The 144,179-nt window shown below is 45.0% G+C and overlaps 5 protein-coding genes across 5 annotated transcripts in view; all 5 read left to right on the top strand.

The window, feature by feature from the left end:
- LOC130122156 (glutamate receptor ionotropic, NMDA 1-like) overlaps positions 1–11,983 on the top strand; it is a 41,278-nt gene extending 29,295 nt beyond the window's left edge. The window contains exons 19-23 of the mRNA XM_056291197.1: positions 1–36; positions 338–388; positions 6,048–6,074; positions 7,325–7,435; positions 11,915–11,983. The exon at positions 1–36 is cut by the window's left edge and continues 110 nt beyond it. Of these exons, the coding sequence (XP_056147172.1) occupies positions 1–36; positions 338–388; positions 6,048–6,074; positions 7,325–7,435; positions 11,915–11,983 (294 nt within the window). The remainder of the gene's footprint in view (positions 37–337; positions 389–6,047; positions 6,075–7,324; positions 7,436–11,914) is intronic.
- Positions 11,984–29,925: 17,942 nt separating this feature from the next.
- LOC130121916 (ectonucleoside triphosphate diphosphohydrolase 2-like) lies at positions 29,926–55,705 on the top strand. The gene is made up of 9 exons (XM_056290892.1): positions 29,926–30,042; positions 36,138–36,255; positions 46,458–46,608; positions 47,934–48,093; positions 52,583–52,810; positions 53,161–53,430; positions 54,000–54,119; positions 54,286–54,420; positions 55,490–55,705. The coding sequence occupies exons 1-9, from the start codon at positions 29,926–29,928 to the stop codon at positions 55,703–55,705; spliced, it is 1,515 nt and encodes a 504-aa protein (XP_056146867.1).
- A 3,015-nt stretch (positions 55,706–58,720) lies between these two features.
- On the top strand, positions 58,721–61,443 carry phpt1 (phosphohistidine phosphatase 1). The gene is made up of 3 exons (XM_056290893.1): positions 58,721–59,010; positions 60,620–60,747; positions 60,881–61,443. The coding sequence occupies exons 1-3, from the start codon at positions 58,845–58,847 to the stop codon at positions 60,971–60,973; spliced, it is 387 nt and encodes a 128-aa protein (XP_056146868.1). The 5' UTR covers positions 58,721–58,844; the 3' UTR covers positions 60,974–61,443.
- Positions 61,444–62,023: 580 nt separating this feature from the next.
- mamdc4 (MAM domain containing 4) lies at positions 62,024–101,456 on the top strand. The gene is made up of 29 exons (XM_056290894.1): positions 62,024–62,242; positions 64,452–64,544; positions 65,597–65,758; positions 66,459–66,584; positions 67,314–67,538; positions 68,290–68,415; positions 70,339–70,494; positions 70,762–70,865; positions 75,547–75,702; positions 77,124–77,214; positions 77,333–77,446; positions 78,200–78,292; positions 78,934–79,071; positions 79,239–79,378; positions 79,979–80,087; positions 80,480–80,584; positions 82,859–82,993; positions 83,422–83,549; positions 84,993–85,206; positions 85,667–85,804; positions 86,455–86,582; positions 87,843–87,933; positions 89,105–89,254; positions 91,685–91,810; positions 95,431–95,552; positions 96,448–96,553; positions 99,034–99,215; positions 100,039–100,110; positions 101,238–101,456. Exons 1-29 carry the CDS (start codon positions 62,176–62,178, stop codon positions 101,271–101,273), a joined length of 3,633 nt encoding a protein of 1,210 aa, XP_056146869.1. The 5' UTR covers positions 62,024–62,175; the 3' UTR covers positions 101,274–101,456.
- Positions 101,457–120,537: 19,081 nt separating this feature from the next.
- arrdc1b (arrestin domain containing 1b) overlaps positions 120,538–144,179 on the top strand; it is a 67,641-nt gene continuing 43,999 nt past the window's right edge. Inside the window, 1 exon segment of the mRNA XM_056290660.1 lies at positions 120,538–120,723. Coding sequence (XP_056146635.1) covers positions 120,606–120,723 — 118 coding nt within the window. The 5' untranslated portion in view covers positions 120,538–120,605.

Consider the following 144,179-nt stretch of genomic DNA (forward strand, 5'->3'; position numbering starts at 1 on the left):
TTTGCGGCCGTCAACGTTTGGAGGAAGAACCTGCAGGTATGGATGATCCCCTCCACCTGCCCACACTCAAGAGTGGAAAGAGCAGAGAGCGGGGAAGTGAGAGGCCTCATAAAACCTCCTATCTCACTCTCTTTGGGGTTGATTTCCGTTTCTTGGCCTCTCTGCCCCCTCCGGATTTTTCCACTTTAAATCTTAGTGACGGTCAGTCTATTAGATCGCCATATGAGAAAGGGCGATCTCTGATGCCTTTGTGTAAGGCATGCTCAGCGGCCACCCTATAGGTTCTGACAGTTTCCTGAGGCCAACTGCTCCCGTGTCTCTTGTGTGTTACCTGCAGGAGAGTAAGGATGCTTCTGGAAGTCAAGCAGTGGCCGGGACCCCTTCATTAGTATGTAAAAAAAACAAAAATTAGTAGAGTCATCTTCACCGCCACGTCACCCCTCACTGTTAAAGCACAAAAAAAATGTGTTTAAAATTGACAGTTAAACTAATCAAACAATAACATACAAACATCTGAATTAAAAGTCTGCATCCAACGTCCATGGCATGAACCAGTAGATTTATATGTTAATGCTCTGGCGCTTATATGCTTTGTAAGGTCAGATGACATGGACAAGTAAAACCAATAGATAGGGTCAAGTATACTGCACTGCAACATTATACTAACAATAAAATTGGTTAGTGTTAGTGTTAGTGCGCTTCGATGACATATTATTGTCTTTTTGACTCCACTCTGGCAACTACACTAACAGCAGCCAGGGACTAACAATACAAATAGAGCATAAGAATGATTAAAATCAATGCCCTGGCAGGAATGCCACTGCAGTGACCTACCCATTAGTGACTACATTGCTGCAAAGTGCACCACAATACGGTATGATATTTCTTCTCCACATTCCCTCTATTTATCTTACAGTTTCCATAAGGCAGACATTTGAGAGGAGAGGCAAAGATAGCTTGCATGCCAGGGGCTTTATGCAATACAGTGGCCGCTAAAATCGACATTACTTTAAGCTACAGCTGAGCTATGAGTTCTGAAATACAGTCACTGAAGTACATGATTTGCCCTCAACGCCAATGCCTTCCAGTCTTAGTGGTGAAGCATTGGAGCACCCCTCCACCTTGTACACCTACAACACTCACACACTATACAACACACCTTGCCCCGGCATCGTGCGCATGCACTGGAAGGGGTGCAGGGGTCCCATGTGTGAAGGCCATAGACACTGTGAATCTGTGATGTGGCCCTTGCAGCCTGTCTGCTTCATGCTGGCTCTTTGTAAGCCTTGACACAAAGGTCAGTGGCTGGCTCCGCTGAAAAGAGTCAACAGGGCTTGAGGAAGGTACAGTATGAGATCACAGTCTCAAATTGCCTGTCCGCAAATCAATGTCCTTCTGAAAGCATCTGCCATTAAAACCTTACTAACATATGTGACTGCTGTGCGTGTCCTTGTATGGATGTATTTTCTCAAGGCACCAACAGCAGGAAAATTGCATGCAGGAGGAAGCCTGATTGAGAAAGGAGAGGGACACACTAAACTGCCCGTACAGCATCTTCGCCAGTGTGTTTCAGATCTATGTCAACCTTGATCATGTTGAGTTTTCAGCATCACCGAGCAAAGATGGCTCATGCACAAAGATCTTGCATATTGACTCTCAGAGCAGGCCCTTGAGCTACGCAGATTCATGGGCTTCACTCGGGTTTCTATAACTGCTATAATGGGGTTTCATCTGAGGAATTACAGAAGCAATGAAGCCTTCTCAGTCCCGCTGATAACGTGCCATGTGAACATTACTGAGATTATTGCTCATATTCTTGAGTACATTAATTGAATGATTCATAGACATCCAACAACTAACCAATAAGTATCACAGTATAAAGCATATATTATTCATAATGGTACATTTAAAATCGCAGTTTACGTGGCCTCCTTCTTACTTAGTCCAGCAGTTATTCTGACCAAGAGTCACAATGTTGACACCATTTTGCCTGCTTGTATGTGTGTTTGTATGTAAATATGTGATTGTTTTGCTTAGGGGTACGAAAAAGAAATGACTCCGGAGGATGTGCACTTCTAAATAACCCAAATCTTTTTTATTTGCCTGTATTCCTCATTCTATTTTGTATGCCATTGTCTCTGGATGCTTTTAATAGTATTAATTCTATGTTTGGATGGCCATTAACTACTGTACTAGTACCAGTGTTGTAGTGCTCGAGTCCGACTCGAGTCCTGATTCTCAGGACTCATGACTCAACTTGGACTTGAGCACTGACGACTCAGACTCGGACTTGGACTTGGACATTGACTGCATTCGGACTCAGAATTTGGAGATGAGGACTCGGACTTGTTACCTGATAAAGACTGGGTTTTTTTTTTTTTTAGTTTTTTTGTAATAGGCCCTAATAATTTGGCATAAGTATATTAATACTGTAGCATTGTTAAATTTCGTGCAAGGGCAGGCACGTGTGTTCCACCTACATACGGATTCACATGCATACCCTCATGTTCAGTAACAGTTAGTGCTAAGATGCCTAAAGAGACGCCCCGACTCAGACCCAGCCTTGACGACTCGGACTCAGGTAATGGGGACTTGACTCGGACTCGACTCGGACTCTTCTTTGGGGACTCTGTCTTGGACTCGGACTCGAACACTGGGGACTTGAGACTCAAGTCAGACTCGAGGTTTAGTGATTCGACTACAACACTGACTAGTGCACCTTGCCTTCATAACGCCTTTACCAAGAGGTAGAGGTACACGCATGACTGGCATGGCTTACCGATCCTCTACCTTTACAGAAGCAACAGAGATGTAGTGGAGGGTCAACTCGGCTGATCTAAGTAAAACCATCTTTTCATTTGTGAAGTTTTGAGTTTGCCCATCCTTTTATATTGATATAAATCTTTATGATGCATGTCCGTGACTCCTATTAACTGAATTTCAGCTATACGTCCAATGCACATTTTCAGCTTATAATGAGTAAACCACAATAAAGTGTTTTCAAGAAAATAAAACATAGAGACTAGTTTAACGACCGGGATTTCACTCCTACCTAAAACGACCGTGGGCGGTCAAAATGATCGCCGGTTTTTAAACTCTATATTCTGTCAAGATAGATACCCAACTGAGATATGAATGCATTGCGTGTGTTAGTATGTCTGTTAGGAAACGACTGGCACCAAAATTAACATTTTAACAACTACTATAATACTGTTTTTTAAACAGTTTAAACTTCAGGGAGACATGGTCAAACTTGAATAGCAAAATTGAGAAAGTGAAAATATTCCCTGAAAAACAAAATGGAAAACACATGTTGCTAATCTAACAAATGTAGCAAGACCTATAAAATGTAAATAAATGAATAAAAACTGAAAATAAATATTAAAACAGTCCCAAACAACGGTTGGAACTTAAAAACTACTAGAACGACCATGGGCAGTCATTATGACCGCCATGGTTTTTAAACTCTATATTCTGTCAAGATAAATACCCAACTGAGATATTAATGCATTACATATGTTAGTATGTCTGTTAAGAAACAACTGACACCAAAATGAACATGATAACTTTTAATACTATTTTTCAAACAATTTAGAATGGCCGCTGTCCCAACGCCTGTAGATACTGCAACGCCTCGGTGGTAGTCATGGTGGGTCTGTAACCAGACAGGTTGGCAATGATCACAAATCAGTCATAAATAGTGATATGACACACGATTACGAGACGGTCATGTTGACCGTCCATGGTCGTTTTAGGAAGATTTTATCATAACTTTTTTTTTTTGTGTGTGTGTGATTGATCTAAAACTCATTTCAATGCAAATATATGCAATTTTAGGAGCATTCAGGGAGCGGCCGGTCTGTAACTTTTGTTTTTTTCTTTCACAAAGTTATCAAACTTTGAAAATTCGAAACCGTCAAAATGACGGCCTCGGTCGTTCTAGCGTTTAAAAAAAAATCATGTGTTTTTTTTCCCGTGTTGTAAAGGCAGTGTTTTCTATGGACGTTTCTATAACGTACTATCACAAGTCTGTTTGGATTGTAAAGATTTGCATCATTATAAATATAGGTAACGGTTGCTCTCAGTTTTACTCAGCACTGATTTATTTAGCGTTGCCTTGCTGAGGGGCCGTGTCAGCTGTTGGCTTTCTGCTCAGGAAGCAGCCGTTATTCAGAAGTGCACCGCCCGAATGCGAGTGACAGTGGTGTCAAGTGGTGTTGAGATTAAAGCCACAACATGTTGGGAAAGCTTGTCGTCAAACCTATTGCGTGACGACGACCGTAGTGTGCAAAGACCGTCCGCTGTAGTGGTTCACTTCTGTTTCCCCATGGGAGACGGAGAGATGCTCCATATACTGTAGTGCGTGTCCCATACCACGCCTCATCTAGTGGTCCAGCATGCCCTGCATGGCCAGGACTGTGCAAACGCAGCACCTCATCGGGGCCCAGGGCAGACACACTTCACATTAGGGCTGTCCAGATGTGTAAGAAATGAAAGAGACATAAACACGTGACTAATTTAAATACATAAACAACAACAGCAACAGAGAAACAGTGTCGTGTCACTCGGGGCATTGATTTTTACCAGGGGTGCTGTCAATACAAGCCGACGTTGACCATGTACTAATGCTAGATGTCATCTTCCAACAGGAAAGAGAGCATTTTATTGTTTGGATTTATTAACGCCTGCATTATGCCCATCACTCCTCTGCCAGCCTTCAATCATCCTCCACGCCAGCCAGTGTTACTCACCTCCTGGTCGCCGTGTCGTCACGAGGATGAGAGGAACTGGGGTGGTCGGCGGGGGTGATGGGTAGTTCAGATGTGCTGTAAAAGAGCCTAGTCATGTGACCTGATGAAAAAAGATGTACTGCGGGGCCAGTGCTGGCCGGGACCGATTTGTTTTGCTATCTGTTTTGTGTTTACCTACGTATTCGGTGTGTTCAAATCTCCCTTACCCCTCCCTCCATTCATACGACTCGGGCATGCTGAAATTCACACCACACTGCCCCGGCGGCCATAGGGCCTCCCTTCCCTGCAAGAATTCCCACTTGTCTCTCACTTAACATTTCACTCATACCTCATTTAAGATGCTGTCATTTTTTTTGTTATAAGTTTGATCTTTTAGCCTTCACCTTCACAGGTGTCCTCTCGAAACAAAAATATAGCCACGTGGAAAACATCATCTTGCATTTCACACCTTATCCGAAAACCGGTTCTTTTAATCTATTGATTTTGTTTTATGTTTATATATTTTTTATATATATATATATTTGTTTTATTTTATTTTTAATGGGTGGCACAGTGGTTAACATAGTCGCCTCACAGCAAGAAGGTCCTGGGTTCGAGCCCCGGGGTTGTCCAACCTTGGGGGTCATCTCGGGTCGTCCTCTGTGTGGACTTTGCATGTTCTCCCCGTGTCTGTGTGGGTTTCCTCCGGGTGCTCCGGTTTCCTCCCACAGTCCAAAGACATGCAGGTCAGGTGAATCGGCCATGAATGTGTGTGTGTGGGCCCTGTGATGGCCCGGCGGCCTGTCCAGGGTGTCTCCCCGCCTGCCGCCCAGTGACTGCTGGGATAGGCTCCAGCATCCTCGCGACCCTGAGAGCAGGATAAGCGGCTTGGGTAATGGATGGATGGATTTTATTTTATCTTAATTTTTTTTTTCCAGCGACAATCTCATCCCCTCACAACTTCATTCCTTTGTGCGCTCTTTTGAGTTTGTTCATTTCATTCCCTAGTGTGTGGGGTGAATTTCCGTTATACCGTCTCTCAGGTATAATGACTTTAAATGGGCTTTAGTTACGAATCTAATTATTTGTTGTTGTTATTTTACCTCCGTGATATGCATTTTAGTGGCTCTCCTGCCCCTGAAAGCTTCTCTACTTTTTCCATAACTGCCTGGCTTTGGATGTGGATGTTTGCTTTGCTAGTCTTTATATACGCCCTTTTTGGTTCCCTTGGCTTCTGCTTAAGGATCTTTAAAGTATAACGATCTAACAGCAAGTGGATGGTTATTTATTTATTTTTCTTTTCTCCCCCCTATGCAGCCCTCTTCCTCTCTAGAGACTCAGGATGTAAGAATACCTTAATATGAGCTTTTTTGCACACAAAACACCCAGATATTGTGCTCTGCTGTAGAAACAGGACAGAGAGTAGCTGTGGGGCAGCCTGATGGAATGAGGGAGGGAGGGCGCCGACATTTGGTTTGTCCTCTTGTAAGGATACGGGTAAACTTATTTCGGACAGGGATGGATTTTGAAATATTTTCCCACGCTTTGACCCAAGTCGGAACAGGGTAAACTGTATGATAGTTGACTCTAGCGACTCGATTCTGTAATATCTTTTTTTTTTTATGGCATATTGAACGTTTTGTTGATGCCTTTTCTCTGAGATGTTAGTACAGTTTGTGTTGGGGTAGCGGCACGGTGGCGCAGTGGTTAGCGCGGTCGCCTCACAGCAAGAAGGTCCCGGGTTCGAGCCCCGGGGTAGTCCAACCTTGGTTGTCCCGGGTCGTCCTCTGTGTGGAGTTTGCATGTTCTCCCCCGTGTCTGCGTGGGTTTCCTCCGGGTGCTCCGGTTCCCTCCCACAGCCCAAAGACATGTAGGTCAGGTGAATCGACCGTACTAAATTGTCCCTAGGTGTGAATGTGTCGGCCCTGTGATGGACTGGTGACCTGTCCAGGGTGTCTCCCCGCCTGCCTGCCGCCCAGTGACTGCTGGGATAGGCTCCAGCATCCCCGCGACCCGACTTCGGATAAGCGGCTTGGATAATGAATGTGTTGGGGTACAGGGGTTGGAGTTGTATGGTTTGTACAGAGGCGAAAGCGAATGTGTAGGGCAGGATAGTGTGGACACCTAAAAGAGGATAGCATTAGGTATCACCCACTGACATCCTTACTAGTCATCACTCAAACCATTCCAATGCATTTCTAGGGACCCTGGAGTGTTTGGATGTGTCAATGCTTTACTAGGGGGGTCTCCATCCTGTGCAGTCCCAACGTGATAGTACCGCATAAAGTGCAAATAAGATGCTTAAATTGAGCCTTCATGTCAGATCGAAAAGACAAACATTTCCACGATCACATCTAACAGGCTTTATCCCCTTCTTTCTCGCTCTTTAAACCTTTTATATGTCTAAAATATGCAGCCCTCATTGTTCAGACCCTCCCTCTTATTACAGCAATAGAGAATAGAGGACAACTCACTGGTGTGGTGGGTGGGATTTGGGTGGTTTTATTGTGGAAAGAGAGGGCGGGTGAAGCTGAATCCAAGCTGTCACCCTAGCCCGAGAGCACGAATAATGTTTCTACATATATTCATTTTAGGATAGGAAAAGTGGTAGAGCAGAGCCCGACCCCAAAAAGAAAGCCTCTTTTAGGTCCATCAGTACCACCCTGGCCTCCAGCATCAAGAGACGTAGGTCCTCCAAAGACACGGTAAGGAGACGAAGAAGCAACACCTTCCCTTGTTTATTCTTCCCTCTATTCTTCTTCTCTTCCGCTGTCTCCCCCTCAAACTCTCGGTTCCCTTCTCTTTCTCCCCCCCCCCCTCTGTCCTCTCTGCCTACATCCCCATCTTCAACTGCGAGAGATATTCCCATAATCCACTCACCCATTCCACGCGGCTCAACGAGCCATCGGCCACGTGTCTGTCAGTTCACCATCGATCAGCCATCCATTCAGCATCTGTAGGTGACTATCCCCTACAGGCCACAGGGCGTTAGTGCAGGATCGCAGGTCAGGCCAAGAGAGTCCAGGCCCCCAGCCACATTCTGAAGTGCTGGCGGTGGGGGTTGCAGAACTAGGGCCAGCATTGGGTTTTGATGGGATTAGGGGGGGGGGGTTGCTGCTGCTGCTGCTGAAGGAGGGGGGGAGGGGGGCACACAGTAAGCAGTCTGCCACCGGTGTTTGTTTTGGGCTGCTTTTCCTCCCTCCCTCCTGGTCTCCACGTGGATTCTGGCGATTGTGTCCCTTCAGTGACGTATGGGTGTTTGTGTGTATTCGTGTTTGTGTCCTGTCGTTTTGATTGCTCGAATCCTTTTAAATCCATCGTTTCTACGCTTGAATCCTGCACTTCACTCCGTTTCAGTTTCAGCTGTTGTTGGTTTGCTTTCGGTTTGAATGCATGCGCCGATGTTTTGTTGTCGCCAAATCTGTTTCCAATGTGGTCATGATGACCGGGCCTCCTGAGAACAAGTCGGTGTTTTTACTCTTATCAATATGTCTAATTTCAGGATTGTACTCATGGATTTCTATTAATAGGTTCACTTTTCCTTTCGTCATGTTTCGTTTGTCATATTTCTCGTCCACTACGAGAGGATTTATTTTTCAGTGTCTGTGTTGTGTGAACTGTGCATGTCTCTCTAAAAGGGTCTGTTTTCAGGTGGTGAAGACCATTTACTTTTGTCTTTTGACCATTTTTGAGCTACAGAATCTTTGATGCGTCAAGCTCTCACTGTGTTGACAGGCAAACGTCATTTAAAACATATCTGGAGAAACATTTTTTTTTTTAAATGGCCGTCCGTTGCCTACCAACATGGGGATCGCCGGTTTGAGGGCCCGTGTTACCTCCAGACACAATTGGCCGTCTCTGCGGGTGGGAAGCCGGATGTGGGCATGTGTCCTGGTCGCTGCACTAGTGCCTCCCTCTGGTCAGTCGGGCGCCTGTTTTGGAGGGGGGGGGCTGGGGGGGAATAGCGTGATCCTCCCACGCGCTACGCCCCCCCTGGTGAAACCCCTCACTGTCAGGTGAAAAGAAGCGGCTGGCGTCTCCACATGTATCGGAGGAAGCATGTGGTAGGTCTGCAGCCCTCCCCGGATCGGCAGGAGGGGATGGAGCAGCGACCGGGGCGGCTCGGAAGAGTGGGGTAATTGGCCAAGTACAATTCGGAGACAAAGGGAGGGGGGGGGTCTAATTTTGGATACTCACCCAACATTAACATTTCTCTGTCTTGGCATGACTTGTTTGCTGCAACACAGTAAAAGTATGGGGGTTTCCTCTGACCCTTCACAGTCCAGTTGAGAAGGCCCACTCATTGCTGTTGGGAGGCCTGTACTTCACAGGCGTGGAGTGCTCTGACAGCTCAGTGACCCGCAAACATTTGTGCTCAGCTGCTGAGCCAGACATAGCTGGCTGGTGACCAAATCTGACATGGGCCTCTCTGAAAACCAGCTAAACTCTCTGGAGCTAGAGCAGATCTTCACAGAGGATGCAGAAGGGCTTCTTTGCACTGACAGTATGGTGTGAACATGAGCCTTTGGAGACGTGTAGTGAAATTGCAGCTGAGTTGATGGAGGGTCACAGAGGGTCTTTGTTTTCTTCTTCTTATCCGATGTCTTTATTTTCCTTTTCTCTTGTGTTAACTGTCTTTTTATATATGGTTGTTTTTTGCATTGACCCAAACCAAATTTGCTCCCCCCCCCATGAGGCATCTCAGTAGAAGCTGTCAGGTTCGCAGCAAAAGAAGATCGGGATCGACATTGTTAATATGCACGTATATTAAGTGTTTGGATGCTGGTTCTGGAGCCCTTGGCTTATGGCCCTCAGTGAGAGAAAAAAAAATGGCGGATGTGGAAACGTAGCTCTTAGCACAACCAACCAAGATGCCAATCGAAAGATTTACCATCCTCAGTCTTTGACCATTATTTTGATTTTATATAAATGTTCTTCTTTTATATTAATGGATATCAATGGACTTTGAGTGTCAGTGTCCCTCACCCACATGCCACACTGCTCCTCTCTCCCTCTACAAGCATGTCGATTACCATAACTATGATAAGACATCATACAGTAGAAGTGGATCTAAGGTGGTTGTAGAAGTTGTGGATGTCATATTCAAAGTTGTATCTCTCACCATTGTCACCCTGAATAAGTTAAGATGTAGCTTTCTAACCAGTGTCTGTGGTTGTGGTAACGATAGTGAAGTGTCTCTCTTTTGCTGGTCCACCTGACCCCAGTAGGGTGCGCTGTTAGTGGCAACACTCACAGCAGGCCCTCAAGGTACAACACGAGGAGATCCCAATAGGGGTTGTAAGCCACATGATGATGCAGCACCCCGAGTCAAGGCGATTGGGTGACATCCATTCAAAATATTGACCAAAAAAAAACAAAAACAAATATTGAATGAATGTTTCCCATCAACGAGCACGTTAGTTGCATCATAGAAGCTTATGAAGCTCATATGCTTGAATGCATCGGCAGTATCGGCTTAAAACGAGAGGCGCTTAAGTCTTTCTGTCGCTTAAGATCTTGCTTAGCTGAAATATTAACCAAAACAGAGATAGGTAGACAAAGACCCGGCTGTCCCTTGTTTGAATTCCCCCTGTCCCTTACTGGATATCGTGAGGCGGGTTCTTCCAGCACAGCACTTTGAGTCCAGATCCAGCAGGAATGAGTGGGATTCTGACTCCAGTGTTGGAAGCATCGCTCACGATTATAAACAACCCAAATAATGGTAAACAATCATGAAAAAAGTGTAACTCATCACAGCGAATTTGTGTTGAGATATACAACACGTGGGCGTCCGGGTAGCGTAGCGGTCTATTCCGTTGCCTACCAACACGAGGATCGCCGGTTCGAATCCCCGTGTTACCTCCGGCTTGGTCGGGCGTCCCTACAGACAATCGGCCGTGTCTGAGGGTGAGAAGCCGGATGTGGGTATGTGTCCTGGTCGTTGCACTAGCGCCTCCTCTGGTCGGTCGGAGCGCCTGTTCAGGGGGGGGAGGGGGAACCGGGGGAAATAGAGTGACCCTCCCACGTGCTACGTCCCCCTGGCGAAACTCCTCCCTGTCAGGGGAAAAGAAGCGGCTGGCGACTCCACATGTATGGGAGGAGGCTCGTGGTAGTCTGCAGCCCTCCCCGGATCGGCAGAGGGGGGCGGAGCAGCGACCGGGACGGGTACAACTGGGGAGAAAAAGGGGGGGGGGGAATCCAAAAAAACAAAAACAACAGCACCAACATACCGCAAGATCTGATCACAGCCATATATGTTTACAATGTGTACCGAGCGAGTGTTGGGTTAGACTGCTGTCCCGCTGCCCATGGCTACAACATGCGGCCTCGGCATTGTAAAAAAAAAAAATATGGCCTACGCTGCTCTCATACCCAAAGCAGACTACACCGTCAAAAGACTTTGGCTGGCAAAACAGCAAAAATCACAGTTGCCATAGTAACTAAGCAGGTGCATGAGGCTGGGATTTTTTTTTAAATTTTTTTAAGAATTTTATTTGTTTGCATCGTTACACTGTAGATGCCTTCAGTTAAAAGCGCTATGTTACAAATGCAGGCTACTGACACCGGGGCCGGGTGCAAGAGTCCGACGGACCACTTTGAACCGGCCCGCTATGCGGCGAGGCTCAGCTGTAATTCATCTCCTCCCCATCCGCTGCTAAAAATAGAGAAACCGTATGCATGCATACGGATGACTCGGGATAAATGAGCTGTCCATTCCCTCCGTGGCTTGGAGATCATTGCCCAGCCAAGTTGTGGGGCTAAAAATGCCTCTAGCCGGCCTGGTTCAAATGTATTCGAGTCCAAACTCCCCGGGACCCTTACCTCTGCTCCACTTTAGGAACAAACAGCCCACCTCAGGCAGAACAAACCGGTTCTCACTGAGATCAGAGTTTAAAAGCAAAAGGGAAAAAAAAAATGTGCAAATGGCATCCGGACGTGTTGGTCTGCCTGAGAGGGGCTGGAGAACCCATCTGCTTCTTGATTTCCAAGGAAATGAAACACATGCGTTCTGCACTCTACTGTTATTTTTATGTGATTTTTTTTCTCTTTCTTTCCTGAGAACGGAAGTAGTGTTTAGAAACGTGGCTGCCGCGTACTAATGGTGACATTTTCTAAAACGAAAAAACTTGACACTTGTGTTTCTCCCCCTGCTCCTTCTTCCCTCCTTCTCTCCACCTCTGCAGCAGTACCCGCCCACCGACATCACGGGCCAGCTCAACTTGTCCGACCCGTCTGTCAGCACAGTGGTTTGATGAGGGAGAGATAGACAGATTTGCTCCCTGATGAGAGAGAGAGAGCGAGAGAGAGAGAGAGAGAGAGAGAGAGAGAGAGAGGGGGAAATAGAAGAGGAAGAAGAGGACGAGAGGGAAGAGGAGAGCTCCTTCTCTCCCCGCTCCTTTGAATGTGTTGCGGCTCCATCGACCCCTGTGCGTGGAGCTTCGAGGACACCGTGCTTTCTTTTCTTTTCTTTTCTCTTTGGCTGACCTTTCACCTTTTAGAGTCAGGATTTACTCTGGCATGAAATGATGCTAGGCTCCTAAGCATGCGTTAATACACATCTCGCGTCATGTTTTCCCAGCCTGTATATTACGACACGTCATCATCTTTCGCCTCTTACTTAACGGAAATTTAGTTACAGATGACATTGTGATATTGGATGTAATTGCTTTTTTTGTTTGTGATGATATCTACCTGATCAACTTTACTGTTTTAGGAAGCCAGTTAAGATAGGGTGCATTTGTGGATTTGGTGCAAGTATACTGTATTCAACATATCCTTTCCAGTTAAGACACCATGGATTATTTCTCAACAATATGCTGTATTATGATGGTATGTGAGACTCGATGGATATCAACCTGAGTATTTTTGTTAAGAGACACTTGCATTTTTATCTGCACACGACTGGACATTTTAGACGCTTTCTTTCTTTTTTTCCCCCCCTTTAACTCGGTCAACATTCTTAGCGAGGATACGGACTGAGCTGACATTTTATTACATTAGCCAGTGAAGATTATGCAAGCATGTGTGTGTTTTTTGGATGAATATGTGTAGCAGCAGCTGATCCATTTGTACACGGTGATCCTTTAGGTATGCTGTAAATCCTGAGTATAATTAGGCGGAGTCATTTGTTTAGTTTCGCACGTATCCATTGTTCTTTTAGGCTGTTATAATCATCTGCCAACATGCATTGTTTTTGTCCCGTGAAATACACCAAACGGTCAACTGTAACTGTAATAACTCAACTTTTCTTCCGGTTTGCTTGTTGGGTAAAGTGTTGGTAGTAATTGACATCCTTATTCTGTATATGAGGTTCCAATCAGTACTAAGCTGTCTGTCTAAAGGGTAGGGTTTTTTTTATACACTATAGGTCAGGCTCTCTTTTCTATAAGGCCAAACTCTCTCCCTCTCTCTGCAGTCTTTCTCATTTCCAGTCTCGAGGGGTTTGCATCAAAGGCCAGGTTTTTCACCCAACCAGCACTCGGCCTTTCATGCAAAAAACCTCCTTCCTCCGCAGCACTGCCTCCCGAGACCTTTTACATGAAGGGGCCCGAGTGAATTGATAACTTGGCTCAACTTGCAGCCTCCCCCTGGTGCTGTGAGTTTGTGTACATGTCTTGGTTAGATGCAAAAACGGGCCGTTTCCCATTTTCTGGAGGTGAGAAACCACTGCTGTTCCTCCCCGAAAGACGTGTCGTGTCCCTTCCTGGTGCCCGGCACCGCACGGCCACAGCACTTTACGCTGAGGGGGCTTCACACGGCCCCCCCTATCAGGTTGACAAGAACGAGTGAGGGGTCGTGAAAAGCCTTTGGGTTTTAAGTCTAATCTGCCCCGAAAGGGTTTGATTGGAGCTTTTCTTTCTTTTGGTTTGCTCTGAGGAGTACAGCTGTACATATAGACGCGGAAATAAACACGTGGAAAGTGCGGAGGCAGAAATTTTGTTTCTAAAAGTTTCTTTTTTTAATATCATTACAAGGCTGCTTCTGTTTATGCTCTTATTCCAGCCTGTGCATGTTTATGGGTGAATACTGTGTTGGTGCTTTTGGTTTGATTTTTTTTGTTTTTTTGGATGCTTGTTCTTGCCATGCACAACTAACTGATTTGTCTAAAAGCACTTCCGGTGAATGCTGTGTAAATAGAAGGTTGTTTGATATCGACGGATTTGAGGAGACCTGAATGAATTGACCTCTTGTCCAGTGACCTGCAGCAGAGAATGTCCCCCCCCCCCCACCCCACCCGGTTGTCTCGTCCGCCACTGCACGCATGCCAGACTACTTCCGCGCACCAACGCCAACATAGTCGCGCAACCCTTTTTCTTTTTTCTTAACCTCCTGAATTGGACGTCTTTACACTGAACTATCTTGTAACATAAAGGCGATTGTAAATAAAATATTGCCAATTCCAGCCTGTCTGCGGGTGTATTCCTGAAACGCTGCGTTTAACTTACGAGCCTGCGCGCGCTTCGTGACCTTATCTCTGTAAGCAGGTTCTTTTCATAGCGATGATTCTATCTCTCTCTCTCTCTCTCGCGCTCTCGCTCTCTGTGCCTCGCTCTCTGTCTCGCTCTCGCTCTCTGTCTCTCTCTCTGTCTCTCTCTCATCTAAATCTCTCTGTCTCCGTCTCTCTCTGTCTCTCTCTCTCTCTCTCTCTCTCTCTCTCTCTCTCTCTCTCTCTCTCTCTCTCTCTCTCTCTCTCTCTCTCTCTCTCTCTCTCTCCTCTCTCTCTCTCTCTCTCTCTCTCTCTCTCTCTCTCTCTCTCTCTCTCTCTCTCTCCCCCTCCCTCCCTCCCTCCCTCCTTCCCTCCCTCAAACAATCAAGAAAGCAAACCGGATTGGATTGGCTGCTGAACCTGTGGACGCTTTGGCGAACGCAGACTTGTCGCGCAGGTGAAGTAGCGGGAAGTTAGGACGGGACCGGGTTTTGAGAGTTCGCCTTCTTCCCCTTTTTATTTTCCGCGGTGACCGTGTTCGCGGTATCCAAAAAAAAAAGGCGACCCGATTTCTGGTTGAACTGAATTTGACTTGAGTATTCCGGGAGGTAGGTAGGTCCAACACATTACCGTGTCTAGATCGCCTGGGCCATGACGGCACAGTAGTTTTCTGTGGTCGGAATTTTTCCATTCCGCGTTGAGTGACACGTTAGGACGCTCGTTAGTCTCGGCTAAAAGAGCGCGAGCGGTTAAGTGTATTCCCAGACTTCACTGTCGGCTGTTGACCGGCAGATGTCGCTGTAAACAAGTCTATTTGAATGCTTTCGCCTTAGGCGGCTGCAGAAGGGTGGGTCGACGATTAACCGTAATGTAAAGGGCCGTATGGGATTTAAATCAAACTTACCTCTCATACCCTACCGAGAACCTCTCGCATATCATATTGAAAATAGAGCCTCTCACATACAGTACTGAAATACTCTCTAATATAGTATTATTAAAGTTCTCTCACATACACCACTGAAAATGAAACCTGTCGCATGTCTTATGCACGCTCAGTGATCCAGTCAAGAAAATGAAGCCTACCGCTTTATATACGCCACTGAAATTTAAAGGACATTTCACCGGTTTTTAAATGGACGTCCAATTTGTGTCGGGCGCAAATATAGTCAACTGAAGCAATGAACTCCTCAGTGCGTGCTATATTGACCGACTGGCGGTGCCTCCATGTATCAGCATGCATTGGGTGCCGACTTCTGACACTCCAAACCCCAAAATCCTTCCGAACCCCGGCCAGCTCGTGGAGGTGGGCGTTTCTTACAGCTCCGTGTACAAAGAAAGGCGTCTTAAAAAACTTCTCCCCTCAATCAGAAAACCGGGGGGGGGGAAAGACTTTAATTGAATTGGATTGGTTTTATTGACAACAAACGTGCCTTTTTGCTGTATCGTGCCTGGATGCAACAAATGCAGAGAGAGGGGAGAGGAGGGAGTAAGCTACCACCAATTACCAACAGATATTGAAATGTGCAAAAAATGACTGGAAGTGATAATAAATAAACAAACAAATAAGTAAATAACTAGATAAAAATATGACGAGAAAGCACCAACATCTGTACTGGGGTATGCTCCTTGCATTTTGCAGCAGATGGCTACAACAGGGACAGATATTTTACCTGTGCTATACTCTGCTGTATATTTATACTGCGTTAGTACTGCGTTCATATTCCGCACATATTTTTACATATTTATTTTTCTATACACATTGTTATATATTGTAGAATTATGCGCATATTTCACACATTTCTTATATATATATATATATAAATTGTCTATTTTTCCTTATAATTTCACTTTTGCTCAGAATCAGATTTTTTGGCCATGTTTGCACACACATGGAATGTGACTCCGGTGTCGTGGCTCTCAGTGTACATAACATAGAATAACAACACAACAACACAACAATCTTCAGTTATATACACAAGGATTGACTATACAGGCAAAATATATAAGATATATTTTATCTTCTAGAATGTGAGCAACTGTAACTTGACCCAATTTCCCCTCGGGGATCAATAAAGTATTTCTGATTCTGATAGTTGATACGTAGTGGGCACCGCGGGGGCCCAGTGGTCAGCACTGTCGCCTCACGGCAAGAAGGTCCTGGTTTCGAACCCCAGGTCGTCCCAGGTCCTTTCTGTGGAGTTTGCATGTTCTCATCGTGTCTGCGTGGGTTTCATCCGGGTGCACCGGTTTCCTCCCACCATCAAAAAGACATGTATGTTAGGGTTAATACTCCTGTCTGTGCCCCCTGAACGAGGCGTGGGAAGAAGAACTGGAGTTGGTCCCCGGGTGCTGCACAGCGGCTACCCATTGCTCCTGGCTACACGGCTGCCCACTGCTTCCAGATGTGTTGGGATAGGTTAAATGCAGAGGGTGAATTTCCTCTTGGGGATTAATAAAGCACATCTTATCTTATTTTATTTGATCTTTTTTAGCCTCGGCGGCACGGTGGCGCAGTGGTTAGCGTGGTCATCTCCCAGCAAGAAGGTTCTGGGTTCGAGCCCCGGGGTAGGGGTCGTCCCGGGTCGTCTTCTGTGTGGAGTTTGCATGTTCTCTCCGTGTCTGCGTGGGTTTCCTGCAACTGGCTCAGGTGAGCTCCTACCTCACCTGAGCCAGTCCCACGCAACAGGACACGTCAGAATTCTTGCTTGAATCCTGCTACATAAGACGCAGATGGAGATGTGAACCAATATGAGTCAGATGAAGATGTTCCTGTGTATTGGAAAGCAAACTTTACATGTGTGGGAAGTGCCTGGCATCCATACCAAACTGAGCTGAATGGGAATATCCACATCATGAAGAGTGAATGACTAAACAGCTCTACTGGGACCATCTCATCCAAATCTCCAGCTGAACAAACCCCTCAAGCAACAGTCATTGACCCCCTTGCTGAATTCCCCGTAAGTGTAGACAAGACAACCGGTCCTGAAGCTGAAGTCCTCGAGTCTGGTAACTCACTTAGGAGTGGCATTAGCTGGCTAAAGGACAGTCAACTGAACGATAGTGGCTCATCTGAGATTAATTTACCTGAACAAGACGTACATGTTGATGCTCCAGCTAGTCCCGTAGCTAGCATTGCTCCAGGCTCTGAAAGAGAAACTCTACCTGAAACGGAAGCGGAAAGAGAAACTGTAGTAACTTGTGTAATAAACCAGATCCACTTACCTGTATGTCCACTAGGTGGCAGTAGCAGTAAATTGGTTTACCCATTACTACCTAGGACCTTCCCCCGGATGTAGTTCTGTTGTGTGACGAATGCCTGCCAAGATGGCTGTGCTGTGTGGTGCTCCCGAAGTTGTCATCAATATACAAGTAAACAAATCCTGTGTGTGTGCTTGTTTCGTGTAGTCAAGACACTACATATTTGGCGACGAGGTTCGAGCCGGGCAGCGCTGCTTGTACGAGAGGAGCGTGTGGGTGAGGAATCCCCCCCCCTGGAAGAACGAGGGGGGGGGAAACAAAAGTTAAACTTTATTGAAAATGGCCGGGACAATAGGAGCTCTGGGAGCGTTTGAATCAAAATGTTCAAACTTGGGAAGAATACTGCGAGGTTGTGGAACATTTCTTTATCGCAAACGGAGCAGAGGATGCAGCCAAGCAGAAGTCACTTCTCGTAAGTGTTGTTGGTGCACAAACGGATCGTGTGATGCGCAGTTTGCTAAGCCCTGATAAGCCAGGAGAACGCACTCTCCGAGAGTTAGTGACGTTGTTGGAAGACCACTTGCACCCAAAACCCAGCGGAACCGCACAGCGCTTTAAATTGGATCCGCGCATGAGAAAGCCCAACGGGTCTGTTGCTGAGTCTGTGAATCAACAACGGACGCATTCAGAGGAGGCTGTTGTCGGAGACCAGTCTCACATTTGAGGACGCGCTTAAAACAGCAGTAGCCATGGAGTCCGCCGACAAACATGCTCAAGAGTTGCAAGGGAAAGCGGCGTGCAGTAGAATGGGGGAACACAGGAGTGAGCTGCTGGCATCGCAAAGGAGAACTGAGACCCGCGCAGAGGGGGAAATGAAAGACTGTTACCGTTGCAAAGGCCGGATTGCCGATTTAAACAAGAAAAATGCCATTCGCGTGGAACGATAGGCCACGTGGCGCGGGCGTGTAGAAACAAGAACAAACGCAGCGAAGCTAAAACGAACAGAGAGCAAAGGCACCGTAGCAATGCGCAGGGCAGAGGCCACAGCAGCCGCTCACATCATGTCACAGTTGATTCAGACGAATCGGAGGGCTCGGAACAAGCGTTTTCAATGTACAATGTACAAAAGCCGTGCAAAAGTGAAACCCTTTACAGTGGACATGCAAATCAATGGGGAAATGGTGGAATTTGAGCTGGACACTGGATGTAGCGTCACTTTGATGAAAGAGTTAAAATTTAAGGTGCAGTGGACAAATGCACAAAAAAAAACCCGCATTAAAGCCCTCAGCAATTAAATGAAAGAGTTACACAGGGGGAAGCGTAAAGGTGTTAGGTGTCGCAGAGGTAAATGTCCAATACCAGAACCAACAGAAAATCTTACCTCTCTATGTAGTGGGTGGTACTGGTCCAAGTCTGCTGGGTAGAGGTTGGCTAGAGCAAATAAACCTTAATTGGGGAGAAATTAAGCATATGAAAGTAGAAGAGCTGACATTGCAACAGGTGCTTGCAAAGCACGAGGATGTTTTTAAAGATGAGCTTGGGACCTTAAAGGGGGTTCAGGCCACAATCCATGTTGGACCTGACGCCACGCCCAGATTCTTCCGCCCACGATCTGTTCCATTCGCAATGCGCCCCAAAGTGGAAGCAGCGATCAACAGACTGTTAAAAGAGCAGCTCATTATGCCAGTCAAACACTTGCAGTGGGCGTGTCCTGTGGTTCCAGTTTTGAAACCGGATGGCTCAATTAGACACTGTGGAGACTACAAACTAACTACAAACTAATCGTGTCTCTCCGCTAGAGCAGTATCCTATTCCGAGAATTGAAGATTTGTTGGCGGCCTTGTCCGGGGGGGGGGCAGTAATTTTCTAAATTAGACATGAGCCATGCATATGCTCAAATTCTCATGGATGACGAGTCTAAAAACTACCTCACGGTGAATACTCACAAAGGCCTTTTTACTTACAACTGCCTTCCCTTTGGGGTATCGTCAGCACCGGCCATGTTTCAGAGAACAATGGAGGGTCTTCTACAGGGCATACCCATGGTCGCAGTATACTTAGATGACATTCTCGTCACCGGGGCTAGCAAGGAAGAACATCTGCGAAACCTGAATGAAGTGCTTAGTAGGCTGGAGGAGGCTGGGTTACGGCTAAAACGAAGCAAGTGCCAACTGCTGGAAAATGAGGTGTACTATCTGGGACATAAAATAGACGTGCAGGGCTTGCATCCCATGGAGTCGAAGGTTAAAGCCATTGTGGAAGCTCCGTCCCCGTCCAGTGTCACAGAGCTTAAGGCATATATTGGTTTACTTAACTACTATAACCGTTTCCTTCCCAACCTCTCCACGCTGCTTGCGCCGATGCACCAGCTCCTCTGGAAAGATGAAAAACGGGCATGGACTACAAAGCAAGATGAGGCTTTCCAAAAGTCAAAAGAGCATCTCCAATCAGCAAGCGTGCTAGTCCATTACTCTGCGGACAGAGAATTGATCCTAGCGACGCCTCATCATATGGGGTGGGAGTGCTTTCGCACAAGATGCCCGATGGCACAGAAAAACCACTAGGGTTTATGTCAAGGACACCCACTCCTTCTGAGAAAAGGTACTCTCAGCTAGATAAAGAGGGCCTGGCCGGGATCTTTGGAATACCGAGATTTCATAAATATCTGTATGGTCGTAGATTCACGATCGCCACTGACCATAAGCCCTTACTATCCTTATTCCATGATATGAAACCTGTCCCCCAGATGGTTTCCCCAAGAATTCAGAGATGGGCAGTTCTACTTCGAGCATACGAGTATCAGATAATCTACAAGCCGGGCAAGTATCATAGTAATGCCGATGCTCTCAGTAGACTCCCAGTTCCAGAGCTGGTGAGGATGACGGTCTACAGGATCAAGTGCTGATGATGGATCATATGGACGATGTACCGGTGAACATGTCACAAGTCAGGAAGTGGACGGCGAGGGATGCCACACTATCCCTGGTGCACAGCTATGTCTTGAATGGCTGGCAAGAGGTGAAGGATCCTCAACTCGTGCCATATCACACCCGCCGTCTGGAGTTGAGTATGCGAGATGGGTGTGTCCTGTGGGGAGCCAGAACAGTGATTCCTTGCAGGGGCGGTCTGTTCTGTTGAAGATGCTCCATCAGTCACATCCGGGCATGTCTCATATGAAAGGTTTAGCAAGGTCTTACATGTGGTCGCCGCAGATGGACGAGGATATCGAAAAGGAGGTCAACATATGCGTGGAATGCCAACAAAACAGAAAATCACCACCTAATGCACCACTGCACCCCTGGAAATGGCCTGAGCTGCCACGGTCTCGCATTCATGTGGACTACGCAGGGCTGTTCTTGGGCAAGATGTTCTTGGTGATAATTGACGCACATTCGAAGTGGCTAGAGGTTTATCCGCTGAATGCCTCTACAACACATGCAACAATTGAAAAGCTACGGCAGTGCTTCGCAGTCCATGGATTGCCACAGATGTTAGTGTCTAACAACGGCAGTTGCGTCACAAGTGCGGAATTCAGCCATTTTATGTCACAGAACGGGATACAGCATGTCACCTCAGCACCCCTCCTCTAATGGTTTAGCGGAGCGGACGTTGCAGACCTTTAAAGAGGGGATGAAAAAAATGAGAGGAGATAGCGTCAAGGCCAGGGTTTCCAGGTTCTTGTTCAGCTACCGTATCACCCCTCAGGCGATGACAGGGTTGTCGCCTGCAGAAAAGTTGATGTCCAGACGACTGAGATCTGCGTTTGACCTACTGAAACCTGACCTAAAGTTGAAAATTCAACAGAAACAGCTGAAACAGAAAGAACATCATGACAAAACGGCCAAGCTGAGAAGATTTGCACCCGCGTATGCTGTATACACAAGGAATTACAACTTAGGACCAAAATGGATTCCAGCTGCAGTTGAGTCGTCTTCTGGTCTTGTTTCCTATACAGTGATTCTTGGCAGAGGACAGAGGATGAGGAGACACGTTGACCAGGTGCGAGCACATCACCCAGGGTCCTGCCAATCTCCAGACCAACGTATGGAACCTCCAGAGGAGCTGGAACACAGTTCAGAAATAGCTCCTGTGGGACTATCAGAGAACCCAGAGGTTGAGCAGAGGCCTGCGGTTGAACCCCGGGGGCCAGAGAGGGTGATCCCTGAAAGAGTGGTCTTACCTGTCGCACCACCGCCACAGGAGGTTCGTCACTCCACCCGGCAGAAGCATTCCCCAACTTATCTGAAAGACTATGATAGGTAGTGGTGAGATCATCCTCCAGGAAAGGCAAGAATGTGCCTTGATCTCACGGGAGTCAGGTAGTCCACCCTGAACTTCCTAGGTAGCATTGAAAACATGTTAGAAAAAAACAAACAAACAATTGTTTCCTGGAAAGTGACTGTTAAATGTTGACTACAATGAGTCATGTTGAATCACATTACACTAGTTGGAGGTCACGTTTGGCACATCCCTACTTTGTTTCATCGTTATTAGTATTGTTGATCCCTGTGCAGAAACTTTTTGTTAGCCTAACGGTGGGGGAGTGTAGTAACTTGTGTAATAAACCAGGTCCACTTACCTGTATGTCCACTAGGTGGCAGTAAATTGGTTTACCCATTGCTACCTAGGACCGTCCCCCGGATGTAGTTCTGTTGTGTAATGAATGCCTGCCGAGATGGCTGTGCTGTGTAGTGCTCCCGAAGTTTTCATCAATATATAAGTAAACAAATCCTGTGTGTGTGCTTGTTTCATGTAGTCAAGATACTACAGAAACCTTACCTGAAACGGAAGCTGAAGGAGAAACCTTACCTAAAACGGAAGCTGACAGGAAGTCTTTCTTGAGACGGAACCTGAAGGAGGAAACATGTCTGGGACAGTGTCAGAACGAAGACACTCAACTGGGAGACTCCCCAAACTTCCAGAGACTATGCCAAATATCATGAAAGAAGTCCTTCCAGTGTTCTCCGCCATATTTATTATTATTATTTCTTTTTATAGCGTGCTATTCAATACACACAAAGAGCTTCGCATTGAAGGGGGTAACTGACCACCACCAATGTGTAGCACCCACTTGGGTGATGCATGGCAGCCATTTTGTGCCAGAATGCTCACCATACACCAGCTTGAGGCGGACAGGGAGGAATTATTGAGCCAATTACATGGGGGGGATGATTGGGTGGCCAGGTGGAGAGAGCAAGGTTGGGAATTTTGCCAGGACACTGGGGAACCCCTACTCCTTGTGATAAGGGCTATGGGATCTTTAATGCCACAGTGAGTCAGGACCTCGGTTTAACGTCTCATCCGAACTATGAATGTAAACTAGTTCATTTTAATCTGTGTGAATTGAACTTTGAGCTAACTCTTGTGAAATCTAAACTTGCACAACACTGCACACACACACGGCAGATGGAGCAACATCACTTAAAATCCAATTCTACACCCAACAAAAACTATACCCGATAAACAGTCATATTGAAATGGGCAATAGGCTACTACAGACCGAGATTGTAAATTAGCTTACTTTTGATGATTCCAGCAGGAGGTGATGGGGCTTGCCGCTGAGTTAAGAATGATGCCTGAATTTGAGTTGAATTCTCTTTCTCCTTGCTCCCCATGTCTTTTTGTGACAAACTTCAGCAAACTGCTTTGTTTAACCATGATCTTTATCTTAACCTACATTAAAACCACTTAACTAGCGGAAGTATGCTCCTGGTCCTCTGTGCAATGCATGGGCTCTACACTGAGTGAAAGAGGAGGGGCTGCTCGCAATCTGACATTTGTGAAATGCACTGCCACGTGAAAAAAGCTGACCTATCATCATCATATGGGAATCAAGAAGCAAGAAACCAGAATTATTTTATTTTTATTGTTCGCGTGGTCAGATAATTGAAACAGTATTCATTGACTGTTATTCACTGGATGATCCAGCAGAAAAAGGAAGCCTTCTGATTGGGTGGGCCTGAGTGCTAAGTGGGTGGGCCCAGGCCCACCCTGGCCCACCCATAGCTAGGCAGGGCTATTGTAATTTACCTTGGTTGGAAAAGGTGAGCACTCTCCCACCATTTCGAGTATTTTTTGTTGATATCTTTTTTTCCACTTTGGCAAATGGCAACTAGCCACTGAAAGTTCACTATTGAGTTTGTAACCTCCCTTCCACCTTGTCAGGTCGTGATGTGATGACGCCACCCGGGTAATGTTAGATCCTCAGGACCTCTATTAGATGATAGTCTATGTAGGATTCGTTCAGGGATGGAGAGCAATGAATGAAATACCCAGAAGGGAAAGAGACTGACTTGAAGCTACTATCTATATTTTTGCACGTTGTCTACCTCTGCTGGCGGTGAGAGGTAATTGAACCATAAGTTTGAACTACGAAGATGGCAGAGCTCTATGCAACACTGAGAGCAGTGTTTCTCAATTCAGTCCTTAAGGCCCCCCTGCCCTGCAGGTTTTCTTTGTTACCCTGCATACGTAGGTCTGCTTATACTCACTCAATGGAGACACTGAAAGCCCATTACGGTGATTAATTCAACTTTCAAGCTTTCTGGGTTGTTTGGGGGTATTCGGGGGTGTATATCAGTAAAGTTAAACATTAAAATGAGGTATACAAATTTTCAAAAGTGTTGCCCAGTCAGAATCTCCCCCATGCAGAAGCAGATTGGTGTTACTGTTGGAATGGGTCAAATTTTTGATGGTTTTTAATATTAAAAATTATGTAGACCGCTGGTTTGATATAGCAGTGGTGAAATCTTTGGTGTATAAAATCTTTTTGTTCACATTTTTTCTGCCTTATTGTGCATTCAATGTGTTTTGAAATTGATTTCTGAACATATTAAAGTCTCTGGAATGGGTCTTTAAGCGACGCGTAAAGAGGCTGTTTGTGTTTTCATTCTACACAAACACCGCTCAAGCTTTACACCTTCGAGCAGAGAGGGTGGCTTGAGTAAATCCCCAAAAAGTTGAATCCGTTCATCTGGACACAACGTTCACTGGGAGAAACGTTTCATCACTCATCTAAGTGACCTCTTCAGTCTCAACTGACTGCAGGTATCCTCATCCTTATAAACAATACAATTGCCTTGCAAGATGGCGACAGAAGTACTCCTAGCCCCCCCCCCCCCCCTTGGTTCAGGGATGAATTTTTTTGGGGGGGAGGGGGGGCTAAGAGTACATCTGTCGCCATCTTACAATGCTGTGATGGCAACTATTCCCCAATCCTCTGTGAATAGTACACATGGCCGTCGAAACTCTAGGTAATGGTCACCATATTGTTTATAAGGGGTGGGGATACCTGCAGTCAGCTGAGACTGAAGAGGTCACTTAGATGAGTGATGAAACGTGTCTCCTTATTAACCAGAGATGGACAACCCGGCTTCAGAAAGTAGAAGTCCGACCACGTATTTGTTCTAGCCAATCACTAAGCCAGTTTATTTCACTCTACCTGGCTGGAGAGTTGTGCTAATTAATTCAGCCGGTGTAGTGAATGGGTGGAACAAATACGTGGCAGGACTTTTACTTTCGGTCCACCTCTGGCGCCCGGACCGACCAGAGGAGGCGCTAGTGCAGTGACCAGGACACATACCCGCATCCGGCTTCCCACCCGCAGACACGGCCAGTTGTGTCCGTAGGGACGCCCGACGAAGCTGGAGGTAACACGGGGATTTGAACCGGCGACCCCCGTGTCGGTAGGCAACGGAATAGGCCGATCTGCTGCCCAGACACCCGTCCTCATCAAGTTAATAAATCCAGGCAAGCTGCAAACCCCACAATGCTAAACCCAAGGACATAAAGACCAAACCCTTACTCAAGGAATTTTGTTTTACTTTGAATGTTACTTGCATGTTAAGACAGCCATGATGGAAATATTTACACGTTGTAGTGTCATAACAGCTCATGCAGAATGGTTGTAAGGAAAATTCCTCTCTACCTTGCCCTCTCTTTAAATTCAGTTAATTCTCTGATCAAACTGTCTCATATCTCCCCATCAGGTCTGTAGAAGAGGGGAGATTCCCGTGCTCTGCCAACTCAGGATGAAGGAGACAAAGCTCAGGATTGGCGTTGCATGTCTGAGTGGCTCCACCGTATCTCACTCCCTGGTCTCATGGATTAAAAGACGGATTTGGCGGGGCTGCGACACAACACACTTGGATGGAGATGAATTTGGCTGTCACGCTGGCGATGGGGACATAGGGCCCCCCGCTGGCTCTCGCCAGTGTCTTCTTGTGCTGGCTGTCGTCATTTTGGCCCTGGCAGTCATGATGCTGATTCTGCTGCTTAACTACCAGTGCACCGTGGAGTGGCAGCTCTGCAAAGGCATTGGGGAATACTTACCCAAAGGCTGGTAAAGAGACAAAGAAAAGAAAGGCACCTCTATGGGGATCCAAGAGGAAATCGACTTATTCTTGCCCACAGTGTCCGGCCAATTTGCGTCAGATGTTACCCAGAGGGTTGTTGCTTTTCTTGAATTAAACTAAAGCCCTGATACTTTCTTGTGGGGTGTTATAGTCACTGGTTTTTTGTTTGTTTGTTTGTTTTTAAGAATTCTCTGCCAAAGGGGGGCATTGCAGTGATTTTGTCATTTTACTGATATTTTCTTGTTCATTGTTTCTTGGGTTTGTGAAGAGTGTTATTCATCTGATGGGAGTCGTTTTCCAAAAGACTTCTTTTACAAGACGTGTGGAGCTGCTTTGTCATAGATGAGTCAACACATTGTTAGCGTGTGAGTAATAATTCAACGCAGCCCAATATTTTCCTTTCTTTTCAACTTAAATTTCTTATCAGTCTTTACATGCCTTCAGTTATTTACTTGGGAAAATTCGCCGCATTTTAGGTTTTGACGCAATACCCTGAGTTGCTGTTTTGTTACTCAAATGGTTGAATTGTTGTCATGTTTTTGGACCAAAAGCTGGAGTAATTGTCATTCAAAAAGAGCTGCTCGTTCAACATATGAGTAGAGTTAAGCATTTTAACCTGCTGGACACATTCTGTGGTATATCTGACCAGCTGTGTTGTTGTCATGTTGTCGACCCATTCAGCATCCATCAGGTTTTGGCTGTAAAGGCACATGTAATAATGCATGTTGAAAAATTTGGCACTGTTTAAACTGTAAATAAATAAACATTTAGCAATTGAAACCGTGTAAATAACCAGTTGGTGTTTTTGCTGCTTTACTTGTTAAGCCTGTGCCCACACTGACGAAACGAGAAGGATCCCACAGCGTGTCTTGATGCATGCTCAAGAAGATCACAGAGCATTGAATCGGTTCATCTGGATACAACGTTTACTAACAAACCTTTCATCACTTAGATTCAGATTCAGATTCAGACCACTTTATTTATCCCAGAAGGGCAATTCAGTTCCACAATCTACCCAGACCACACACAAGCTCACAGACAAGTGGCGATCACCAGTATCTCAGAGACAATAGACAGATCAGTACATGGGCAAGAGATGCACACTGTCACCCCTCGTGTGGCCTTGCATGCAGACTCAAACGAGGACCAGGCGAAGGATAAAAATTCACATAAGTTAAAACAATAGAATAAATGAATAAATAAAGCATAAATTAAGTATAAACCAACTATTGTGGTTTAAAACAATAGACTACTCTCGGCATTTAACAGCCTGATAGCAGAAGGAATGAAGGATAGCGATTCGTTTTCCTAGGGGGCGCTGTATAGCGCCGGCCTGAGGGAGGGCATTACAGTGAATTCACTGGACAGGACATGGTCAGATTGGCTAATAATTCCTTTTGCTTTCTGGGCCACACGTTTCTCCCGCAGGGAGCACGAGTCTCTCTGCTGGACTCGGATTATTTTGGCGCAGATCTCGACTATACTGTTTAATCTGTTCCTGTCCTTTAAACCAACAAATAAAGGTCCAGTTGCACTTGATTCAACTCCTTTGGATAACCATGGCCTGGATGAATGAGAACATTCACAGACAACAAATAAAGGAAAAAGTTAAAAGACTTTCAATAAATCACTGGTAAAAAATACATAAGATTTTGTGCTAAAAACAAAAATGACTGTATTTGTTCCGTGCGTTGTCAGTAAATAAATCTTTACAAAATACATAAGATGGTTTTACAGACATCAAAGGGGTGAAGCTTCCGCAGGACGAGAATTCTTTGTTGTCCACGCTTGACAATTAAATCTGTGTTCACATCGAACTTGAGTTGGGAGTCGAACACGGTTCCCAAGTACTTATAAGTGTCAACCGGTAGAACATCCTCGCCATGTATCGTGCTAGCTTTGGGTTTATCACTGTCCTTCCTAAGATCAATGATAAGTTCCTTAGTTTTTGACACATTAAGGTCAAGGACGTTATCATCCCGCCAACCAACAAAGGCAGGTAGGGCACAACCGTGATGTGACTCCGAGCCCTGGAGAAGAGACAGAAGTGCGGTATCGTCAGAGAAGTTCACCAGGTAGCTACCCTCTTTAGAAGACCCGCAGCTGTCTGTATACAACATAAAAAGCAGGGGGGAAAGGACGCACCCCTGCGGTGAGCCCCTATTTGAGACCAGGACATTGGACATAACTCCATTAACTAAAACTTAGAAACGTTTCTGTCAATAAACGTTGTATCCAGATGAAGTGATTCAACTGGCTGTGATCCCACAATGCATTTTGTCATTCCAGTTTTTGCAAAGCAACATAAAAGAAGATCACTGGCATCTGTAATACTTAAATACTGACCAACAGAAACGCCAGATTTGCTGCTCTGTGATCAGCATCGTGCATCTGTTATCAGAGATTTGTGGGAGTCTGATTACAAAAGGCTGTGGCTGCTTTTTAAACATTTCAATAACATGATACAGACACATACTACGCAATACTGTGAATGAAGAGCCATGAAAATCTATTTTGTAAAAGAAAAAGAAAAATGATGGGTGTCCGGGTAGCGTCTATTCCGTTGCCTACCAACACAGGGATCACCGGTTCGAATCCCCGTGTTGCCTCCAGCTTGGTCGGGCGTCCCTACAGACACACAAGTGGCCGTGTCTGCGGGTGGGAAGCCGGATGTGGGTATGTGTCCTTGTCGCTGCACCTCCTCTGGTCGGCCGGGGCGCCTGTTCGAGGGGGAGGGAGAACTGGGGGGAATAGCGTGATCCTCCCAAGCGCTACGTCCCCCTGGTGAAACTCCTCACTGTCAGGGGAAAAGAAGTGGCTGGCGACTCCACATGTATCGGAGGAGGCATGTGGTAGTCTGCAGCCCTCCCCGGATCGGCAGAAGGGGTGGAGCAGCGGCTGGGACGGCTCGGGAGAATGGGGTAATTGGCCTGATACAATTGGGGAGAAAAGGGGGGGGGGCAAAAAAAGAAGACAAAGTTCCGCTTTTGAGACGGTACCTGATATTTGAAATATCGCCTGCAACTAATGCCAGGACATGAAAAGGATCACAGAGGAACCAGTACAACTGAAAAGGGCTGTGTACCTTAAGTGATTAAGCTAATTCAGCTTAATCACTGGTACTCGCCATTAATTTTTAAACTTATATGTAAGACGGGGTGAGTGCATGTTAATGGGTTGCCCCCTATGGCACAAACATCAGGTGCGCCTCTCTTCAAAATATTCCCATGCCCTTACTCAGGCAGTCAAATTAGGACGCATGTCTGCAAGTCAGGGTCTCAGATGCACCATTCACATGCAAATGTTGGATGTGGACAATACTAACGCCAGGAGGGTGGAAGAAAAACAACAACCCGGGCCCGACGTATTATCTGCTGCTCCGCCAGCTAACTGACAGCCTACGTTTCATTACATGAGGGGGTCTGGCCCTAATCGACCTCAGAGAGAATATTGCGCAGATTGTGGCTCCACCCTAACCGTCCAATGAGGATTAGGTGCTGCTCTCTGCAGCCTGGTCCATAATAACATTTTTTCCTCCATGGCACTTGTTGCCTTGGAGAGCTGTTCTCCTCTGCAAACGAGAGAGAGAGCGCGAAACATGATAAAAACAATGCTCCAGGAAAGGGATCTGTCCACCATTTACCATTTTATCAGTGGAGTGTGCAGAACGGGGCATGGCTGCACCATCTGAAGTGGGATGCATGTCAGGCTGCACCATCCGAAGTGGGATTCATGTCAGGCTGCACCATCCGAAGTGGGATGCATGTCAGGCTGCACCATCTGAAGTGGGATGCATGTCAGGCTGCACCATCTGAAGTGGGATGCATGTCAGGCTGCACCATCTGAAGTGGGATGCATGTCAGGCTGCACCATCTGAAGTGGGATGCATGTCAGGCTGCACCATCTGAAGTGGGATGCATGTCAGGCTGCACCATCTGAAGTGGGATGCATGTCAGGCTGCACCATCTGAAGTGGGATGCATGTCAGGCTCCAGTTGCAGGTGAGGCGAGGGGGGGGGGGGTGTCACTGGAGAGGTTCGCCATGGGTTAACGCAACACACACCGGGCATTACACTCACTGAAGAACTGCCCCCTTCTCCTTCTTCTTCTCCTTTTTTATGGGAATCAGAGAGGGAGAGAGAGAGAGAGACGCTGTTATTTCCAGGAGTAGAGAAAGAAGAAGACCCCCCTCCCCTCAATTTTCAACCTACTACTATATGGCGCACCAATCCGCGCGCCCGGTCGTTTCCGTTGCGCTTCTCGTTTTGGGAATTGCCGCAATTTTGCTTCTCACGATTCCCACCGAGGACATCAGGGAAGAGCCCGAGTTCATGGTGAGTTTGCTCGGGGGTATTTTTGGATCGCAGCCTGTATGTCAGCAGTTAAAACCGGGTCGTGAAATGCAAACTTTCACAGGGGGGCAAGTTAACACCGGAGTGCAGAAAACTAAAATCCCTTCACGCGGGGTTCCCTCGTGTCGACTTCATGCAACTGCTGTCAATCATAATATTTATTCATTTACTCATGTACGTATCCTCTGGTTTTACTGAGTTTTTTTTTTTTATTGCAATGGTGGCTTTGCGAGAGGCAGAGAGTCTCTTGAGGAAAGGGGGGGAAAGGGGGGAAAGGACAGAAATACACACTCAGGCAACAAACATGCATGCAAACGTCAGATAAAAACATACAGACAAGCAGTCAGAGAGAGAGAGAGAGAAGGATGAGATGACAGATGTTAGTGGTTAGAAAATGAGTCAAAGGTATCCATGTGCATGTCTTGAATATTGGTCTTAAAAGATGATTTAGGAATGAAGGAAATCGTCCAACTTCGGTGTTATTTCTCCTTTTGCTGTTTATTCCAGTCTGGCTGCAGCAGCAGATGATGATTTTACATTTACACTTTACCTCTCTCTCTCTCTCTCTCTCTCTCTCTCTCTCTCTCTCTCTCTCTCTCTCTCTCTCTCTCTCTCTCTCTCTCTCTCTCTCTCTCTCTCTCTCTCTCTCTCTCTCTCTCTCTCTCTCTCTCTCTCTCTCTCTCTCTCTCTCTCTCTCTCTCTCTCTCATTTTGTCCCTCCCAGTACACTTAGTGGCTTATTGCCAGTACTTAAACGTCATGGTTTATGGGAAGACTCGTTCTTCAGGACGATGGAAGGCACTCTTGAGCCTTGGCCGATGTTTTCGTGAGTCAACTGCAAGAAAACATCGGCGAAGGAAAGGCTCGATCGTTTGATAACCTCAGGGACGTGACAACATCTGCACAATTAACCCTGTAACATTGAGATTAGAATGACTGGAAAGCGGCACGGTGGCGCGGTGGGTTAGCGCCGTCGCCTCACAGCGAGAAGGTCCTGGGTTCGAGCCCCGGGTGTAGTCCAACCTTGGGGGTCGTCCCGGGTCGTCCTCTGTGTGGAGTTTGCATGTTCTCCCCGTGTCAGTGTGGGTTTCCTCCCACAGTCCAAACATAGGTCAGGTGAATCGGCCATACTAAATTGTCCCTAGGTGTGAATGTGTGTTGGCCCTGTGATGGCCTGGCGGCCTGTTCAGGGTGTCTCCCCGCCTGCCGCCCAATGACTGCTGGGATAGCCCCCAGCATCCCGTGACCCCGGCTTGGATAATGGGTGGATGACTGGAGAGGTCACGTGGCCATTTATGTTTCTATTCAGCCGGTATTGTGAGTTCTTGCTAGCATCGGTGCATCACGCCCCGTGTGTTGGTAAAGCGGGGGAGTCCGTCTGCTGCCCTTTCTGTCTGTGGAGAGTCGCCGGCTCCGTTTGATCCCTGCCCTTGAGGGAGACGGTGATGGGAAACACATGCTGCATCAAGGTGCGACCCATGTTTGCAGGAACTAATGAGGAAGACGTGCTACGTGATGGTAACTGAAGTTTCTAATTAAAACAAAATCCCATAAGTCCGGTTTCCTTCAACAATTAGACATCCTGTCGTAGCTCTTGGCAACTATGAGTCATGCAAGAGCCAGTCTTGCATTGCAGACATGCATCACAGAGGATTCACCCCCCCACAGGAGTGGCCCATGCTTGGGATTACATGCAGCCACTGTGTTGTAAGGTGCTTGACACAAGCCAGCCGGCCTTGGCTGCAATTTGCTTGCCCACTGTTGTGGAGACACATTGTCAGATGTCACATTCATGACCCTTGTGTTTCATTCATGCCACCCGAAGGAATGTAATCAAATGTTGTATTTCATTACTCTCTAAAGATAATGACCACAAGTGGATTTATAATTTGACCTGTGCGGTGACCCACATCTATATATCGAGAGACATTCACCTAAGAGGACGGTGTACCTTTAAGGGAAGAGGCGAGGGGTCAGATAATGCACTTCCGCTTCCGAGTCACAGTCAGTTCAGTGTCGTTGTCGAACGTATGACATGCAAAGTTGGAGCTAGTAAACTACCTCGACTACGTCTACTCTCACGTCTCCTGTCTCGTTGTTTTCTAACTCCACACCAGACTATTTTATTTTGACGGGGGGCGTTGGGGTACAGCAGGGTGGTGCAGTGGTTAGCGCAGTCGCCTCACAGCAAGAAGGATCCTGGGTTTCCAACCAGCCCAATGACTGTTGGGATAAGCGGCTTGGATAATGAATGGATGGAGGGAGGGAGGGAGGAGGGAAAGCAGTACATTGCCTTCATACGTTGGATAAAAGTTGTACTGCCTGTTTGAAGACCAGACATGGTGCAGAGCAAGTCTCAATGTCACATGTTATGGCGTCTTTCTCGTTTCTTTTAACCTGTCAATTAAATGACCAACGGTGTCTTTTCTTACAATGTCAGCAGCCCCGCCTTCCTCCTGCCAGGCTATGCCAGTGGTTTTATGTAAATCAGCTGCTCTTATAACCTTTATATGCGGCACTTGTAAGGAAGGCATGTGCCCACAGGGAACACTTAACAACCCGTTGGCAGTTTCCAGTGGCGGCCTGGAAGGGACAGCAGACATATCACTTCGCTTCTGAAATCTGTCTTCAGACTCACACACACACACACACACACACACACACACACACACACACACACACACACACACACACACACACACACACACACACGCACAGATATATAAACATAAGCCTATGGCGCATGTCCACGTGCACATGGACAGGAGCCATTGGCTTATGTTATGTTGTGTAATTGGACACTGGGCTGTTGGTGCTATGTGTAATTGGACAGACAGGCTTATGTTGTGCTATTGCGTAATTGGAGACTGACGCATATAGAGATGAGAACCGCACTCCCCCAAAACGGTTTTATTATTTTATTTTTTATTTTATTACTTATCTTTTTGCGTGGGGCTGTGTCCGGAAACTCCTTTCAGCTGCTAAACATGGAGGCACAGAGCAGCTCATCGTGGCTCGCGCTGCGGTGACGGACTTCCGGCCAAGAGTTGTTCTCACAACCGGCTGCTCGGCACTAATGAGCAATTCGAAGTAGAAACGAGTTTCCTCAATGCTACCCATACTCATTGCACCGGCTCGTGCGCCGGTGCCCGCGTATGCACGCTGCGTGTGGTGCGCGCGCGCGCGGCGTCTGCTTGTGCGAGTGCGGGAGTCGAGTATCTCTGCAGGAGCAGGTCCGGTGTGAAGGATGTATGGCGTTGGGAAAACAGTCACATACCCTCATGCATGCCTGGGTCTCTACCACCTTCTGAAAGGAGTTTAGTCTCGCTCAGACAAGCACCGCCCGCCTCTTTCTTCCGGCCGTCTGCTTTGAATTCATCTGAAACTTCAGGCTCTCACAGCTCACAGCTCTGCAAAGGCATGACGTGGTCCCAGCAGGTGGGGTAACAGCAGGTGGGGTAACAGCAGGTGGGGTAACATGAAGAATAACCCGAAGCTTTGCTCTGTCGTCCAGTATCCTGCGTTTCGCCGGAAGTGGTCAGAACAACACATCTTCGTGGGTTCATACCTCAGTGGGTAGTGATTTATTCAGTTATGTAGCAGGGGCAGTGCACATCAATTAAGATTTTAGTTTCCATATTAGTGTAAATGTGCTGGATTTAGCTAGCCAGCTAATTTTCATCCATAGTCCCTGGACAGGTTATTACAAATGGGCTGACCTAATGTCATCAGCACAATGCTTAAAATGCTTAAAAGATTGCTTAATGAATGAATGAATGAATGAATGAATGAATGAATGCCTTTATTTCTCATTGCGCAGCTGTACAGCGAAATTAAGTGCAACTCCCCAGTGATACAAACAAGCTAAAAACTAATAATAAAAAAACAAAAGAAACAAATAATAACAAACAGCAAAATCAAAAAAATCAAAAATCAAATGTATACAAATAGACAAAATACAAATAGACACACGTTTGCCTGACAATCAACGTATATAGGTAATGTAAAAACAAGTGTAATATCTATTACACTGTAGTCGGTCTGTGTGCTGCACTAACCCGAGTCAGCACGTTTTATTGCACATGTCAAAATGCACAGGTGTTATTGCACAGTTTCAGGATATTATTGCAGCATTAGAGTTCGTTAAGTGCTTAAAAAAAGTACTGCAACGCAACACAACACAGCACAACACAACACAACACAACACAACACAGTACAGTACAGTACAGTACAGTACAGTACAATACAATACAATACAATAAAATACAACACAACACAACACAACAGAGTACAGTACAGTACAGTACAATACAATACCATAAAATACAACACAACACAACACAACACAGTACAGTACAGTACAATACAATACAATAAAATACAACACAACACAATACAATACAACACAACACAGTACAGTACAGTACAATACAATACAATAAAATACAACACAACACAATACAATACAACACAACACAGTACAATACAACACAACACAACACAACACAGTACAATACAACACAACACAGTACAATACAACACAACACAATACAACACAACACAGTACAGTAAAATACAATACAATACAACACAACACAGTACAATACAAAAATACAACACAACACAACACAGTACAATACAACAACACAACACAACACAGTACAACACAGTACAACACAACACAGTACAGTACAGTACAGTACAGTAAAATACAATACAATACAATACAGTACAGTACAGTACAGTACAGAAGCAACAGGGATATATAATACATATACTTGAGGGGTACTTGATACACAGGTGGCTACTGGAAAAACAAGCCTAACAAGAGCTTTCAAATCTTGTTCCAAGTTTCCTCTTGATTATTGCAGATAAAAAGGTCTTACTCCGTTGATGCTACTCACGCCTGCTTTGGCGAGGTCTGATCAGCCATGAAAGCCCACTCATATCATGAATATATGCACCCAGGCATTGTGTGTGTATATACATATATAGATATAAAAATCAGTAATACTTTATAACTACACAAATGAAGCATTGGTTAATTAGCGGTCAAGTGGACCTTGTACCGGACCGTTGTGGTGAAGAGGGTGCTGAGCCAGGAGGCAAAGCTCTCAGTTCACCAGTCAGTCTTCGTTCCAGCCCTCAACTATGGTCATGAGCTTTGGGTGGTGACCGAAAGGATGAGATCACAGATACAAGCGGCTGTAATGAGTTTCCTCCGTAGGGTGTGTGGGCTCAGCCTTAGAGATAGGGTGAGGAGCTCGGACAAGCGGAGGGACCTCGGAGCAGAGCCGCTGCTCCTTCGCGTCCAAAGGAGCCAGTTGAGGTGGTTCGGGCATCTGATTAGGATGCCTCCTGGGGCACCTTCCTTTTGAGGTTTTCCGGGCACGTCCAACTGGGAGGAGACCCCGGGGTAGACCCAGAACTCGCTGGAAGGCTGGGGATGCCTTGGGATCCCCAAGGATCTGGCCTGAGAACGCCTTGGGATCCCCAAGGATCTGGCCTGGGAATGCCTTGGGATCCCCAAGGATCTGGCCTGGGAACGCCTTGGGATCCCCAAGGATCTGGCCTGGGAATGCCTTGGGATCCCCAAGGATCTGGCCTGGGAACGCCTTGGGATCCCCAGGAGGAGCTGGAGGGCGTTGCTGAGGAGAGGGATGTCTGATGATGAGATGAGATGAGACAAAAATCATAATTTTGCACCAAGGAGGATTTTAATGTTGCTGAATATTTTCTATGTTTGAACTTGTTTGATACGTTAAAAACAAATGTTTATAAGTAAAACAAAACAAACAAAAAAAACAAACAAACTGTGGTTTGAAAAAAATTTGTTTGGTATTTCGTTTCACCGGTGCAGCGCCAAATTTTACAATTTAGGGAACTTGAAAATACAAAATCCCATGTTCTCTTATAGAGTTTTGTACATGACACAGATGAAATTATGAGATGAATTTAAATGTCAGCAAACATCCTGCTCCAACTAACTGTTTTCTCTTGTCATTGCTCTCCGCTACTTTTTATGCATTTTCCTCACCCTCACTTTTTCCCCTTCTCCCCCCCCCCCGCCCTCCCCAGTACGGGATTGTCCTTGATGCGGGTTCCTCCCACACCGCCTTGTACATCTACAAGTGGCCAGCAGACAAGCAAAATGGCACGGGCGTGGTCACGCAGCACAGCGAATGCCACGCCAAGGGTAAGACCGCAGACACGTGCTTGATGTTTGGTCTTTTGCTGTTTGGCTTTAATTGGGGAAGCTTCTGTGACAGGAGGTGCGCTCTTGATATCCCTCGTCATATACTCCTCTTCTCTCAGCTCCCAGTGTCCCAATAGCCATCTAAATAGCTTCTCGCCCCATTGTAAAACAGTCTCAATAGCCATCGCTTGCTTTTAGTAAATGCGGTCTGGCGGTTAAAAATGCTGTTGAAGAGTAATAATATTAGTCATGTCTTTATGCATGCTCAGTAATTAGCGTATTCTCATGAAACGGTTCGTGTGTTATCGTACGAAAATCTTTCGTGGAGAGTCCTACGAATGTCCCACGACACGAGCGAGTCAGAGCGCATGCGCAGTCCTCTGCAGCGCAGAACAGCGTCCCTCCATTACAGGTAATAAGGCTGCGTGTTGAAGCTGGTTTGTCATGAAACCAGTCGGTTTGGTCAACAACAAAAGCAGTGTTTGGCAAATGTGACTGATCAACGTTTTGCAGAGTAGCTTGTTACCAACTTCACTTGTTACGAATCCGTAAGATTTGATGATCTGTAACATCGCTAGGCTAATGATAATGCGTTTCTGTTTTACAGATAACGACAACCAGTTTTTACGGAAGGGTTCGGGTTAGGGCTATCAAACCGCATTTTAATGGCCAAACTATCTTAAAAAGTTTCATTTTCCTCTGAGAATAAAAGAAACGTCCGCCATTTTATTTGGTTTCACGACCAGCGCTACGTCACGTGATCACACCCTGGCCCACGATTACGTGGGTTACGTACTGTAACGTGCGTGGATAAGTAGACACGTTGGTCTTTGACTAACGGGTCGGACCCTTTAGTCGACTGGTTAACGTTGTCGCCTACGGAGTGGGCGACACGGGTACGCGTCCCGGCTGTAACGGTCCTGGACTGCCTCCCGAATTCGCTACAGTACGAATTTTAGTGCATTATTTTTCGTTTACTACGACCAGGGAACGAGAAGAGCCTGCAATAATCCAGGTAGGAAAATTCCAGAAAGTTGAATCGGTTCATTTGGACACAATGTTTATTGACAGAAACGTTTTATCACTCATCTAAGTGACCTCTTCAGTCTCAACTGACTTAGGGCACCCACCCTTATAAAGTCAGTCCATAGTTATGTATGAAGAACACAACACAGTTCTTTAGTTGCTCTGTCCTGTGCTTTGTCAACATGGATGTTTAACTCATCAGCAATAACTACACTGTCGAAGTCAATACAGGTTATAGACAGCAGTTCAGTTAAGTCATCAAAGAAGTTTGCATCGTGTCTAGGTGGCCTATATACAGAAGTCGTGAAGAGAATTTCAACTGAAGAGCCACATATTCAAAGGAAGCAAGATTTTCACAAGATATTTTCTTGCATTGGAGCGAATCATTAAACAAACTCCACCCCCTTTCTTAGTGTTTCTGGTTTTGCTCACAAAACTGAAGTTGGCAGGGGTTGACACAATAAGAACAGTTGTATTGTTGTCTTGGTCTAACCAAATTTCAGTGAAAAACGTAAAATTGAGATTGTGCTTGATGAAAAAAATCATTGATTATTGACTCAGTTCATCTGGACACAACGTTTATTGAGAGAGAAACATTTCATCTCTCAATAAACGTGTCCAGATGAACTGATTCAACTTTCTGTGATTTTATTACCTCGATTATTGAGCATGCGTAAATTTTTTTAAAATTAAATAAGAGCATTATCTGCCCATTTTTTTGTTTTCTTCCCAACAGGCTGTGGCTACTGGCATACAACTGGAGTCAGATTAGACAAATCAGCTGTGCACTTTGAATACTCTTTACACATACTGGGCCCATATCCAGTAAGCAGAGGGACACATAAGCTGAAAACGGGGGTTGAGTAAGGACATAGTCGGTCCTATTGGTCAGCCTGCCCTATAATGCTGACTGCAGGGAGATTGGCCATGGTTTGTTTGGATGAGCAAGAACTTTTGGTGCCAAATGATAACATCTCGTCAATCCCCTTTATCTGCATCCTTAGCTTGTATGACAGATCTGTGAGAGGCTGGGAGGGGGGGACTGGGAATGATCCATGGTGTTGTCTTTGTTGTCTTGGGTAGAGAAGATTGCACTACCTTTCCCAGATATTCCCTGATCTTTGTAGTAAGAGCATGAAAGGCCTCTTGACATGCCCCCAAGATTTGCTGATCTACTACTACTAATTTGAGTTGCTTCCATTAGGGGTTACCACAGCGGATCATCCGTTTCCATCTCTTCCTGTCCTCTATATCGTCCTCTTTCATGCCACCCACCTGCATATCCTCCCACACCACGACCATAAACCTCCTCTTTGGCCTTCCTCTTTTCCTCCTACCTGGCAGCTCCGTCTTCAGCATCCTTCTCGCAATATACCCAGCATCTCTCCTTCGCACATGTCCAAACCATCTCAATCTTGTCCCAGAAAGTTGAACCAGTTCATCTGGACCCAACGTTTAGGGAGAGAAATTTTTTGTTTTGTTTTTTGCCCCTTTTTCTTCTCAGTTGTATCTGGCCAATTACCCCACTCTTCCTAGGCTTCATGGTCACTGTTCCACCCCCTCTGCCAATCCAGGAGGGCTGCAGATTACCACATGCCTCCTCCAATACATGCGGAGTCACCAACCACTTCTTCTCACCTGAGAGTGAGAAGTTTCACCAGGGGGACATAGAGCATGGGATGATCACGCTATTACCCCCCAGTCCCCCCTCCCCCTGAACAGGTGACCCGACCGACAAGAGGAAGTGCTAGTGCAGCGACCAAGACACTTGCTCAACCTCCCTGGGAAAGTCTCCTAGGGTACTGGAAAGGAGGCTCTGACCAATTGTCAAACCTCGGATCCAGGAGGAACAATTCGGATTCCGTCCTGGCCGTGGAACAACGGACCAACTCTTTACCCTTGCTGAGGGAGGCATGGGAGTTTGACCAGCCTGTCTACATGTGTTTTGTGAACTTGGAGAAGGCTTACGACTGTGTACCCTGGGGCACTCTGTTGGGGGTACTGTGGGAGTATGGGGTACCAGCGCAGTTGCTACAAGCCATCCGGTCCTTGTATAACCAAAGTGAGAGCTGTGTCCACATTCTCGGCACAAAGTCAAACACGTTTTCCATGGGTGTCGGACTCCGCCAAGGTTGTCCCTTGTCTCCAACTCTTATTTGTGATATTCATGGACAGGATCTCAAGGCGCAGGCAAGTTGAGGAGTGTGTCTATTTTGGGAACCTCAGAACTGCATCTCTGCTCTTTGCAGATGATATGGTTTTGTTGGTGTCATTAAAGTGTGACCTCTGGCACGCACTGGGCGGTTTGCAGCTGAGTGTGAAATGGTCGGGATGAGAGTCAGTACCTCAAAGTCTGATTGCTCCCTCTGGGTTGGGGATGAGTTGTTGTTTCAAGTGAAGGAGTTCAAGTATCTCGGGTTCTTGTTCACGAGTTGGGGTACAACCCGGTATCACACCAAAGAGTGTAATACACCCGCCGGTCCAACGTCTCAGTGTCACGGTTTGTCTCGCTCAGGCGTGAAAAGTACTCACGTATATGAAGGTGCAGTGCCAGCAGGGGGCGATTATTAAGAGGTGAAGGCGGGTTAGGGTTAGGTTTAGGGTTAGGGTTAGGGGAGGGATTTTGGAAAATGCTGTATGCTTCTTTTCCTCCATGGGGAGAGTTGCTGGCATTGACTTAATCATCGCCCCCTGCTGGCACTGCACCTTCATACACGCGTTTGCTTTTCTCGCCTTACTTGATTTGATCAAGTAAGCTTTATTTGTGGCATTTAATAAAGTCTCTTGCACGTACTATAACACCTCCTAAAACAATTATCAGAAAAGCTATGTAGGCTTTTAAATGCAGCTTTTCATTAGTCTAATAATGTAGAATGAACATGGTTTATGGGTACAAGCCTGACATATCAGTGTGCAAAAATGAACAGAAACCAAATTGTACGCAAGACCAGCTTTTACTTCTTCCACAACCTGCCCATGAGAGGAAAAGTAAAGGTAAATTTGGATGGTGAATTTGGACGTGGGATCAGCTCCCACAACAGCAGCAGCTGTTAATGGTCGCAGCCATCTCTGGGACTGTTATGATTTGGTCTTCATGAATTAGGAGTCCTCTCCTCTACCCCTAATGTTTCGCAGATTTAGGAGCTAGTTTTAGAGCTAAAATGGTTCATTTATCACTCTTAGCTAAAAAACGTGAGCGTCTGTCTTGGCAATTATTGAATTCCACTCTGACATTAAATAGGGAGCGAAAGAAATATCTCTTAAAGTATTATCACACTTTTTAATGTTCATAAACAGACGCACAAAACATAGATACTGAAGTGCGCCCTGATCAGTTCAGTACAGTCTCTCTTATAGGGCAGTTGTCTGTTCTTCACCTCCTTATCTAGTAAATGTTTCCCAGCTCACATCCCAACAAGGCCATTTCTCCAATTACTCTGCACCAGTGACATGCGGTGAGGTCACTGGCTGGGTAGGCAGTGGGCCTTCACAAATCCAAATTACATCCTTTTGTGCTCGCTAATGTTTTATAACAATCTGATCCTTCTTCATTCTTCCAACTGCCTCAGAATTCTAGAATATTGTGCCCCCCTGGCTGAACCACATCCCAAATGAAAACCTGAACAAAAATATTAGTATATATGAAGTACTTTTTTCTTGTTGTATGTGGTTTTTGATAGCTGTGAAATTACTAAGTAACACGATTGCCTTTCCTTAGAGCTCCCAAACCATTGTGGATTTCATTGCGGTCACTACAAACAGCAGTTATGAGATACTATTTGTAAATATTGTTGAAACATAACCTGAAAAGAAGAACACAAACACAGCATAAAGAAACAACATTTGTGGTAAAAATTTGTAATTTAATACGCATAAAATATACAAATACATATATTTAAATTATGTACCATTTCATTAATTCATTTCCAGTGTTATGAGGTATAATAAAATGACTGATAGCAGAACTGAGAGAGAATTCGTGCAAATAAACTGGGTGCTGAGGCGACAGAACGTTGAGCTCATATGTATTGAAGTCACCCATTGATCAATTAAATACACTAATTTTGGGGCAATACATGTAAAAATAGCAGTTAGTCACTTAGGGCATGCTTTTACCCAAAAACATTTAGAAGCAAACTTATAAGATACAAAGTAACATCAGCATCTTAGAATACAAATGGTGAGAAGGTAAACATATGATAGCATGTATCCCATCATTAATGCTTCTCCTGTGCAGTTAGATCCCAGTCCAGTTCAACTGCATAATATAACAACTTGTAAACATTTCAAAAAGTGAATCAACATAATCATAACAATTGTATAGTGGAAGTGAACAGTAAATATTATTTCTGAGTAATTGCACTGATTTGAAGGAATGAGAGACAAACTGAGATGACTTGCACAAATCTGAATTGTCAGTCAATGAAAAAAAAAGTGGACTGATGCCTTGAGCCAGCCTGAAAAAAAACCGGCAAAACTACAAGTATATAAAAAAAGAAGAGTGATTTGAGAAGCCATATATGATGCACGTACTCATGTCATTCACAGTACTCAATCCTACATATAGCCATTATCTTAGAAAACACGAAGTGACAAAAGCATAATGAATGACACTGGCTGCAAAGCATGCATGAAAGCATCCACTGCAGCTAAACACTTCAGTTCATCTCCACAATTGCAAAACAAGAGTGTGCACTCTAGCTGGGATTATTTAGAAAAGGGCTTGTAATAGGTTGCCCTACTTTTTATAAGTTAAACCAGCAGATTATTTTTTACAGTGTGGAGACCTCAGCTGTTGTCGCCGTCGTCTTGATAAATCTCACAACAAATCACAACCCTCAACTAGGCTAGCCCCTAGCACAGTGTCAAGTCAATTCTTAGTGAGTTAGAGTTACTTGACACCTGGAGAATGCGGCAGCCCAATGACAGAGTTCTCCTTCTATTCGAATGTACACAAGACCTCAGCCAGAACTGACTATTTTTAACACCCAAGACATCGTTAGAAAAAGTGATGTCTTGCTCAGGAGGTAGCATCCTGATTTCTGATCATGCACCAGTGTTCCTAGAGCTCTCGTGCTCAGTCGAGCAACAGCGAAGTAGTTGGAGATTTAAAAACTATGTGTTAAAAGATCCGAGATTAATGAAACAATTTAGAGAACAGTTCCACCAGGCAAGGCAAGGCAAGTTTATTTGTATAGCACCTTATCATTGCAAAGGCCATTCAAAGTGCTTTAAGGGCAAAGGATAAGAAAAACAAAAAACAAACATTATAAAAGCATAAAATACGATAAATAAACTGAGTTAGTAAAATAAATAAAAGTGCCATGAAGTGATTAATTAAAAGTAGCAACAATCGGAGCAGAATATATGAAAATAGCAAAATATACAAAACACACACACACACACACACACACACACACACACACACACACACACACACACACACACACACACACACACACACACACACACACACACACACACACTAAGAACTTAGCCGTAGGCTGTTTTAAAAAGTAAGGTTTTAAACCTGCTTTTAAATGTGTCCAGTGTGGGGGGCCTCTCTCAGCTCCTCCGGCAGGGCGTTTTACTTCATTACTGAAAATGCACTACTACTTCATTACTGAAAACAGAACTCCTGAGGTGAAGCCTCATCCGCTATGGGAAACAGCCAAAGCATATACACGAGGGCTCATTACCTCATACACAACACATCAGAGAAAAACTCAAACACTCAGGTGCTTGGAGCTGGAGAATCAGTTATCAGACTCACAAAAGGAACATGATGCTAATCCATCAGATAACCTGCAAGTAAAGGCTGATGCAACTAAAACTGCTTACGAAACCATTCTTACATCGGAGGCTGAAAAGTCACTATTCTTTTGTGAACAAAGACTGTGTGAGTATGGAAATAAGCCAAGTAGATACCTTGCAAATCTAGTGCATGAGAAAACTCAATCACAGGCTATTGCGGCTATAAAAGATCACCTCGGTGATAGACTGCACCATAATAAAGATATCAATGCCACCTTCCAGTCATTTTATGAAGGTTTGTACAAGTCTGAGACCAATATGTCCAAACAAAACATGCTGATTTTTTTTGTCAGATTTTGACCAGCTGGTTAACCCCATCAACCAAGAGGAAGTGGTTGCTGCAATAAGCGAACTTCAGAGCTATACGGCCCCTGGGCCAGATGGCCTAATAGCAGAGTTCTATACAGAATTCAAAGACTATTTAATAGAGCCACTGCTTGCTGTGCTGGCTCAGTCTTTTGAAGAGGGCGTACTTCCCAGCTCAACAACAGAGGTCTGTATTTCTTTGAGTAACAAAAAGGGCAGACCAGCAGATGAGTGCTCTGCTTTCTGACCAATCTCGTTATTCAATCTAGACAGGAAAATATTGGACAAAATATTAGCGCAGCGTCTAGAGGATGTGTCACCACGCTTAGTGTCTGCAGACCAGACTGGTTTTATGCAAGGACGTAATTCATGCAATAATATAAGATGGTTATTGAATATAATACAATATTGTGCTAGGGTAAAAGACAAGGCATTGGTTGTATCATTGGATGGAGAAAAAGGTTTTGATAGGATAGGATGGTCATACCTGTTTCATATCCTTGCAAACTTTGGACTTGGTGATAACTTCCTTAAATGGATAAAGGTGCTCTATGCTGCTCCAAAAGCCGCTGTAATTACAAATGGCAAACAATCTCCCATCTTTCCACTTGAACAAGGCACTGCACAAGGCTACCCACTATCACTTTTACTCTTTGCAGTAGCAATAGAGCCCTTTGCAGAGGCCCACCATACAGATCCTAACATCAGGGGCATTCAAACGGGTGAAATAGCACAAAATATCATTTTATGCTGATGACATATTACGGTACCTATGTAATCCTGCCAGGTCTGCTAACAGAGTTATTGTGCTTGTTGATATGTTCTTTACAAACTCTGGATAAAAGATTAACTACTCAAAATCTGAGGCAATGTCTCTCTGCAAGCAGGATCCTTGTGTAGCCATTGATGCTGCTCCTTTTTGATGGTCTCCATCAGGATTTACTTATTTAGGCATCCATATTACCCCCCCCCCCACCTGATTTGTATGAGGCCAGTTTTACTCCTTTCATCTGACTTATTAAGCAGGATCTTGCCCATTGGTCCAGTCTCCCTTTGGCATTGCTGGGGAGGGTACAACTATTTAAAATGAATATTCTAACATGCATATCATATCCATTTCAAATGGCCCCTGTATTATTATCGCGTAAATGTGAACAACACACCTCCAGATAGAACCATGAAGTAAGTGTCAGCAGCGCTGCTGTCTGGTAAGAGTAACACAAGCAAGAACTCACCAAATTGAAGAGAAATTTCAGTATTCAACCTGGTAAAGAGGCAATCTGTCATAGTTCAAGAGGACAAGTCGTCATAACTCCAAATAGCTGCACTCTGACTGCACACCAATCAGCAGATTTACTTATGACTTAATAGACAGCAAGAAAGGGAAAGAGGCTGAATGTCGAGCCACAGTACCTTAAATCCCTAGCTCTCAGCCTATGTCACCGCGTGACTCTGCTGGTATGTGCACTAAACCTATCTGGCTGGTGCAACAAACATTCACTGGTGCTAAGCACCATCTTTATTTTTGGTCACTGTGGCTGAGAGTGTTGGATAAATGCCTAAAATTTAAAAGGAAAATAACCACAAACCCAAATACTTGACAAACTGTTTTGTGAGAGGGGAAAGGTCTTTGTAGGCGTCTAGAGATAAAGAACTTCCAACTGCCCGGATGTTTTGAATCAGGAGAGACTCAGACGTTTGGGTTGTATGGTTTACCAGTCCTGCCCTGCAAACAGGCTTATGTATTAAAAAACAAAAACATGGTTCACATTTTATAAACAGCCTATCTCCAAGGATGTGTGTTTAGGTTACTATACGCCCCATATATCACGACCATCTACTCATATATTTTCGTAATGTGTGTGCGTGTGTGTGTGTGTGTGTGTGTGTGTGTGTGTGTGTGTGTGTGTGTGTGTGTGTGTGTGTGTTAGTTAGTGTAGATAGCGGGACCGAAAACTAAAGCACTTATGATCCTAATTCTTTTTGGAGGTGGTAGGTTTTGCCTCAGAGAGTAAGGGAAAAATCCCAGAAAATTGAAATTATGCATAATTATGCATAAATATGCAAAATATGCATTTTTCTAAAAATGGCTAAAAACCAATTTTCTCGGCATTTCGGATGATTCTGAGCATCTTTGATTTTTTTCACCTACATAAAAAAAAATTCTGGGACTTAATGTTTTGGCATTATGCAAAATATATATGCATTTTTGCAAAAATGCACTTATGATCCTAACTTTTTTTGGAGGTGGTGGGTATTGTTCCAGAGAGGACCAGAAAAATAGCAGAACATTAAAATATAATTATGCATAATTGTGCAAAATATGCATTTTCTAAAAATGGCTAAAACCCACTTTTCTCGGCATTTCAGATGATTCTGAGCATTTGGGGGGAGGGGGTTGGAGTGGGGGGGGGTTAGGGGCAGGGGGAAGGTGGTTAGCTGGCAGGATGAAGAGGAGGGAGATTTAGACGGGTGGATAACCACACCGCTACATTGTAGCGGGGTTCTTCTAGTATTAAGTATTGTCAAAAAAATTCTTTATCCTGAGGGGCGTCCGGGTAGCGTAGCGGTCTATTCTGTTGCCTATCAGCACGGGGATCGCTGGTCCGAATCCCCGTGTTACTTCCGGCCGGATGTGGGTATGTGTCCTGGTCCCTGAAATAGCACCTCCTCTGCTCGGTCGGAGCGCTCAGCAAGCAAGTACTAAATTGTACCTAGATGTGTGTGTGTGTGTGTGTGTGTGTGTGTGTGTGTGTGTGTGTGTGTGTGTGTGGGCCCTGTGATGGAGTGGCGGCCTGTCCAGGGAGTCTCCCCGCCTGCCGCCCAATGACTGCTGGGATAGGCTGCCGCATCCCCGTGACCGCGAGAGCAGGACCAGCGGTGTAGATAATGGATGGCTGGGTGGAAGTAGCAAGCATTTGTTTTGGCTTATTTGTGGGATGTTTGCTTTTCCCTATTGTCAACGTGCGCCATTACAACACACATTCTTCCAGGAGCAACACTGTACATGTTGACATGTAATCATTTTCTGTATCCTGTTCATCATCCGCCCTCAGGCGGTGGGATATCCAGCTATAAAGGCCAAAGGGGAGCGGCGGGGCAGAGCCTGGAGCCATGCCTAGACCAGGCAGTAAAGGACATCCCCAAATCCAGACACCACCTCACACCTGTGTACCTAGGAGCCACAGCTGGCATGAGGCTGCTCCGGTGGGTTTTAACTGTGTCTGTTTGTGTGTTTGTGTGTGTATGTGTGTATGCATGTTTTTGTGCTTATTCGTCGTGTGCGTTTGCCTGTGAATATTGTGATTCACTGAGGCCTCATTTTCCCCTGGCTTCACTTTGACTCCAGTCCACGGTGTTAAAGTGAAGGTTTTCATCAGCTATGTCAGGGACTCTGTTTTGAATGTAATTCAACACTAAACTGACAGCCAGAATACAATCCTGGTTTTTGGTTTTGTTTTGTTTTTGTGCGCGTCATACTAAACAGTGAGTCCCTGCTGCAGTCTGGCTCCACATTCTACAGAGTACTACGGTCTATTCCGTTGCCCTGCCAACACGGGGGTCACCAGTTCAAATCCCCGTGTTACCCCCGGCTTGGTCGGGCGTCCCCACAGACGCAATTAGCCGTGTCTGCAGGTGGGAAGCCGGATGTGGGTATGTGTCCTGGTCGCTGCACTAGCGCCTCCTCTGGTTGGTCGGGGCGCCTGTTCAGGGGGGAGGGGGAACTGGGGGGAATTAGCGTGACCCTCCCCATGTGCTACGTCCGCCTGGCGAAACTCCTCACTGTCAGGGGAAATGAAGCAGCAGGCGACTCCACCTGCTTCGGAGGATACATGTAGGAGTCTGCAGCCTTCCCTGGATCGGCAAAGGGGGTGGAGCAGCGACCGGGACAGCTCAGAAGAGTAGGGGGTAATTGGTGGAGGTGTATAAACCAGGTCCAGGAAGTAAAAATCCAAACCATGTATTTGCTCCACTCATGCACCACACCAGCAGATTCTAGTCAACACCACTCCTCAGCTAGGTAGGGGAACTAGCTAATGACATCAGCTGGTTGAGTAACATGGTTGGAACAAATACACGGTTTGGACATTTACTTTCTGGACCTGGTTTTTACACCTCTGGTAATTGGACAGGTACAACTGGGGAGAAAAAGGGGGGGGGGATTAAGATGCTGGTTTCTGACTGCTATTTCTCCCATAGAAAGGTTGCCAAATTCATACTGCCATCCTAATACAAGGTGACAAAAATAACATGATAGGGAAATTACATTCAAACAATCTCGCAGGCACAGCTTGTTTATCTTCAGAGCGTGAGCTTTGTGCATCCAAAGTTACATAATAATTACACAACTGTGATTGAAAAGAAATGGTTGCCCGCCTAATTCCTCCCTTCTTTTTGCATTATCGTAAGTTAGGTGTATATGCGGTAGGTTTTGTCTTGCTCTTTACGCTAGCTTGAAACGAGTAAGCAATAGTCTTGGGTAATTGACCGATGTGACAAAAGAATAAAGGATGCCCTTTTTTCTATACCAGCATCTCCTACGCAGAAGAATCGTCTGAGATTCTACAGGAAGTGGGGCAAAAAATCCAGTCCTATCCTTTCAACTACCAAGGTGCAGCCATACTGACGGGCCAGGAGGAGGGCGCGTATGGCTGGGTCACTGTCAACTATCTACTGGAGAACTTCATCAAGGTACCGTATGGGTCACTGCTGGATGTGTTTTTGAAATTGGAGATCCTCTTCGTGGAATAGCTTTGAACGTCACTGTTTTTACTGCCCCTGTCGCAGTAATTTGAAAGGATTTCTTGTAACTCAAAGAAGGTTGAATGAGTTCATGTGGACACAACGTTTATTGACAGATACGTTTCATCACTCTCCTAAGTGACCTCTTCTGTCTAAACTGGCTGCAGGTGTCCCCACCCTTATAAACAATACGGTTGCATAACGACCGAAACCAACGACCAGTTTCCTATGCAAATGTGGGCATGACCATGAACTACAGTTTCAATGGCCATGGGTACTATTCACAGAGGATTTAGGGAATGTTTGCAATCAGAGCATTGTAAGATGGTGACAGATGTACTCTTAGCCCCCCCCCCGGTTCAGCGATGGTCGTTCCCTCTTTGACTCTCCAGTCAAACCAGCGTTCATCCCTCCCAAAGAGGCCATCTATATTAAGAATGCTTCACAACCTGTACTGCATGGCGGGTCGGTTTCTGTCTCAATTAATTTACCAAACACCATTCTGCCGACGACATTACAGGATACAGATTATTTATTGACTATTGTAAACTGTTCTCTTCTCTCACATGTCTTTTCTCTCTCTCTCTCTCTGAATGATGTCTCCTCCTTTCTTTTTTCTGTGTGCGTGAATGGTGTGATGTGAGTCTCCCTTGTGTGCACGTGCAGCCTGTCCTCCTCCCAGGTCTCCATGGTGATGGAGGTTGCCACCTGGACACTGCCTGGCATCCCCCTCATCACGTTTTCTCGTGATATAATAAATCCACATAATTTTGTCATCCAGTTTTAATGTTATATACTTCTCTCACTAAGACGTGTGACCATTTCTATTTTTATTTTTTTACATGGTGATGCTGATCACCTTGCTGAGGTCCTGGGCTGTTCTGGTGGCTTCTGGACACCGCTTGGCATCCTCCTCCTCATCATATTCCCCATATATTTTATAATTCTATCCTCTTTCAATTAGGGCTGGGCGATATGGCCTTTTACTAATATCCCGATATTTTTAGGCCATGTCACGATACGCGATATATATCTAGATATTTTGCCTTAGCCTTGAATTAACACTTTGATGCATATAATCATGCCCGTATGATGATTCTACGTGTCTACATTAAAACATTCTTGTTCATACTGCATTAATATATGATGATTTTAAACATTCATGCCTAAAGGGTGAAATCACAACTAAACAAATTTATCAAAACTGTATTTATTAAGGAGTTCTTAAGAGGTGGCATAAACATCATGTCATTTCAAAACAAATAAAGTGCCTTTTATGCGTGATGTAACTAATATGGCGTATCAAGTCTTAGCAGCACACAGGAAAACCCGGCATCTCATCTCACCTGGCAAGACGTGGAAGTCCTCGAGTCAGTGCACGAGGCTCTCAAACCCCTCCTGGAGTTGCACGTGTGACCGGTGTACTTTTTCAGTGTGTTGTGTAGGAAAGACAGGACAACTTCTCTCATGCGTGGGATCTGTATTCTGTCGCATATAAACAAAACGGGACAGGTTTCAGGAAACTTCAGATCAGCTCCTGCTGTAGCCTACGCAAGAATTGGGACTCGCATTAGACATAATGCACATTAGGAATGGATAAAATAAATTACAGGGGCAGACAAAAATGAACACATACCTCTTTCTACATGTCGAAAGCGGGAAAGAGACAGAGGTCAGGGGGAACATACGTTTTGGGCCACTAACAGGAAATTGCGTCACAACAGGGAGGGGCTACTATAAGCGTTTCCTGATGATATAATAAAATAAAATAACAATGCTAGCAATGAAAATAATAATAATGTAAACTACTAATAAGACGCGTTAGTCCCTAGCTAACGGGTCTGACCCTTTAGCCGAGCGGTTGGTGATGTCGCCTTGTGGTGCAGCACACCCCGTATCGAATCCCGCACCGGGCAAGAAAATAACCGGTTACAATAATAATAATAATAATAATCCTGTGGTAATACTTTGTGTAATTATACAATATATTTTGGTTATGACGTTTTTAACCATGCTACACACGCACGACAGAATGTGACGTATGTAACTAGGTGCACTTGTTTTATCGCTCTGTGCGGAGAGATGAGAAAGAGTGAGAAAAACCTGTAGTTCAATGCCCGCGACTAAAAGCAACTGCGTGACAACTGAATGTATACTCGAATATTCACCATATAGTCATTTTCTACATCCCATTACTAGAAGGCAGTTAAGGATACAAGCTCAGCATACTTCTCTGAATTGATATCTAGAAATAACCACAATCCTAAAGTTCCCTTTAGGGTAATTGGTTCTGTTATTAATGGTCTCTCCATTTCTTCTTTTTTTATATTGGGGAACCTTATGTTGAGCTGTCTGAAAAATTTCTCACTCATTTTGTAAATAAAGTGGAGAATGTCAGGTCCCAAATCCAGCCTGACCCTTGCATTCTTTCCATACCCCATGTTAATTCTGACTCTTTTTTCCCCACTTTCAACCAATTATAATTCCAGTGTTAGAGAGAGGTCTCCAGTATGAACTGCTCCTCCTGTATCTTAGACATCATTTCCACTATGCTACTCAAGGAGTTATTTTCAACCTTTAGCCCCTTTATTCTGCAAATTCTTAATAATTCTCTGGCCTCTGGTTCTTTTCCAGACAGTTTTAAGCATGCCATTGTTCACCCATTGCTGAAGAAACCTAATTTAGATCCCGTGTCCTTAGGTAACTACAGACCCATCTCCAAATTGTCTTTTTTATCTAAGGTTCTGGGCAGAGTAATTTCCTCTCAGTTGATTTCTTTTATGAACACTGGTGTTTTTAACAGTTTCCAGTCTGGTTTTAGAGCACTTCATAGTACTGAGACAGCTCTAGTGAAGGTTACTAATGACCTACTGCTGACTGCAGACAGTGGTGACTGCTCGATTTTAGTTCTTTTATACTTAAGTGCTGCCTTTGACATAGTTGATCACAGTATCCTCTTACATCGCTTAAAGACACTGGCATCAAGGGCCCGGCTCGTAATGTATTACGCTCTTAACTCTCCAACAGAACTTTTTCTGTTGTTCTGGGTAATTCTACTCCCTCGATGACTCAGTTTAGTTGTGGTGCCCCTCAAGGCTCAGTTCTAGGCCCCCTTCTGTTTTCTATATACATTTCGCCCCTTGGACAGATCATTCAAAATCATGATGTGTCTTACCATTTTTATGCTGACGACACTCAGTTATACATGCCACTAAAACCCACAGATCCTAGCACCCTAGCCAATCTCACAACTTGCCTCTCTGATATTAAATCCTGGATGTCTGAAATGTTCTTAAATTTAATGATGATATGTGTGAGGTCATTCTGTTCGGTCCCCCAAATTCCATCAGCCCTTTTGGTACTAATCTTGGTGGTCTGTCAGCTAGTCTTAAGCAGGCTGGGGTAATCGTCGATGCTAATATCGGTTTTGATGATCAAATCAAACATTGTTCAGTCATGCTTTCTCCAGCTCAAGGTAATCTCCAAAATTAGGTCATTTTTATCAAAAGGTTGTACATGCTTTTATCCATTCTCTGCTTGATTATTGCAATGCACTTTATTCGGGTATCAGCAAGGGCTCCCTCCACCATCTGCAGTTAGTACAAAATGCTGCTGCTTGGCTCATTACTGGGACAAAAAAGGCATGACCATATCACTCCTGTGTTTGCCTCCCTAAACTGGCTCCCTGTTATATTTCAGATTGATTTTAAAATTTTATTGCTCACTTTTAAGGCTTTAATCAGTCTTGCTCTTACTTACATTTCCAATTTTTTCACCTGGTATACACCCTCTCTACCATTACGATCTGCAGATGGAGCCCTGCCAGTTATTCTCAGGTCTGGGTTGGTCACAAAGGGTGATCGGGCTTTTGTTGTTAGAGCCCCCACACGTTGGAGCACTCTTCCTTTTCAACTAAGACAAACCAAGTCTCTAGCTTCCTTTAAATCTCGTCTGAAAACTTTTCTTTTTATTAAATCTTTTACAAATGTTTGATATTTATACTGCTTTTATTTTTACTCTTACTTATTTTCGTAACTGTTTTGATTAACAAATTGCTTTGTTCCCTATTGCTCTTATTTTGTGGCTTTATTTGTTAGTGCTTTTTAATTTTACTCTCACTTTTTTTTTGGTATAATCTTTAACAATTTTATCCTGTTCTGTGAAGCACTTTATAATGTTGTTTTGAAACGTGTTATATAATTAAAATTGATTATTGTTGTTGTTATTATTATTATTATTATTAGTGAGTAATAGTTACCCTTCCCTCAACAACTACCACCGAGGTATCTACATAACCACTTAAGTGGAACAACTGAGTGACTGACAAATAGCATAAGACTGTAATTACACCAGCTCTTAGCCTATGAGTGTGAAACATTTTGTTGCTATTGCTGCTAGTACAGTTCATATATGCTTTTCTCTGTTTGTCCCTCTGTAGTATGGCTTCGTGGGGCACTGGTTAAGCTCCGACAGGCCAACCGTGGGAGCTTTGGATTTTGGAGGGGCATCTACGCAAATAACATTTGCGACTCAGGATGAAGTAGAGGATAAGAGAGACATGATAAACCTCCGTCTGTATGGCCAGACGTACTCCCTGTACACACACAGCTTCCTGTGCTATGGCCAGGATGAGGTCCTCAAGAGACTGCTGGCCCACTTGATCGAGGTACGGACAGACCCCCAAAAATTAATTGCTGTTAATTCCCAAATTCACAAAAGCATCTTGGAAAGCTCCTACACCATCTGTGGCGATAAACCGTAAAACACGCATTAGTGTCAACTTTAGAATGTGCATCACAAATCACAAATAGATCACAAAATGGCAGTTATGTCCTAACATACGTAAACTGTTTTAGTTTATACAGGAGAATGTTGTCTGTTTAATTCCCAAGATCTTACACAATTTAAAGTGCAGATCTCATAGTGGCTCATTTACCCTCATTCTTTGCCTTCTCCTCACCTCTCTTTCCCCACATTTTTTCCTCTTCTACTGTTATTATCATTTCTCACTCCCAGTCACAAGGTTTCTCGGGGTCAGTGTCTCACCCCTGCCTTCCTGCAGATCTTGGCATAGCTGTAAAGCTGGACAAGGTATTCGACTCCCCCTGCACAGCAGACCGGAAACCCAGCCTGAACAACTCCCAGGAGGCCTTGATAGTACAAGGCACTGGACATTATGAATATTGTCTGAGCAATGTGTCTGAGATCTTCTCCTTTGACAGCTGCCCCTTCTCCAAGTGCTCCTTTGACAAAGTATTCCAGCCAAATGTCACCGGCAGCTTCATGGTGAGAAATGCTGCAAGACAGGATTAAAGCACAGTTATTGATGCACATGATAAGACAGGATTCTTATAATTACTTTCCGTACACAAAGACCAGGTGGGGTCTCAAGGATTGCAGCTGCTTGGCTTTGGATGCCACCTGTTACCCTTTCTGACTGTTATCATCATGAAGTTATCGCTCAGCATTTCACATCCGTCTGACAAAGTTAATATTTAGATTTTGCCTCAAGATGATTTGTCTTTATGCCTAGATAGTGAGTCTAAATTTGTATAGGGGAATTCATCCAGCTGAATTAGTTTGGTGAAAACGGATGCAGGGTGATAATAACAACTCACTGAATTTCACACTATGCACTGACCCACGTGGTCCATCAACAAAAAGTCATTTCATACTTTGCAAAGGGGATAAAAGAAGAGATATTATGGACAGTGTGCTAAATGTATCACCCTCAATAAAGCCATCCAGTGTGATGTAGCCTTGTCATAATTTATCACATGTAAGGAACAGCTTCACCTTTCTTGGTCCAAAATTTCAGCAGTTTCTTTCCTCTTTTTTTTTTTTTAATCTTTCAGGCGTTCTCTGCGTTCTTCTACATTCACTCGTTTCTGCAACGGATAACTGGTATCCCTGTGAGAACTCCTTCACAACTGGCGGAAGCAGCCAAAATGATCTGCAACATGGGTTTCGATGAGGTAATTTCAATGTTAGCTTAACTTACATGATACCCAAATTCAGTGTGTCTTATGCATATTTCGGTGCTTGTGGGCACGAGCATCAGTAAGGTGTCTGCATGCAGGAGGGCTTCAATGCATTTTCATTCATTCTAGTCATTTCTCCTTTTTTTGCACCCTGTCCCAGTTGGCACTTCTGGCCCCAGACCAGACATCTCATTTACAGGACTACTGTGCTGCCTCGGTGTACATCCAGGTTCTCATAATGAGAGGATATGGTTTTGACGAGGCTTCTTTCCCCCGCATTTCCTTCCAGAGGAAGGTGAGAAAATCCTCAAGGGTTTGCACTTTGTAGAATTATAGCCTTACTGCACGTTTATACATATCCACGCTCAAACAGACGTTTGATGACATCCTCAAATGACTCGCTTTGAAATCAAACTGAAGTCAGAATTCAGATTTAACTTTCCATGCCTCAAATCCTTGAACACGCCATAATGAAACATTAAGCAACATTTTCTTTTATTTTGAATGACTAATGTTGTGTTTTTTATACCCTTATGCTGTTATCGGTTGTCTGAAGAACTGTGGTGGAGTGGTGTAGTCCTCATTAGTAGTCATCAGCTGACCCTCAAATGACAAATACAAGCAAGAGTTGGCTTTAAGGGTCATCTGGCCTGATTGTCTGATGGGTGGGTCTGATGACATCATGAGTATCAGAAAAACGGAAGCTGAGAGAAGCTGACCTGGACAAGCTCTTTCTAAAAGAGAAAAACAGGGGGCATCCGGTTGGCGTGGCGGTCTATCCCATTGCCTAGCAACAAGGAGATCGCCGGTTCGAATCCCCGTGTTACCTCCGGCTTGGTCGGGCGTCCCTACAGACACCAATTGGCCGTGTCTCCGGGTGGGAAGGCGGATGTGGGTATGTGTCCTGGCCACTGCTCTAGCGCCTCCTCTGGTTGGTCAGGGGGGAGGGGGAACTGGGGGGAATGGCGTGATCCTCCCACGTGCTACGTCCCCCTGGCAAAACTCCTCACTGTCAGGTGAAAAGCAGCGGCTGGCGACTCCACATGTATCAGAGGACGCATGTGGTAGTCTGCGGCCGTCCCCAGATCGGCAGAGGGGGTGGAGCAGCGACCAGGGCGGCTCGGAAGAGTGGGATAATTGGACGGGTACAACTGGGGAGAAAAAGGGGGGGAACCCCCCCTCCCCCCCAAAAAAAGAGAGAAAAACAAACTGAAGTCTGCTTTGTACAGTTGCATAGCTTTTCTTTTTCATTTTAAAGAGACGGTACAAAATGTGTAACTATTGAAGTGATAAGTGATGCTTAAAAATATCAGTTTTATTTTCAATCTGAATTCAAGTACATTCTTTGGTACCGATGTGTCTAGGCGGGGGACACGTCTGTGGGCTGGGCCCTTGGCTACATGCTGAGTTTGAGCAGCCTGCTGCCGTCAGAGGGTGTGGCGCTGAGGAAGGCCCTGACACCTGGAGCCTGGGGAGCGCTTATCTTCCTCTCCGTCCTCCTCCTCGCCTCAGTCCTGGTCTACAGCTCATTCCAAGCGTTTGGCGGGAAGAAGAGAGGCGACAGCAGCACCTCCATCTAGTTACGACAACGACATAATCTTGAGAGAGAGGCCGACTGGAGAGAGCGCTGGTGCTACCGGAGCAGGTCTGGTTTTATGAGCATGTAAGCCAACCCAGAATGATTGTGTCAGAAAACTTCCCCATCTACTTCCTTATTAATCCCGGCTGTTGTTCAAGTCGTCGGGCGGTCTCAGTGATTTCATATCGCTCAGGAGCGTCGTTGTTTTGAGACGCGTCGTAGGGACGATCACCAATTTGGCATTTAAGGATTGGAAATTCCGAAACATTTCTTCATAAAAGTAGTCTGGCAGATGTCGAGCAAATATTCACAGATTAGGATCCTTAGATTGGGGCATACGCATATTGGTTTGAATTGCCAATCAGTTGAAATCACGAGTTGTATATGTACAGACAGACGGGTGACAAATTGAAAGGGAAAAGCAATATAAAGTGTGTTAGTAAGGTGTTGGGCCACCACCAGCCTCCAGAACAGCCGTTGTCTACCAAAACCTCCCATACAAGGTGTTCAGTTGGGTTGAGATCTGGTGACTGTGAAGGCCATAGCATGTGATTCCTATCATTTTCATACTCATCAAACCATCCAGTGACCCCTCGTGGCCCTGTGGATGGGGGCAAAGTCATCCCGGAAGAGACCGCTCCCATCAGGATAGAAACGTTTCATCGCAGGATAAAGCTGATCACTCAGAATAACTTTGTATTGATTTGCAGTCCACCTGTCCTTCTAAGAGGACAAGTGGACCCAAACCATGCCAGGAAAATGCCCCCCCCACACACACACACAGCATAACAGAGCCCGCGGACCCCCCTCACTATACGGGTCAAGCATTCAGGTTTTTCCCTTCATTTGTCACCTGTATATATTTTTTCTTTTCTGTTTTTTAACTCCCACTGATGTTGTGTTGTTTATTGTTGATTGTGTGTTTTATTGTTGGACTGGGCAGAGGGGGTGGAGCAATGTTTTTTACTGCTTTGTTATACTGTATTTGATGTAAGGTGACCTTGAGTATCATGAAAGGTGGCTTTAAATAAAATGTTTAATAAAATAATTACTACTAAGTAAATAAAGATGACAGAGGTTTGATGGTCCTACTTTGCTTTGCACAGGACAGGAGGTCATAAAAGACGTTTTAATGTCATTTATAATGTAATAAAATGTCAGATGGCTAGAAATGTAAAACTGGACCTAAACTCGTTCTCACTGAAAACTCAGGGGAACAGTAGGTCAGTCTTCATGGGCATTCTTTTCTTTTGGGGGTCCCCCCGCCCTTTTCTCACCAATTGTATCCGGCCAATTACCCCACTCTGAGCCACCCCGGTCGCTGCTCCACCCCCTCTGCCGATCCGGGGAGGGCTGCAGCCTACCACATGCTTCCTCCCATACATGTGGAGTCGCCAGCTGCTTCTTTTCACCTGACAGTGAGGAGTTTCACCAGGGGGACGTAGCCCGTGGGAGGACCATGCTATCCCCCCCCCCCCCGAACAGGCGCCCCGACCGACCAGAGGAGGCGGTAGTGCAGCGACCAGCACACATACCCACATCTGGCTTCCCACTCGCACACATGTCCAAATGTGTCTGCGAGTGGGAAGCCGGATGTAGGGGGTGTCGAACCAGCGATCCCCGTGTGGGTAGGCTACGGGATAGACCGCTACGCTACCCGGACGCCCCCTGTTGGGCACATTCTGTCACTGATTTAATTCTAACTGTCTGTGACACCAGGGCCCAAATTTGCAGACACTTCACGCGCGCACACTTACATACACACACACTTACATACACACACATACATACACACACACACTTACATACACACACACTTACATACACACACACACTTACATGCACACACACACTCACACACTTACATACACACACACACACACACACACACACACACACACACACACTTACATACACACACACTTACATGCACACACACTCACACACTTACATGCACACACACGCACACACTTACATACACACACACTTACATACACACACATACATACACACACACTTACATACACACACACTTACATACACACACTTACATGCACACACACACTCACACACTTACATACACACACACACACTTACACACTTACATACACACACACTTACATGCACACTCACTCACACACTTACATACACACACACTTACATGCACACACACTCACACACTTACATACACACACACTCACACACTTACATACACACACTCACACACTTACATACACACACACATACACACACACACTTACATGCACACACACTCACACACTTACCTACACACACTCACACACTTTAATTGTATTTTTTTGTCATTGTTTGTTTTTTCCCCTCATTTTACTGTGAGTCATGGATTAGACGTGTTTGGTAGCAAATGAACGTAAGAGCATTGGTTTTATATGCGATTTTGGCCAAAGTGTCACTAAATATTTCTTCAAGATAAGTTTACTGAAGATTTACCTGCTGAAAAATCAATAAGTTAGGTCCTCACTACAATACATACAGAATCTATAGGACTAGCTGTGATTTAAATAGTGTGCCAGTAGTTCAGTTTATGTCGGGACGTCCTTATCACTGTTTGGGTATTCTTTCATAACCTGAACACAAGCCATTGTAAGGTAATTATTATTATTGAACTTTGCCCCCCCCCCAAAAAAAAAGCCTATATTTAAGTTTAGATTTCCCTTGAACAGCTACAATGATAAATGAACGGGCAATATTTCTACTTTTTTTTGTTTTCCTTTTTTGTTTGTCTGCAATATTTTAAAAAGTTTAAAGTAATGATTTATTTTACCATTTCACGGCTGGGGTTTTTTCTTCATAAAAGTGACGTTCGTGTTGTAGTCTTTGTACTCCGTGTTTTGTACATCAAAATAACAAAAACATATACGCTTATTCCGCTATCGCGCTTCACTGAGTGACGAAATTAAATAGCGGCGTAAAAACTACAACTACCACAACGCGTAGCGACACGGAAGTGTGCGACTACAAATGCGACCGTAAAACCGGCACTTCCGGGCGATCGGCGCGACGCATCGTCCCCGCACCGTTTCGCTTCAGCGGTACGTGACAGACTTCACATCCAGTCTGGTTTTTGAAACAACGAGCGGTTTTACGCTTCTTTTGAGAGCATGTGTACACAAACGAGGGCTGCGGCGCTCATAGCCAATATTCCGCCAGTAGAAATCGATCCGGATGGGGTCTTCAAATACGTCCTGATACGAGTTCACAGCAAGGAGGAGGGGGACGATTCAATGACGGATATTGTACGAGGATTCGCTTGGGCTGAGTACCATGGTGAGTTAACCCTTTGTTTTAATTTTGACTCACTGTATCAGCACACGTGGGGAAATCCCTCTCTGCGTCTAACCCACCCTAGCTGTGTAGCCAGGGGCAACGTGTGGCCGTCATACAGAATATGACAAACTGGGAGTGAAAACTTGGAGCACACCGAGCATACATCGCAAGATCTGGAAAATGATATTGATCCGGGAAATGATTTCTCCTGTAACAGGGGTGGGCAGTTTTATCCAGAAAGGGCCCAGCGTGGGTTGAAGGATGTTGTTCCAACCAAGCAGTTGCACACCTGATCCCACTAATCGACCAACAAGAGTCCTGGCCGAGGAACTTGAAATTGTAAGCTGTATAGTATATAGCGGGTCTAATACTGAAATACTCAAGGATTGGATGGAACAAATGTTTGCTGAAACAAGTCAAAAGGATAGGTTTATTTGTTGGGATTTCAATATAGATCTGTTAACTCCGAGTAAGCATAAAATGACAGACGATTTTATCAATTCCGATGTATAGAAAATTCTAAAGGGTTCACAAACTTTCGAGCACCACTGTAGTTGCACTGCTGTGGCAGTCCTGTGGCATCTAGTGGTCTGACACTGACATAAGTGGAGTATATATACATATATATATATGGGTTTTTTTTTGGGGGGGTATGCCTTTATTACATGGACTGTGTAGATATGACAGGATAAAATAAAGGGAGAGATGGATTTGGGGCGACATGCAACACAAATCCATTGCCTGATTCGAACTGCAGATGTTGCAGCTGGTATGAAGCCATGCATCTAAACCAGCACACTACAGGGACGAGCCATACTTTCTGATTAATATTTACACCACTTAACCATGTCAGTGTCCGTGGTCACGCTACTGCTACTTAGATGTCGAGAAAAAGTGAAAAACAGACGAAAAAGGGAAAAAGAAACAAGTTTGTAAATAAAAATGTGACATGTAGCTGGCTTTTTTTTTTCTCTCCAGAAGTTATGTTTGCTCAATTATCTTTAAACCTGTGTTTACACAATTATGTTTACATAACACAATTTCCCTCTTACAATAATAACACAGAAGATTAGTAAAGAGTGTGTTTTTGTTTTTGTTTTATTCGAAAATGGATGAAATCAGAACCTCCTTGGCGGAAGTATTTACATAAAATCAACGACAAACACAAAAGTATAACGTGTACAGCTTGGTTGCCCGACAACCATCCTAAATAAAGTACTAATTAAAGTGCATCTTAACAACATTTAAAACATATTTACGGAAAAAAACAGACATACGGCTAGTTGACAGCAAGTTGCCACAGGTTGCCACTGAGGTCCCACTACCTGCCAGTGCCACTAGGGGGCTCCCACTACCTGCCAGTGCCACTAGGAGGCTCCCAGCCTACTGGTGGTCTTCACTGAAATCCTGCATAAAGCTGTCATTCTATCACAGGGTCTTTACTATGGAGTTAACTCAAAATGGATGATAGCCGTTAATTTCAAAAAGGGTGGGTTTTCCCCTTTGCATTGTAAGTGAAATTTTGTCGCATTTTATAGGCCTATTTCCTGTCTTGCATGAGAGTAAAACATAATTTGTGCATTGAACAAAATGATATGTATGCTTTCAGCTGACATCTATGACAAGGTGTCGGAAGAGCTGGAAAAAGGAGGCCATTTGGACTGTCAGTGTGTTGGAGGAGGAAGAATCAGACATGAATTCAACGCCAAGAAGATCCATGTCTATGGCTACTCAATGGTAAAAGACCCCGCATTACCCATGCAAAAAAAAATGTAGTTGGTTCAGTAATTGTGTGTCCAAAAACTGTTCCGATCAGATTTTTTTTCTTAAGTGTTTTGTTGAGCTTGTATTTTCCCCCCTGTCATTACAGGGATTTGGAAGAGCGGACCATGCTGTGTCAACAGAGAAACTGAAGGCCCACTATCCCGATTATGAAGTGACCTGGAGTAACGAAGGATACTGATCTACACCTGCATTTATCATCCTCGCCTTTCGATAAGACTTTAACTGCCGCTGCAGTTTTCCCTGAGCCGTGGTGTGGCAGGCAGATCATAACGATCTCATCCCACTGGAACTATTGGAACAACTGACGCCAAGTCAGAAGAAGAGGTTGTTACTGCTTGCCTCATTATCTAAACATCACACTGTCAGACAGTGGCTAGACTAACGTTTTTTTTGTTTTTGTTTTTTTTTGTCTCAAAGTCAAGTGAAATGATGAGGAAATGAGCACGCTAAACTTTGTTCAAATGTATTTTTACTTTAGGTTGAATAAATTTCACGATGGAATGTGCGCTTGCTCTAATATGAAAAATCATTTATCAGGAAATTGAGTTTGGAAAATGGAATAAAGAAATTGTTTAATCTCATACAGAAAGGTACAGGCTTTAATTTGTTATTTTATACAGATGTCACGAAGGTGAATTAAAAGACTTTTACCAACTTTAGATAGCTAAATACTATATAGCCAGTTAATGTTGAATGTCCTCTGGCAGAATGGAAAAGATAATCTTTACACAGTGGTTTTCAGTCACTTATGTTGCTATCAGCAGGAAGGTACTCCTTGCACCTACCAAACTGTAAACCGGTAATAAATGTTAAGGCCTGTGAAAACAGATATGCGAACTCCGTGATCCCACACTAGCCGATGTATCAAACTATCTTAGCCACTATTCAAAAACAGTAAAATGTGTATTTCACAGTAAAACCGAGTAAATTCAGAACACGTTAAACTTGCTCACTGGCCCGTCATACAACACTCAGTTTAGGACACATGATTATTTTCTCTTGAGGTCAAATAAGGATTAATCAGTTGTGATATATACGATGAAAGTAAAACCTGTCATGAAATTTCCATCAATAACATGGTCTCACCTGTAGTGGCAGATCATTTTAATGTGAGCTAAGCTGTGAAACTCCTTTTAATTGCTTTTTCAAGTTTTCTGCCACCGCAGGCCTACTTTATGACTTGTGCAATACATGGATGAAATGGAGAACATTCCTGTTGGCGCATGGAACACTTTTTTTTATGACTTAGCTGTATTGCACATGCATGCCAGATGGATGTAAAGTCCAGATGTTATCACTGGGAATCAGAGAAGGGGTCAGAGTTATCCCGAGAGACTGTTTTCACATTGGCAGTGCTACCTGTTTGAGTATAGATCCTCGATGAAGGAGAGGATGGGGTTACAGCGGGGAAGCTTAGCCCTCACACTGCTCTTGGTACTTCAGTTGGGTAAGGAAACCTTTAAAAAAAAAAGTAGATGTTTTTGGAGAATAACTGTCATTCACTGTTTCTGGTAGTCTATAAAGATAAGGGGAAATGACTGAATGGTGTTAATGATCGTTTAGTGTTCACCAAAAGATGCATTGAGATATTTGTGACTACCCCAAATAATTCAAGTGGTACTGGTAAAATACATTTTTATGTATGTATGTATTGTTTTACCACCGTCGCCGCTGCAGTGTGGGTGTTTCCTAGGAGTCGTCTTAATGCCAATTTTTAAAAACTTGTATTTACTTTTTATAACGCGCTGTATTCTCTTAGACCGCACAATTTAGTGAAAACTAGTTTTCATTATATTTTAACTGATCTCTCAGACCATACAAAGCCAAATAATATAACCTTCTTCAGATGGCTTGCTTACATCCAAAAAAAATGGTTATGATCAAAACACTCAATGACAATGTGCCTAATTGTGTCTTGATTGCTTCCTAATTTTAATGAATATTAGTGTCTGGTCATCAAAGTTGGCTAGAAGATGTGAAAAGTTGAGAAGACTTCGATGCTAATTTCATCACCTCAGTCTTTCGTTTCAGTATTCACTGTGCAGTAGTCATTTGGCAATGCTTTATATCAGTCACTAAAATTTAATGCATTTTAATTGATAAAGCTCGCAGTGTATTATTTTTTTAACTGCTTGTTAAAAATATACTTATCATGTTTGCACACCTGTGTTTGCAAAAACTCTCCTGTTTTGTGGCTGATTATATGTCAGAATAGGTAACGAAAAAAACGTAGTTTGGTCACCCTCAGTGTTAATGGAAACGTCATAATGTCAACAAAGGTGTCACGTGGTCTACAGTCGCGGTTTGCGGTGAAGGCTGTGAACGGTCTTAACTTTATGAAAGACGGTGAGAGAGTACTGGCCTACTTAAAGCTTCGGTGACAATATTAATCCTTTCTATATAATATTCTAAACGTTTGTCTAGAGCTGTATCCAAAATCGCACCCTATTTGCTATATCGCGCTGCGGCTGCTGCTTCTTCTTATGCTTCGACTTCTTCTTCTGTAGCTACTGCTTCTTCTTCTTCTTCTTCTTCAGCGTCTCCTTCGTTTTCATCATCTTCTTCTTCTGCTCTTACTCTGCTTCTTCGGCACTTTCACAATCGGATACCTCGCGAAGAGACGAGAAAAAGCGCAAAGTGACGACCCAGGACGTAAAACGCTGTCGCGCAGGCGTCCTCCCATTATGCGGCTCCAGGGTCGGCCCCTACGCCCACCTGAGGACCCAGAGGGGCCCAGAGGGAGGACCGTCGTACTCGACCCCGAGCGGCGTGGGTCATGTTGAGGGCTTCTTGAGGAGTGTGTAGTGAGTTGAGGAAACAATTCGAGACACAACTTTTCGTTTACTGCGAAATCTGCCGTAACGATTTACGGCCCACACACGGGGTACGTCGAGACAATTATGGCTTTGCTAACGGCTGTTTTTCCCCAAATTACCACTAAATGTCTCTCTTCTCTCCAACGCAAATGCATGAGCTACAACACAACGCAACAAAACTCTCCTCATAGCAGCGTTAAGAATGGTTATCAGTTTAACCAAACAAGTGTAAACTACTAATAAGACACGTTAGCCCCTAGCTAACGGGTCTGACCCTTTATCCGAGCGGTTAGCGATGTCGCCTTGTGGTATCGAATCCCGCACCGGGCAAGAAAATAACTGGTTACACAAGTTTGTTTTTTTTCCCCAATCTTGTACCATGTCCTGTAATTCCTTTAATAACTCTAAGCTGCCAAATCTTGACTCTTAATTACATACCTTTGGACCGGCGAACGCCATTTGTATTAACCTCATTATGACATTGCTGATCTTTGAGCCTGTTGGTATCAGCTGTCCCATAAATGCACAACGGAAGCGAGTTGTGATAAGAGAAGGACTGAGGGATGAGTCACCTGTGGAGTTTAATACAGGCAGACTTTAAGACTCAAACCTATTGTGCCCTATAAAACGTTTTCAAATATTAATTCATATTTTTTGATAAACGTAGTCACAATACTGTTTGTCAAGTGCTAATTCAACAACTTTGTTATACTACCCACACTTTGCATCGTGTCCCAAGAGGTTTTCAGCTGAGAAAGTTAAACCACGTGTCAGACATTGATATTAAAGAGTGTCTCTAAAGTCATTTTAAAACGATGTTGTTTTTTTGTAACTTAACAGCTGCTAGTTCACAGGGACATCCGTGCCAGGCTCCTGAGCGGAAGTGTGACTTTGTGTGTGACTGTTCAGACTGCAGTGATGAAGAAGACTGTGGTAAGACTTGTCAATTTTGAAAATTTGTCATCCATATTTCAAGCCCAAATGCTGAGCGCCAAAAATAAACATCATTATAACTTGGATTCACAATTTACTTACCAGGAGTTATGGTCCACGGGCATGGTAAAAACCCTAGGAATGCGCAACAGTAAACCTTTTATAGTGTGTTTGTTTTGCTCACTTTTGTAAATTCAATGTGAATTGTGAACCCATCTTTTTAAGCTGATAAATATAATTGCGATACACAGTCTCAGCATAATCCAAAACAGTGTTAGACTGATCGAAGGCACATGGAAAAATACACATTTTTAATGAATAACCTTGTATGTTACACTTGCTGATAGTAAGGTACATGGCATTTATTTAGGCCAGCAATTTAATGCATTTATAGCTACCAAATTGTTTCAGCATTTTCTCGAAGGCCTATAGTATTCTTCTTTATAAAATTCCTTTCATAATGCAAATAGAAAAAGAACAGTAATTTTACTCTTGTGGAGCTCACTGGCTGTTATCCATAGTTTACCCATTTCAGCATCCAAGAATATGTCACTGCAACCAGTGCAAACATCTAGAATATTGCTCAGTCAATGCAAATTAATTTTTGCAACAAGAAGAAGTGGCTTTGTATAAAATATGACAAGGTTTTTCTCTTTGCCTTGTCTAAAAGCTCTTTTATAACATATCAGAACGGCAATGCTGTTAAATAATAACCACCTAGAACTTGTGCACATAAGCTATGATTATAGATAATGCGAATGTGTAATTGCAGCATTACCAATAATTACATTTCTTGCCTGGCCTTGACTGCACTGAATTGGCTGCAGGGAAAATAATTTACTTAACCTAATTTGTCGTCATCCTCAGCCCTTCATTAGTGTGTGCATTAAGACCTTAATAACTAACATCATGAATAAACCATCATGTACTGCAGCTGTAATTATTATCATTATGTGTCATTATGTAATATTCTTACTGTAACTGCTGCCGGCACTATTATGCAACACTATGAGTTTGTGTCTTCTTCTGTTTTTACACTCTCTCTCCTCAAGGCTACAAAGCAGCAGACTTTGTGTGCGACTTTGAGCGCGCGGGTATGTGTGGGTGGAATCGCCAGCCCTCTGATCCAGCGTACACCTGGGAGAAACGTCAAAGAGGAGACACGCTGCCAGACAGCGGACCCTCCTCTGATTTCACTCTTGGAACAGCTTCAGGTACCGTGCACTTCCTTCACCTTTAACCCCAGTCTTTTCTTCTCAGTTACATTACAGTCACATGCCATATACCAGTAGTGCCCAACCACCCCGACACTACCAGATGATTTCACTACTTAGCACACCTTCAACCAGACAGGTGAGGACTAATCAGTTGGTGTAGTGTTGGGTTTAAATTCAACCTGCATACACAAAGCTCCTCATGGCACATGATTGGGCACCAGTGCCATATGCTATGACTTAAACCACATGTACATGGAATTTGACTCTGGTTTCGTGGCTCTCTCAGTGTACTTAACATAGAATAACAACACCACAACACAACAATCTTCAGATATTTACACAAAGATTGACTATATACAGGTGAAATAAGAGGTGAGAAAGTGCAGTGGTGCAGAGAATATATCACAGATGCTGAAATAGATGTTAGCAGGTTACTTACATGCATGCCTGAGGTAGATGGACATGACAGAGCGTACCAGTTTACATACAATAGATGTGGCAAATATTTGTCTTTCAAAGGATTCATGAAATACATGTTATTAGGAACAAGACTAAGACAAATACTCATAGCACTTGATGACTTGCTTAAATACAAATTTCCTATGATGATGGAGGAGTCATGAATATTGGTCATGAGTCACTCGGGAGAATAAGAGGTGGCTAGAGAGTAGAAAAATATTTTAATCATGCATTACAGGATGGTTCATGGGCGTGACTGCAGTGAAGTCAGATTCTCCCAGAACTGCAGTCTTGACCTCACCCGAAATGAAGCAGTCCTCACCCACCTGCCGCCTTCGCCTCAGATACTTCCTATGGGGTTCAGGTACCATCAACTATTTATGATTTTTAATAATAGGCTATAACATGGATTATTCTGCATCTTTCAGTTTTAAAGGTGGTGAAACAATTTAATTCTAGAAGTTAGAAAAAAATTATTATTATTATTATTATTATAAGGTGCAATTAACAGAGCTATCTTATCACACTATATTAAATGGAAAAAGGGGGGGAGATCAGATAAAAATACACAGATCTAGAACAATACTAACTGAAAACTAATATAAGTTCATATCAAAAATAATAATGAGTATGATAATGAATCTTGTTCTTTTTATTATCATTAGTAGTAGTTGACTACTACTAATCTATTAGTTGATTAGTAGTAGTTTGACTGTTGGGATAAGCAGCAGCATCCTGTGACCCTAATTAGGATAAGCGGCTTGGATAATGGATGGGTGGATGGGTAGTAGTAGTTGAAGTATTATCAGAGGAGGCAGTAATAGTAGTAGCAATGGTAGTTGTGTTAGTTATGTCTGCCTAATGTCTACTAAGATGACTAAACACAATTATGTATCACCATGGCCCATCGCCATAGTCCTTTTTTCTAGTCATTTACAGGGAAGCGCAACTTGTCGTGTCACATTGCTTTTTTAGCCTTTGTACACTGAGACCAGATTTGTTTTTTTGTTTCTTTGAATTGTTTGAAGATACAAGAAAACTTGTGAGGCCAAGTAACGCAATCTCTCTTCTCTCCCTCATGTATGTCACATAGCGCTGGGACCGACCCCCTTATGGGCGTCCGTGTGGCGCAAAGATTCCAAAGAGGCTGTGGTATGGCGTTCAGAGAGCACCAGTGTGCGTGGCTGGAGGGAGGCCACCATATTTCTGGGCCGCATCTCAACAGCATTTCAGATCCGCCTCAACTCCAGACGCTCTATGGGAAACGCCGGAGACGTGGCGGTAGACCACCTGGAATTCCTTGACTGTGCTCTGCCACGTGAGTCCTTCAAACCATTTCACTGATGTCGGAAGTATCAAACATATTGTAGCGGGAATTCAGGGGACAGGCAGGAATCGAACCTGAGTTCCCTGCACCACGGGTAACTGCTAAACAGTCAACTAAAGGGTCCAACCTGTTAGCCAAGGGCTAGCAAGTCTACACATGTTAGCCAAGGGTTTACAAGAGTTTACAATATCATAGTGCCTAATATACTTTATAAATAAAGTTTGTTTGTTTGATGGATGGGTGATTGATTGATTGGTTGATTGGTTGGTTGATTGATTGATTGATTGATTGATTGATTGATTGATTGATTGATTGATTGATGTCTAGGCGCTGCCTTCTTTTCCCCTCGTTGTGCAGTTTGGAGTGACATATCTCATTTGATATTGACTCTCTTTGGTGTGATCCAAGCCAAGTTATTTGAGTTTCTCTTGTCTCTGTTCTGCATGTCTACTCTTTATTGTATTCATTTATACTTATAAAGTAAATTTTCCTCTTTGTAGATTACTTTGTTTTTTTTTTTGTTTTTTTTGTTCTGCTCACATTTGCAGTTTTTACTGTTGGGTTTATCATCCTTTTAGGCCATTTTTCTATGATCAAAAAGTAGCACATAGGAGAAGTTATTAGTATGCTAATCAGTAGTAGTATTACTGCATGTAATAGGTTTGGTTGTGATGGCAGCTACGTTAACAGTTGTACATTTTGATAGATGCTTTTACATCAGCTTCTCTTCCTGTCCATGCAGTACCACCTCCAGGTGAGGGCTGTGCAGCAGGTTTGTTTGAGTGTAAGCGTGAGGGCTGCGTGGCGCAGCGGCAGCTCTGTGACGGCACCGACGACTGTGGCGACCGGACCGATGAGGAGCCATGTGGTGAGAGAAGGGAATTTGGCTCAGAAACAGAATTAATGGATTTCATTTTCAAATTTGAAAATGTTGTAACGTGGACAGTTTAGCCCACTTACCTAGTTAGTGTAAGGACAACGTGACCTCAAGCGATATTTTGAATGACAGTTTGTAGATGTGGAGCAAACTGTAAATGCCACCATGACTTTAATGCTTGATTATACGAAATGCTTTGATCAGGGAGTACGTCTTACACCCAGGTATATTCCTCTTTGACAAAGGAGAAGAAACATATCGACAACAAAGTTGTACATAGTTAAACATAGTACAATACTATAACACTACACATTTTATGGGTAGTGCATTTACATTTCATTCATTTAGCAGACACCAGGACAATTTTTTCCCCCTTTTTCTCCCCGATTTTACTTGACCGATTACCCTATTTTTCAAGCTGTCCCTGTCGCTGCGCCACCCCCTCTGCCGATCCATGGAGGGCTGCAGACTACCACATGCCTCCTCCGATACATGTGGAGTCGCCAGCCGCTTCTTTTCACCTGACAGAGAGGAGTTTCGCCAGGGGGACGCAGCACGTGGGGGATCACGCTATTCTCCCCAGATCCCCCTCCCCCCTGAACAGGCACCCCGACCAACCAGAGAAGGCTCCAGTGCAGTAACCGGGACACATACCCGCATCCGGCTTCCCACCCACAGACACGGCCAACTGTGTCTGTAGGGACGCCTGACCAAGCCGGAGGTAACACAGGGATTTGAACCGGCGATCTCTGTGTTGGTAGGCAACAGAATAGACTGCTATGCTACCCGGACACCCCACAATCATCCAGAACAGTTTACAGAGAGGTAGCAGTCAAGATTCAGTGCCCTCTTCAATGACACTTTGACAGGATACCCCTCTTAGTATGGGATGGTCACTCTTGCTTATCAGCAACCCACCCACAACACATCAGGGGTTTTCAGAGTGTAAGACAGTGAGCCTCCCTTCAGAGAACATCAACTCAGCGGGACTTCCCCCTTTTTAATAAAAGGCATAATAACAATAATAATAATCTACTATGTTCTAAAATAAAGTGTTGCAGCCATAAAGGGTTTGAACATCTTTATTTTGCACACTAGATAACGTGAATATACTATGAATATGCTGGTCAAGCAAATCAAAAATTTTAAATAATCAAATGTTTGAATGGTTTGGATTTTGGTGTTGCCATTTTCTGAGAGCATACAACAAATTTCCATCGTCATCTAGTGAAGCACCAGGGACACCACTGCACATTATATAAATTACAAACAAGGCAAATTTATTCATATATAGTACATTTCTTATATGAAGTTAAGTGAAAGCACTTTTCATTAGGGCAAAAAAAAGTTTAAAAAAATATAATTTAATGAGATACTAAGGAAGACTATTAAAAGAATAAGACAAAGAATAAAAAAAGAAATTAAAAGAGAAGCATAATAAACTGGAATCAGAGTTAAAGTGTTATTTACTGAAATGAAGTAGTGAACATGACATTTTTGACCTGGATTTATGCATATAAGCTGCATACCATCTGTATGTTTTACTTACAAGAGTCAAGGGTAATGACTTCCAGTTGAATTAAGATGAGTAGGGCTGCATCCAACGTTATTTTCGTAATCGATTAATGTATTGGATCTTCTTCTTTTTTTTATTAACCGAAAAAATCTGTTAAAAGTAAAAAATACTGATGATGCCCGTCTTAAGTTTCCAAAGTCCAAAGTTATGTGTTAAAACCATTTACGTAGTCTGTCCAAAAGCCAAAACAAACCTCAGGTATTCATTTCATAATGATATAAATCACTGGGAGGCAGTTTATGAAACAGAAGTTGTAATCAATACATGTTCTGTCTGTTGACTAATAGAAGCAACCAATTGTTTCAGAACTAAAAATGAGCAAATGTCTGTATCTACAGAAGGATACTGGGGCTGTGATTTTGAGAAGGACTTGTGTGAATGGAACCTGGCTTCACTGTCAAACCTAAAATGGGTGAGGACAAGCCAAGAAAAGATCTCCACCACCGATCCCTCCAGGGGACCCGGCAGGGACCATTCCACCAACAGTGCCTCAGGTGTAGTAGCTGTTTATACTGATCAAATGAAGCCACATTTGTCGCAAACTGCTGCTAATCTTAAGTAATCTTATTTAAAAGAAATTAACAGTAATCATATTCTATCATATTCTATTTACAGACCCATAATCAGATTAACTCATATATTTGTTGTTTGAAATGGGTTTCATAAGAAACGAGTCATGAAACATGAGGATCAGATTTTTACCCAGTCTTGGATTCTCATTTAGTATATTCGCCACTCATGTTAAACCTTTTCTCTCATAGGTCATTTTCTGTATGTCACTGTCCCTGACGGCGGACTCAAAATGGATTGGGCCTCTTTCCAAAGTCCACTTCTTGACCCCACCAATAGCACACATCCTTGCAAGGTATGCAACTGAGTTTTTCCTAACTCACATACCTGAATGAGTATGTTTACATGCTCATCAATATGCCACTAAATACCGGGAGTAATCAGATTGAAAGAACGACCAAGACGGTCGTTATGACCATTTTGGATTTTCAAAGTTTAATAACTTTGTGTGTGTGTGTGTGTGGGGGGGGGGGTGACACAGACATGCCGCTCCCTGAATTCACCTAAAATTGCATATATTTGCATTAAAATGAGTTTTAGATCAATTGCACAAAAAAAGTTATGATAAAATCTACCTAAAACGACCATGGATGGTCAACATGACCGTCTCGTAATTTGCGCGTGATCGTGCGCATCATGTCACTATAACGTCTTTTGGTCACATCATTTCTTTCATGAAGTTCATTGCTCGGTCCTAGAAAAAAGCTAGCATTCTCCAGTACAGAGAAATAGTCTAAATTTGATTTTTGATTATTGCCAACATGTCTGGTTACAGACGCTGTTACAGACCCACCATGACTACCCCCGAGGCGCTGCAGAATTTACAGGCATTGGACAGCGCCATTTTAAATTGTTTGAAAACTAGTATAAAGCGTTTTTAAAATGTTCATTTTGGTGTCAGTTGGTTTCATAACAGACATACCAACATATGTAACACATTAATATCTCAAGATAAGTATTTTGACAGAATATGGAGTTTAAAAACCACGGTGGGCAAAATGACTGCCCACGGTCGTTCTCGTAGTTTTTAAGTTCCAGTTGTTGCTTGGGACGGTTTTAATATTTATGTTCAGTTCTTTTTTTACATTTCACGTTTTATAGGCCTTATTACGTTTGTTAGATTAGCAATATGTGTTTTCCATTTTGTTTTTCAGGTAATTTCACTTTTTCAATTTTGCTATTCAACTTCGACCATGTCTCTCTGAAGTTTAAATTGTTTAAAAATAGTATTATAGTTGTTAAAGTGTTATTTTTGGTGTCAGTCGTTTCCTAACAGACATGCTGATATATGTAATGCATTAATATCTCAATTGGGTATTTATCTTGACAGAATATAGAGTTTCAGTTTGACCGGCAGTCATTTTGACCTCCCAGGGTCGTTTTAGGTAGGAGTGAAATACGGTATATTTGTGGATTTTGGCAACTTCTTTTACATCGCTGTTACAAAGAAGACCAAGCCGCTTTTTTTTTTCTTCATGGAGTAGCATCAAGATACATGAGGAGGAAAAGTAAAGTAAATTGCTATACTTTACTGCGTCCCGTAAAGCAATCCCTATATTCCCCGGGATGTTGGTGCCCGGTAGCAGACAAAATGCATCTAGCGAAAACAAGATTACTATAGGGAACTGATCTTAAAGTAACTGTATCATTCTCCCATATCCATCTCACCATGCCACCAAAATGAATTTAATGATGATATGTTAGAGTAAAAACATTACTTACTTCCACTTTAAGGCAATATTTTGATTGGAATTCTTTTAATGATAATCTAAGGCAGTGCTTTTCAATGTGGTCCACAAGTCCCACTTTTGCTGTAGGTTTTCTATTTTGCCATATAGTTAATTATATACTTGTTCCAGGTAGACAACCTCCTCAGTTGGAAGCTGGAATAACTTGCAAAATAGCTGACTGTAATTGAATAGCTGTCAGAATAGAAAACCAATGGTAGTGTTAGTAACCAAGGACCACATTGAAAACCACTGATCTAAGGTCTTCTGAAGCAATGTTTCAGCGCTCCTATGACATTACTCAAGCAAGCATCAGATAATTTCTTTCCTTCAGTTTTGTAGTTTTTCATTCTTTACGCTTTATTGCAGACACTGTGACAGAAGTGTTGGAATTTGCTGTTCAAGAATTAGCTGCTTGCTGTTTTGGTGTTTGTATATTCCACACAAAATCCTGTTCGCTGCATCCGGTGACATTTTACAGGCACACCCCATTGTGGATTTCCTTTCACATAATTGTCCACCTTTATATTCGAGGGGTAGAATGAATGACACAACTCTGACTTCTTTTTAGTCAGTTTATTCCTCAGATAACAGAGTATACAAATACAACTGATATATTAAGGGTCTGGATGCGGCATGCAGGCCACAATATTCTTCCCGCCATTTCTTTTCCACCTCCACACTATGCTCCTCCTAGAGGGATGGTAGATTCCCGATTGGTCTATCACCACCCGGGAAAGCTCTCTGATTGGTCTAGTTCTAGACTATGGCTCATGTGTCAAGTCAGTTGCTTTGAAGGAAAACACCATTCATTTGTATTATTAATGATTGGAAACTAGAAGCTTATCCCATCTAATTGCTGTATCAAGGTGTTACTGGTTTATCAACCAGTAGCTAATGCTTTGAACCTGAATTTCGCTCATATATTGACTCGTGTGCCTTTTCAGCTTAGCTGCTATGATGCCTGACAGGCTCTTCCATGTTGTGGAAGGCAGGCTTGAAAGTGTTTTACCCTTGTGGGGATCCTTCATGATCAGTATTGTTCTCCCCTGTGTTAGCCAGTCAGGGTGAGACCCTGATGTTAGCAAGCTGGTTCATCTGTGTTGCCAGGGGTTCATGGAGTGCCATTAGCTTCTTCAGCCAGTAGGCATGAATCATGCCAGGGCCTCGTGCTCTCCAGCTCGTCATGTTTGAGACTCGTTGGATGTCGGCCACTGGGATGATAACTGGTTCTTGCTCTGGGATATTGCTGTGGTCTTCTCTTAGTTCCATCAGCCACTTGGTATTGGTGTTGTGTGATGCCTCCTTTTCCCATATATCCTTCCAGTATTGCTCAGTCGCTGCTCTGGGTGGGTCTGATTTTGTTCCCTTGTTACACTGCAGTTGAGAGTACACTTTGGATGGTTCTTTGAGGAACAGTCCATTTGGGTGGCACCATGGCAGCCCAGTGGTTAGCACTGTTGCCTCACAGCAAGAAAGTCCTGGGTTTGAACCCCAGGCCATCCCGGGTCCTTTTTGTGTGGAGTTTGCGTGGGTTTCCTCCGGGTGCTGCAGTTTCGTCCCACCATCAAAAAGACATGCATGTTAGGGTTACTGCTGTCTGTGCCCCTGACCCAGGCAAAGGAAAGAAGAACTGGAGTTGGTCCCCAGGCACTGCAGCTGCCCACTGCTCCTCTACAATAAGATGGGTTAAATGCAGAGAGTGATTTTCATTGTATGTATGACAAATTAAGTGTATTCTATTCTATTCTATTCTATTCTATTCTATTACTCTTTTTGGCTTCTGCTTTTCTAGTGTATCTCTTCAGCCTGGCGGCTAGAGCTATGAGACTTTGTTTGACAGTTTCCAGGGCCTCACTTACGGACAACTTGCTGTAATTCTTCAACCAGGGCCTGTCTTTCATCACACCCTTCTGCACCTCTGTTAACTGGGTGATTCTCTCTGCGGTGCTTTGATCTTGGCTTCGAACCTTCTCTACCATGGAGGGTAATATTGGTGACCTGTGTTCTTAATCCTGTACCCAAGCATCTCTAGGATTACGGTTGCAGTGGCTATATACAAGCTTGTTGGTCTCTGTTACGGTGGCAGTCAAGATATTACGTAAAGCTGTGTTCACATCTGCAAGCAGGCTTTGTGATGGTACTTTGTCGTGAAAACCGAGCCTGGGGGGTTGACTGTCTTTAGTCTGGTCATGATTCTCATTTGAACCTCAGTAGCTTCAGCTGCCATGGCTGGTAGGATTGTTTCAGCTGGTTGGAGCCTGTCCTCATGTATCTCCTGCCTGATGGGTGGCCATTGAGGGTGCTGAATTGTATAGTCATCCTGTTGGAGCCTTTCTATCTCAAGTTGTGCAGTAGCTTCCTTCTATTGATGTTCGAGCACGGAGCCACTAGCTGCCTCTGAGTCAGTGTGGCACTACAAGCAAATAGTAATAAATGTCTTGAAAATTACTAAAATGTCAATCTGCATTTTTTTTGTGTGTGCAATTTTCCCCCCTTTTCTCCCCAGTTGTATCCGGCCAATTACCCCACTCTCCCAAGCCATCCCGGTCGCTGCTCCACCCTCTCTGCCGATCTGGGCAGGGCTGCAGACTACCACATGCCTCCTCCGATACATGTGGAGTCGCCAACCGCTTCTTTTCACGTGACAGTGAGGAGTTTCACCAGGGGAACGTAGCTTGTGGGAAGATCACGCTATCCCCCCCAGTTTCCTCTTCCCCCTGAACAGGCGCCCCGACCGACCAGAGGAGGCGCTAGTGCGGCGACCAGGACACACACCCACATCCAGCTTCCAACCCGCAGACATGGCCAGTTGTGTCTGTAGGGCTGCCTGTCCAAGCCGCCGGTAACACGGGGATTCAAACTGGCGATCCCTGTGTTGGTATGCAACGGAATAGACCGCTATGCTACCCGGACGCCCCACTCTGCATTTTATTTCCAAGGCTCAGCGTTTTCGGTTTTTACTGCTTTTCACCGAAAAATACCCAGATTTTTTAAAAGGAGCAGATCGGTTTGAACTGATTTTCACCCGGATTTTATGTTTCCACGGATCCAAAAGTTGTTCCTGTTCGTGTGAGGCTATGTAACAGTGTCCTCTGGTGGCGAAATTCGGCATGCTGGATGGCTTTGAAAAATGAAAACCGAAAATGCTGAGCCTTGTTTATTTTGTAATGGTTAAGCTGTGGCTGAACTGACCCTGACCCTACCATAATGCCAACTTAGTACATTTTATGTGATTTTCTTTTGCAGATGGTGATGTATACCCACCAATTTGGGCCTCGGTCAGGGGGTCTGACAGTGCTGGTGGCAGACCGTAACATCTACCCAGTGTGGGAGAGAGGTGGTGCCTTGGGGGACCTGTGGGTAAAGGCAGAGGTGGAGATTGTCACCAACTCCACTTTCTATGTGAGTAATAAATTGAGGTCATTATTATAAATGAAGAGGCAGTAAACCTTTAGCTACAATTTTTGAGATGAAAACATGTGCGTACTCTGCTAAGATGGTAAAACTGAGTGCCCTGGTGATAAATTCAACAGAAAATGACCTATCATCGTCATATGGTAAATAAGAAGCAAGAAACAAGAATTATTTCATTTTTATTGGGTGTGTAGTCAGATAATTGAAACAGTATTCATTGACTGATGTTCACTGGATGATCCAGCAAAAAAAAGGAAGCCTTCTGATTGGGTGAGCCTAATCTGGCCCACCCACAGCTATGCAGCAGGAGTATATATATTTACAAACTGACTATCAACTGAAACAAGTCATGACAATAGGGGTATGTTACTTGTCTAAGCCAATTTCTTGTACTTGAGAACAGGTGCATGGGGATGAGTTTGATTAAGATTTTAAGTGTGGAGTATTTTCAAAATACCAAAATATGACACTCTAAAATGTCATGTCACAAATTGCGTTCAGATTTTTCCATAACCATCACCGGCAATTTCAAAATACAGAGTTGTTTTCAAAAATCTGTTTCAATTGAGTGTACCAGAAATACTACCTACACCTGACTACTAATACTGACACCACTACTGCAGGTCCCACTTGCGCAGCTACTACTACTATGAACGCTGCTGCTACTATACTGCTGCTACTACAACAGCTGCAACTACTATTACCACTAGTATTACCACTACTACTTAATAATAATAATAATAACTTGTAATTATTAAGTTTATATTTTATAGCAATTTGGTAGGCACAGAGATACACAACCAAATCATCAACAGTGATGATAAAATACAAACAAAATTTGCATTTTAAAACTCTGCCTTAAATTATGAGTTTATATTACAGCTAGGGTTGTCCCACATCACGCCTGCATAATAAATCATTCAGTGTGCATGTGTTTATGAACTACATGGCTGTGTTTGGGAAGGACAGCCGTTACTGAAAAATAACCGAGAACACAAAAAATATATATAACTTACTTTTGTTCCTTGGTTTCACAAATTTATAGTTCTTAGTGGTAATGTTGTTTCGAATTAAGGCACATCCTATTTTGGATATTAGATGTAGTTTATTACTTAAAGCATTTTTTTTTCTTTCATATACTTTGCATCAAACTGCTATTCCCACAACTCGTGCAAAATGTTAGGGTTAATACTCCTGCCTGTGCCCCTGAGCAAGGCAGTGGAAAGAAGAACAGGGGTTGGTCCCCCGGGCGATGCAGCTGCCCACTGCTCCTATACAATAGGATGGGTTACATGCAGAGAACACATTCGGTGTAAGAATACAATGATAAAATAAAGTGGCTTTCTCTTTCTCTTAAAAATCCATCTAGGCTTCTCTTTTTTTACCTGTTTTTACTTTCCTCATCATAGATTGTACTGATGGCAGCTGTCAGGGACTTTGCATACGGCGGTATTGCTATCGACAGCATTACTTTATCTCCAGAATGCCGCATATCCTCTGGTAAAACCCTCAGAAAAATACATTTTATTTGATATCACAGTTGTAAATTGTAAGCACTCAATATCTCCACAGTGGCACGATATATCACTACGCTTTGCATGTGCATCGTCATCCACAGGGAATCATTCATCGGCAAATTTCCCCAAACCTCCTAAAGATCCTTGTACTTCACCTGACAAGATGTGTGATTTTCATCCAGACTGTGAGGGAGCAGAGGATGAAGCCAAGTGTGGTGAGTTTATGAATTTTAATGTTCACAATTTAACATTAACCCTCTGTAATATAGCCGTTCTGTCAAACCCTCATCATGAAGTAAGGATGTTCAGAACCCACACCCGAACAAGGTGCATGTAGTTGGCGATAACGATCAAAAAAACTGAAATGAGAATAACAGTTTGGTCCTGCTCTTCTATTTTTCAAACCTGAATCCCGGGCCATGTGATCTGTGTCATGTTTCGATAGGGTGAAGGCACCTGTCTTGTTTACATGTCCAAATACCTAACACTTAAATTAACAAACTGTAGCCGGCGTGGCACGGTGGTCCAGTGGTGAGCACTGTTGCCTCACAACAAGAGGGTCCTGGGTTTGAACCCCAGGGCATCCCAGGTCCTTTCTGTGCAGAGTTTGCATGTTCTCCCCGTAGCTGCGTGGGTTTGTTCTAAGTGATCCGGTTTCCTCCCACCATCAAAAAGACACGCTATTAGAGTTAATACTCCTGTCTGTGCCCCTGAGCAAGGCAATGGAAAGAAGTGGAGTTGGTCCGCGGGTTCTACAGCCACCCACTGATTCTATACAGTAGGATGGGTTAAATGCAGAGAACACAGTCATTGTTACCGAACAACTGTACAATGACAAAATAAAGTGGCTTTCTGCTTTCTTTCTAGTTTTTCTGTTTGTTCTTGTGATATCAAAAAGTTCTGCTGAATCCCGAATACATGAGATTTATTTACATGTGCCTTCTAATTCTCATTAAATGATTTTGTAGGGGATTTCTCCTACGCTGCTGGTAGCTCAGGTTGGACAGATGCAAGTATTGGGAGCCAAGGTTGGGTGCTCAATAAGGGTTCCACTACTAAAGGTACAACACGTTCACTTAACCTCCTAGTGTGTGTGTGTGTGTGTGTGTGTGTGTGTGTGTGTGTGTGTGCGTATTTCCACATCATTGTTTTGATAATGATAATAATGGGTGGCACAGTGGTTAGCGTGGTCGCCTCACAGCAAGAAGGTCCTGGGTTCGAGCCCCCGGGTTAGTCCAACTTTGGGGGTCGTCCCCAGTTGTCCTCTGTGTGGAGTTTGCATGTTCTCCCGGTGTCTGTGTGGGTTTCCTCCGGGTGCTCCTGTTTCTTCCCACACTCCAAAGACATGTAGGACAGGTGAATCGGCCATACTAAATTGTCCCTAGGTGTGAATGTGAGTCTGTGTGGGCCCTGTGATGGCCTGGCGGCCTGTCCAGGGTGTCTCCCCACCTGTCGCCCAGTGACTGCTGGGATAGACTCCAGCATCCCCGCGACCCTGAGAGCAGGATAAGCGGTTTGAATAATGGATGGATGGATGGATGGATGGATGGATGGATGGATGGATGGATGGATGGATGGATGGATGGATGGATGGATGGATGGATGGATGGATGTTTTGATAATACAGAATCTTTGAAGTCTGTCTTTAACTTACACTGGGCCTTTCTTCATCTATCTGTCTTGTCCTTTCCTCACCTCACAGAAGACTATATATATGTAACCCAGGCCCCAGGCCAGCAGTTAACTGAGGCCCAGACTCGAACCCCCCTCCTTGGCCCCTCTGGACCAGTTTGCACCCTCAGCTTCTCCTTTGCTCTAACTGGGAATCCTCAACACATTGGTACAACAGTTCACTTTTTAACCTCACTGTCCACTCATGGTCATATTCAAGTTTTTATTCTCACTTGTCTTTTATCAGGGCCTGTGTTTTCATTCTCTATGACAGAGTTTTGTTGATATAAGTCTGATCACTGGTTTCTCCCCCCCAAACTCCCTGTTCCCCCACAGGTGAGCTGTCAGTCGCGGTGATTGACAACATCATGGGTAGGCACCCTAAGCTGTGGGAATTCAGTGGAAAGACGGGAAAGGATGAAGGCGCATGGAGGAAGGCAGAAGTGCACATTGGAAACAGGAAACATCGCTTCCAGGTTTGTTTTTTGTTTCTTTTAGATTTCCCCCCCCCCTTTTTCCCCCCAGTTGTATCCGGCCAATTACCCCACTCTTCTGAGCTGTCCCGGTTGCTGCTCCACCCCCTCTGCCAATCCGGGGAGGGCTGCAGACTACCACATGTCTCCTCCAATACATGTGGAGTCACCAGCCGTGTCTTTTCACCTGACAGTGAGGAGTTTCGCCAGGGGGACAGCGCGTGGGAGGATCACGCTATTCCCCCCAGTTCCCCCTCCCCCTGAAAAGGTGCCCCGACCAACCAGAGGAGGCGCTAGTGCAGTAACCAGGACACATCGGGCTTCCCACCCGCAGACACGGTCAATTGTGCCTGTAGGGACACCCGACCAAGCCGGAGGTAACACGGGGATTCAAACCGGCGATCCCTGTGTTGGTAGGCAACGGAATAGACCACTGCACTACCCAGACGCCCTTTTTTATTTTTTCAAAATAGAATATTCCTCCATAACGCCTGCTGGGATTTGTCCAGCCACCCCACATCCCTCAGTTGAATTAAGTGGGCACAGAGAATGAATTAATTAATATACATATTGTGTATTTTTGCTTTTTTGTTCTATCTTTAGTTGGAGTTTCAAGCTCGTGCGAAAAAACTGTGTCGGTGTGCCAAGATCAAAGTGAAGGATGTTCGCTTCATCAACTGTTACACCGGCTATTTTCCCTTCTCTCCATCCGGTAAGAACACTGTAGATTTTCTTAATCAAAAAAAAAAAAAAAAGTAACGCTTTACGTCTACATCTTATGGGGCGGCATGGCTCAGGAGCTAGAGCGGGTCGTCTAGTAAGTGGAAGTTCGCTGGTTCGATCCCCAGCTCCTCCGGAGAGCATGTCGAAGTGTCCTTGAGCAAGACACCGAACCCCTAATTGCTCCTGGTGAGCGGGTTGATGCCTCTCAAGGCAGCCTCCGGCATCAGTGTATGAATGTGTGTGAATATGAGGCGTACGTTGTGAAGCGCTTCGAGTGGCCAGCAGACTGCAAAAGCGCTGTGTAAATACAGCCCGTTTTAATCAAACTGACACCCGACCTGTTGCTTACATGTCTTCTTGGTTTAATTTTCTGTCCAACAGGTATGTCTTGTAACTTTGAAGATGGTCTCTGTGCCTGGTACCAGGATAAAAATGACAACTTTGACTGGTCTGTAGTCTCTGGGATGGACCACACCATTCATGTGGGTAAGGCGATCTTTTTATTGAACACAAAAAAGGAAAAGCAAAGGGTACATGTCTCTCAAACAAATAAATACAATGTATTATAGCTCATTATTTGTATTAATTTAAATTGAGTTTAGATTTATATGTATCAGTTTATTTAATTAAGTTACTTGTTTTCGTTTGTTTGTGTGTTTGTTTATAGCCAGAGCTCATGTAAATTGCGCGGTAGCACAACACACATAAACCAACACACACACCATCATCAGCGGTCACTCGGGGTCAAGTATGACTGTCCTCCTTCTAGGTCCTTGTGGGTCTTCAGGTGGGCCTAGAGGCTGATCCTGGAGCCGCATATTGCAGGGCAATGTGGGCAAGGGTTTGAAGGAGTGGTTGAGGATGTGGTCTGGGCCTTTCTGGTAACTCGCTCCTTTCTGAGTCTGTGCTTGTTTTCAGCAACACCGTGGAAGTCACGGTTGTAGCACCTTGCACCCTCACAGACAGCCAGTCTCCAGACCTCCCTGTTTTTTGCTGCTTGTCCCCAGGTGTTGAGGTTGATGCCAGACCTTTTGATGTAGGCCTGGATTTCATCTTTATATTACTCATTGTCCTCTTGGGGCACAGCGTCCTGTCACCAGCTGAGAGTAAAGAACTTGTTTTGGGAGGCGAGAATCAGACATGCAGAGGACATGGCCAGTCCATTTCAGCTGATGTTGTGCGATGTGATGTTGTGATGGTGGCAGTTATAGTAGGCGTGTTGGCCTCCTCGAGGACGCTGAAGTTGGTGTGCTTATCCCCCCAGCTAATCTTAAGGATCTTCCTGAGGCATCACTGTTGGTATGCCTCGAGTGCCTTCAGGTGCCTGCTATATGCTATATGCTATATGTGGTCGAGGTTTCTGACCCATACAGTAGGGTGGGCAGCACTACTGCTTTGGACACCAGAATATTTGTTCTGGCCTGAAGATCAACACACACACACGCACGTATCTTGCCTTGTTCTCTCATTGTCTTGGTGTTGTAACATTTATTTTTAATATTGAGGTACTAAATATGACAAAATTTATATGTTTGCACAAAGAACCATTTGGTTGAATAGGTTTGAATCCCATTTAGGTCCAGTTCATTTGGTGTTATGCTGCATTCAAAACAACTCAGAATTTCAAGTTGGAAACTTACAACCTCACACTGTTTACTCAAGAGAAAAAGCAGAACAGAAAAACATGGATGCCCGAAGGAAAACCTTAAGTATTGAATGTCTTTATGCATGCTCAATAATCCAGGTAAGAAAATCACAGAAAGTTGAATCAGTTCATCTGATTTTCATTTCATCACTCACCTAAGTGACCTCTTCACTCTCAACTGACTGCAGGTATCCCCACCCTTATAAACAATACAGGGGCATACCGACCGAAACTAAGAATCGGTGTCATATGTATACATTGCCGTGACCATTAACTAGAGTTACAATGGCCATGTGTACTATTGACAGAGGATTGTGGAATGGTTGCAATCACGGCATTGTAAGATGGCAACAGATGTACTCCATCTATGTGAAGAGGGAATAACCATCCTTGAATGGGGGGGGGGGGGGGCTAAGAGTACATCTGAGGACAGCGGAATGGTGAGGATGCAAGGAGTAGATGTGTGTGATGAAGCCGTATGAGTTCAGATCAGGGTGTGCGGAAGAGAGATGAAGAAGAGGGTGCAGGCAGGATGGAGTGGGTGGAGAAGAGTGTCAGGAGTGATTTGCGACAGAAGGGCACCAGCAAGAGTTAAAGGGAAGGTTTACAAGATGGTTGTGAGACCAGCTATGTTGTATGATTTGGAGATGGTGGCACTGATGAAAAGACAGGAGGCAGAGCTGGAGGTGGCAGAGTTGAAGATGCTAAGATTTTCATTGGGAGTGACGAAGAAGGACAGGATTAGGAAGGGCATTTTCTGCCGCCAAACAAATAAGATATGGTTGAACATGGTTTTTAGCTACTAATTTTGTAGTATCTTCTGCGAAAAGGGCTTTTACAAGCTTGATCTTTCATGACTGCTTGTCAGCTTCACCAACTTAACTTGCTTTTTCAAAGTTTTTCTTTCCCATTTGGCTGACATGTTGAATACGTAACATGTTGTGTGCCAAATTTTCCTGGGAAAGTTCTGCCAAACTGTAATGATAAAAAAGATCAGGGTTTGTGATTGTTATTAAGAAGTCCACCACGAGCTGATCTTATTTCAACATGTAAATTTGCAATAACTTGTAATCTTTTAAAATGCAATAACTTCTTCTATGTCTTCCGATTTCCAGGTAAAAGTCTAGTTGTAGACCTGTTGGAGCCCTCTCTCCGTGGCGTATCTGGCAATTTACTGTCATTCCCACAGCAACCAATCTCAACTGAGCACTGCCTGGCCTTCTTCTACAAAATCTATGGGCCTGAAACAGGTGAGAATGACGCTCACTTTAGTGTATTTCCATCAGGTTATTCTATATAGGTATTTTGATATGGGAATTAAAAAAAGCTAAATGAAAATGTCGAATGTTGAGAAAAAAATCCATCGTATTGCCAAGTAAATATTGTTGCTTGCCAGGGATAGAAAATCTGAAATGCAGATTAACGGTTTGTGCAAAAAATGAGCAACAGAACTGTTGAAATTACTCTGATGGCAAGTTTGTCTTTGTCAACCCCTGTCCTTTATTATCACGAATGATTTGAATGACAAATGTGTCACAGCTTTGCAGTAAGATTTTTTTATTTTGCTTTTTATTTTTTTACTTTTCACTAGTTTACTGAGCATGTGCTCTTGCAATAAGTATGGAAACATGATCATGATTAATCTCCACTATCCGATGTCATCCACTGGTCCTTACAGGTGTGCTGAATGTAAAGGTGATTGCTAACAATGGTTTTGAGAACGTGCTGTGGACCCGTAGTGGAGCCCATGGTAATGTTTGGCATGAGGCCATGTGCCCAGTAGCCCATCAGCCCACAAAATTTCAGGTATAGTATGAACACTGTTGACATCAGTACAGTAAGTAAACAATGTGAGAAATGTCGATCCGTCATATGAAACTGGAAAGAGAACAGTTTGTGAGGGATATCGTAAAAGAGACTGTTTGCACAATGTCTTTGGCTCCATCTTACTGTAGTGGAAATAACTAAGTCTTGAATCAATGACTGGTTGGGCTGAAACATCCCAAAGAGGTCAGCAAAACAACATGGTAGTATGTGATATAGTGCTACATGGAAATGTCGACAACATGCAGAGATGAAGATTTCCATCTCCCAGGTGATCGCTAAATAGCTCAATGCTAAGTTTTACTAAGTGATGCAGAAGATGTCTACCGAAGAGCAGATACTGATGGTTGTGCTGAGAGGATCCAGGGAGCAGTGGTGACTTGCCAATAGAAAATGCAGGGGCACTGTCCCTATCTGATTTGCACTGAAATACAGAGCTGATGTGTCTGCTGTGTATGTGAAGACAACTGGACATTTAGGCCGGATAAGTGCCAGTAGTCTTTGGAGAAGTCAGCTTTCTTGGACAGATTTATTGGATGGTGATCAGTGGTTGAGGTCTTTTTTTTTTGTGGATTTTTTCTCCAATTGCATTTTAGTCAATTATCCCACTCTTCCGAGCCATCCCAGTCGCTCCTCCACCCCCTCTGCAGATCCGGGGAGGGCTGCAGCCTACCACATGCCTCCTCTGATACATCTGGAGTCGCCAGCCGCTTCTTTTCACCTGACAGTGAGGAGTTTCACCAGGGGGATGTAGCTTGTGGGAGGATCACCCTATTCCCCCCAGTTCCCCCTCCTCCCCGAACAGGCGCCCCGACCGACCAGAGGAGGCGCTAGTGCAGCGACCAGGACACATACCCACATCCAGCTTCCCACCCGCAGACACGGCGAATTGTGTCTGTAGGGACGCCCGACCAAGCCGGAGGCAACACGGGGAGTCAAATTAGCGATCCCCGTGTTGGTAGGCATCGGAATAGACCGCTACACTACCCGGACGCCCTATGGTTGGATTTTTTTAGCCATGATGGAAAAGACTGGAGATTGAAGAGGCAACTTTTAGGGGTTAGTGGAACAAAGGTCATGGGAAATAGTTGTGTCCTGCAGTGTAAATGTAATGGCGATGAAAAGCTGGACAAAAATCCTAGGGCCAAAATGTGGAACAGTTGACCAAAAGAATTACCAAATAGTGACTTTACCAGGAGAGTGAAGGTGGAAATGTTTGCTGGACCAATGGGGGGTTTAGGCAAAGCTGTTCAATAGAAGCTAAAGATTTCTCTTAAATAGCCACCACTATGAACTCTTATAACTACACTATGTTGCACATTGTCTTGCATGATCTGGATTGCAGTGTTTTAATATTTATTTTTTTTCCCTCCCTTGTTTAATTCTCAATCAACCCAATCTTTCCGCCGTGTGACCTGTCTGTAGCTGGTGTTCGAGACAGTTCGCTCTGGTTTTGACGGGCGGGTGGCTATTGATGACGTGAGTTTCCTGGCACGCCCGTGCACAATGCCAAGGATATGTTCCTTTGAAAGCCAGCGCTGTGGCTACAGCAGCTCCGGCACCAATCGCTGGCTCCACAGGAATGGACACAGCGCAACAACTGGACCGAAAACTGACCACACACTGGAAACTGAGATGGGTAGGGAGAATTCGAATTCATATCTGTTAAATATCTCTTAACAGATTATTATTAAAGGGATATTTTTTGAATTGATGAACAAGCACTTGTTTGATACTAAGAGGAAAATATACCAAATTACTACACTTAAACAATTAATAATTTCCAATATTAAAAAAATAGAGTTGGGATGTTCCACCGAATAACCATATGTAAAAATCTCACTGGGTTTTAGTGAATTAGGCTTCAATTCCTGATGCAACCCTCCTCATTTATGTGGGCTTGGGACTGGCACTAAGAATGCACTGGCTTGTGCATCCTCAGTGGCTGGGTTTACAGCCAACTGTGTCTGTAGGGATGCTCGACCAAGCCAGAGGTAACACGGGGATTCGAACCAGCGATCCCCCTGTTAGTAGGCAACAGAATACCCCTTTCTGCAGATTTCTGCATAATTGTGCACCTCTTTCTTACTGTTATCCAGGGTATTATATGATGGTAGAGAGCGATAAGCATGTCCTCCCAGTTGGAAGTAAAACAGTCCTCAGCTCTCCCATTCAGCAAGGAGCACCTCAAGCAAGATGTTTGCACTTCTGGTATCACATGGGCGGAGAGAACCCTGGTAAGACACCTTCACAAAGCCGCATAGAAAACACGTGCATGCAAGCAGACACACACACACACACACACACACACACACACAAACACACCATCCAGAAATGTTTTGTCTTTGTTTGTCTCTTGCCAAAACTCGTATATAGACACTTGATTGCTTGCAGAAATTCAGTGACATGGTGTGTACTGGCAGAATGGTGGCACAATGTTTAGCGCAGTCGCCAGCCGCAAGAAGCAGCAAGAAGGTCTTGTGTTCGAGCCCCGGGGTAGTCCAACCTTGGGGGTCGTCCTGGGTTGTCCTCTGTGTGGAGTTTGCATGTTCTCCCCGTGTCTGCGTGGGTTTCCTCTGGATGCTCCGGTTTCCTCCCACAGTCCAAAGACATGTAGGTCAGGTGAATCGGCCGTACTAAATTGTCCCTAGGTGTGAATGTGTGTGTGTGTGTGTGTGTGTGTGTGTGTGTGTGTGTGTGTGTGTCGGCCCTGTGGTGGCCTGGTGGTCTGCCCAGGGTGTCTCCCTGCCTGCCGCCCAACGACTGCTGGGATAGGCTCCAGCATCTCCGCGACCCTGAGAGCAGGATAAGCGGTTTGGATAATGGATGGATGGATAATGTGTACTGAAAGATTAGTTTAGCTGATGTGGCTATGTGTTCTTTGCAGGTTCTCTGACTGTGTACGTGAAACCAAGGGCGGGAGAGAGAGTCAATATCTTCTCTGATAGCCTCAACCAGGGGAATGTCTGGCGTCATGGCAGTGGAAACATCAGCGGTGTTCTTGCTGACTGGCAGGTACAGACAGAAGATGACATTCACTGCAGGACAGGTTTCTTTATAAATACCTGCAGGTAAATTTGTTTTGAAGGAAGGAAATTTAACGTTCCAGGTGTAAATATTACAAAAAACAATTTTGACACACACAAAAGAAATAATACATATCTAGACATCAAACTGGAGATAAGTCATAGAAAGAAAGAAAAAGCCGGGAAGTTAGTGCATTTCATAAACATAGTCAAATATACCATTATGTTACTCTGAGGGACTAAAGTGGTCAAATTTTTAGTTTATGTAAGTTGTAAGTGTACTTAAATTTAACTGACTATACCTGCATGCTGTTGGGACTCAAATTCACACTAGAAGTGTTTTCGAAAACAGTATTCAGTAGTGGTATTCCCTTTGTTTTCCCTTTCTTTCTTTCTTTCTTTCTTTCTTTCTTTCTTTCTTTCTTTCTTTCTTTCTTTCTTTCTTTCTTTCTTTCTTTCTGTCATTCTTTCTATCTTTCTTTCTGGTTCTTATAATAATAATAATCATCATCATCATCATTACATTTATATAGTGATTTTCAAGGCACCCAAAGCGCTTCACATTGAAGGTGCTCCTCGATCCAACTGAAGATGCAGGCAGAGAGTTCTCGGGAACTGCTCACTGATACAGACTTGCTAAAGGATTGGAACAGGGAGTCCATGATGCTCTGGAAGATGCTAAACTTAACCTGGTCAGACACCTGCTCCTCCTCTTGCTGGGGGTGGTTCCGGTGGGCCTTCACTATGTGCCCATAGTTTGTTTTCATGGTCTTTAGGGCCATCACTTCCTTCCTCAGTGTGGACACTTCCTCCTCTTGCTTCTTCTTCTCCTTGTGTCGTGCTTGTCACTGTACTTTTTGAAATGCTTGTGAGATTCTTTAGGGTCTTCTCACAGATAATATGTAATGTCACTATTTGCTGTATCTCTAGAACACATCAAGCATTAACAATTCTTCAAGGTGAATTTTCAGATCAGGTCATTAGATTGGTATCTAAAAGAAGTACCACTGATATGAATAAGCCTTGTATGTGTGTACTGTATGTGGGCTTTTTAATCCAAACAGTGATGGCTTTGTCTTTATGCATGCTCAATAATCCAGGTTAGAAAATCAAAGAAAGTTGAATCAGCTCATCGGGACACAGCGTTTACTGAGAGAGAAACGTTTCATCACTCATCAAAGTGACCTCCTCAGTCTCGTCTGACTACAGGTATCCCCACCCAACCCCCAGTGATGGTTTTGTTTTTCAGCTGGAGTTTGAGGTGGAGGGAGCGGGCGGCAAAGGTACTCACGTCGCAGTCGATGACATCGCAATTTTTGAACATCTGTGCCAAAGTCAAGGTTTGTATGTTCATCTTTTGTTGAATTAACTGATAAAAAAAAATTTTTTTTCAAAAAGAATTTTTTTCTTACATATAACCAAGGCTCAGCGTTTTTGGTTTTTACCGATTTTCACCGAAAAATACCCAGGTTTTTTAAAAGGAGCAGATCGGTTTAAACTGATTTTCACCCGGATTTTATCTTTCTACAGATCCAAAAGTTGTTCCTGTTCATGTGAGGTTATGTAGTAGTGTCCTCTTGTGGCGAAATTCGGCATGCTGGATGGCTTTGAAAAATAAAAACCGAAAACGCTGAGCCTTGCATATGACTGCTGAGGATTTAAGGCTATCTTGTAAGCTTTCTGATATGTGTAGACTACGAACCCTCAGGTTTTCACTTTGAAAAATTATTGACAGAAGATATTCAAACTGCTTCCTTTGCATTTGCAGTGCCTAAGCATATTCTGAGCACAGTGTATTGGGATTTCTAAGATGGAAGTGCAGAAAAGACGACACTGACAGTGATGAACATGTTATATTTACATGTCTTGCTCTTTGGAAACTAATACATAATAGATATATAAAGCATTTACATATTTATAATATAACTTAATAAAAACCAAAGTATCCTACATGCTGTATGTAGTACACTGTAAGTATGTTTATGCTCTTTGTGGCCTTTATTAGGTGACACAGTAGTGCAATGGTTAGCGTGGTCGCTTCACAGCAAGAAGGTCCTGGTTTGAGCCCCGGGGTAGTCCAACCTTGGGCGTCGTCCCGGGTCGCCTTCTGTGTGGAGTTTGCATGTTCTCCCCGTGTCTGCATGGGTTTCCTCCCACAGTCCGTCCAAAGACATGTAGGTCAGGTGAATCGGCCATCCTAAATTGTCCCTAGGTGTGAATGTGTGTGTGTTTGTGTGTGTGCGTGTGTGTGTGTCAGCCCTGTGACGGACTGGCGGCCTGTCCAGGGTGTCTCTCCGCCTGCCGCCCAATGACTGCTGGGATAGGCTCCAGCATCCCCGCGACCCTGACAGCAGGATAAGTGGTTTGGATAATGGCCGGATGGATGGCCTTTATTAAACGAAAATTACACCTAAAATCCATCCTCTTAAATCTACTTGTAAGAGCCTATCCAGACGCACTGCTGTTAACTATTATGACCTGTGTATATTTTTGCCCTGCTGAATCTTTTAGGCTCTAAATGTAACTTTGAGAAAGGTATGTGTAGCTGGAGCAACAGTCATGACCCCAAAGTGGACAAACTGGATTGGGAACTGACCAGCCCAGAAGCAGAGACACTTTACGCTACCCCGCCCTATGACCACACTCTGGGGACTGAGAAAGGTCAGTGAAAGGAGCTGTTGACTTTTTGTTCTGCTGTTGAATCACTGGGAAAAGGAAACAATGCTTTGCAGTTTAAGCTTCACCTAGTCTCACACCCACGCACTCATACACACACAAACACACACACACCAAACACCTACAGACAAATCTGCTGTACAAGAGGTCCATATCACCCTGTGGACCCACCACCCGCAGGGATGAGCAATGGGGTAGGGTGCAATGCAGGCCGGGCAGCGGGTAAAGTCGGGGACCGGGGTGTGCCAACTTCCAGCATCACAGACTGGTCCAGGAGGACCAACTGGGAGGAGACCCTGGGGTAGATCCAGAACTCACTGGAGGGACTACATGTCCACTCTGACCTGGGAATGAATGCCTTGGGGTTCCCCAGGAGGAGCTGGAGGGCGTTGCTGGGGAGAGGGACGTCTGGAGTGCCCTACTTAGCTTGCTTCCACCACGACCCAACCCTGGAGAAGCGGCTGATTATGAGAGAGATGAAGAGGTCCATATAAATACAACTGCCAATTACAATCAGACTCTTCTCCAACCATAACCGTTGCAATCCACAGCCTCCACATATCCATCAAGACCATTTTGTGAGGCATTTCCATAGGATGTGTCAGACCTATACCCTTTAGCTTGTTCCTACAAGTTGGCCCAGATGGCCAATGGCCCCGCCATACAAACTACTATAACAAGCTTTCACCTTTTTTTTACATACAGTATACACATGCCCATAAAAGAGCTTCACCCATGTAAACTCTGCAGGATGTTTATACTAAGAGCATTAAACATCTCAAGAAACCACATGGCCACATGGTCGCCCATCAACCGAGTTCGAGTCCAGCCGGCGACCATTGTTGCTTGTCTTGCCCCTCTCTCTCTGTCCCCATTTCCTGTCTGCCTGCACTATCACTATCTAACAAAGGTATGAAAATACATTTAAAAAAACATGATCCTATGACACTGATAAAGGTGGAGAGCAGTTTCAGCACAATTTCCCTCTCCTTGATCCTCTGGTGTCAGGGAGCAGTGCGCCATGACGTCCATCTAAGCTCTCACCAGAACCCACTCTAGCTAACATGGCTTCCTGGGCAAGATTGTCTGTGGCGCCCCCTTGTGACCAGAAATTGTGCTTTTAATTCACCACTAGTAATTTCCTTGGTCAGACTAGAAAAAATGAACCTTAGGAAAAAGCAGTCTGCAATTACAATTTATAGTTTCGTTTCGCAGACGCTCCCCCCCCATTTTTTTTCTCCCCAATTGAATTTGGCCAACTATCCCAACTCTTCCAAGTGTCCCGGTCGCTGCTCCACCCCCTCTGCCGATCCGGGGAGGGCTGCAGACTACCACATGCCTCTTCCGACACGTGGAGTCACCAGTTGCTTCTTTTCACCTGACAGTGAGGAGTTTCGCCAGGGGGACGTAGCGTGTGGGAGGATCACGCTATTCCCCCCTGTTCCCCCTCCCCCCTGAACAGGCGCCCTGACCAACCAGAGGAGGCGCTAATGTAGCAACCAGGACACATACCCACATCTGGCTTCCCACCTGCAGACACGGCCAACTGTGTCTGTAGGGACGCCCAACCAAACCGGAGGTAACACAGGGATTTGAACCAGCGAGCCCCGTGTTGGTAGGCAACGGAATAGACTGCCGTGCTACCTGGACGCCCAGCAGACGCTTTTATCCAAAGTGACGTACATCTGAGGGGTAGTTTGCTTGTATAGCATTAGCAGTCTAAGCCACAGACTCCTCCTACTGGAGGCTCGGCCCAACCGGGGTTTGAACCCCCCGCAAGGTTGTCTGTGGCGCCTCCTTGTGACCAGAAAGTTGTGCTTTTGTTTCACCACTAGTAATATTTCCTCGGTCAGACCACAAAAAAATTAAAAACTTTCGGGAGAATCATACCTAATAAATAATGTCATGGACTATTTTCTTGTTATTCAACCTTTATTCTTCCAGTCCAAAAAAAACTTAAAATGTATAAATGCAATATAAAAACTACATAAATAAGTAAATTAAAACAAAAAAGTAAAATAACTGATCGAAATATTGCCAATCATTTAGAGAAAAAAAAGCTTTACAAGCCCCAGTTTTAACTAAGGTTAAAAGGAACAAGAAATAAGGTTTTAAAAAAAAAAAGCCTTTCAGTACAGTCTAGTGTGTGAATACTGTGCCCTCAGTAAATAAATGAAATATATCAATTATTTACATCTTTTTATATTAGGCTGTTTTGATTAAATATAGCCATAGAAAAATATATAAGAAATAAGAATAAATAAAAAAAGGTAAGACATTGAAACTATGAATTGCAGGCATGCTCTACAACTGGACCATTCTTGCTTTTTTTGCTGTGAAATCATCAATTATATCAGTGAAATAGACTGTCAGTGATGGTTCCTTCCTTGCTGTTTTCTTTTTTCCATTTCACAGGTCACTTCCTGTTCCTGCCCAGCAGCAGCCGGACCCCAGTCAGTGCCAACGCTCAGCTAATTAGTCCTCACCTGCCTCCAACAAAGGGAACCTGCTTTAAGTTCTGGGTCTACAGGCCAGACTCTGGTAAGGCTCTAAGCTGCAATAAAAATATCAATATATAATGATGTATTGTGTCTGCATGGGTTTCCTCTGGGTGCCCCGGTCTCCTCCCACTGTCAGTGCTCAACCACAGGCTTGGACTCAAAACACAGACTCAGTCTCAGTTCACAAAATCAGTCTTTTTCATAAGAACGAGGTCGGTACACAGGTGATCAGATAACAAGGCAACAGTGTCCAAATCGGCAGGCAAAAGGGCAAGGTCAAAAAGGCAAAAAACAGGTCAGGAAACTATAGGGCTCAAGAAACTCACAGAAGGAAAAAAATACTGGAACGCTGTCACAAGAAACAGGACGAACTGACACAGAAGGAAGGGAACACTAAGACTATATACTCTGGAGGAGGGGAGGCAATGAGACACATGTGCAACACATTAGGGCAGGGCGGGTAATCACACAGGAGGGAAACACATGAGGGCAGGAAGTAAAGGACCTGAAACGAGACAAGAGGTGAGTATCAAAATAAAACAGGAAGTATAAGACAAAGAACACTGGAAGAAACAAAAAGATAACTTAACTATCCAGATGGGGCGTGACACCCACAGTCCAAAGGTATTTAGTTCAGGTGAACTGGCCACACTAAGTTGTCCCTAGGTGTTAATGTATTGGCCCTGTGATGGACTGGCCGCCTGTCCAAGGTGTCCCCCTGCCTGCCGCCCAATGACTGCTGGGATAAGCTCCAGTATCCCGTGACCCGACTTTGGATAAGCAGCTTGGATAATGGATGAATATTGATATATCAATGCTGTCACCACCTTGCAGTCTCCAATCCTTTTCCGATCACGCCTTTTACATAAGATATAGTCCACCTGTGTGCACTTTCCTCCACTCTTATACGTCACCCTGTGTTCCTCCCTCGTCTTGAAATATGTATTCACCACAGCCATTTCCATCCTTTTCACAAAATCCACCACCATCTGTCCTTCCACATTCCTCTCCTTGACACCGTACCTGCCCATCACCTCCTCATCACCTCTGTTCTCTCCACCAACATACACATTGAAGTCCACTCTAATCACCACTTTCTCCTCCTTGGGTACACTCTTCCACCACTTCATCCAGCTCACTCCAGAATTCTTCTTTCTCTTCCATCTCACACCCAACTTGCAGGGCATATGCGCTGATAACATTCATCAACACACCTTTGATTTCCAGCTTCATACTCAACACTCTATCCGACACTCTCGTCACATCGAACACACTCTTGACATACTCTTTCTTCAGAATTACCCCCACCCCATTTCTCCTCCCATTCGCACCATGGTAGCAGAGTTTAAACCCACCTCCGATGCTCCTGGCCTTACTCCCCTTCCACCTGGTCTCTTGCACACACAGTATACCTACCTTCCTTCTCACCATATCAGCCAGCTCTCTCCCTTTACTGGTCATAGTGCCAGCATTCAGAGTTCCAACTCACAAGCCCACTATCATGCCAAAGCGTGTAATGCACCCACTGGTCCACCGTGTCAATGTCACGGTTTGCCTCCGCTCAGGCATGAAAAGTACACGCATGTATGAAGGTGCAATGCCATCAGGGGGCGATGATTAACTCAATGCCAGCAACTCCCCACGGAAAAAAAGAAGCGTACAGCATTCTCCAAAATCCCTCCCTTAACCCTAACCCTAACCTGCCTTCACCTCTTAACCATCACCCCCTGCTGGCACTGCACCTTCATACACGTGTGTACTTTTCACGCCTGAGCGAGGCAAACCGTGACACTGGCACGTTGGACTGGCGGTTGGACTCTCACCTCCACACTTACCCTTCCTCCTCTCCCATTGCCTCTGGACATGCCTTCCTCCTCTCTTTCTCCTTCGCCTAACGGTAGCATAGTTTCCACCAGCATCCTGCTGGCCAGCAGTACCAGTGGCTGTCATTGGTCATACTGGATTGGCCTCGACCAATCCAGTATGGAAATATGATTTACTTGGTTTGGCAAAGGTTTAACACTGGATGCCCTTCCTGATGCAACCCTCCCCATCTATCCCGGCTTGGGACCGGCACTAAGAATGCACTGGCTTGTGCATCCTCAGTGGCTGGGTTAAACAAGGTATCTATAATACCTAACCTTTATATGACTAAATAGTTTATTACTGACATCTGTGATCATCACATATTGCTTGGCTCTGTTTATGTTAGTGCCTGATCTACAGAAATATTATTTGAAAGTAGACTGAGTTGCCTACCAACACGGGGATCGCCGGTTCGAATCCCCGTGTTACCTCCAACTTGGTTGGGTGACCCTACAGACACAATTGTCCGTGTCTGCGGGTGGGAAATCAGATGTGGGTATGTGTCCTGGTCGCTGCACCAGCGCCTCCTCTGGACGGTCGGGGCGCCTGTTCGGGGGGGGGATAGCGTGATCCTCCCATGCGCTACGTCCCCCTGGTGAAACTCCTCACTGACAGGTGAAAGGAAGCGGCTGGCAACTCCACATGTATCGGAGGAGGCATGTGGTAGTCTGCAGCCCTCCCTGGATCGGCAGAGGGGGTGGAGCAGCTCAGAGAGCAGGGTGATTGGCCAGGTACAACTGGGAGAAAAAGGGGGGAAATTTTTTTTTAAAAAAAGAAAGTAGATTGAGCATCTTGTGTTTGGTTATTTGTAGGTATAATGAAAATGCCTTAGAATGAGTTGCTGTAAAAAGTGATTTATTAATAAGTAGTAGGACAAGCTCACTTACAAGCTCATACTACACACTTGTAAACATTAGCACACAGCTTAAAAATATTATTCTTATCTTATAACACAGTTTGAAATGTTGCAGTGCCTTCTTTCTCTTCTTAATATAAACTTAATCTCTTCCCAATAGCCCTTAGCAGACTAGACCGTCAAAACCAAAACATATACCATAGCCACAACTATTCAGGAGTTTGGGCCGAAACCTGACTTTTGTACTTGTAATTCTGTTGAAAATTATTATTATGTTGAAGACAATCACAAAAATGATGATGGGAAGGATGAGGGGTACTATTATGAAGAGTCAAAGTTGTATAATTTTGGGCTGTTTCTTTTCTTATAGTATAGGGTAACAGTCTAGACCAGTGGTCTTCAGACTAAGCCATTGATGCCCCACATTACATCATATGATTTCATTCATCACAAGCTCTTTGACCAGAGAATGAACAAGAAGTCAGAGAAATTGATAGTTGTATTGTTGGAGTATTAAAGACCGGCATGGTGGTGCAGTGGTTAGCGCGGTCGCCTCACAGCAAGAAGGTCCTGGGTTCAAGCCCCGGGGTTGTCCAACCTTGGGGGTCATCCCGTGTTGTCCTCTGTGTGGAGTTTGCATGTTCTCCTTGTGTCTGTGTGGGTTTCCTCCAGGTGCTTTGGTTTCCTCCCACAGTCCAAAGACATGTAGGTCAGATGACTCGGCTGTACTAAATTGACCCTAGGTGTGAATGTGTGTGTTGGCCTTGTGATGGCCTAGTGGCCTGTCCAGGTTGTCTTCCCGCCTGCCGCCCAATGACTGCTAGGATAGGCTCCTGCAGTCCCGCGACCCAGAGAGAAGGATAAGCAGTTTGGATAATGGATGGCTGGATGGATGGATATTAAAGACCACTGACATATTTTTTTCTCTGTTTCTTCAGCTGACAACCAGCTTAAGGTGTGGATGATAATTGGAGACCACCTCGAACAGTTGTTGGTGGTGAATGAACGAGCGACTTGGAAACGCTATGACATAAACATCACTGCTATTCGGGACTACCAGGTTAGACCCGCACCCATCATCCATAACAAATTAATAATGGTAGTAATAATCCAGCAGTTTTACTCTTGAAATATTTTTAATAACTGAGCTGCTCAATTACCCAAATTACATCACCATACTCAACTCCATTGCTGCTAATTTTCAAGTTACGTTTACTGTTATACTCTCAACCAAGTCTATAGTGGTAATCCGGGTAGCATAGCAGTCTATTCCATTGCCTACCAACACAGGGATCGCTGGTTCGAATCCCCATGTTACCTCCGGCTTGGTCGGGCTTGCCTACAAACACAGTTAGCTGTGTCTGCAGGAGGGAAGCCGGATGTGGGTATGCGCCCCGGTCGCTGCACTAGTGCCTCCTCTGGTTGGTCGGGGTGCCTGTTCAGGGGGGAAGGGGCAACTGGGGGGGAATAGCATGATCCTCCCACACGCTACACCCCTGGTGAAACTCCTCACTGTCGGGTGAAAAGAAGTGGCTGGCGACTCCACGTGTATTGGAGGAGGCATGTGGTAGTCTGCAGCCCTCCCCGGATCGGCAGACAGGATGGAGCAGCGATCGGGGTGGCTCAGAAGAATGGGATGATTGGTCAAGTACAGTTGGGGAGAAACATGGGGAAAATCCACCCCCCCAAAAAAGGGGACGAAAACCTAGTCAGTAGTACAAGAAGTAGATACGTTCTGTGTGTTGCTAAGTGTCTTTATGTGGACAGTATTTCTGGAAGATTATGGGCTTGTTTCACAGATGCAAATTTTATATACTCCTTGAAATAAACTCATCAGTGTTTCTAACTAATAGAAGAACCATATTCGAACAAACCTGTATGTGTACAACTCTCTCACAAAGCTTTCAGAAAACTGACAGCTGTTTTGTATTTCTGTGACTCTTGTGTGTTGTCAGGTTGCGTTGGAAGGGATTAAAGGCACGGCAGGAGTCTTGGCTTTGGATGACCTGGAGTTCACCATAGGGATTAACTGCAATGGAAAAGTAACAGATCCAGTAAAATGTAAGATAATAAATCCACCATTACCAGTACAAGTTAATTTAGTATGTCTGTATTAAAGTACTTATGTAAGTCTATATATGTGCGTATTTATGCATGTATGTACTCTCAGTGGCCACTTTAATGACAGCACTTGTCATTTAACCTAAATAGCTTGATCCTGCAGAAAGCGAATATGGCTGGGGACTCGATACACAAAGCCTGTAGACAGAGTCGAAAAGTCCCAGTGGTGCTTCATTAAATGTTAGAACGTTCAAAACGGCTGGTCTATGCAACTTTGAACATAATAGTATTAATTTGTGCCGAAAAAGCCATCGTCTTTGGTTTTTTTATGCAAGACCTTGTCCAGAGTTTACTGAGAATGGTGAGATAAACAAAAAACATAGTCACCAGCTGCTCTTTGAGTGATAAAGTTAATGAATTGGAGAGATCGGTGAAGAATAAACAACTCATTCAGGCTCTGCAAGACCACGAGTACGCAGATAATGGCTGTGTACAACTAAGATCATGTCCACACCAGGGTTTTCAGATACAATTCACCTTGAAAGGCCAAAACACGGGAAAAGCAGTGAGGCCGATTCTGTTTGGCATGCACAGGTTATTTGAGCTGGACGCTTTACGCTGATCACGTGACAATCATATTTCAGCGTTTTCAAAAAGCTCATGTCTTGATGCATGCTCGATAATCCAGGTAAAAAAAATCAAAGAAGGTTGAATCAGTTCATGTGGATACAATTTTTATTGACAGATACATTTCATCGCTCATCTAAGTGACCTCTTCAGTCTCTCAATCAATCAGTCAAGTTGCTAAATTGACTGCAGGTATCCCTGCCCTTATAAACAATACAGTTGCATAACAACCGAAACAAACGATCAGTTTCATATGCAAACATGGGTGTGGCCATTAACCAGAGTTACAATGGGCATGTGTACTATTCACAGAAGATTTGAGAATGTTTGCAATCACAGCATTGTAAGATAGTGACAGATGTACTCTTAGCCACCCCCCACACCCCACCCCCATTCAGCGATGGTTGTTCCCTCTTTGACTCCCCGTTCAAACCAGTGTCCTTCCCTCCCAAAGAGGCCATCTATGTTAAGAGTGCTTCACAACGTGTACTGCATGGCGGGTCGGTTTCTGTCTCAATGAATTTACCAAGCAAATACTGGCCAAGAGGATGGCACAACACAGGAGAGCTAACGCGTCAGGCCAGGACTCCACAGTCTACACCCATCATCAGGCCAGTGGCCACTCTTTCAAGGATGAGGATGTGCACATCTTTGACAAGGAGGAATGCTGATTTGAACAGGGAGTCAAAGAGGTCATCTATTTTAAGAGGGAACGACCATCCCTGAACCCGGGGGGGGGGGGGGGGGGGACTAAGAGTACATCTGTCGCCATCTTACAATGCTATGATGCAAACATTCCCAAATCCTCTGTGGATAGTACACATGGGCATTAAAACTCTAGTTAATGGTCACACCCATATTTGCATATGAAACTGGTCGTTGGTTTCGGTCGTTATGCCCCTGTATTGTTTATGAGGGTGGGGATATCTGCAGTCAGTTTAGACTGAACTTGTAATTTGTGATATTGGGCAAATAAAATTGACAAATTTACAAATAAATTTGCATTAAATTTGAATTTACAAATAAAATTAACTTAACTTGACTGAAGAGGTCACTAGATGAGTGATGAAACAAACAATAAACGTTGTATCCAGATGAACTGATTCAACCTTCTTTGATTTCAGAAAGCTCAATTTTAGCTATTCACACTAGTATATCACAAGAACAAGAAGATGAGGCTACAGTGGGCACAGTACCACCAAAACTTGATGATTGAAGAGTAGAAAAATATCACCAGGTTCAGCGAATTTCAATTTCAAATTTGACATGCTGAGGGTAGGTTCAGCATTGGGGATAAAAACAGCATGAATCCATGGATCCATTCCGCCTGTTGTTGAATGTTTTGGCTGGTGGTGGTGTGACAGTGTGAGAAATTATTTCATGGATATATGGGACTCTTCATTTCAATTGAGTGTCATTTGAACACCACAGCACACCCAAGCCAAAAATAAAATCTGCAGAAATTGCGTGATACTACTGAGTGAGCATGGACCAAAATCCCTGTGTGATTTCTCCAGCACCTTGTTGAATCCATGCCTCTGAGAAAATGGGGGGGGGGGTGTCTCATGTCTCACCTGACGCTTATTATGTATATTTAATTAAGTGGCCACTGAGTTCATGTATTTATACTATACCTGTTTGTCTTCCTGCCTGTCTGTCTGTACACCTACCTGTCTGTTTGTCATCCTGTTGATATATATGCGCATGTTGTTTTTGCATTTCTGTTTAATTCATTTCATTCATTCGCAATATGTTGAGAAGTAGGTACCAAACATATTTTGTCCTGGTTTCTTTTCATCCCTCGGTTGTTCCCCGGTACAACCAGGGTCAATAATCAATATTCTTTCATATAGCTGATTCAGATAACTATTCCGGAGGTGTTGGAGCATCCGTAATTGTACTCCTGTTGCTGCTGGGCACCCTCATGTTCCTGTTGTATTACTACCTGCGAAGCCGTGAGAAATCCAACCCTGTTTCAAGTCATCCATCCAATCCCTCAGCCAACGCCGGCTTCGGTAATGACACATATGAGCCAGTAAGTATTTCTTTCATCCTAACACTGGACAGTATCATCAGTACAAGTGGTTTTCACGGGACGTCCGGGTGGCGTGGCGGTCTATTCTATTGCCTACCAACAAGGGAATTGGCGGTTTGAATCCCCTACAGACACGATTGTCCGTGTCTGCGTGGGAAGCCGGATGTGGGTATGTGTCCTGGTCGCTGCACTAGCGCCTGCTCTGGTCGGTCAGGGCATCTGTTCGGGTTGGGAGGGGGACCTGGGGGGAATAGCGTGATCCTCCCACGCGCTATGCCCCCCCCCGGTGAAACTCCTCGCTGTCAGGTGAAAAGAAGCGGCTGGTGACTCCACATGTATCGAAGGAGACATGTGGTAGTCTGCAGCCCTCCCCGGATCGGCAGAGGGGTTGGAGCAGCGACCGGGACGACTCGGAAAAAAGGGTAATTGGCCAAGTACAATTGGGGAGAAAAAAGGAAAAATCACCCCCCCCCCCCAAAAAAAGTGGATTTCACATTGATTTGTACAATGAGTGCAAACTGAGCTAGCAACATACGTACTATCATTGATTATGATGAAATGGATTTGTTAATCAGGGTCACGGGGCTCCAGCATCCGAGCCCCGCAACCCTGAGTAGGATAAGCAGTTTGGATAATGGATGGATGGCTTTGTTAATGACAGTGATGTATCTACCAAAGTGGTTGCTTTATTGGGATAACATTTTTAGCACTGTTATTTTTAATGTTATTATAACTATCAGTATAATCAGTTTTACAAATAGCAGCAGTAATAGGAGTAACCGTTGTGCTCTAATATCCATAAACATCTGAATGTCAATTTCAGCAGGACCATGTGGTGGTACCGCCAGCACAGGGTCACCCAGTGGCAGCTGGCTTCAATGATGTAGCAATCCCTGTGAGTGAATGAATGCAGAAATGGTTGTACTTTACTGTTTACTATCTTCATAACATATTGAGTACAGTGACAGAAACTTCAACCAGTAACAGTCAAGATGAACTGTGAAGAGTTAAAATATCAAATTTTTTTGTAGAGCTCTAAATCACAGTTACTGTCTCAGAGAGTTTTACATTCACATTAGATAGATGGAGGGATGGGTGATTGGGTGGGTAGGTAGGTAGGTAGGTAGGTAGACAGACAGTCAGACAGACAGACAGACAGACAGACAGACAGACAGACAGACAGACAGACAGACAGACAGACAGACAGACAACATCTGCCCCAGATGCCGCCATGGAGCAGCACAGTCCATTATCATCAAAATGCCATGGAGCCCTGGAAATGAGAATAAAGTTCTCACGCACACAGCAGGTAGATCCAGGAACAACACTCACACAAAGTGTAAAGGGTGAGAGTGATGCTTGGCTTGGGCTGTCACCATTGGTGAAGACACAGTTATGCACACAAAAAAAACCAAAACAAGGGCATCTGGGTGACATGGCGGTGTATTCTGTTGCCTACCAACACGGGGATCGCCGGTTCTATTCCCCGTGTTACTGCCAGCTTGGTCGGGCGTCCCTACAGACAGAATTGGCCATGTCTGCGGGTGGGGCGCTGGATGTGGGTATGTGTCCTGACCGCTGCATTGGCGCCTGTTCGGGGGGGGGGACTGGGGGGAATAGCGTGATCCTCCCACGCGCTACGTCCCCCTGGCGAAACTCCTCACTGTCAGGTGAAAAGAAGCGGCTGGTGACTCCACATGTATCGGAGGAGGCATGTGGTAGTCTGCAGCCCTCTCCGGATCAGCAAGGGTGTCCACAGAGGTCATTAGAGGCCAAGGCCCAGGTCAATGGAAACAGAGGATGCCTCGCAGACAGAAGCCCCATCACCCCTGTCACTATACTGACCCCAGCAGCAGAAACTCTAGTCCTGAAAACAGGATAAGAGAGAGCTCAGGCACATGTTGTCAGTAGTTGTTAACTAGTTATATTCAAAAGAGTTTTGTACTAATATAGAAGGTAGACCAGTGTATGATGTACTGTAGATTCTGCTCACTTAACATCTCTTTGTTTGTGTTTCTACAGGACTCTCACGAAGTGAGAGAGAGGGAGGTAGCATGAGACAGAGGATCTGTGGTCTTGCCACCTTGAGGTGGCTCTGAGAAATTGGGGCGACATCACAGCAGGAGAACTGCTTGTGTCGTCCCCACAGATACAAACACAAACAGACACACATGCACAAATACACAGCCAAACTCATTCTCCGTCATACACACACACACACACACACACACACACACACACACACACACAAATGCACACATGTACGCACGCACACATGCACCACATGTTAAGAATGTACTGATACATAGGGTAGACCTGATCAGTGAGGCCACAATAGATTTGGCAGGGTTTGGATGGGTTGGAGGTCTCCCTCTCTCTCCAGGTGGACACCTAGCTAGATGGAAGTCAGAGAGATAAGGACGTTGTGCAGATGGAAATATTAACTTCCTCCACATCAGGGCCTACCATGGACTGTGAAGTAGCTGCATTCAGTTTTTGGGCATCTTCACAGGGAGCTTCTGGCTTTGATACCAGGCTCTGGTATTCTGGGTGTAATACTGCAGAATCATGGGAGAAAGTCACCTTTAAATGAGAGAGAATTTGTTTAAAGCCTTTTTCTATGGCTTTGCAGGGAAAGGAAAAAGGAAGGAGTAATTCTCAAGTGAAGGAAGGAAAGTTAGGGCCCCAGATGTCAATTCCTAGATAATGAAGTTGGAAAGGAAATTGGTGGACTGTGATGATACTGCTTGGCAAAAGACTGGACTATGAAGTCTGCAGTAAGCTACATAAACATGTGGACATGAGGGAGGGTTAATTTTAGCACACCTCCAAAATGTAATCGAGCTTTGTTTTATGCTGAAAGAAATAAACTTGGAAACCTTTAAACTTGGTCTTATTTGCTTGTGTGCTTGGTTCTAAGGTTACACCGTCCTACCTGAATTTCCTTGTGTGCATTCAAAATAAAGGAACATATAAATACATGGATAGATAAATGAATAACGAATAAACACTAGATAAATAACACAAACCAAACCATCTGATAACACTGCTTTTTCAGTAGAAAGCTGAACAACAGCTTGTGTGTTTTTCTTTTAAAAAAAGACGAATATTTTGGTGGAAGATTCAAGGTTAAGTGATATAGTGGTGATAATAAGTGCCTATAGGCTCAGTCTAATCTAATCTAACATACGCTAAATATATAGGATCACAATATAGTTAAATTACAACACATTCTGATTACATTGCAACATACAAAACAGATCAAAGTACAATTGTGTAGAGTTTCGAAGGCCATGTGTACTATTGACAGAGGACTGGGGAATAGTTGTTGCAATCACAGCATTGTAAGATGGCAACAGATGTGCTCTTAGCCCCCCCCCCCCCCGGGTTCAGGGACGATCGTTCCCTCTTAGCATATGGCCTCTTCGACTCCCCGTTCAAACCATCGTTCCACCCTTTCAAGGATGTGCACATCCTCATCCCTGACAGAGTGGCCACTGGTCTGTAGGTGGGTGTAGACTGCGGAGTCCTGGCCTTACGTGTTAGTTCTGCTGTGTTGTGTTGTACCATTCTCCTGGCCAGCGTCTGTTTCGTTTCCCCAGTGTACAAATCACTGCAATGCTCCTGGCACTTAACAGTGTACACCATACTGCTCTGTTTGTGCCGGGGGACCCGATCCTTGGAGTGGACCAACTTCTGGCACAGCGTGTTTTGGGGTTTTGAAAGCAACTGAGATGTGGTGTTCGGCAAATATGTGTCTCAGCTTTTCCAACACTCCCGCCACATACGGAATCACCACTGGTTTACGCTTAGGCAGCTGTTGCCCTTCTCTCTTCGATTGGCTGCCGCAGTGTTTGGGTGTCTTCCTGGCTTTGACAAACGCAGTTAGGATAACCACACTTAACCAGGGCCTGTTTAATGTGGGATTTCTCCCCTTCCCTGGCCGCTGTGTCGGCAGGGACGTCGTCAGCTCGGTGGTGCAGCATCCTGATGACTCCTAGTTTGTGAAACTGGAGCACAAACTAGGAGCAATTAGCAAACACACATGCTCTAGAACTGGCAAATATACTCACTAGCTAGTAACGTTAGCATACCAGCTAACATATCAGTGGCATCTCATGGTTAGTCATCATATAGGAAGCTTCATATGCAAGCTTAATTGCACTGGACAACAAAGATTTTGCTTCCTGAACATTTTTGGGTGTATTTTATGTTTTTGTTGTTTGTTTTTGTTGTTTTGTTTTTTTATGGCTGCTGATCACGAAAATCACCTTAAAAGTTTCCTATCACATATGGTTTTGTAGCTATAACCTATGTTTGTGACCTCTCGTCATATTTTAAGTCTACTAGTCAAATCAAATCAATTTTATTTGTATCGTCCAATATCACAGATTACAAATTTGCTTCAGGGGGCTTTATGGCAACACAACATCCTGTCCGTAGACCCTCGCATCGGATAAGGAACAACACCCTAAAAAAACCTTTAACGGGGGGGGGGGGGGGGGAATAGGAAGAAACCTGAGGGAGAGCAACAGAGGAGGGATCTCTCTCCCAAGACAGACAGACATGGAATGGATGTTGTGTTTACACAATTTACACAATACAACATTGAAAGAGGATAACAGAATTATAATGGAATTGTAAAATATATGAAAAATATGATGAGGAGGACGTCGTCATGTTTAGATTTATTGCAAAGGGACCAAGAAAATGCTGTATTCCAGGCACTTGTGCTGATTAAGATCAAAGGCTTTTTAATTGTAATCCACACAATTGCCAGGAATGTGTTTTGATTTCTATACCATTCCAGCAGTGGAAACCCCTCTTCCTTTCTGATGGGGCTCCCCTCCCCATGTGGGGAAGGAATCGCTGAAGCGCTCCTCGCACAAATTCTGCAAGTAGCTACCAATAACACCCAGTGCCATGACATAATCAAAAACAACCTTTTTTTCCTAGTGTACAAATACCATTTATTTTTTGCCAAATATATATTTATTTATATATATATATATATATATATATATATATATATATATATATATATATATATATATATATATATATATATATTGGTTTTCGTATGCTTTCACTGACAATGGGAGTGCTGAATCGACTTTCAAATTCGTTTTTCCCCCCTGCAGGAATTTTAGATAAACCTGCAAGGCGTGGGTAAGTCAGGCTCTCGTGAGTAAAAAGAGCACGTGACAAAATAGAGAGGAGAGACTGGAAATACAGCAATGGCAGGGCGGGCAGCATTTCGGCCAACTTCTGCAACGCTGAGACGAGGTAAATCCGCTCATGTGATAGGGGCGAGACTGGCTCCTTGGGAATTTGACTCGTCCATTCAGCCGATCTCCGGTGAAACGCGTTTCTTATGTCTCGGGGATGCGCACTCCAGGGAATTCCTGGGGAGCGGTTACGGGCTTTGGTATTGGACGGCTCCGGTTTAGCCAAATACGTCACGGGGGCTGTGCAGGGGATGACATTTTGTCCCTAGCAACCGCCGCGTCTCTACGGCAACATCCCCCCCTAAGTCCCTGCGCTTCGGTCTCATCCTGACAAGCCCTCGGCGTTACACTGAGAGCATCTGATGTCAGTGAACACGATGATGATGATGATACCGCATTAAGGTATTATCATTAGTCTTAGCAGTATACTGTACTGAGAAATGTTAACTAGTTACAACCTCGAGGTGTGCGCCATGGCATTAGGGGGTGGGGTGAGACCATCAAAGGGAAGGATCGTTCCGCGGTTCCTCTCGGTCAGTCGTCCACATGCGCAGGGGTTCTTCCTACTGCACCGCTCCTGACTGTTTTTTGGTCTCGTTATTTGTTTTTGTTTTTGTGTTTGTTGTGTTTTTTTTCCTCTCTCTCTCTCTCCAGGACACCATCCGAACAGCAGGGGACCAGGATGCGTTCGGTCTGAATGGATCCCGCCGTGCTCATCTTTCTTCTGTACGTGATGATCGCCCACGAGCTGGTCTGTGGCTTGATGCAGTACCGGAGACAGTCCGTTAAGCCCCTCGGGCAGAATGGACCCGGTACGTCGGTCGCCAGGTGAGGTCTTGGGCGGTAAAAGGGAAATGGGTCAGAAACACGTTTTCATCTCTAGTGTAACGCCTGGCTGGTTATCACAAATAAGTTGCCTGTAGCTGAATATGGCGAATCATATCTGAGGCATCATCTTCAAATTTGACTTCATCATCTCAATTTGGTGGTGGTGGTGGGGGGGGGGCGGGGTGTCTCTCCTTTAGCGCACCCGTCTGCCGCGGAGCCTGGAGGGGGGGCAGCAGCAGCCAGCCGGCCAGGAGAGGAGGGAAAGCCCTGCTGCGGAAGAGCGGACGAATCGTGAGAAAAGCGTGAAGAGGGGCGACGGGACCACGCCCACTTCCGTCCACGTATTCAACCGCTTGGCACGAAGTGACTTGTCAAGAGGTTCGGTCCAACCACTGTTACGTCTTGTGGTTCTGTAACTTGGCTGTGTTGTCTGTAACTTACAGTGCCGTGACCATGAGATCAATAAACCACAAATTAAATAGAATAAAAAGAATCTGGGGTCCACAGAATGCTGCTATCGACGACACCAACATGTCGCAGTTGGAGAAATGCAAGTAAAACGTAAACCAATATGCAGTTTTCTGATTGGTGGAGGGGCGTGTGGCTCTGACCAGTGCTGAACAAGTCTGGAGAAGGTCGTTGCGGGTCACCATCATTTATTGTTGAGCCATCCAATGGTGTTGTGACCAGTAATTCATATAATGTGGAGTTAGAAAACAACGAGACAGGAGACGTGAGAGTAGACGTAGTCGAGGTAGTTTACTAGCTCCAACTTTGCATGTCATACGTTCGACAACGACACTGAACTGTGTACCGGAAGCGGAAGTGCATTATCTGACCCCTCACCTCTTCCCTTAAAGGTACACTGTCCTCTTAGGTGAAGGTCTCTAGTCATATAGATGTGGGTCACCACAATATATATAAATTTGTAGCAGAAGGGGCCCACTTGATGACCCCAGTGACGTACCTGCTGCCCCTCCCCTTAACCTACTTCAGTGTTATTTATTTCCTCTACTTGTGCGTCTATTTTATTGTACACGGTACAACTACATCAGAACCTTTGTATGAAGGATAACTCATTACTATCACGTGTTCATGAATCACGTCAAAACATGCTGTAAAACCTCATCTTGACATCCTAAGATACCAAGAAGTGAAATACGTCAGTGGTGAATTTAAATTTCTTAATGTTTAGCCGATATGTCCACACAAAAAAAAGAAGCTCATAGACAATTACCATGTGTCTAATGTCTTGCTTAATAACACAGAGATGCTAATTTGATGATACTATCTGTGACTATTTGGGTGCTATGAGTTCTGTCTAAACCCCAGTCACCCTGCTGGATTTCATTCATAGTCATTTATGGTCGACCTCCTTCAACGTAAATGATTGTTTTTGTTTGCTACTTTAATTAAATGAGTGTACTTACAGCACATAGAAATCACTTTTTCTTAATTATTCTTCATACTCCACTAGGTTGCAGTAAATCAAGGGACTCAGACCTGCCACAGCCCCTTTTATTTCCTTTTTGACCCCCCCCCTTTTTTTTCTTCCCCGTTGTACCCGTCCAATAGACCCTTTTACAGTTTGTAAACAGAGATGACGCAGGTGTGGATGCGCGCGCATTTAGGCAACGGAAGTATGGCGGAGTTAGCTGGTAGAGGCTAGTTCCCATCGATGCAGAGAACGGAAATGGAGTCGAGAACGGTCAACTGAGCATGCGCGAAATGCCTCTACCATGCCTCCACACGCCCCGCTAGGCATCCAGGCGCTAGGATTCTAGGAAGACCCGCCCCTACTCTGCGTCTGATTAGCTAACTTTAACCCTAACCCCGCCCTAACCCTAACCTTAACCTACCCAAACAACGGAGGCGACGAGTACTTGCGCATGCTCAGTTGACCGTTCTCTGCATCGACGGGAACTAGCCTCTACACAAGAGAGAAGTTGCGGGCATACAAGTCACTGGATGCTTACAACGATGTTGTCTGTGGTCACGTACAAAATGTAAAATACCATGACATGGACTCTGAGTTCTGTGTCCTGAAATCCCAAGTCTTGCCAAGTCAAAGACAAGGACACAAGACGGCTATGTACGAGGCATGGCTCATCATCAACAAACCCGAGAACTACGTCCTCACAGCCAGTTGTAGCTGCATGGCAGGGTGAGTATTTGTTGTCCCGTTGCTTTTCTGGTTGGCTCAGGGTTTAATGATATCGGCCTAGTTGTTGTGCAAACATGAAATCTGCTTCTATTTTGCTGTCATTTTCTCCCCTCGTCACATCAAAATGTGCCTTTCCCTGTAACTCAGTCATGATAAACGGGGCATGAAATTCACATTATCATGAACTACACACAGTGTCTTGTTGATTCAGAGTTCCAGCTGTGGATGTTATTAATTTGCAGTGGAAAAAATGCGAGATTATATAGTAGAATTTACAGTCTTCTCAGCCACAGCCTAATTTTGACTGAGATTAAGTGTTAATTACAAGCCCTGGTCATCAAATTAAAACATATATTGGATAAGTCAATATATTTTATTCTGTAGCGAATCCGGGGGACAACGCAACCACAGGAACTGCCGCGGCCGGGAAGCGAACCTGTATCGCCCCCACCGCAGGAGACATCGGGAACCGCTCGACTAAAGGGTCAGACCCGCGAGCCAGCGGCCAGCGTGTCTTCTTATCCATGCACGTTACAATTCTGTCTTTTTCACATTTCAGACTTGGGTCATGCTGCAGCCGTGCAGCAGCAATTTTATTTAAAGTTGAGCTCTGTGTCAGGATGGGGAGGACAGAGAAAGCAGCAGTTACAGCTGAAGCATGTGTGTGGAAAGACCTAAGCAGGAAAGATGTCAAGCCAGCTCCACTTGGGGGAATCAGCTTCCTTAAACCAAAAAGAACTGTGAAAAAAATCAGTTGTCCCATGTTGAACTTAATAGTGGCATAGGAAAACGTGGAGTTTTGCAGCTCCTCTTTAAGCTTCTCGTTTTCAGCCTGTAGTTTTTCACACTCCTGCTGCAGGTTGACATAGTCATTCTGAAGCTGAGTGTGCCTCAGGTTCGGATCATCATATTCTGTCCTTGGGACTGGGATGTCCTCTTCAGCTTTAACAGAAAAGCCAACAGTTAGGATATGCCGGCACAAGCTCACAACACATTGGTTGATTGCACAACAAAAATATCTCCTTACCAGGACAGTGATCCATGCTGCTGACTTGTCCTGGAGTTTCAGAAGGAGCAGGCTGGTTTGGTGGAGTGTAAACCCTTTCATCTCGTCTCCTTTTCCTATGGTACCTTAACATAAAAAAGCTAAATTGATGAACAGAAATACTGATCAGAAGCCATATTACAGGAAATTCCTAACTTGCAGAGCCTATCTTAACTGTTTGGTTACGATCAGATATTAGGTTATGATTTGCTTAATACCAACTGGAGAAAAATCCTATCTTAGACATCCCTACCTTCACTTTAAACTGAAGACGGTAAATATTTGTAATACAGCCCCATTTTCTCAAAGCCAGCAGCTGCAAACTCCAAAGTGCACTGAATAGCATGAAATGAAAGAGGGGAAACGTCATTCCAAAACGATTAGGAAGTGTTGGGCCTAATTATTCTTACCTTTCCACCTTTGCCTGGGGGTCTGACTTGGTTTTGTGTACTTAAACACAGAGGGCACAAAACCAGGATTCTGTGAGTCCAGTGACGCCTCACCTGTAAATAGCCAGACACACCACATTAGCCAAATAATACCAGCTAACGCTGCTTATTGGTTACTTGAGATATTAGTCTCCATCTAAACCAGGCATTCCAGTGAAACCAGAGTAGATAGATAACTTACCTGATATAAAATGGCCGCTGCAAACGCCAGCATTTTTGGACGTGTCCTCAGTCCAGTTTTCATCAATACTGTAGCGAATTCGGGGGGCAACAACAGGAACGGCCGCGGCCGGGACGCGAACCCGTATCGCCCGCACCGCGGGAGACATCGCCGACCGCCTTTAGTCGAGTTAACGTTGTCGCTTGCGGAGTGGGAGACACGGGTTCGCGTCCCGGCTGTGGCGACGGTCTCCCAGACTGACCCCCGAATTCACTACATTGGTGTCAGATTGGTGGGATACGCGCGAACGAGCTTTCCCGAAGAAGGGGGGTAATGTAACGTGCATGGATAAGTAGACACGCTGGCTGACGAGTCGGACCCTTTAGTCGAGCGGTCGGTGATGTCTCCCGCGGTGCGGGGCGATACGGGTTCGCGTCCCGGCCGCGGCAGTTCCTGTGGTTGCCCCCCGAATTCGCTACAATACGTTTGATGGCTTGCAACCACAGGCGCCTCCGGTTGCTCTGAAATGGCCGTGATCCCGTCGGAATTCGGTAAAACTTCAGGCCGCTGTTGGCAGAGTAGCGATTCGTACAGCCAAACACACAACAACCGGACATTTTGATGCTGGTTATACTTCTGAATAAACGTTGTAATCTCCTCTTCCTCGTCTGAATCCGTGAATGAATGGGAGACTTGGGGGCAGCAATTCACTTCCGTTGCCTAAATGCGCGCGCATACTTTTGATGACGTAGGCTGTAAAAGGGTCTGATATTACCCCACTCTTCCGAGCCGTCCCGGTCGCTGCTCCACCTCCTCTGCCGACCCGGGAGGGCTGCAGACTACCACATGCCTCCTCCCATACATGTGGAGTCGCCAGCCGCTTCTTTTCACCTGACAGTGAGGAGTTTCGCCAGGGGGGACGTAGCGCGTGGGAGGATCCGGCTATTGCCCCCAGACCCCCCTCCCCACCGAACTAATATGTTAAAGAACCACGACAACCAATTACACGCAGTAATAATATCTATTTATAGATACAGGATGGCCATGTCCTCGCCCTGTAAGGTTAAATAGCAAAAACAAATCTCTCTCACTCTCAAAATCTCTGAATGTGGGGCGTCCGGGTGGTGTAGCGGTCTATTCCGTTGCCTACCAACATGGGGATCGCCGGTTCGAATCCCCGTGTTACCTCCGGCTTGATCGGGCGTCCCTACAGACACAACTGGCCGTGTCTGCGGATGGGAAGCCGGATGTGGGTATGTGTGCTGGTCGCTGCACTAGCGCCTCCTCACGTCGGTCGGGGCACCTGTTCAGTGGGGAGGGGGAACTGGGGTGAATAGCATGATCCTCCCACGTGCTACGCCCCCCTGGTGAAACTCCTCACTGTCAGGTGAAAAGAAGCGGCTGGCGACTCCACATGTATCGGAAGAAGCATGTGGTAGTCTGCAACCGGGACGGTTCGGAAAATAGGGTAATTGGCCAAGTACAATTGGGGAGAAAAAAAGGGGGGGGGGAGGGGAATCCAAAAAAAATTAATCTGGATGTAAGTATGTAATACGATGTGGAAACAGTTCAATTATTAGTTATCCTTTGTGGCTTTCAAACTTGTCAGCATGGGGATGCATGGGTCAGCATGAGGCATCCTTAAACAAACACGTGCACGCGTGCGCCACACACACACACACACACACACACACACACACACACACACACACACACACACACACACATCCCTCTCTTAAAGCTCAGGACAGCCATCCTAATGGAAGGGGGGGGGTGTAAGGGGCCTGTAATCGTAACTTGTGTGCTGCTGTGAACTGACCTGCAAGGCCCAAGTTGGCTCAGCAAACAGCACCGGTTCACTATCAGCAGATGGCCTGCTTTCCCCAGCACAGGTGGCTGTTCCTGTTTATTTCCCGTAGGGACGGAGGGACGGGGGGGTTGGCTGGCCTCAGTTGTACATGCAGTAAATGTCATTGTTTGGAACGTCAAGTAAATATCTACAGTTAGTTTTGGTTTATTTCATTTTTTTGGAGCGCAGAATGACTATCGGGGTAAAGAGATGTGTGTTGTCAATGTGAAAACCACACAAAGATGTGTCTGCGTTCACGGTTTGATGTATTTTCTGTTTATTAGAGGCAGTGGATGTAGTTTTGAACATCAACAAATATTATCAGCCTTTTATTTTTGCCGGAGTTTGAAATGCCTTAGCTTAAGATATGAAGTAAAGGTGTGCTTTCTTTGCGCATAGATATCAGATTTAAAATATGCAAAGGAGATATTGATGATGCCCATGCACAGACACACATGCACAGACACACATGCACAGACACAAAAACAGAGTATTTGTTCCAGTCATTGAGGTGCATTATAGCAGACATGACGACAGTGCTTTCTTTATTTGCAGGCCACTGTACCAGAAGCAGGCTTAGGCAGTGCAGACTGTCAGTAGTCTGTAGATACAAAGCTTTGCCTGTAGTGAACCACAGAAATTGTTGATCTTCTGACATCACCGATCCCAGTGTGGGAAGATGGTGGCACCAATTCCCGTTTGTGGTGGCCTCTCACAGTCCCGTCCATGCAGTGTCTTTGTCCACGTCTGCGTCTAAGTTTTGTCTTCGTTTGATGGCTGGGAGAGCTGTATGTAGCAAAATTAGGCCATGGAGCTAGAGAGCTGGGTCTGCTGCGTCCTTGTGGGCCCAGGGACCACGGCCCTGCCCAGAGATCCGCCCGAGGAGGTAACACCGAGGGCGGTCTGACAGGACGCGGAAGCGGGCCCCCTGCTGGTCTGAATGGGCTACATGCAGACCGGCAGTTCCAATAACACTGAGGACAGTCTGGCGGAAACTCCGCACCATGCTAGTAGCAATGATGCTGAAATAGCCGAACTGAAATAGGATACTGAACAAGGGGGCGCCACGGTGGCACGGGGGTTAGCGCAGTCGCCGCAGAGCAAGAAGGTCCTGGGTTCGAGTCCCGGGGTAGTCCAACCTTGGGGGTCATCCCGGGTTGTCCTCTGTGTGGAATTTGCATGTTCTCCTCGTGTCTGCGTGAGTTTCCTCTGGGTGCTCCGGTTTCCTCCCACAGTCCAGAAACATGTAGGTTAGAACCCTGAGTAGGATAAGCGGCTTGGCTAATGAATGGGTGGATGGATGGGTGCTTAGATAGATACTTAAAGTCCATGTGTAACAGAAGTGTCTTCTCCAGGTGCACCAATAAAGGCCTATTGTTAACTGTTGGTTGATAGCAGAGGAATGTATGAGAGACCCACTGAGTGTAGTAAGGCTGTACACAGTAATTGGAGACATTGCCTTGGTGGGATGTGAGCTGGAAGACGAGATAAGGAGGAGAAGAACAGACAACTGGCCTATAAGAGAGACTGTACTGTACTGATCGACGTGTATTCAAGCATCTAGGCTTGAATATGTCTGTTCATGAACATATTATATTATATTATATTGTGTTAAAGTGTGACAATACTGTAAGAGATTTTTGTCTCGCTCCTCATTCAGTGTCAGTGTGGAATTAAATAACTGCCACGACAATATCCATACAACTTTCTGTATACTGTCCTGTGATCGATTCTCTGTCAAAATAACAAATGACCTGGATTTTCTGAGAGAACGCGATTGCCCAGATTTGTAACTTTTTAAACCTATAAATTGGCGCTGGAATATTAAGAGAAGTTTTATGCAATGAAATTATTAAGCTTTTCAAAGATCGCTCAGATATGTGTAAAATATACATTTATCTGTATTAGTCATGTTCTTTAACTTGAACTTTTGGTGTAAATGAATAATGAAACAAACGCCAACGATGTTGCTCAGCTGTGTTGACTCTTTGAACTGTCCACTAGATGGGGCTGTCGTGGTTTTCGTCTTCTTTCCCATACGGTTTACAAAGTCCGCATCGTTTACATCCGGGTCAAAGTGTCATAATACAAAATAAATATCTACACATTGATCCCGAAAGTACAAGTGGGATATAGTTTAAAATCATAATGAATATTAATCAAGCCCAACAATCTTGTTACACTACCCCCCCCACACACACACACACACACATACAGGCCTTCTCTTCATGCTGCTTGAAAGCCGGCATAAACCTCGCGGTAATGGCGCGGAGCCGCCTCACTCCGTAGAAAACAAGTTTGCAGCGTCATATTCCCGCCATCTGAACTGCCTTGTTCAAGTCATCTGAGGGGAACCTGTGCAGGATGGATAAGGAGCAAGGAGCGATTCCTCGGAACTACACGCCATCAGATAACACTTCCACGGACACTGGCAGTGCCTTGGCAACCACAGACTGTTTGTCTGTCGTCATGGAGGCATCTGTCTCTAAAGATTTTTCCAGAATATAGCAGCCCTAGTCATCATTTGTGCGTGTGTGCGCGCGTGCCTTTCTGCATGATTGACTTGGTTCTGGTGGTTCTCTTTAGCTCATGTGGCCGAGCACTTGTTTTCATGGCAGAATTAACTACTAATAAGACCCGGTCTGACCCTTTAGCCGAGCGGTTAGTGACGTCGCCTTGCGGTGCAGTACACCTCGTATCGAATCCCGCACCGGGCAAGAAAATAACCGGTTACAACAACATACTCCATGAGTATGAAACTGATATTTGCAACGTCAGAGGCTAATTAGCCATTTAAAGGAGACTCGTGCCCCTAACTAGAGCGTGTGACAGTCGTTTTAACGAAAAGCGCTTTCTGTCCTCAAACTAGCAAAGCGCTTTCGAAATTCACTCATTTCCTTTAGTGTTTTTGATTCTGTTCTGATTGTTTTATCCCGTAATCTCCTAACGATCTGTGCTGCAGGCACACATGCGTCATATTTGTCAACTCTCATAGTTGAAACTAGACACCATGTTGCCCGGCGGTTCGAATCCCCGTGTTACCTCCGGCTTTGTTGGGCGTCCCTACAGACACAATTGGCCGTGTCTGCGACTGGGGAGCCGGATGTGGGAAAGTGTCCTGGTCGTTGCACTAGCGCCTCCTCTGGTCGGTCGGGGCGCCTAATCGGGGGGGGGGGGGACTGGGGGAAAAGCGTGATCCGCCCACGCGCTACCTCCCCCTGGCGAAACTCCTCACTGTCAGGTGAAAAGAAGCGGCTGGCGACTCCGCATGTATGGGAGGAGGCATGTGGTAGTCTGCAGCCCTCCCCGGATCGACAGAGGGGGAGGAGCAGAGATGGGGACGGCTCGGAAGAGTGGAGTAATTGGCCAAATTCAGTTGGGGAGGGGGGGAAAAAGGAGGGGGCGCAAAACACCGACCCTGAAGTGATTGTTTATTAGGTTTGTTGTCGACTCTTTTTCTGCTCGTTTTGCTGTTGCTTTGCCAGTTGTGTTAGTGTTCAAGATAACTAAGAAGTGTTTTGCTTCTCTCACCACTGCCAGACCCATTTGCATGAATTTTATGAAATCCCGCCATCTTATGTTACCCTGCCATGTCTGTCAATATGGCAACAATGTGAACATCACAAACAAACCATAGTATGTTACTAGTATAGTATGTCATATTATGTTACTAGTATAGTATGTCATAGTATGTTACTAGTATAGTATGTCATATTATGTTACTAGTATAGTATGTCATATTATGTTACTAGTATAGTATGTCATAGTATGTTACTAGTATAGTATGTCGTATTGTTACTAGTATAGTATGTCATAGTATATTACTAGTATAGTATGTCATATTATGTTACTAGTATAGTATGTCAGAGTATGTTACTAGTATAGTATGTCATAGTATGTTACTAGTATAGTATGTCATAGTATGTTACTAGTATAGTATGTCATAGTATGTTACTAGTATAGTATGTCATATTATGTTACTAGTATAGTATGTCATAGTATGTTACTAGTATAGTATGTCATAGTATGTTACTAGTATAGTATGTCATATTATGTTACTAGTATAGTATGTCAGAGTATGTTACTAGTATAGTATGTCATATTATGTTACTAGTATAGTATGTCATAGTATGTTACTAGTATAGTATGTCATATTATGTTACTAGTATAGTATGTCATAGTATGTTACTAGTATAGTATGTCATAGTATGTTACCAGTATAGTATGTCATAGTATGTTTTCAGAACGTAACAATTTCTTTTTTTCAGGTTGGGATCATCGAAGCCGAGTGCCCCATAAGACCACATTATGTTGACATCACCAAAATGGAGGACTGTTGGGCATACGGTGGCAAAATGGTACAGGGCCAGTGACAGGAATCGAACCCACAGATGAGGAAGTGGGCCAAAAAAAGGAAATAAAAGGGGGAAATAAAAAGGGGGGGGGAAGGTTTGCGCTGCCCTACACCTCTGTGCACTTGTGGACTTCGAGGCACGTCCCTGCGAGGTCTGTGAGGGCTTAATGCCATTCCACTACAAAATGGATAAGTGCACGTGGGCTCTTTCGAGGGCATTTTGGCAGTCCTTTAGCAAGTCCGCATATTTGCTGACTTCACTGGACTTATCAGAGGAAACCACCCATGCTCCATGGTGTCCGCGACATCAGTTAAGAGACCTCAGGGGAGCACCCAAAGTATAGCAGAATAAGTAGGCTGCTTGGCCTCCACAAGAACATTTTTAGGAATGAGGATAAATGGTGTTAATATTTTATTGCCGTGATGTGGTCCGGCAATGTGAGTTTTAAACGTTTTGTTTGCAATACGTAACGACTGTCCCATTTCCCCCATTTTATAACCCCCCCCCCCAGCCCTTGTCCACTCATTGACTTCACTTTCCCTGCAAATACGCCATTTAAGTGCCCGAGTCCACAGGCCATTCGTCAAACAGGGCTCTGTTTAGATACTGAGAGGTGGTCAAGTACACTACTCCACAGTACAAGACAGTACTCTCAAAAACGAGAAGTCCAATTTGAAGGGAGAAATGACACTGACGGGCAGGGGGCTGCAGCCAGACACAGGGTGTCTGTGAGTGTTGGGAATGCTTTAAGCTGCAACCCTAAAAAGTGGTTTATTTAGTTATTTATTTATTTATTTATTTATTATTTTCTTGCCCCTCTGGTGCTACGTGGTAACTTGCGGTGGTGTTTGAGCCTTCCAGATCCCAGACGCGCATTTGAAATTCCCATTCAGCGATGCTGTGACAACATATTCCCCATCAGCCAAGAAGCCAGACATGGCTGGAGCGGTGTTTCAGCTGTTGTTAGTGATGTTGTACTGTCTCTTCCACGGGCGTGGTCCCCCATATCTGCTTGTTAACCGCCAGCAGTTTTACTTCCTTTGAACTGACCACTACCTTCCCTTTTTCTGTATTTGGCCACTGTATGGGGAGTGATGGAGATGGAAAATGCCCTGCCATCCTCGTTCAGGGTTGTATCGTGTAAAGTGTGTAAACACAACGTCCGCTGCTCGCTGCCCGTCTTGGGAGAGAGATCCCTCCTCTGTTGCTCTCCCCGAGCTTTCTTCCTGTTTTTTCTCCCCGTTAAAGGTTTTTTTTAGGGAGTTGTTCCTTATCCGATGCGAGGGTCTAAGGGCAGGATGTCGTGTTGCTGTAAAGGCCCTTGAGGCAAATTTGTAATTGGTGATATTGGGCTATACAAACAAAACTGACTTGACTTGACTTGCTTCATGTCATATTTCCCAGTAAATTCATACCCAGCAATAATCATCGAAATAACCAAGAACAAAAAAACATACATGGTTTCGATATTCATAGATTAACTTTTGTCTCCCCCCCCCCCCCCCCCGTTGTATCTGGCCAATTACCCCACTCTTCCGAGCCGTCCCGGTCGTTGCTCCACCCCCTCTGCTGATCCAGGGAGGGCTGCAGACTACCACATGCCTCCTCCAATGCCTCCTCCTGCAGTGAGGAGTTTCACCAGGGGGAAGTAGCGCGTGGGAGGATCACGCTATTCCCCCCAGTCCCCCCCCCCCCCCGAACAGGCCCCCCCGACCGACCAGAGGAGGCGCTAGTGCAGCGACCAGGACAGATACCCACATCCGGCTTCCCACCCACAGACACCGCCAATTGTGTCTGTAGGGACGCCCGACCAAGCCGGACGTAACACGGGGATTCGAACCAGCGGAATAGACGGCTATGCTACCCGGACGCCCCCCTAGCTGTTGTTTTAAATACGCCAGCAATAGTGCATATCAAAAAGGATGCTTGTTTTGCATATTAATCTTCTGGATTGTCGTTTTCTGCCAATGATGCAGCATCAGTCTGGAGCGGTTTGAAAGACATTGCCAACAACTACAGGAGACCCCCCCCTCCCCCCTCCCCCTCCCCCCACACACACACACTGCAGGAACCGTCAACTGGCGGACAATCTAAATGGGTTTACTGCAGGTTTGGAAAGCAAACTTTCACACCTCTCGCCCTCCCCGGCCACAACACACAACCAAATGCACTCCCCGGCCAGCCCCCACCCACACTCAGGATCTGTGTTGAGGAGGTGCACCAGCTCTTCCACAGACAGAAGACCAGGAAGGCACTGGGCCTGGGTGGCGTGTCATCCTCCTGTCTGAAAGTCTGTGCTGACCAGTTGGCCCCCCGTTTTCACACTGATCTTCAACAGATCAATGGGGCTGTGTGAAGTCCCCTCCTGCTTCAAGAGCTCCACTATCATCCTGGACCCCGAGAAACCCCGCATCACAGGATTAAATGACTACAGGCCCACCGCCCTAATGTCTGTGGTCATGAAATCCTTCGAGAGCCCACCTAAAGGAAATCACAGGCTCCCTGTTCGACCCCCTGCAGTTTGCCTACCGAGCAAACAGGTCAGTGGAGGACGCAGTCAACATGGGGTTGCGCTACATCTTCCAACACCTCGACTCCCCAGGGACACGCGCAAGGGTCCTGTTTGTGGACTTCGACTCAGCATTAAACACCGTCGTCCCAGATATCCTCCACTCCAAGCTCACCCGGCTCACTGTACCAGCCACCCATCTGCCAGTGGATTAGACATTTCCTGACAGACAGGAGGCAGCTGGTGAGGCTGGGGAGCATCACATCCAGCACCTGGACAGCCAGCACTGGCGCCCTCCAGGGATGTGTGCTCTCCCCTCTACTCCTCTCCCTCTACATAAATGACTGCACCTCAGGTGACCCGTCTGTTAAAATCCCGAAGTTTGCAGACGTCACATCCGTCACTGGCCTTATCCGGGATGGTGACGAGTCTGCATATAGACGGGAGGTTGATCAGCTGGCCCTCTGGTGCACCCATAACAACCTGGAGCTGAACACGCTCAAAACAGTGGAGATGACATTGGACTTCGGAAGGAGCCCCCACCACTCACAGCACGGTGTCTGTGGTGAAAACCTTCAGATTTCTGGGTTCCACAATCTCCCAGGACCTAAGATGGGCACCCCACACCGACACAATCATCAAAAAGGCCCAGCAGAAGGTGTACTTTCTCTGCCAGCTCAAGAAGTTCAACCTGCCTCAGGTACTGCTGATTCAGTTCTACACGGTAATGATCCAGTCTGTCCTCTGCACATCCATCACAGTCTGGTTTGGATCGGCCACCAAACAGGACAGGGACAGACTACAACGGACAGTTAGGTCTGCAGAGAAAATCATTGGTGCCATCTTGCCCTCCATTTAGGACTTACGTATACACCCCCAGACTCGGGGAAAAGGGCAGGCAACATCACTGCAGACCCATCAAACCCTGGTCACAACCTATTCCAGCTACTCCCCTCTGGTAGGCACTACAGAGCACTGTACCCCAAAACAACCAGATATTAAAAGTTTCTTTCCACAGGCTGTCATTCAAACGAACACCTAACACTGTCAATAAATCCAACCATTTTGTATATACTGTACTGTACATTGTACGTATACTGGTACTCTCTGTCATGTCCATCTAACTCAGGCATGTATGTAAGTGACCTGCTAACACCTATTTCAGCATCTCTGATATATTCTCTGCACCAGTTCACTTTATCACCTCTCATTTTGTCTGTATATAGTCAATCCTTGTGTATACTATATTTGAAGATCATTGCATTGCCGTGTTGTTATTCTCTATGTTAAGTACACTGAGAGAGCCACGAAACAGGAGTCAAATTCCATGTAGCGCAAACCTACATGGCCAATAAACATGATTCTGATTCTGATGATTAAGTTGGAACCACAAAGTCAATTTATGTCTAAGAAAACTCTTGAATATATCACATATTAGCAATTAAAATGTGTTTTTAGGATTGCAGATTTTTTTTTGGAGAGGGTAGGTCCTGTGTTTACAAAGCAGTGGGTAGGGTTATAGGTAAAATGGAGGACACCTAGATATATTTTTTCGAATCAAGGTTCAAATCAAGATATCTCTTTATATATGTAAGCTATTGAGAACATTCATTAAACTGTCTGGCCTTGGTTGTTAAAGGCAATTTCACTTAAGTCTCAGTCAGGTCTTAGTTTGACCTCTTGACCTCCTGGGAGGGTTGGTTTACTGCATCACCTCTTTTCAGATGCTTCCAGGCAAATTGTCACTCAACAAAAAGTGTTTTAAATTGACCCTCACATGCATTCCTCTGATTGCATGGACCCTCAGGTACTCACTGTAAAGTGGTGTGCTGATGACATGGACCCCACCTATCCATCCGCCCATCCATTATCCAAACCATTTATCCTGCAGGAGCCTGGAGCCTATCCCAGCAGTCACCGGGCGGCAGGCGGGGAGACACCCTGTACAGGCCGCCAGTCCGTCACAGGGCCAGAACAACCACAAATGCATTTTTAGGAGTTTACTTCCAAATACTGTATCATCCAGTTTTGTTGTGGAATTACCAACTCCATGCCCTACAATGTGGGATTATGAGTCAGTCAGATTAAACAAAGATGGGGGAAAATATGCCTCCATAATCCCTATACGCCAAGGGTCTACAGATTAAGTCTACATTTTACAATTTGATTTTAGCAAAAGCATATAGTGTCAGAGACTTATACTTATAGATTTATAGACTTTGTTGAGGCATCAGCTGTGCTCCTACGACCTCCATAGGTTATGGAACTGATGATGATGATGATGATGATGATGATGATATAGTGTCAAGGCTCTCTCTCTCTCTCTCTCGCTGTGTGTGTGTGCGCGTGTGTGCGTGCGTGTGTGTGTGTGTGTGTGTGTGTGTGTGTGTGTGTGTGTGTGTGTGTGTGTGTGTGTGTGTGTGTGTCTGTCCACCAGTTTAATTCAGTTCAATATAATTCAATTCAACTCAACGCAGATCAGTTCAAAGCTGCTGTGCTGGCATGAAATACAACGTTTGTTTTGCAAATATCTCCAAATCATACATTCAGTAATGGTCACTATAGTAACAAATAATCCATGGAATCCTGTCAGCTCCAAATACACGTTCTTACTCACACGGCGCGCGCGTGTGAGATCGCCTTCAATGACTCAAATTGTCATGACGTCACAGCTTTTGGGGTGGAGAGAGCGCGCGGTGCGGCAGGTGAGCGAGAGCCAGCCTCGAGTGCTTCGGCTCTGGCGCCTCACAGCTGGCGGAGCTCGCTGCGGCCGGAAGAAGACGTCGCGCTGCGGACCGGAGCCATGGGGAAGCTTCAAGAGTTCGGCGTCATCTTCACCAACAACAAAGTGGTTTACAGTCCCGGCGAGTCGATCAGCGGAGTGGTGAAAATAAGGACGGGCAACCCGCTGCAGTACAAAGGTACGGACGTCCGCTTTCGGAACCGGCTGCCGGCGTGTTTCCGTGTTCGAGCGCTTGTTGTGTATTGTGGCCCCCGCTGACAGGAGGCGTCATGCGGGGCCGGCCGAGGTGGTGGGCGCCCCTTCTAGAGCCGCGGGTTTAACCGGCGTTTAAAAGCCGAGCGTTGACATCATGAGGCGTCTGCGCGGCGCCGGAGACCGGGGAGTGGACTTCTCACTTCCGAAACACCCGCCGTGTAATTTACGGCCGAATTTCAGCTGTTGGCTTTCAAGGAGTTTGAAAGCCGCGTCCTGCGTGTCGAGGGACGCGGAGAAGGGAAGACGGCGTGTGTCGCCCGTGACGGCTCGATTGCGTGTTTCGTGACCTGTGGACAGGGACGGATTAAACCAATCTGGGGCCCGGGGCACAGTAATTCACGGGGCCCCCCTATAACAACACCAGAGGGTCTGAACGCAATTTCACCATGCAGTTTTGATTAGTCATGTGACTTTCTCAACCCAGTCCTCAAGGACCCCCCCCCCCCTATCCTGCAGATTTTCTTTGCAACCCTGAATAGGTACCCGTTTGTAGTTATTCAACCAATCAGCAATGAATGTCAGATTTTGCACACCTTGCATGATTAAGTGCTATGAGATGATTGGTTGAGTAAGTACAAGCAGGGCTACCTGTGCAGGGTTACAATGAAAATCTGCAGGATAGGGGGTCCTTGAGGACTGGTTTGAGAAACACTGACTTACAGTAATCACTGGAAACAACGCAACGCATGTGATATTATTAAAGGACCTACAAAACGTTACATTATTGTAAACTACTAATAAGACACGTCAGCCCCTAGCTAACGGGTCTGACCCTTTAGCCGAGCGGTTAGTGATGTCGCCTTGTGGTGCAGTACACCCCGTATCGAATCCCGCACCGGGCAAGAAAATAACCGGTTACATTGGTGGCAGCGGTGGGATCCGGAAGTGTGCAGATCCTCAGAAGTCTCTTCGGAGCGCGGGAAGAACAAAGCTTGAGGGCGCGCTTCCGGGGAGGGTGACGACTGTAAACTACTAATAAGACACGTTAGCCCCTAGCTAACGGGTCTGACCCTTTAGCCGAGCGGTTAGTGATGTCGCCTTGTGGTGCAGTACACTCCGTATCGAATCCCGCACCGGGCAAGAAAATAACCGGTTACATTATTATTATTGTTGTTGTTGTTATTATTATTTCACCCGTCACCAGCACTAACTGCTAAGGCGCGCAAACGTCACGTTAACGTTACCTCCCAGAATGCATTGAATATGTAAGGGATAATGTACAGCGAGCTGGTTATTATTACGAAATAAACCCCGATACCCTAATGATTTTTGTTTTTGTTTGTATGTGTAGCCTATAACATTAAATTGTACATTGGTGCTAATGAATCCATATTTGAAATAATACAGGAATATTTTTGGTATACAATTGGAAAAAAATATTGTAGCGAATTCGGGGGACAACGCAACCACAGGAACTGCTTCGGCCGGGAAGCGAACCCGTATCGCCCGCACCGCAGGAGACATCGCTAACCGCTCGACTAAAGGGTGAGATCCGCCAGGCAGCCGCCAGCGTGTCTACTTATCCATGCACGTTACAGTATTTTGCCACCATGATTGAGAATTCTAGTGAAATCATGTCTTATATGAACCCTGGTAATCGACATTACCTCTTGTAATGATTATTTATAGAAGGGGTAATCATTGGGCGGATTTCAGAGGACGTAATTTCGCCCCAGGGCCCCAGAAGGGCGGGGCCCTGGGGCCCGGGCCCCGTCGGCCCGTGCATTAATCCGGCCATGCCTGTGGACGACCAAGCTGGCGTCCCTGAAGCGTAACGATGGTTGCGAGCTGAGACCGTGCGTAGGTCCGCGAAGACGGGAGGGACCTGACGGGCTCTGCTGGCTTGCCCGTTCCTCTAAGGGGCTTTGGACATACTGAACATCGTCTCGTGTTTCTTATTTGTGTAAGGGATGAGCCACCATGGAGCGGATTCTCGCTCACTGATCCTATAAAAAAGAAGAAGAAGGGCTGTGTCCAACAATGCTGCATCCACTGAGCATCAGCGTGGAGTGGAGCAGCAGGCTAGAGGACCCCCCCCCCCCTTGTTCATAGAACCAGGGTCACAGCGCATCTCAATCCAGCCCCCCCCTGCCCCATGCAACTGGTTTTCTATTCCATCAGGTAATTAATTAGATTCCCCTGTTGTGTCAGGTATTCCAGCCATCTGATCACAACAGGTGAACTTAATTAACTACTCGGCGGAGCAGAAAACCATACCGGCAGTGCAGGGAGGGGGGGTCCCCGAGGACTGGCTTGAGAACCGCTTATCTCACGGGCTCTATAGGCTTAGGGGACGAGGCCGGATGACTACACCCGCTGCCATGTCACCAATCTACAGACCAGATCTAGCATGCACAGGTCACAGAGGAGTGGCTTGCCCTCCAAAAAGGACAATAACACACCCTCGTACCAAAGCCTGGTTGGCTATAGCAATTGTCAGCAACACAATCAGGCAAAGATCGAGGATAGGTCTCGTTCCTCCGTTTTTCTTAGGGACCAGAAATTATCCAGCATTTCTACCACCTCTAAATCTCAATAAAAATATGAATTATCAGGCAAACAGTGTTGCTTTAATGAGAAACTGAATAAAAAGACTGCTACAATTACAAAATAATTGATACAATTTTTGTTTCACTAAAGCAAACACTTCTATTGTAGAGTAAATAACAACAAATATTTGGAACCCCCCCTCCCCCTCCCTTTAGTTAGAAGCACTGCAAGTCCTGCTGGAAACTATTTGGGCGGCGTGTTATTTGCATGTCTGGCATACCTTTGTCTCTGGTTAGTGAGATTAATTTGTCTAATGTGGGGTCTGACCTGCGAGCAGATGGTGTTACATGAGAGGTCAAAGCTCTCGCTGTGCTCTGTTACAAGGTCACGCTTGTATTGTCCGCCTGTACCCGACACCGCTCTCATCCACACGGTTACCGTGGTGACACATATGGAAGGTCCATGGAGGACATAGACGGAGCAGTACGCTTTAAGTAAAGTGGCTTACTTCACTTCACAAATCTAAGCTCATCATGAGCTATCTGACACTCTTCACCTCCAGCACACTCTTGATGTGCTCTTCCTTCAGAATCGCCCCTGCCACGTTTCTCCTCCCAATCGCACCATGGTAGAAGAGTTGAACCCTCCTCCGATGCTCCTGGCCTTACTCTTCTTCCATCCGGTCTCGTGCACACAATATATCGACCTTCGTTCTCTCCATCATATCAGCCAGCTCTCCCCCTTTGAATGTTGGCACTATGAGTGCCAACATTCAAAGTTACGACTCTCACCTCCACACTCCTACCCTTCCTCCTCTCCCGCTGCCTCTGCGCATGCCTCCCCCCTCTCCTTCTCCTTCACGCAACAGTAGCATAGTTTCCACCGGCACCCTGCTGGCCAACAGTACCAGTGTGGCGGTCGTTGGTAACCCGGGCCTCGACCGATCCGGTATGGAAATCTGATTTATGACCCACATATTTGATTTGGCAAAAGGTTTTACGCCGAATGAAGCCCCCCCCCCCCATTTATCCAGGTTTGGGGCCCGCACTAAGAACGCACTGGCTTGTGCATCCTCAGTGGCTGGGTTCATATATATATATATATATATATATATATATACGTATATATATAATGATAATGAATAATTTATGTCTTGATGCATGCTCTACAACTCAAGTAAGGAAATCACCATTTTACAATGCTGTGATGGCAACTATCCCCCAGTCCTCTGTGAATAGTACACATGGCCATTGAAACTCTGGTTAATGGTCACAGCAGTTGGCATATGAAGGCAATCGTTGGTTTCGGTCGTCCTTCCGCTGTGTTGTTTATCAGGGTGGGGACACCTGCAGTCAGCTGAGACTGAAGAGGTCCCTTAGATGAGTGATGAAACGTTTCTCTCAATAAACGTTGTGACCAGATGAACTGAGTCAACGTTCTGGTATGAATAACTTACCAGCTCCATTTATTGTTAGTTATGTTCCCTGTGACACCTGGCCGTGATGGGGCCATCTCCGGGGCTTGAACTGTGACTCTGCATGAGGACAATAACATAATAGTGCACTGTATGCTTGCATGGTATTTTTTATAATGTGCACATTACAGACAGATAACAATGATAAGGAGGGCGTCCGGTTAGCGTGGCAGTCTACTCTGTTGCCTACCAACACAGGATTGTGTTGGTAGGCCCCCTGTTACCTCCGGCTTGGTCGGGCGTCCCTACAAACACAATTGGCCGTGTCTGCGAGCGGGAAGCCGGATGTGGGTATGTGTCCTGGTTGCTGCACTAGCGCCTCCTCCGGTCGGTCGGGGTGCCTGTTCGGCGGGGGAGGGGGAACCGGGGGGAGTAGCGTGATCCTCCCACGCGCTACATTGGCTGGATAAAATTGGGGGGGGGGGACCAATGATAATACCAAACAGGGGATTCAAAAGAAGAGCAAGAAAAGGCAATGTGAATAAACGAGTAGGAAACTATAGCCGAGTTTAAACCTTTGCATGAAACTTGGTTTGCGTCGTAGTTTGCTCGGCGACAGCCAGGGCTCGCCGGGTAGGGTGTCGATACTGTGCAGAAGCCTGGATGAAGGCACTCAAATCTAAAAGTCTTGGTTTCCATTTAAGGCTTTCAGAACAGCATTACCATCAACGTGCTTTAAAAGGCCAGGATATATTCTGCCCCCCAGTGACACCACCCCTTTAAACACCACATCTCGTGTGATTGATGGTCCCGTTCTGCTAAAGGCCTGAATCATGCTGGAGGAGGTAAAGTGGACATGTCCTCTCTGTGCCCTGGTGACGGGGGTGGTGGGGGTTGGGGGGGGGGTGGAAAAGTGGAAAACCAGGGAGAAAGATAAAGCAATACAGTACATCGGCCTTTTACAGTGAATCTGAAGACTTCTTGTTCTGGATATTAGTTTTTTGTGTGTGTTTGTTTTTGGGGTTTTTTTGTATGGCATTTTAAGCTTGAATGAGTCTTTTTTGGGGGGGGGGGGTCACAGTGAAATCAGAGATGATTTGCATTGTGTTCTAGGTGATGAGGAGATGGGTTTGGTAATAGTGGATTCAGCATCATTATCGCACAGCTGCCGTCAGAAGGTATCATTGTATTTTAGCATTCACAGCACGACGCCGATGACGAGCTGTCGCCAGGACGCACAATCCAGGGACCATGTCTTCGCCCTTATTCAATTTGAAAAAAAAAAAACACACACACCTTAGTGCTCAACACTGATTTACATCTGGGAAAATATGGATGCCCATCCTTCTGCCGACACGCTGTAGACAAAGCATCATCTCCCCCACAAAGATAGATATTGTTTAATATCCATCCATCCATTATCCAGAGCACTTATCCTGCTCTCGGGGTCGCGGGGGATGCTGGAGCCTATCCCAGCAGTCACTGGACAGGCCGCCAGGGCATCACAGCCCCCCCCCCCCACCACACACACACATTCACACAATTTAGTATGGTCGATTCATCTGACCTACATGTCTTTGGACTGTGGGAGGAAACGCACACAGACACGGGGAGGACATGCCAACTCCACACAGAGGACGACCCGGGACGACCCCCAAGGTTGGACTAACCTGGGGCTCGAATCCAGAACCTTCTTGCTGTGAGGTGACCGTGCTAACCACTGCGCCACCATGCCGCCATAACAAAGTTTTATATATATGTACACACACACACACACACACACACACACACACACAGTCTAAAGACATGTAGGTCAGGTGAATCGGCTGTGCTAAATTGTTGCTAGGCGTGAATGTGTGTGTGTGTGTGTGTGTGTGTGTGTGGGCCCTGTGATGGCCTGGCAGCCTGTCCAGGGTGTCTCCCCGCCTGCCGCCCAATGACTGTGGCGATAGGCTCCAGCATCCCTGCGACCCCGAGAGCAGGATAAGCAGTTTGGATAATGGATGGATGGAAGGGGGGGGGGAGAGCGAGAGAGAGGGAGGAAGGGAGGGGAGGGGAGGGAGAGAGAGAGAGAGCGCGAAAGAGAGGGAGGGAGGGAGGGAGAGAGAGAGAGCAAAAGAGAGAGAGCGAGCGAGAGAAAGGGAGGAAGGGAGGGGAGAGAGGGGGCGGAGGGAGGGAGGGAGGGAGAGAGCAGGGGTGGAATTATTGTTCTCTTTTCTCCGTCTCATTTGGTGTGTGGATTGAGTCCTTCGGAGGCTGCCAGTCGATTCTGACTCGGCCATCCTGCTGGTAGACTCGGTGGCTGTTTCCTGCCAGAAAATCACGAAAATCACGCCACGAGGGAAAGATGCCGCCTCCATTTGCAGACTCTGACAGCAGAAATGGGGGTTTTGCCTTTCAGGAGAGGGTCCCTGTATGTTGTATTTGGTGGGCTGGGGGAGTACAGTGTCTGCCCTTGTGGGTGCATGTGTGTCTGGAACAATAGGCCGACCATGCTATCAGTTACACAGACCGTGGCGTCATATGAGCCGCGTGGGTTTTGCCTTCGTGAGTGTTTTGTTTACTCTTAACTCCAAGAGGGGGTCTACAGTTACCCAGCATTTGGATGAAATAAATAGTCGGGGGGGGATATAATATTCGTAATCGACGGCACGCCTGACTGGCGTTCCTGAGATTTCCGCTGCCAGGGTTGAGACGGGGAGGGAAGATGTGATGTGCGTTATCTCTCTGTGATTAATCACCGCCGTTAGGCAGCGTTTCCATTGATTAGTGCGCTGACAAAGACCAGACGAGTCAATTAAGGGGAAGTCGTCAACGCAGAGGGCGCCGGTGGGCTCCTCACGCGCTACTCGCACGTTGTATTGAACGTAAGCCTACGCTGCGGCCTGGTTGAAATACATCATCACGGGCATCCGGGTAGCGTAGCGGTCCATACCGTTGCCTAGCAACACAGTATCGCCAGTTTGAGTCCCGGCGTTACATCCTTCCTACGGACACAATTGGTCATGTCTGCAGGTGGGAAGCCGGATGTGGGTATGTGTCCTGGTCGCAGCGCTAGCGCCTCCTCTGGCGCCTGTTCGGCGGGGGGGGGGGGAATTGCGTGATCCTCCCACGCGCTACATCCACCCGGTGAAACTCCTCACTGTCAGGTGAAAAAAAGCGGCTGGCGAATCCACATGTACCGGAGGAGGCACGTGGTAGTCTGCAGCCGGATCAGCAGAGGGGGTGGAGCAGCGACCGGGGCGGCTCGGAAGAGTGGGGTAATTGGCCGGATACAATTGGGGAGAAAAGGGGGGGGAAATCCACAAAAAAACAAAACAAACATCATCACATCTGTTCCGTCATTGCACTGTGTGTGGTGACCTTGGTAGATTTCCAACAACAGCACTGAGTGTTGCTGTTCGCCTGCTCATTGAGGAGGTCGGGGGATCCCTCTGTGTCACTGATGAGCGATAGAGTTAAGGTGGCAGGGAGAGCCAGCGTGCCTGTTGCGTTTAGCATCGTGTTGAGTCTTGGTCAGTGTCTCGGGTCTCAGCGGTTTATACAGATACCTGATACAGAAGGGAGCACAGCCGTATCGACGCAACGCTGCAGGATGTACAGCAGGATGTACATCCTCCTGCTGTGCAGCAGGTTGTACAGGCTTCCTTCATAGCGGGATAAACCACGGTCATGTCAAATGAAAGAACACTTTTTAACACATACTGACTATCTGTAGTCTTAATAAACATTGCAGTAATTGTATATATACTATCTACGTGAGTAGGCAATAGATTAGTCATGTGTTGTAGTGAGTCTCTGATGCTTCACTCATTTGTATGCCGACTGAAATAAATTCAACAATAGTGTAGTGATTTCAGGGGGCAGCCGGGAATCGAACCCGGGTAGCCCGGACCACGGGCGACTGTGCTAACCAGTCAACTAAAGGGTCCAACCCGTTAGCCAAGGGCTAGTGAGTCTAGTCATCCGTGGTCGTTATACTGCCCCCCCCCTCCTTCGGGAAGTGCGTCCCCGCGCTTCAGCGTACCAGCCCCCCCACGCCTCCATGGTCGCATCATCCCACTTCTGACACCAATGTAGCGAATTCAGGGGGCAGCCGGGAATCGAACCCGGGTAGCCTGGACCGCGAGCGACCGCACTAACCAGTCCACTAATGGGTCCGAACTGTTAGCCAAGGGCTGGCGAGTCCAATCATCCGTGGTCGTTACGCTATTATTCATTAGCCCAAACGTGAAAGAGAGGCCATTAAGTGAACGTTTGTGAGATGTTGGGGTCATTCTCCCATATAGACCCGGTGGCTATTCTGGGAGGGTTTGTGTCAAATGTTTTTGACTACTTGTCAGGGTGAATCTTCAACCCTGACAACAGCTTGACAATGGCGTTCGTCCCGCCCGTGGTGCCGATTGGCTAATCATTAGTCCCGTGCAGCGCTCATTGGGTAATCCCTTTTTCAGCAGAGAAACTGCTGTTTCGTGTCATGATGCCAGACCAGAAGAGTCAGTCCACTCGGGCTGGAGTGGGCGGATTCAGTGGTCTGGACCCAGGCAAAAGCAGAACAACAATTTACCGAAACCTGACCGACGCCTGTGGTAACAGGAGCCATTGTCCTCCATGTAAATAACACTCGAGTCTCTCCGCCTTCGCTTCAGCTGCAAACACCCACTCACGTGCACAGACATCACCGACACACACACACACACCCTTAAATCGTGTTAAAGAAGACCGGAAAGTTAAATCAGTTCATCCGGACACACAGTTTAATGGGAGAAACACTTCATCACACATCAGAGTTTGTCACTTCTTGTTGAAAGCGTTTTCTTGTCTATCCAAACTAAGTGGTGGAGAATTTTAGGGAACCATCTTCTCAGTAAATACCACCTGAAGCACCAGTGTGTATTAATGTGTGTGTGTGTGTGGGGGGGGGGGGGGGTGTGAGTATTTTGTTTTTGTTTTATTGTTATTTCCAAACTTGTCTTCAGTTCACAACTTGCATTTTTATTCTACTCCAAGTGGTGAAGGAGGGTTGGATCCACCTTTAAATTGGGGAGTCAGCATTGATCATTAAGCCTCGTATAAATTAATGGATAGCATACCATGCCCGTGGGATCATCCATCCATCCATTATCCAAGCCGCTTATCCTACTTAGGGTCGCGGGGATGCTGGAGCCTATCCCAGCAGCCATTGGGCGGCAGGCGGGGAGACACCCTGGACCCCATAGGACCCCATAGGATCAGTGATGTTAAAATAGAGGCCTTGCCATGACTTGCTCCCACCCCACCTTTAGGACTGGGTCATACTAATGACTATCGTCTGACCTTTGTGGCCAATGACCCGTCCACCCCCGTGGTCTGTTATTTAGGTCTCCGGTGTAAGAGGATTCTGTCTCAGCCCCCCGAGATAAGCACAGAAACACCCCTCTATCCTCCCCTTCTGTCCCTCTCTGCAGATCACACCCCTTCTTCCTCTTTCTAACTGCTGTAAACACTTCCCATGCTGCGCTATGGTATGTTCAGGCAAGTGTCAAAACAGTAGAAGCAGTTTACAGTGGTTTGCAGAGCGGATGCGACTGCCTGTCTAAGGACTGAGAAATTGAGTCACTCATTTTTATAGAGAAATGAAAGTACGAGGGAAACATTGAGTTTCATCTTCCTTCTGGGAGATGCTCTTAAGTTTAATGGGTATTCGCTCAGCCATTAACATTTACTGCTACTCGTATTGTCGTGAGTCAAATGTTATGGGATGTCTATAGTCATTTTCTCATGGTAAATGTCAAATGATAAATTTCAAAATAAATTCAGACAGCTGGCACATTGGCCTTCTTCATAAAACTCAATATGCTTGTTAATGCTCTTTCTTGAAAGCACTGTCGCTGCTTGTTCTCTTGCGTCTCCAAGTGGTCAACTAAACTCACCGGTTAGTTAATGTAGATTATGATTCACACTCTGTCAGGGTAAGGGACTAACCTGCAAGTAAACAATTGTGCTAGGTACTTTTATATAGCAACGTTAATGAGGAATAAGGAACAAATTAACATCCTTTATTCAAAAACAAGTGTGAAACCACAGACTGAGCTTTGCCACTATGAAAGAAGAACTAGGTTTTAAAATGAGTTTCTACCCTTTGAAAAAGGAGAAACCCTTACTAACCTTGTAAGATGAAACAAAAATTAAAACAAGATAACTTTATTTATATAGTTACTTTTCTAAAACAATGTTACAAAGCGCTTTACAAAGAAACAAAACCAGACAAGGCAAAAATAAGAGTAAGACCAAATAAGTAAGAGTAAAAATCAAAACAGTAAGAATAAATGAATACAAATATCAAACACATGTAGAAGCTTTCACAAAAAGAAGATTTAAGGCGAGATTTAAAAGAACCTAGAGACTTAGTTTGTGTTAGTTGAACAGGAAGAGAGGTCCATAGTTTGGGGGCTCTCACAGCAAAAGCCCGGTCACCCTTAGTAACAAACGGGGACCTGGGAATAACCAGCATCATCTGCAGATCTTAATGATCGAGGGGATGTAGTATAAATCAGAAAGATATGTAGGAGAAAGACTGTTTAGTGCCTTAAAAGTGACCAGTAAAAATTTAAAATCAATTCGAAATATAACAGGGAGCCAGTGTAGGGAGGCAAGCACAGGAGTGATATGGCCATGCCTCTTGGACCGAACAGTGGCGTTTTGTACCAACTGCAGACGGTGGAGGGAGCCCTTGCTGATACCCAAGTCAATTCATGTCAATTTTATTTGTATAGCCTATTATCACAAAATACAAATTTGCCTCAGTGGGCTTCATAGCAACACAACATCCTGTCCTTAGATCTTCGCATCGGATAAGGAACAGCTCCCTTAAAATAAAAACCTTTAACAGGGAGAAAAAAATAGGAAGAAACCTCAGGGAGAACAACAGAGGAGGGATCTCTCTCCCAAGACGGACAGATGTGCAATGGATGTTGTGTTTACACAATTTACAGAATACAGCACTGAAAGAGGATAGCAGAATTATATTGGATTTATAAAATGTATGATGAATGTGATGAGGAGGATGCCAAGCAGTGCCCAGATGCCACGGTAACAGCCCAGGACCCGAACCATAAGACCACCATCACCATGTACAAAAAAAAACATTAGTCACGTCTGAGTGAGAGAAGGATATAACATTGAAATGGGATAACACAATTATATGGATTTATAAGCTATATAAAAAGAAAATATGATGAGGGGAATGCCAAGCAGTGTCCAGGTGGCGACCACCATCACAATGGAGACCTGGGAGTAGGACAGACTGTGTGTGCACACAATGGAGACTCACATCACACCACTCACAGACATGGAAGAAGAGAAAGTAGAAGACATCATTCAGAGAGAGAGAAAAGATGCGAGAGAAGAGAACAGTTTGCAATAGTCAATAATATATATGCTATAATCTTGTCGACAGACAGTGCTTGGTAAATTCATTGAGACAGAAACCGACCCGCCATGCAGTACAGGTTGTGAAGCACTCAAATTAAAGGCAACTAAATGTAAGCTAAGGCAAAAAGATGAGATTTGAGTTTGGATTACCCAAGTATAGTGCATTACAATAGTCAAGCCGAGAAGAGATAAAAACATGTACAGCTTTTTGCAGATCTGCAATTGATAAAAATGACGTGGTGTTTGGAGGTTACCTTGAGCTGGAGAAATCATGACTGAACAACATGTTTGATTTGATTATCAAAACCGAGGTTAACATTGAATATTACCTCAAGATTCTTGGCAGCCTGCTTAATACTACCTGACAGACCACCAAAATGATGGAATTTGAGGGACCGAGCAGAATGACTTCAGAATTATCATCATTAAGTTTTCGGACATCCAGGATTTAATGTCAGAGGGGAAAGTTGTGAGATAAGCTAGGGCGCTAGGATCTGTGGGTTTTAGTGGCATGTATAAATGAGTGTCATCAGCATAAAAATGGTTAAACACATCATGGTTTTGAATGACCTGGCTAGGGGCAGCATGTATGTAAGAAACAGAAGGGGGCCAAGAACTGAGCCTTGAGAGACACCACAACTCAACTGAGTTATCAAGGAAATAGTTACCCAGAACAAATTAAAAGTTTCTTTTGGTGAGGTAAGAGCGTGGTAAACTAAGAGCCCAGCCATTGATGCCAATCCAAGTCTCTAAGTGATGTAAGAGGATGCTGTGATCAACTGTGTCAAAGGCAACACTTAAGTTTAAAAGAACTAAAACCTGAAGTTGCACGAGTGACTGGTGAACACTGCATCAACTGGGGAAACTTTCTTGTTATCCCTGCCAGGCGGTATACATTTGGCTGCATGTGCGTCTGTCCACGACTAATCTCACCAACTACTGGACCTATTTTTTTTTGTGAAGTTATGACTGTATGATCAAGAACCACTCGTGGTTGCCATGATTAAAAACCTTCGGAAAACATTTGTTCTCACTATTGCCGCTCCCTCTCATCATTCACTCCCTAGCTCACTCAACCAGCGCGGCTTTCCACCGTTGCACGCATGCGCACTGTAACATGCATGGATAAGTAGACACGTTGGTCCTTGACTAACGGGTCGGACACTTTAGTCGACTGGTTAACGTTGTCGGTTGCGGAGTGGGAGACACGGGTTCGCGTCCCGGCTGTGGCGGTTCCCGGACTGCCCCCCAAATTTGTTACAGCACAGTTGATTTAGCTCCGGCAGCGACAATGCCTGTTATGTGTTCAGGTGTGAGTATTGAAAGTAAACGAGACGTCAATCATATTTCCCAAATCAGCAAATAATCCATTGCTCATCTCAGCACTGGAGAACTGGAGGAACAATGGATGAACCAAAAAGAACTCGCTTTATTCACCTCGCCGCAGTGTTTATCTGACATCATGAGGGGGATTAGACGCGGAAGTGCCATGGACTCCAATGTTAAAACTCCGCTATGAAAATACCTTTCAGGGGTAAGATTCATCACAGTCACAGCTGGAAATTACCTCAGCAGCCACAATGAAACATTTCCCATGGCTGAGCTATGTTTTTGCTGTTTTTTATTGCTTCAAAATGAATGAAAGTCATTGGCTTACATTCATTTTATACCATGAAAACCACGACGGTTAAAAACAACCGAAGTCTTTTAATATAAGGGCCCCTTCTCCCGGTAGGTGAAAAAAGGGGTGGTTTGTTGCCAAGTCCGAGCACAGGTGAAGGGGAGCTATGCCTGGCGGAGATATCGAGTGCACTCTTCTAGTTGTTTTTGTGTCACATGGTGTGCGTTTGCAATCTGGTTGCTGAGTGACAAAGGAAGCGCTGATGGTGATGCTGCAATAGCTGCTATAGTTCATATTGGTGCACATTGTGGTTGTTCAGAATCAGAAACACTTTGTCATTTCATTTCATGCTCTTGCGCACATGAAATGAAACGAAACATCGCCAGACACCTTCGACACACCTCCCCGCACTCCACATGACAACACCAAAAACACAGTCAAGGCTAGGCGAGGCTACCACCAGACTGCCCTTGGTGTTATCCAGACTGCCCTCGGTGTTATCCAGGCAGGGCTGTGGTCCCTGGGCTCCCAGCCATCAAACAACGACAAACTTAGACGTGTACAAAGACACTGCGTGGACAGTACTGGGTGAGGTCGCCGCAAACATGAATTCACGCCGCCATCTTCCCACACCGGTACTGGGTGAGGCTGCTGCAAACGTAATTTTGCACTGCCATCCTCCCACACCGGAAGCGGAACAAAAGATAAGTGGAACTTGAAGATCAGATGGCTTGTTGATATTTATCCAGAAGTTCATATAGTGCGTGATAGTGTATTTTGTATATGGCTGTGTTGGCTGTATCTGCATCCATATGAGAAGTGTGTGTGTGTGTGTGTGTGTGTGTGCAAGGGGGGGAGGTGCAGTTCGTTACTGAAGGCCCTGACGGAAACCCCATAATACGCTACTGATTGTACGTGGTATGTGGTAGTAATGGGGCAATGATGTCTAACTGTATGGACGTATATGTATGCGTGTATGAAGGTGAATTTATAATTTCTATTTGAATGTTTGGAGTTGAAATTGTATTTTAATATGTAGATTGTGGTAACACATTTACTTAAGTAGAAAAATAGATTGTCTATTTATCTACTTTAAGGTGTCAGATAACAAATGACATAACACTTGTACCCGCAGAATGAATCCTCAATCTCCTTGATGACTTTCTGATTTTCCTCCAAAGTGGTTGTTAGACATTTTGCTTAAAGGGGCAATCTTGAATATTTCTACTGTCCATTAGATTACTATATTTTTCTAGTTGACTATCTTTAATGCTTCTCTGTTGTTGTTCTACCAGAGAGTAAGGGTGTACTCACATTGGGCAAGGCAAGGCAAATTTATTTATATAGCACATTTTAGTATCAAGCCAATTCAAAGTGCTTTACATAAAGCATAAAAGGCATTAAGAGAAGCGACATAAGGCAATAAAAAGACATTTAAAAACAAATAAAAAGAGTAAAAGTTACAGTGCAGTTTAAGATGAAAATCCAAAGCTTCAAGTTCTATTTAATAAAAGGCAGCAGCAAAGAGGAAAGTCTTCAGTCCAGATTTAAAAGAACTGAGAGTTGTAGCAGACCTGCCGTTCTCCGGGAGGTTGTTCCAGATATGTGGTGCATAAAAATGGAAAGCTACTTCTCCATGTTTAGTTTTGACTCTGGGGACAGAAAACAGACCTGTCCCAGATGATCTGGGTAGTCTGGATGGTTCATAGTGTAGCAGTAGATCAGAAATGTATTTTGGCCCTAAACCATTCAGAGCTTTGTAAACCAAGAGGAGTTTTAAAATGAATTATTTGACAGACAGGAAGCCAATGTAGTGACCTCAGGACTGGAGTGATGTGATCCACTCTTTTTGTCTTAGTAAGGACTCGAGCAGCAGCGTTCTGAATCAGTTGCGGCTGTTTGATTGATTTTTTATTTATTTTATTTTATTTTTTGAAAGACCTACAAAGACACCACTACAGTAATCAAGTCGACTGAATACAAATATATGGACAAGTTTTTCCAAGTCCTGCTGAGACATAAATCCTTTAATTCTTGATATATTCATCATGGGGATAGTAGGCTGACTTTGTAATTGTTTTAATGTGGCTATATAATTTCAGGTCTGAGTCCATGACTACGCTAAGATTTCTGGCTTGGTTTGTGGTTTTTGAACATTACCGATTGTAGTTGAGTGCTGACTTTTAATCATTCTTCCTTGGCTCCAAACTAATTACTTCAGTTTTATCTTTGTTTAATTGAAGAAAATTCTGAGACATCCAATCATTGATTTGTTCAATGCACTTACTCAGTGCTTGTATGGGATTATAGTCCCCTGGTGTCACAGTTATGTAAATCTGCATGTCGTCTGCATAATTATGGTAACATATTTTGTTATTTTCCATAATCTGGACTAGTGGGAGCATATAGATATAGATATAGATAAACAGAAGCGGCCCCAGAATGGAGCGTTGGGGAACTCCACAGGTCATTTTTGAACACTCAGATTTGTAATTACCTATTGACACAAAGTAGTCCCTGTCCTTTAAGTCGAATTCAAACCAGTTTAGTGCTGTGCCAAAAAGTCCCACTCAGTTTTCCAGTCGGTCTTGTAATACATTGTAGTCGACTGTGTCAAATGCAGCACTGAGATCCAATAATACCAGATTCTGCCACTGTCTGTGTTTAAGCAAATGTAATTAAAGACCTTTACAAGAGCAGTCTCACTGCTGTGGTGTGGTCAAAATCCTGACTGGAAGACATCGTAACTGTTGCTAGTGCCAAAAAGTTGTTGAACTGCTGGAAAATATCTTTTTCAATTATTTTACTTCAAAATGTGATTTTTGATATGGGCCTATAACTGTTCATTAGTGAAGAGAGAAGGGATGTGTTGATAATTTGTAGAAGATCTGAGGACATGCAATTAGAAACATTTTTGAAAAAGCCTGTTGGCAGAATATCAAGGCAGGAGGAGGAGGATTTCAGATGTTGTATAATGTCCCCCTTGTTTTTATTGTTGATGGAATCAAATTGTGACTTGCTATTTAAATTGGTTTTAGGTGGACTTAGGGACAACACATGTCCTGTACCTAGTATGGAGGCACGGGCTGCCTGTTTAATTTTCTGGATTTTGTCATTAAAGAAGGAGGCAAATTCATTGCAGGCCCTGGTAGATAGAAATTCAGAGGCTACTGTCACCGGGGGGTTTGTTGGCCTGTCGACAGTAGCAAACAAGGCATGTACATTATTATTGTTTTTGGCAATGATGTCAGAGCAGTAAGACTGCCTTGCATGTCTCAGTTCCAAGTTATAAATGCGCAGTCTGTCCTTATAGATTTCATAATGAACAGTAAGATTTGTTTTTCGCCACCTGCTTTCAGCTTTACGACTCTTTTTTTCCGATTCTGACCAGTGTGGCACATCTCCGTGGAGGTCTTTTCTTACCAGAGACCACCTTCACCTTAGCGGGTGCAACAACATCGATAACATCTGTAATTGTAGAATTAAAATTACCTACAAAACTCATTGACTGAGACCCGAGAGAAGGCGGGTGTGAAAGAGGAAGCTTGAGTAAATATTTCACTGGTGCTTTCAGTGATATGCCATTTTGTGATTTGTTTGAGCGTTTGTGCGCACAGAGATAGTCCTCTCAAAGAAATCACAGGAATGATCGAAGAGCACGACATCAGTTACAGCAGCCTTAGAAATGTTCAGACCCTTGGGGATGATTAAGTCCAGTGTTCCCTTTGTTGTGTCTGGGCTCTGTCACATGCTGAGTCAGTCCATAGTGCTCAAGAACACAGCACAGTTCTTTAGTTACTCTGTCCGGGGGGTTGTCAGCATGGATATTTAAATCACTTGCAATAACTACACTGTCAAATTCAGTACAGGTTATAGACAGCAGTTCAGTTAAGTCATCAAAAAAGTTTGCATTGTATTTCGGTGCCCTATAGATATTTAAGAATGTAACTCGAGAAGAGGAGCTGAAGAGCCACATATTCAAAAGAAGAAAAAAATTCCGTAAGATACCTACTTGCATTGGAGCAAATCATTAAACAAAACGGCAACTCCACCTCCTTTCTTATGATTTCTGGTTTCTCTCACAAAACTGGAATTGGCAGGGGTTGACTCAATAAGAACAGTTGCACTGTTGTCCTGGTCAAACGAAGTTTCAGTTAAAAACATAAAATTGAGATTGTGCTTTATGATAAAATTATTGATTAAAAATGTTTTTCCTGCCAAAGACCTGATATTTAGTAATGCCAAATTTAATGTGTTTAAAGTAATATCTGCGCAATTCTTTGTGACAGGCTGTGGCTGCTGGCGAACAACTGGAGTCAGATTAGATGACGTAGCTGTGTGCTTTGAGTACACTTTGTTCCTCCTGAAGCTGGTCAAAACAGGAATTGCAGACTTTGGAGTTGCTCCTCGTTGTCCGGGGTGGGCTGTAACAGCAGCAGAGGGTCCATACCCAGTAAGCAGAGCGAGACATGAGCTGAAGGGGAGGGGAGGCGGCAGCAGGGTAAGGACCCAGTGGGTGCTACTTGTCAGCATGCCCTGTAATGCTGACCACAGGGAGATTGTCCTTGGTTTGTTTGGATAACTGGGAACTTTTGGTGCCGCATAGTATCTCGTCAATCCATTTTATCTGCATCCTTAATTGTGTTAGATATCTCTAAGAGGTGGGGGGGGGGGATGATCCATGGTGTAGTCCTTGTTTTCTTGGGTAGAAAAGATTGCTCTACTTTTCCCAAATTTTCCTGACCCCTTCCAAATACCAGCAGTGAGGTGCTGGAGGCCGTAGGTTAGGTTGGCAGTAAGCATGTGAGCCCCCCCCCCCAACTCTGTTTAAATGAACCCTGTCCATTCTGAAACTGTTTCGTTGCCCCCAGAACAGGTTGAAGTTGTCAATGAAGTTCAGTTTTTGAGCAGTGCATGTGGAGGAAAGCCAGGTATTTAATGTCACCAAGCACCTGACACGTTCAGTTCCTTTCCTTATTTTCAGGATTGGACCTGACACAAATATCTGAGCTGGGACTTGTTGTAGAATGTCCATTAGGTGTATGAAGTCTCTTTTTAACAGCTCTGATTCATGTGTCATTCCAGGACAGGTGTTATTTGTTCCAACATGCACAATACGTGTGTCCATGCTTGAATGGTTGAATAACACTTGTGGCAGTATTTGGACCATGCCACAAACCGTAGAGTTGGGTAGACAGACAGTTTTCAAAACTTTGCTTTTGGCATCTCTTATTATATGGTCACCTACCAGCAGAGCTGTCACTGGTTTGATGTTTTGGCTAGCTTGGTTAACTTCTTTTTCATATGCCCGGTGCATGTTCTGCTGTCTTTATTGATGGTGTGACATCAGCTTTAGTGGCTTTTGATCTGTTGTTTAACTCTGGGTGCAGCCGAGAGATGCTCCATAAGGGCTTAGCTGTATCATGGGCTATGGTCTTGGCGTTAGCTTCTGAGCTAGCGGTACTAATGCTAGCTGTTGTATTACCATTGTGCTCACTGGCAGGCAGCTCATCCAGAATAATGATCCTGTTCTCCAGCTGAACCTCTGGTGAGACATTAGTGGAACTGTGCTTGTGTCTGACTCTTCTTTTACCCCGGACAACGTCTGTCCAGAGCTCAGGGGTAGAACAGGTCTTTGGTCTTGCTCCTTGGTTTAGCCAATAGCACATATCCAGGTCTGATGTGGTGTCGGTCTCAAGCGGGTTCAGGCCGGACCATGGAGAAGTGTCCACATAGTCATCGGCGTGGGGCTCCTTATGCCCGAAAGCCGCTTCGCAACGCATTTCGTGTCCCTGGTTCTGCTCGTCAGCTGGTTCTGGGGCATCAGCTTGGGAAGCAGCAAACAGAGTGTCAGTAAGTTTTTCATCCTCTTGTATTTGGTAGAGATTCTTTTTTCTTTTTTATATTTGGTAGAGATTCTTTTCTCAAGCTCTGGGATTTTCTGGCTGAGCGTGGCACAACTGGTGCGTTCAGTGGAGGGGGAAGAGAGATGGGCATTTTTCCCCAAACTTGAAGACCAAAAATGGGAACACAGTTGGATTTCCAGAAATCAGACAAAAACCTCAGCAAGGAATTAAAAATCCCGAAAATAGCACAAGCAAACCATAAAATTGATTAAAAGTTGTTAGAAGTAGGGTGTCTGGGTGGTGTGGTGGTCTATTCCACTGCCTACCAACACGAGGATCGCCGCTTCGAATCCCCATGCTCCCTCCGTCTTGGTCAGGTGCCCCTACAGACACAATTGGCCGTGTCTGCGGGTGGTAAGCCGGATGTGGGTATGTGTCCTGGTCGCTGCACTAGCGCCTCGGGGGCCCTTTCGTAGGGGAGGGGGAACTGGGGGCGAATAGGGTGATCCTCCCACGCCCTACATCCCCCTGGCGAAACTCTTCACTGTCAGGTAAAAAGAAGCGGCTGGCGACTCCACATTTATCGGAGGAGGCATGTGGGAGTCTGCAGCCCTCCCGGATCAGCAGAGGGGGTTGAGTAGAGTAGAGTAATTGGCCCGATACAATTGGGGAGAAAAGTGTGTGTGTGGGGGGGGGGGTTGTTAGTTAAAAGTAGCATGAAATTGTGGCTAAGACTAGATAAAAATGTCAATCTTAGACGGAGCTTCTACCAGTAAAACACAATGCCGACGCATGCGCACATCTGCCAAAATAAATTTTTTTCAGCACATTCGTGTACTAATTTTATACTTGGACAGTTAAAATGTGGAAATATATAGCATGTCAGCAGTGAACGCCACACTTAAGTTTACTTTGGCCGTTAAAGGGAAGACAAAATGCCGGAGGACCTCAGCTTTGTTGCTGTTGCGCTACCTTGTTCTATTTATTACAGTTTGTTCATTTGTTTTTCACTCTTTACTGTGTAATTGTCAAAAATAATAGTAGCTGTATTTCTGAGTGATTTCTGATCCGCATATTTGACTTGGCAAAGTACCGATTTTCAAGAGTAAGGGTGATGTGCAGAGCTGTAGCAACTACAGAGGTAGAAGGTTGATCAGCCACAGCATGAAGATATGGGAAAGAGTAATAGAAGCCAGGTTAAGAGGAGAGGTGATGATCAGCGAGCAGCAGTATGGTTTCACACCATGAAAGAGCACCACAGATGTGATGTTTGCTCTGAGTGTTGATGGGGAAGTCTAGAGAAGGCCAGAAAGAGTTGCATTGTGTCTTTGTGGATTTAGAGAAAGCTTATGACAGGGTGCCGAGAGAGGAGGTGTGGTATTGTATGAGGAAGTCGGGAGTTGCAGAGAAGTATGTAGGAGTGGTGCAGGATACGTATGAGGGAAGTGTGACAGTGGTGAGGTGTGTGGTAGGAATGACGTAGGGTTCTTTGTAAGTACCCATAACCTGGACTTCACCCACCTGACCAAGACCTGGCTAGATAACAATGGCACAGTCACGCTCATTGAGACTGCACCCCTTGGCTTCAAATTCATCCATACCACCAGATCTGATGAGAGGTGATGGAATAGCCGCTGTCTTCTCTAATACCTAAAGCTGCAAGGAAATCCCCCTCGGGGAGTCCACGTCTTTTGAAAACCTTGATTTTTCTGTACTTTGTAATGCTATGTTTAGTAATTACTGTCTATCGGCCATCAAAATCTAAACATGGCTTCCTTAATTCATTTTATGAGCTACTATCCAAGGTTTCCACTGACTACGGTTGTTTCATCATCTCAGGTGATTTTAATGTTCATGTTGACAATCAAACAGACCCCGATGCTAGAAACCTGATAGTTTACTGGAGGCATTTGCTCTCACTCAGCATGTCTCTGGACCCACCCACAATAAGGGGCATACGCTAGACTTGTGCCCCTTTTCCACTGCATGGTACCGGCTCGACTCAACTCAACTCTACCCACTTTTTTTTTTTTTTTTTTTTGGTTTTCCATTTGGCAAAAGTTAGGGATAGTCCCTGGTACAGGTACTTTTTTTGGTACCACCTCTGTTGAGGTTCCAAGTGATCTGAGCCGATATTAAAAGGTGACATGAAAATACCACTCTAAATATGCAAATATAATAAAATAAAATATAAATATATGTATATTTGTTTATTTGTTTATATTTATTTAAATATAGATAAAATCTTTTTAAAAAAAACTAGTCAACATGCCCACAAATGACCAGCGGGGCTTCGCCGTGAGGGGATGCTGTCTGCAGTGGAAAACGAAATCCCAAAAAGTAAAGCGAGTAGGGTCAAATAGAGTAGAGTCGAGTTGAGCCAGTACCATGCAGTGGAAAAGAGGCAAAGGACTAGATATTACTGTACCCTGTGTCATGGATGTTGCTTTCTCAGATCACTTTTGCCAATTTTTTGATGCGTCTGCTTACCGTGTACAACAGGGGAGCATTCGAACAATCAAAACACATCTCATTGACAACAATACAACTGAAACCTTTAAGAAATCTCTAAATGATATCGTTCATGACATCACCAACTGAGGATCTTGTGAACAACTTCAACTCAAAAATACGAAATACCTTTGAAACCATGGCACCTGTTAAAACTAAAAGCACAGAAAAACAAAAAGCCCCCTGGAGAAATGGAGTGGTAGTTGGGCAGCTTCAGAGAGAGTGTCGCCAGGAAGAACAACAGTGGAGAAAGACTAAACTTTCAGGTCCACCATGAACTCTACAAGGATAGACTGAATAACTGCAACAAAGAAATTAAACAGGCCAGACAGTCTTTCTTCTCTACAATCATTTATGAAAATATTGACAATAGTGAAGTGCTCTTCTCTACTGTTGATCGACTTATTGAGCCACCATCTCCAACCCATCAGAGATGCCGTCCACTGACGAATGTCAGCAACTCACTACATTCTTCAATAACAACATTATTGCCATTAGACAGAACACCAGGGCCTCAAGATGAAGAAATGAACCTACCCTCCAGGTCTCCAGCAATATCACTGGCACCAGGTCTCACTTTGAACCTCTAGACCTTAAAAAACTAGAGAATACTGTTGGGCAGCTCAGGTCCTCCACCTTGCTGCTTGGATCCTAGGTCAGGATCTGCTTGGATCTTAGGTCAGGTATATTTCCTGCAGCACTGGCTGTCATTAAACCACTTCTGAAGAAGAGCAACCTTGATGCGACAGTTATTGCCAACTATCGGCCCATCTCCAACGCACCATTCCTCAGCAAAATACTTGGGAAAAAAATCAGTTTAAACCTTCTCGACATTTATCAGTCAGGTTTTCCATTGGGAGTGACGAAGAAAGACAGGATTAGGAACGATTCTATTATAACCGTACAACCTGAGCGGTTGGACGGTTTGGAGACAAAGCAAGAGAGGCATGGTTGAGATGGTTTGTACATGTGTGGAGGAGAGATGCTGGTTATATTAGGAGAAGGATGCTGAATATGGAGCTGCCAGGGAAGAGGAAAAGAGGAAGGCCAAAGAGGAGGTTAATGGATGTGGTGAGGGAGGACATGTCGGTGGCTGGTGTGACAGAGGAAGATGCAGAGGACAGGAAGCTATGGAAACGATGGTCCGCTGTGGCGCCCCCTAACGGGAGCAGCCGAAAGTAGTAGTAGCAGTTTTCAATCTCACCGTGGCACGGAAAAAACACTTACCAAAGTTGTGAACGATCTGCATATGACCACAGATTCTTTACTCTCTTTTTTCCCCCCCCCTTTTTTCCCCCTAATCGTATCCGGCCAATTGTATCCGGTCGCTGCTCCACCCCCTCTGCTGATCCGGGGAGGGCTGCAGACTACCACATGCCTCCTCCGATACATGTGGAGTCGCCGGCCGCTTCTTTTCACCCGACAGTGAGGAGTTTCGCCAGGGGGATGTAGCGCGTGGGAGGATCACGCAATTCCCCCCAGTCCCCCCTCCCCCCCAAACAGGTGCCCCGACCGACCAGCGGAGTTAACGTGTAATGTGTGTGAACTGAGGAGTAAGTTTCACTTGAACATTGGGGGGGACACATGTAGCGGGGGGTCAGGGGGTCCTCCCCCTGGAAATTTTGAGCATCACACATTTAATTTCCTGCATTCTGGTGAATTTGTATGCACCAATTTGCTCTTTTTCTACATCAATTTATTGTGGAAATGTCTTATTTATGTAAAAGAAAAACAACTTTCAGCTAGCTAGTTTGTGAGGGGGTCTGAACTGATAACCCCAAACACAAGTGATAAACTAGATAAGGCTGTAATTCATCCGGAAATACGTAAGAAAATCTAAGTCGGAAACCCCAAAGGTAAGAAAGGGTGGTGTACTGGGCTAGACAAGCAAGCTGGCTAGCTACGTTACTTACACTTGCTTACACGACCATTCATGCTCCGGTCTCCTGGTTGTCAGGAGCAACTGGAAGACAGCAACGAGGTCGGCAATCCCAGTGGCACGGTTAAAATGGTATGGTCCAAGCATAGGGGTGTATGAAATCGTTGGAAAACAAGTATGAATGACATTTTAAGTAGTTCGACCG

The sequence above is a fragment of the Lampris incognitus genome, chromosome 12, assembly GCF_029633865.1.
Source record: "Lampris incognitus isolate fLamInc1 chromosome 12, fLamInc1.hap2, whole genome shotgun sequence".
NCBI lineage: Eukaryota > Metazoa > Chordata > Actinopteri > Lampriformes > Lampridae > Lampris > Lampris incognitus.

What these genes read in the sequence shown, in the direction of transcription:
- LOC130121916 (XM_056290892.1), top strand. Translation starts at nt 29,926, where the DNA reads ATGGCGCACCAATCCGCGCGCCCGGTCGTTTCCGTTGCGCTTCTCGTT. An exon ending in TGCTGGCCCACTTGATCGAG is followed by an intron (nt 52,811 to 53,160) that starts GTACGGACAGAC and finishes TCTCACTCCCAG; the next exon opens with TCACAAGGTTTCTCGGGGTC. An exon ending in GCAACATGGGTTTCGATGAG is followed by an intron (nt 54,120 to 54,285) that starts GTAATTTCAATG and finishes ACCCTGTCCCAG; the next exon opens with TTGGCACTTCTGGCCCCAGA.
- phpt1 (XM_056290893.1), top strand. Translation starts at nt 58,845, where the DNA reads ATGTGTACACAAACGAGGGCTGCGGCGCTCATAGCCAATATTCCGCCA. An exon ending in CGCTTGGGCTGAGTACCATG is followed by an intron (nt 59,011 to 60,619) that starts GTGAGTTAACCC and finishes GTATGCTTTCAG; the next exon opens with CTGACATCTATGACAAGGTG. An exon ending in ATGTCTATGGCTACTCAATG is followed by an intron (nt 60,748 to 60,880) that starts GTAAAAGACCCC and finishes CTGTCATTACAG; the next exon opens with GGATTTGGAAGAGCGGACCA.
- mamdc4 (XM_056290894.1), top strand. Translation starts at nt 62,176, where the DNA reads ATGAAGGAGAGGATGGGGTTACAGCGGGGAAGCTTAGCCCTCACACTG. An exon ending in ACAGGAAACATCGCTTCCAG is followed by an intron (nt 79,379 to 79,978) that starts GTTTGTTTTTTG and finishes TTCTATCTTTAG; the next exon opens with TTGGAGTTTCAAGCTCGTGC. An exon ending in GGTCTACAGGCCAGACTCTG is followed by an intron (nt 91,811 to 95,430) that starts GTAAGGCTCTAA and finishes CTGTTTCTTCAG; the next exon opens with CTGACAACCAGCTTAAGGTG.